The sequence below is a fragment of the Tyto alba genome, unplaced genomic scaffold (assembly GCF_018691265.1).
Source record: "Tyto alba isolate M040663 unplaced genomic scaffold, T.alba_DEE_v4.0 Super-Scaffold_6, whole genome shotgun sequence".
In the NCBI taxonomy this organism is placed as follows: Eukaryota; Metazoa; Chordata; class Aves; order Strigiformes; family Tytonidae; genus Tyto; species Tyto alba.
In genome coordinates this window covers 35,429,461-35,573,639 of record NW_024881327.1, presented here as the reverse complement: position 1 = coordinate 35,573,639, position 144,179 = coordinate 35,429,461, and the positions used below count along the sequence as shown (strand labels likewise).

Genomic DNA, 144,179 nt, shown 5'->3' with positions numbered 1-144,179 from the left:
TTAATAGAAAATGAACACAACTCTTTCTTCAGAAGTTCTGGCCTTGTTAATAAAAACACACCTGGTGTTCTCTACAATAAGATGATGGTCCAGGTAAATTAGGTTTAAGGTGCTTGCATTCTGTATTAGTTTTCATGACTAAAGTGAATATTCATACTGATTTTTAAAATCCATTAGTCACCCCAAAGAATTTCACATCTAGGAAAAAAAAAGCTGAGGAACTCAGCAGTGAGGCATCCAATCTGAGTGATGTTAAGTGGGCAATTTCTTCCTCTTTGATTCATTAGTTACCTGCTTGCAGAATTCTTACCATGGGCACTTGAATATATAGGAATAAGGGGGACCAGTTAAAAGGAAAAACAATTAGAGTCTTGGTAAGCTTGAAAAATGAGACTGTCAGCAGAGACATTGCAAGAGAAGTAATCAGGAGGTACGTGGAACAAATACCAAAGAGGCAAATAATGGTCAGTGCTTAAAGGGTTAAGCAGCATGATTGCATGGGAGTTCAGCATAGGTAAGCAAGGTTGGGGAAAGAATTTGGGTGCTGGAGCAACTTTTTCATGCTTTGTTGTTGCTTAGAGGCAGTCCTGGAGGAGTCCCTGTTCCTCCCAAGCACCAAGAGAGGTGACTAATAAGTTTTTGCTACATAGGCATAAGGGAAACGAAACTAGAACTTGCAAACTATCAGATTTGCATTGGAAGCTTTGCTAATAATAATAATAATTTTAATAAAATGAACAATATTTCCAAGCTGTAACCTATATTCTTAAGGAAGTTTGAGAAAAAGATGTTGTTAAGAGATGATTCAACATTGTATTCCTAATCTGTGAGAGTGTTCGTATTGGTTGTTGATAATTAGCATCAGAAATATGTTCTTATCAGCTAGCCACAAATCCTATCTTCTCTTTCTCTTCTTTTGAGTATGTGTTTGTGAGGTTTGAATAACCTTGGTAAACAATGCAAGGTAAAATTGTAGTGTTTGATTTCATGACAAGAAGAGGAGAGAAGCTGTGGTTACAGTTAGTCTGTCTGAAGTAAAATCCTACCACAGCTGAAACAGTTTTCAGATGAGGTAAGTAGTCAAGCAAAGGCTGATTAAGATCCTTATTTGAAACACAGGTCTTTCGTCTCTGATCAGTTGACCTCTGCTAGGCTTGTACAGCAATAATCATCTCTTCTTTTGTTATTTTGATGGCCCTCAATTTGTTTTGAGCATTTCCATGATATCGTTTGCCTGAAGAGTTACTTCTTGTCTTCAAGATTTCAGTTAAATACCTGATTTCTTATGTTGCTTGGGTACTTCCTTCATTTCTTGGACATCTCTGTTTACTTAAAGAGAAGAGAGATTCCAGCTTTCACGTGAGTTACACAGATGGGTGAGGACCTGACTCTGGAGTAAAATACTTCAGCTGGGTTCTGTTAGTGGCCTTGAATAGGTATATACAGATGCTGAAATGAGAGTAAATTTCTGCTAACTTCACAGAGTAGGTGTTCAGAGCTTCTTCTCTAATGCAAGTGACGCTACATTAATGGCAGAGGGACTGAAGACCTGACCATTGTCCCTCTGTAAAATTATTCTGCTTATAGTCACCTAAGGCATAAGATAGATTAAAAGACTACATCAGTTGCTGGCTAGTGATGAAATTGCATTGTTTACAGGTATTTATCAGGTATGGAAAACTTGGTAAATTTAGCACTTTCTTAATTTTCTTTTTTAAAAATAAATATATACCAGGTAGCAGAAATTGAACTGATGTTGTCCTATGGCTTCTTGTGATGGGCAAATGGTGGTTGTGCATGATTTCACATGTGGATTTCTAAGAACAAGATGCATGGCTGTGTTTTAGAGAGCAGGGACTGAGCAGATTATTTACACCAGCATAAAGGGAAAAGAAGGAACGTTTAGATGTATGAGATAAGATAGTGGCAATCTGAAGACTTGTGTCATTGACAGGGCTAGATTGGAAGATTACAATACCTTTCTGGAAATAATCCCTTTAAGAATTTTTTTTGTTCGTAGTCTTACAGTTGTTTTGAATTTTTAAGGATGCAAAAAATCATTTTATAACATTCTAGAATTTTAGTTCTTTTTTTTTAAACAGAATTTCTAGGTTCTTTCTTTACTCCTTAGTACTTGACAATGGTTTAAAGGTGTGAAATGCTAGCATCTCTTTATTTTGTTCAAATGTAAAAAGAGAAATTAAAAACATCTACACCTTTACTCTAAATGGAAAAAGTGGGAGAACAGCAAGACAGAATTGGAAGTTAATTTTTTTTTTTTGCTAAGTTCTTAAAATTTACTGATGGAAGAATCCAAAGACTAGGAGGAGACCAAAGTCTAGTCCTTGCTCCTACAAGACCAAATAAAGCCCCAGCATGTCGTCAAATACTTGAAATTTGTCTTTTCCACTAAAAATAGAAATTAGCCCTAAATCCAAGCCTAGGGATTAGTCAGGGACTTAAAATCTGTCTTCTCACAGTGGCTGAGTCAAGCAGGTTGTGTATTTCATCACAGAGGCAGGACAGGATCTAACCTGCATCTGATCCATAACAGTTTAAAAAAGTTTGCTCTAGAGGTACTGCAAGTAAGACTGAATAACAGTAGTAAATGAACATATGACATGATAAGTGAAGCTAAACTGTATTTGCATTTTCCACTCTACAAAGTTAAAAAAAAAAAAAAAAAAGGTGGTGGCAGTGGAAAGCAATTTAGTGTTTATAGAATTCATCCACGTGAACAAAAGATGCAGCTAGCATTTCAGCTGGTGCTACAATAATTGATGACTTTGTGTGGGGGTACATTATTATATACCTCATTTCCAAATTACCTAGCTTATTCAAACAGATATTTCCAAAATGCATCAATTATATTAGCTCAGTGCATTAATCAGCAGCATTTAAGATTTTGCTGACTTCAGTTTTTGTGGTGTCTTCTTTGCAGTATTGTTGCTCTTATAGAAATTGTTTCTGTGGTCCTTTCAGATATCCAGAGTTGGCTGCATCCAAATTCTTCTAGCAGTGGACATTTTGGGTAGTTAGGGATAACTATTTCCAAAACCACATTTAATTTATTTATTACCTCATCCTAGAACTTATTTTACCCTAGGGCACAACCAAAACATATGTAACTAATTATCCTGAGAATGTCCACAGCTCCAGTAAGTATGACTTTTTTTTTTTTTTTAATCCTGCTATTTTTCATTCTTTCTGGTGTCCATTAAGTCCTACAGAGACATTTCTGCTGGATAAATTCAGCTTTGAGTTCATGTGCAAATTCATTTATGTTTCAGAATATTCTACTTCGTCTTTTGCCGTTCAAGTAATAATCTAGATCTTGGTCCATGAACTCTTAAGCCTCTGTCAAACATTTCAGGGATATCAAAAAAGAAAGTCACAAAATGAAGGCACCAAGGCCCAGATTTAGTCAGTTTAAATTCCACTAATGTCCCCATGCCTGGTGATGCCTCTTGGCTACATATGGCTGAAGATGCAGGGCCAGCCAGGATGAAACATTAGGCAAGAGGAATAAATTGGAATTCAGCCAATACAAAGCAGATCTCGTGTCTCTGATTTTGATTAAAAAAACAAACCACAAGAACTCTGAATTCTTCAGGATGGAAAGCTGTCTTATGAGCCTGAAGTTTGTCTAAATGCAGCTATTTTCACTGTCTTCCTTCTAAAAGCGGGAAAGAATAAATACAAAATACTTATTGAACTGCAGTGGAGTCACAGGAGGAATAAAGTCAGGCCATTCTGATTAGAAATCTTTTTGTTTGAATTTCTCTGTTTGAAGTTCTGTGATGTCCTGAGTGAGTCCTGATTCTAGCACTGTGATAAGAAGTGGGTTTTTTTTGGGGAAAAAAAACCAAACCAAAACAAAACAAAAAACCCACCAAAACACCACCAAAAACCTGTAGTAGGGTTTGGAGAAAGTTTCAGGCAGATGGGTGCTAAATCTCTCTCAGATACACAGATTTTGTATTCTTCATTGCCATTGAATAGACTCTTCCACCTTGCTCATGGGAGTCAGGAGAGTTGCACATTAAAAGTATGCTGGCCCCACTTCAATGCAGTGTGAAGAACCAAACCTGTTCAGTCTAACTATTAGAAGCAGCTTAATTCTCACGGAGAGGAGTTCCACCTATGCTAATTTATCTTATCAGGAAGCTTGGTAAATTAGCCTGAAGCAGCCGTCACCAGACTGTCTAAAATTCGGATGTGCATAATGTAGAGAGGTACTAAGTACTTTCAGGACTCATTTATTTTGCTGAAGATGTGGGAACTCAATGTATTTCATATTCAGGATCTTGACTACAGGTAAAATTCTATCAGGGAAGGCAATGGCAAAGCTCCCCTGAATTCAGTGAAGGAAGTTTAGCCTGATTGGGCTAATAAAGGACAGGTACTTCTTCAACACAAGAGCAGTCACTGCAGCATTCGGTGTACCTGACAACACAGGATGATTCTTCATCTGAAACATATGTAGTTCCTGGTAGCATTGCCATGTGGGAATGAGTTGTTTGGAGCTGTTTGTTTTTAATCCTGTAAACAAGGGGATTTAACATCTGCCACTTTACATTTGTAAACTCCCCTCATAATTTTTCCATGACTATAAAAAGGAATAATTTAGATGCCTGCTTTTTTTAATTAGTCAATTGGCAACAGTATACTTGGCTCCATAAAAGACTTACAAGTCAGCATGCCCCCAGAAATATTAATCTCCCAGACAAACATAGCAAAAGCAAGTTTAATGGAAGACATAGAAAAAAAGAGCTGCTCCAGATTTCTTAACTAATTTTGATGCTGAGTTTCCACTTATTGTGTTTGCTGGACTTCTGGGGGATAGTTGTCTTTGGGAAGGTGAACTACATTTGAGAGATTTTATACGGAAACGTATCCTGCAGGGTCTTGCTCTGTGTGCGCGTGTCATTTATTTTACTTGTTGTCCATTGAACCCAATGAGCCTATCCACAAGAGTAAACATAAGATGATAAAAATTTCCCCATTCAGACCCTAACTCACATCTCAAGATATGTGACCAAATGTCGGACATTCCACTCAGAAGTCCAGATGAGCTCATCTCAGATAACTCACTGTGTTTCCATCTGGTTCAGATTTGAAGAAAACTATTTAGTTGGAAGAAGAAAAATACATTTTGTATCATTTTAATGCTGAACAGATTTAGTGACATACTTGCTTATTTAATCTACAGCATTGGAGAGTCTAATGAACTGAGTAAGATACATATCTTGGCTCCATTTCTGTTCTAAGATACACCAGAGAAGCCCCAATTGATTTAAATGGAATAGCATCTTTGTTAATGAGTGCAAAATGTATTCCGATGAAAAAAGTGTACAAGCATGTTATGAATATAAGTATTTCAAACTATTGGAAGTGACTTAACAGTTCATCTGCATTTATGTCTTGTGTGTGTTTTTTTAGAAGAACAATACTGTTTAGTCAATAAAATAGTCTGGTTTTTTTCAACAGAGGGATTTAAGCATGTAACTCCCACTCCCAATAGCTGGAGAAATAATAGGTATATGTGTCTTCCAAAATTGATGGGAGAGTGAAATCCAGTGTTCTGCACATCACACGCTGCTGTTGTGTGTGCCAGACAGGTTACCTTTGATATAATATAGCCTGAGCCTGGGGGATGCCAACCACCTATTAAAGAGTTCATGGCCATCTGATACATTTCAGAAAAATGGGTTTTCTCAGGATGATCCAAATATGCTTCCTTTCTGTTGTACTGAAAATGCAGAGGGACAATTGTCATACATAAAAAATAGGTCTCCCCATAACCCAACTTTTAGAGGGAAATTCACAGCTTCTGGTGACTTTATCTGGAAAAACTACCAGGTAGCATCAAGTGCCATAATCCTGTTTAAACTGGCATTGCTGCTGGAATAAAAAAAATCTTGTTCTGTCCATCTCCAGCTGCTCATCCGTTCCCAATTCTGCTCCATCCTTTTTTCCTGTTGCATATGCTTGGGAGGCCTCATGGTGAACAAGATCGGGGAGAAGCTAGACTAAAGCTATCCTGTTGTTTGTGTGGGAAGGGACCATATAGACGGGAGATGAAGGTGGGAAAGAGAAGTATAAACTGCATCAAGGGTGAGATCTATATTTTTAGTGGCAGTTCCATTTTATGCTGGTTAAAGTATGTCACAGTATACTTGATGGCTTTTTTTCAGCTCTCAGAGGTGAGTGGGCTCCTTTGCCAGTTCGGCTACAATAAGAACTCATTTTATTGTCTCTGGCCCAAACTTCACTTATAGCTCAGTTGTTTGCAATTTTTTTTTCCATGCTAAGTAATGCATGCGAAACCCTACAAGTAATACTGTAGAAAAACACAAAGGTTCAGAAAAAAAGTGAGTCTAATTTTTGTTTATGAGTTGGGTTTGTTGTACAGTTCAGTTTTCTTAAATGTTGTGCTGTTAATTTATTTTCTACAGTTGTGTTGTCATCAAAGTTGTGGGATAAAAGACTGGATTCTTAAGTGCTGAGACTGGAGTGCTGTTTTCAGTGGAACTGATGAGAGAAAAAATTAGAGGGCTGCTTCTTTTCAAAAAAGATTATACAATAATGAATTGTACAGGAAATGTTATTTGGGCACTCAACTATAAAACATTAGGAGTCTTTTGACAAATCTTTTTTTGTCAGAAAATGTCATTTTGTTGCAGCATTCAAACACTGAAATGTCAGTTCACCAAAATTTGGCAAAATATCTTCTCCAGATGATATATGGAAGGAAAGAGAGATCAAGCTAAGAGAAAGGCCTTGGCTTTCTCCCAGGTGTGGAAAACCAACTTTCCAACCCCAGTCCGGTTAGTGAAAGCTCTCCAGAGGGCCCTCACCCTTTCCTGGGGAGTGCAGCCACTATGAACCTTCTCTGGGGGCTTTGTCACAGAGTTGTGCTTTGTTTTCAGTGGAAAGGTCACAGATTGCATTCGTATGCATACGGAAACAAATTTTGAAACTAGACGCAGTTTAATGAAACAGAATTCCAATTTTCCAGTCAGCCTTCCTTGCTACACTTTGTCATGAGCTGAACTCAATGAAAAAGGAAGTAAAAAGTAGCATTCTGTAAAAAGAAACAGACTCAAGGGAACATATTTGAAACAGGTATAAATGCCAAATTTCCATTGCCATAAAATAATTAAGAAGAACTTAGTGGCTGAGAAGTTCTGTCCCCTTCATCTTGGACAATCTGAAAGTGTAAATTTTTCTTATAAAGATGCCAGAGAATTTAAGTGCCTTTCTAAATATCATATTAAGGCTGAAGTGTGGATTGTGCCATGTGCATTGATTACAGGATAGCACAAACAGGCAGTCAATAAAGAAGGCAGAAGCAGAGGAGGCACATTTGCTCTGAGTTCTTTTCAATTAAACTATTGGGCAAAGAGTTTCACAGGTGTTAATATAATCTCTTTTACAGCATGCTGACAAAGAGACACTGTTAATAATCACTTGGACATTTCTGGAGACCTTGTCAAAGAAGGAAAGTGAGTTAACCCTCTTTTTTCCCTTTTCATTTAGCTGCAGCAAGTTCTTGTGAAGATGCCTTCGATCCCTTGTTCTGAATCTTTTATGGTGTTAGATGTCCATTTGGTAGAACTGAAAAAAGGTGATACTGTTATTCTTACTTAAAACTGACTCCTAGTTTCTTGTGGACAACAAAAGACAAAAAAAACTAAGAGGGGAGGGAGAACAGGACAGCAAAACGGCCACACAGTCCTTTTCTCATTTTATTTATTCCAAGCTTGCTGCTAGAGAAAGAAAAAAAGTAGCAGAAAGCCTTATCAGCCACTCTAGGACCTGGCAAATTTACACCAGTGTTGGGCTGTCAAAGGCAAGGCTCTCGGTTATCTTGCTGGTTGCAGGATTGCAGCAGTGTTGCAAAAGCAACAGTTTAGGACAAACTAAACAGATGGCAAGAACAGAGAAAGATTAACTGAACAGGAGAAGGAAAAGGAGATAGCAGGGAGAGGCTGGGAACAGGAACCTGAGCCTCACATGCTGGATATCATTTAGAAGTTAACAGAAGGTAGTAGAAATGGGGTTATCTTTTGGATCCTTCCATTGACTCTGTCTGCCGACGTCATCTCTTTGCATTAGGAGAATTAAGGTCCAACAGTTCTGTAAAGAACCCTCAAGTCCCAGCAGATGGGGGGCATTTTGTGCCATGAAAGTAAATCTCACACCTTTCAGACCTCTTGGCATCAAATTATGGACACAAAAGGGCAATAAGCAAAAAAGGATTATCCTTTTGTTGTTTGCCAAGTAAGCCAAATTTCCTGCTCATGTTTTAGGCCATTCCTCTCATTTCTCAGATGGAAGCTCACCCAGCGCTTCATTCAGCAAGCATTTTTTTCTGAACTTCTTAAGCTTTTTTGTCTATAATCTTTCCTGACTTTATAAACACTTCTATATAACAGGTAGAGGGAGACTTTTGTTATTTGGACATTGATGTGTCCATGCAACATAACTTGTTAGTTTTGGATTAGTGGTTGTGGTCCAGTGACTTAGCCACTATTACTTTCCTTTAAAAATAAATAAACTATTATTTTACAAGGATTTTTCCCCTGTGTTCTTATAAATCTGATATTGTCTGCTATCAGAAAGGGCTTCCGAACACTGATCCGTCAGCAGCCCTAGGGCCTCTGGGATAGTGGACTGCCAGTTTCTAAAGGTGTATTCCTCTCAAAATCATGCCCTGCAAAATATCTTGAGACCATCTAATGGAAATCACTGTGGAAGTGTCATTGTGTTATGTGCCTGTCTCCTTAAAAATTCATAATAAACAGAAACAACTGAACGATATATTCAGACAGTAGTCTCAACAGAATCAGTTGTAAGATGCTAGCTATGCCCTAGGCAGTGTAGCCAGTATTGACAAAAGTGATCGCATGGTAGCACAGGGTTCAGCCTGGGAACTGGGTGCTGGGACCTTGGCTAAAAGCCATGCAGTTGGGTCCTCAGCCTTCACGTTGACCCTGCTCTCTGAAGGAAAGCTGGCATGGGCACACTAAGTCTGACAGCAACCATTTCTTCCTACTGTCTTGCGCAAAGGGAGTAAGGACTGAGAACATTATGCAAAGAACACTGCAGGGAAAACTAAGCAAAAATTGTTCTACAGTTGGAAAAATGTCATCATCAGATTTCCTCTTTTTGCTTCTCTAAATTGCAGCACTAGGAGAAGGGGGGGAGGGAGAAGGATGGAAGTGGGCTTATGGCCAAATTTTTATTAGTCATTTAAATGGTAGTCCAAACATAGACTAAAAGTCTTCTGTTAAGAAATTATTTTTTTCAAAGTTGTCTCAAGTTCTTCAAAGCTTAATGCTGGGGTTTTGTCCTGGGTTGCCCAAACTATCTGCCTCAGTAACACAATCAACTCTGAAATGGAAGCAGCCACCCTCCAGTGCATATTACCTCTTCGTGGTGCAAAGGAGTACCCTGTTACAAATGACATTTCATTCTGAGAGGCGGAAAACTAGTACTTTGCAAGCCACACGTTTTTTCAGTTCATTTGGTATGCCATGTAGCTGATGGAGAAGCTACCATAAAAATGGCCCAAAGAAAGACAAAATAAGGAGATGGAAGGAAAAGCCAGTAGTTTTTTCATGTTTAGTTTTACACACTAGAACTTTGAGTGTTCAGGATCCTGTGACTCTGAGTCATGCCTGTGTTCTCCGAGATATGTTGGCATCTCTTCCAGCTCCTCTTCTCTGCATCATTCTCCAGTTCAGTTACTCATGTTACATCACATTCTGAAAACCCACTTTCTTCCTCTACTGAGTGCTACCATGTGTACCACTAATAAAACCTAATTGGTATAGCTGCAATGCCATGAGGTGGGTTTCATGACGGGAACATGAGCACCTGCAGCAGCAGCTCGGGCTGGGCAGGTGGAGCGAGGTGAGATGGTGCTGCTGGTTGGGGCAGGCAGAGCCTGGTCTGCTAGTGCCAAAGAGGTCTGGCCAGCACCAAGCCTTACCTACACATGCGGCTCACTGCTGTGAAATTCCGAAAGAGGAACCAGTGACTACCTTTTACGGACCACCTGGTCATTTTATGCAACCGCGCGGGACATCTATTTGGTAGTGTTAAGATGAAGAAAAAAAAAATCTTGCGTGAATTCGATTTGGATTTGCTAGGTATCTAATGCCAAACTCTAAAAGAGACTTTAAAAGTAAGAACCAACTTTTAAATACAGAAAGCCTTGCACCCAGTGAGGAATGACTTAAAAATCAGTCTAACAGAGGAAGAGGAGTGATCTATGATTTTGTTACCTTATGCAACCAGGATACAGCATGAAACGATTAAAGGAAAAGAGCAAGCCAGTTCTCTAAAGCAGTTCTAGACATAGTTACTTAGGAACAAGAACTTAACATGAGAACTGTTAATGAAAATTGGGAACTGTTCAAGGATCTACTGCTGCTTTGTCCACTCACAGCATAAAGAAATAAATGGAAGCAAAGCTAAATTACAAGCCAACATATACAGGTGATAAATGGCAGTCAAAAGAATAAATGGACTGTTTGGACACAGTTCTGTCTTGTGTTCGCAGTGGATCAGGAATACACATTCTCTTGGCTGGACAGCAAATAGTGTCATGCTGTGCCATTAGCTACCTTGTGCACAACTGCGTAAATGCCTTCAGCACGGCATGCTACTCACTGGAACTGAAGCACCAGCCTGACACATGCTGACTGTATGGGAGGAAATCTTTGGAAACTAAATTTCAGTTCAACAGGCATGATTACCTCAAGGCTATTTTTACTGCCTTTTCACTGCAAGATACCTACCTGGGTATCTATCCAGCTAGATCACTTACCACATTTCTGCTCTCTTTTCTTTCACCAGTAAAGGTGAAATGCAAGCAGAGCAAGGGAAAAAAAAGCACAAACCAGAAAAAAAAATGAGAACCCAAAAACTGTTGGCAGAAGGGAGATTATTTTGAAATGTTTTCTATGAAAATATTAACATTTTTCCCTGGCTCTAGTGAGTGCATGAAACAGGCCTGTTATGCTCTGGTGCTTCCTACACCATCCAGGTTGCAGCCAAGAGGAAGTATGTATGGGTGGATTTTTTCACTTGTGGGTTTTTTGACAGGATTGTTCAGTCTTCATCTTATTATTTTCGTTAGAATTTCACAAAGAACAAATCTTAATATTTCCATGCATCTCCTTAGTAACTAACACTTAAAATAGAAAAACTCCACATTGACCTCATTGCTTGCTCTCTGCCCTCCAAAACTCTCAGTGGTATAGAGGATTCTAAGAAAAGGAAGTGGGATGTGCAGGCATGGTCCAAGAGAGGGATCAGCTCCATGAAGACCTGAATCCAGGAAAGAGGCTGAGCAAATGAAGGTCCAGCCGAGGAGCTGTCTCTCGGCTGCTGCTGTATCAGTGCAGTTGTGAACACCACTTTTTCTCTCATTGCAACAAAGCTCTAATAACAGTACTATCTAACTTCCACTTTTTGTGTTTTCTTTGGAGAGAAAAACTGCCAAAAGGAAATTCTTTTGCCTATGGCCAAGTAGTGCTATTCAAAATTCCTGTGTTAGACAGGGGTTGCTAAAATCCCTTTGGAATCTCCCTTGTGCACTGTTTCTGTGCAAACACAGCATGGCACTATGTTAAATCACCACGGTTGAATGATCTCTGCAATCCATGACATAAAGAAAACAGATTGATCATATGGATTGAATCACAATAGATAGGAAAGACTAATACAGAACATATCTTATTTAATTAGGAAATCTTTCTGTCTCAGGTACTCAAAAAGTGAAGTTAATTCATGTAAACATTTTACATCTGGGCAGACTTAAAAATGCATCAGCACAGAATATTTTAAAGTTGCAGCTTCCTAGGGGAAATTCAATAATTTTTTAGGGCCAAACACTGAAGCCAATAGGATTTTCCTCTGTAGAATCAGAATAAAACAAAACAGCCCCCATCTCTCCCCTTGACTATTGACGACAGGCACCAGAGCTCCGCAAAGGAAAACAGAAAACGAGCACTAATGAATTTTGAAGTGAACTTGCCAAGTTACAATACTGTCTTCATTTAAGTCTCTTCTAAGAATTTTTCCAAGGTATTCACAGGAAATAAATAGCTTATGAAAACAGCAGTATAATTCCAGTGGAACCATTGACATACCCAGGAGCCCAAGTCAAAGCTTTTTCATGTGAGTGAGAGTCTCCATAGCCATTGACAGAACAGCATTCGTTTCATCGGTTTGGGCGTTAGTTTGGCAAACAGATGTGGGTGCAATTGCTTGCTCTGTCCCAACTTCCTCTGAAAGTCTTCAGTTCTTTTAGGATGATCCATTCAGTTCCTTTGGGTACTCTTCCATGCAGGGATGACCAAACTAACTCTGACCCTTTTCATACCAAGATAATTTCTAAAGCCAAATTTCAGATACTAACAGACAGTCCCTGAATGAGCAATCCTGGTTTCTGGAAGCTCAATAATCTCATTAGCAAGGCAGAGGTTGCTTTCCAGCAGGGCTGACTAGCCAAGCAAGCATGGCTGTTTTTTTCCCAGCGCCTGCTTTGCTGCTACATGATTAAATTGAGTAGATTTTTGTGTGCCTGCACTGGGCTGCTTAGTTATAACTACTGGGTCTCAGTTCTTTGGGTGTAAAATGAATGCAGTAACAGCCTCCTCCTGCCTTGCATGCATGTAAAGGGGAAAATGTTAGAAGACAGAAAAGCATGTGGGTGTTTCTTATAAGGGGTACTAGACCCACCTAGTATGTGAGATCTCTTTCTGACAACTTTGTGAATTTTGAACCTGATCGATGCCAACCGGCCGTGTGATTTCAGTTTTATCCACAGTCCTGCTTTTATCCTGTTTCCCTCGTATTAGTCACATCCATGTTTGGAGGGTGCAACAGTCCAGAGGGATGGTGAGAAATGGGAGAGACAGAGTTATCGCAGAGCTGATGCTGGGGCTCTGTGAGTTCTAGAAGGCCTCGAATGCAGCGGAAAGCTGGCTGGGTCCGAAGCTTCCCAGCCACTTCCTTTCTCTGCTGCTACTGCAGCAGGATGCGAGATGGGAGGCACCCTATGTTAAGACCTATTGTGAAACTCGGATGATTCCCCCTCTACCACTTAATATGTTTTGACTGGTACATCATAATGGCAATGCCACTCAAAGTAGTCGTACTAGACAGCAAGATGTGGTTGCATAGCCTGCTCAGTTAGAAGATTGGGTACACATAATGACTGGTTTTGTATATGAACAAATAAATATGCTGTCCTGCAAGGTAAGGAGAAAGAAGTTTTCTAAGGTTGTTAAAAGTCCAGGCAAAACTCCTCTCTGTATCCCCTCTCCCCTTGCGTGGGTAAGATGTCTCACACATAATATATGTTCCACATGATACTGACTCATTTTCCTTCTCTTACTAAGATCACTTTTAAAGCAAAATTTCAGTTTTTAAAAGCAAGTCCCTGCCCTTTTATATTTAGCAAAAGTAAACGGCTTCTCTAAAATCTGTCTGAATTTCTCTGCAGTGGGTTTGTGGAGGTTATATCACAGATCCAACAGTCATAGCGAAAGAGGAATATGACCTGCTCCATATATGAACCAGGAAGTCTACTCTTTTATGTAGAGTTAGTGAATTTCGGATGAAAGATCTGAATAACTTCCTTTTTCCACTTCAAGCTAAAAATTACAGAGCCTAGCCCAAAAGCTAGAGGGATGCAGAGGGATGGGGATAAAGTAGGAGACTATCAGTGCTGTGGCTCAGGAGGTCAAAGTGCTGGAAAAACATCACATGCTGATACTGTAAATCAGACCCAATGAAAGTCTTCCAAGTGCTTATCATACTATTTAAACATACTTTTAAACCTTTCTGCATTGTTACTCTGCCTCTGTCCCACTTCATATTAGCTCTTTTAGCAAGACATTTTCCAGAAGAGAAGGCTCGATGTAAGAATTGTTAAGCAAATAACCTCTGCCAGGTGCTATAAAGAAGCAGAACTATGTCATTTTTATTGAAGTCAGTTACATTTTGCCTGCCCTTCATACCTGGTTTTGAGAGATCTCCTATTGGAAGGTGAAGAGACTGTGTTTTTAATCTGTATTTCTAGCTATTTCTATCTCTGTGAGCCATATGGCTACAGTTTCTGGCTTCTAAACAGAGTCTGAATGTCTCTCTGCATATGTTTAAATTGTACAGCAGGTACATGCTGTGAAGCACCTCAGGGTGGCTGTTTTCTAGTTGTTCACTTCAAGTGTGTAACTGATGTGTGTGTTGGCTCCCATCTGCCCACGAGTCCCTCCCAGGAGCTGGTGGGGAGACGGTGATAAGATGAATCTCACTGAACTGCAACCTGGCATGTGGGTGTGCAGGTCGAATTGCCTTTTGCACGGCTGGGGAGCCAATATCTCATATTTGTGGGCCTTTGATGAGGATCTCAAAGGTGACTGATAATCTCATTGATTATTCTCTGCCTCTTAGCAGGAGGGTGGAGCCAAGTGGTGGAATTCCAACCTGAGAAGACAAGCAATCAGGTTGGCTAAGAGTTTCTGTAGCTGTCATTGCTTCCACAACTTCTAGAATAGTGCAGTTCTTGTTTTTATCATTCAAGAATGATCTCAAAGAATTGGAGGGAACTCAGAGAGGATCCACAGCAATAGTTAAAGAACAGGAGGATGTATAAAGACTCAAAGGAGTTCAACCTACGTATTAGGTGGGTGATAAAGTCAGGGGAGAGTCTGCAAGTTGTGCTCATTGAGGAAGAATCATTTTGATGATAAAGGGCTTTATGATCCAATAAACAAAAGTACAAAACCTAGAAGATGTGATCCGAAGCCTCCCCTAAAAGCCCAACAGAAAAGAAAGTCTCTCCCAACAGCTCCACTTTGGTTCAGCTGAGGTGGTTGTGGAGGGAACTGTTCCTTCTGCTGAACCCAGTGCAGGCACTGCCTCCAGCAAGACAAGCTGTGGCCATGGCCCTGACTTGGCCTCAGTGGTGATGACACACTATTGCGCCAAATGCAGTGCACATTTGAGAAGAAGCCAGGCAAGATAATGGTTATATAGCTGACAGGTCACCTGTGAATTGCTGAGGGATTCTTCAGAGGTTTGGATTGATTTTAGTATCATAGACTGGGCCTGGTAAAGCAGTCTGTTTAACACATATTAACTATGATTGAGGAAACAGGGCAAAAGAAGTAAGGACTAAAAAGGTAAACAAATTTAATTTTGGCCATTAGAGAAAGAAATTTATTTTTTTTTCCTACATTTTTGGGTGCTGTGATCATTGAATTTGGCAACCTAGCGTCAGAGGCAGAGACACAGAAATCCCATGATACAGCTTGCTCCTACAGATGTCTGACTAATTCTGGAACAATAAGGAAATTATTTCTGCTCTCATCATAATTCAAAATACCGTTTCAGGTAGAAGAGGGTTAGAGAATTTCAGATCTCTAGCCAAACTTAGAGTAAAATGCTAAAGAATTTTCTGTCACATACCACTTCAAACTGATAACAGATCCTGCCATCAAAACAAGCATGGATCAAACCCCAGTCAGAAGACTCCCAATGACTGCAGGAAGTGCTGGACTTAAAAAACTGGATGAAATTTTTCTGGTTAAGTAAAGAAAAAGGGTCACTTACTTGTAAAACATTGTCTCTCCTTGTCTTGAAATTCTTAGATTTGGCGATGAAAAACTTACATTTTACTGAGTGTACACTGGAAAGGATTTCTGGAATAATGAAATAACTTCTAAATAATGGAAAAATTTATCACAAAATCTTTGAACTCTATAACAGCAGTTCTACTGATGCATCACTTCACTCTGGTCGTCCTAATGTAGGGTAAAGCAAGCTTCCAAAATTGTATTCTTGATATCAAAGGAAAACTAAGCAAAATCAAGTGCAGAATATTTATGAATTTTCTCCATTGGTTTATGGAAGAGTAACATTTAACTGGTCAAATTCTAACCCATAATTAAATAATACCTGAAAGCCATCTCTTGCCTAAACTCACTGACCTGTTCATACCTCAGTGCTACCTGCATTCTTTTACTGAATAAAATAATATTGACATGCAGCTGGAATGTTTCTTTGTAAAATACTTTCAAATTCTTTAATGAAAAAGTTGCTCAATTAAAATTATAGAGGCAGCTACACATAAAGTGCACAAATTCCTCAGATTTAGTTTGATGCAAACCTAGCTTATTAATAAAAGTCACACAGAAATACTGTATCATCATCATAGTGGGGAAAAAGATAAAATCTATGGAATTAATATGTCACTTCACAGGTTATTATAAGTACAATAGTTTGCTCTAAGTGCAAGACCATTAAATTATTACAGATTAATATCTCTAACATAAACTTAATTTTTATAATGTGATTCATAACCCATTCTCATTAGCAATAATTTACAACAGTAACAAACTTGAAACAGCACATTTTTTCCTAAAAATAAACTTGATGATAAAGTGAAAGTGAAGACATTTAATAAAGGACATTTAATTGGAAAAGTTTTCGATATATATCTTCAAAAAGTATATAATACTATGTACATCCTTAGTAGTAGGGGCTGTTTTGTCTCCTTTGTATTGCCTTAAGGAATAATTAATTGGATGTTAAAAATTAAGAAAATATCCTTGGTTCTGAGTAGGAGAGGGTAAGGGACAATTCCCAGGCATCACAGATACATTAATTATATTTTTTAAAATATCTATATATAAAATCAAGGCCCAAAAGTAATGACCAGAGAGGACCACAAACAACATATTTAGCCATTATTAGAGTAAAATTTGAAATAATGCAGAAGATCTAGAAATGTTCAGTGAGTGAGTTTGTTCTTTTCTAGGGGAGGGGAGAATGCAATACTGTATTCACATAATATGTTGATTAAATACTTTCCACTACAGCAGTTTTCAAGGCATGTCTATTCAACATATAGAAATGGGAGCTTTTTGCTGCTCATTTATCCCACCTATCTTGGACTCCTTCTCTCAGGACAGACTAAATCACTTTCTGAAAGTGCCTAAAGTCAGAGGAGATTAATTCCATCCTCTGGGTCAAAGAACATGAAATTCTGTTGTAAAGTGGTATTCCTCATCAGGGAACAATAAAACAAACAAACAAACAAACAAACAAAAATCCACACCAACAACAAATCAACAAAAAGGCTAGTCAGTCCCAGGATGCAGTCAGAGGAACAAAGTGACCTGAATGCAAAAAGAGATGAGTAATCTCAGGGTGAATAAGGTGATGGAGGTTCTTTTTTAAAATGGGAAAAATATTAATGCTATTTGCCAAGACGATTGGTAAGATGTTATCTGGAAACTCTGTTCACTCATGTTTGAGAATTCAAACTTGTGCATGGGTAGAGTAGGCACCTGGAAGAAATGGGGAAAATTGCTCGTGTAGAGCAGGCATGAAGGAGCTTGTCTTGTTTATCATAGCAAAAGAAAGGCTGGGATGCGATATGATTGCTTTCTGGAAATACATCAGAGGGCTGAGTGCCACAAGAGGAGAAAGATATGTGAACTAACAGCATATACAGGAAATGGAAGATCAGTAGGTAGATAGATGTATAGGTAGATAGATAGTCACATTCAAAGTGACTCCTTCCTGTAGCAGTCATATCAGAGGCTCAAACAGTTGCAAGCTGAAATGAGAAAAATTCAAATAAAAATTAGATGAAAATTTTAATTGTGATGCTAATTGTAGCAGTTCACCAGTTTGTAGTGGATTCGGTGTCAGTGGAAACTTCAAGATGAAAACGGCACATTTTGTCTACATTCATAGTGCTGCTCTTGAATCAGGAACTGATTAATGGAAATCATGCAGCTCTTATTTTCCTGTGTGTCGACTAGATAATTCCCATAGTGCCTAGAATCTTGTTGCTATCACTCTACTTATTTACTCTACAGCTCCTTTTAAATTTCAAGAACAGTGTAAATCAGACTTAATGGAAATAAAAATTGGGTCCTATGTTTCAGCACTTCTGTGAAACAAAAATCCATTATTTTATATGTCTTTAATCTGTCTTCTTGAACAGTTTAACTTCATACATGGTGATAGCTCAGCAGAACGCTGTTGTTAGCTCACAATAATAGATTATATTCCAGTATTTTTTGTGTAGCTTCCTTTGCTGAGGAGGCCAGCCTCTAGGTTAACTTCTGGAAGTAACTTTGGAAACTAATTTTCAGGCAACGCTCCAAGAAAAAGAAGCACATGTTGAGGAACTGACATAACTTTTTAACACCACAACCAGCATATTTCTTCAGGCAAACCCAGCCAAAACAAGTTGCCAAAATCAATATTGATCTAGTCCTTCATCCAATCAACAAATGCCATTGTTTATAAGATATGACTTTTCTTGGTTAAAGTTCAAAGCTAAACGCCAAGGATTTTCAAAACTATTAAAATGAGCGGATTTAGGTTTCCAGAAACTCTGGCTTGCTCTCAGCCTCAGTGAGTATTCTGAGCCATCAGAAATTATCCAAAGAACCTCCACAGTTTTTATATAGAACCTAATGGTGAAATGACAGCAAAGAGAACGTGAGTGTATGCACACATGCATGTGTGTGTGATATATGTACACAAAAAGGTACTTTACAGATCTTATATCAAAAAATGGCACTTTGGATTTTTCTGGATCACTGAAATTTAGTTTGAGACTAAGGAAAGAGAATTATGCAGTATGATTAAATGAAATCTACATGATCTCCTGTGTGTTGATAAAATGTCTGCTCTTCCAATCCAGCAAAATAAAAATTGTGTTGGGTTCAAAATTCCATAAGCTTGGGTTTTATAGTCGTAAATCCACTGAATCATTGCATAGGCATGAGATTTATTTAACCTTTTCCTTAAGATGTTTCTTTAACAGAACCTGTCAAATATTCCTGAATTTTCCATGGTAATAATATGTCCAGAACTACACAAATCCAGAAGAGGAAATGTAAATGTTTATCTCTCATAGCAAGAGAATTTCACAATTCCAGTCAAGGATTATATTCCAGAATCTGGGCTTCATTTTCTGAGACATCCTATAGTTTAGGTAACATGCAGACAGGTAGGCCATATGGCAAAAAGCCAAGTTTTCAATTACTCTTCAGCAACCTCAACAAGTGGGAGCTGCACTTTTGAAAGTTTTGAGTGATAATCTGTGTTCTAAATATCACTGGCAAGGTGTTCTTTAAATATTATTGCATATTGCTAGCTTTGGCAGGCCATGTAGGTGATGATGAAGCCTCTTGCTTAGACATTGAATGTTATAACTGAATGGTAAAATTGGGTTTATTTTCCTAGTCTTTAAATTCCTGGAGCTATAGCGTAGGCTGATTTTTAACATGCTTATGGGGTACTCTGAAGCTGCTGATTTGCTTTTTCCTTAGATTTAGGATTTTTGTTTCCTAGCTTGAGGATCAAGTGGTTGGAACCGATTATAATTTCCAGTGTTAACTGCTAAAAAAACCCGTATGTGAATATTTGCTAAGAATTCTGTTTATTTTCTGTGTTGAGTGGAGATAGTGCTGCCTTCTCCTCACTTTTACTATTTCAGTGGCCTAAGAGAGTCTCTAAAGCATCGTAGCAGTTCCTCTTTGTGCCTCAACGTACTTAAATTTTCTGTCTTGTGACACAACAGACAACAGTGGCTTAAATTCTCCCTTACTGGGTGTGTTACATGGTAATCCTGGATGCGACAGGGTACTGTGCCATTTTCTTACTGTCTTCTTAAAACTCAGAGGTATGTTTTTGTAAGCAGGAATGCTTCTGATTATGACAAAATTAATGCAAATTGCATTAGTTTCACTTAGCTTTTTGGAAGTATTCTCCCTGAAAAAAATAACATAGTGGATTATATAGTCTGGTAGCTGGTAATCAGGCTGTAAAATGAAAAACCTAGCATATTACAGATTGGGAATTTGGTACAAAAATACAAAAAGGGTTTTGGGTTTTTTTTAGGTATTTTGAGAGTCCTTCAGGTCTTACTCTATGCAAAAAAAATAAGAATTCATTCTGTTTACTGATGAACATGCAGGGGATAGGTCTGGTTCTTCCAGAAATTGTGCATTATTGTGGTCTTAAGCTATGCCATGCTTTATCTTTTGGGTTTCATAGTTCTAGCATAGGCTCTGTGGTAGGACATACATTTCATGCAGCTAGTATTACAGTTTACCAAAAAAAACCCAAAGCCCCATCCCCGAGACGTTTTCTCAAAGAAACCCCCTTGTCTGTAGGGACTGGGTTATTATCAAATTAACTTCTAAGTATAGCTTCAAAATGAGCATCCCACTCAGATGCTAGGAGGCAGAGAAATACCTGATTACCCCATGGCTTTACCTGCAGGTCAGTCATCTTTTCTTTGTTAGGAGTAACTTGTTCTGGGTTTAGGGCAAGCAAAGATAATGACCTCTTCACCCCACCAGCAGAGCCAGCCCTCGGTCCAACACCATAGGCACTTTCTATCAACCTCAGCCCAGAACTCTGCCCGATCCCACAAAATGAGGAGTGGGGTGTGGTACCATGAAAGGCTCCCAGCGCCACCTTGGATACACCAGCACCTGGTTTTCAGTGGGGAAGGGGCAGACAGGAGCGCAGGCTCCTGCTCTGAGCTGCTCAGAAGGGGCCTTTCGCAGCAGGACAGGGCTCTTACAGCCATCTCAGCTGACAGGGGGCAATCCAGTCTTCTGCTGCGGTCACATATCCCGCCTTGCAGCCCGAGTGGTTTGCACTGTGGTGGCCTCACCTGAAAGTTTTGCACTCTAGAAAGCGATGCGGGGATGCCGCTGTCATTTTCCGGCCCTTACGGTTGCAAGGTGCTGTAAGCCAGTGGGGCCTGGGAAGCACTGGTGGCCTGGGTACGTACCGGAGCGTGGCTGCACCTACCCGGGGAGGAGTTTCACATTTATCTGCCAGCAACCTTCTGTGAGTTGTGTTCACCTGTTGCTATTTGAGTCAGGGTTTTTTAAAGGGGCTCCTGCGTAACTGCTTCACTGTGACGAGTTTCACTGCAATTTATGAGACTGCACTGAGTTCATGTCGGCATTTTAGGATCAATTGTGTCTGTACATCAAAACCAGAAAACCCTACCCTCCTCAGCCTTTATTTTTTTCTAAATCTTTCTGGACCTTGCTTAAAAGTAGGTGTACTGTTCATATTTTTCCTCCTCTCAGATACACAAGGCCATTCTGGAGTGGACATCCAATGATATATTTTGTTTTCAGGGAGATGTTTAAAAATATTTGAAATCTACTGCCAGTAAATATTCATAATATTCCCTGCAGAAAATCTTGTTCCCAGAAGTTGCCATAGGTGACATGGAAGTTCAGGAATGATAAATGTTTCTTTTTGCTGACGATTTCACATTTTCTTCTTGCTGCTGACATTTAGACAAAGTTTTCTGCTGACATTAGAAAAAAAAAATTATTTTCCCTGTCCAGACATTCCTGGCCAAAACATCACTTTTGTGCTTGCTTTTACATTCTTAAGTTCCCAGTTGTCCTAAACAAATTCTTTCTTATTGATCTAATGATTGCTAGGTTCAAATTCTCCCTGATTATTCTTTCACTTTATGCCTTATATCTGTAGCTGTAGTAGAAAAGCTCAGCTGCTTCATTTTAATACTTTTAGTAATCTTCCTTTCTGTCTGCCTAGCCACACAGTAACTTTCACTTGACTTTAGGTTAGTTAATGGCAGGTGGCTGCACAAATTCATATGTTTTTTTCCCCATCTCTTCTGCAATACAAATTAGCAATACTTTCCTTCACACACAATTCTCGAAAGTGCATCTACCCCATCTGTTTGGTGCCTTTGATTATGTGTTGTTTTACAGCAATATGGTTGCAATTTCTTCACCAGTCTTACATTATCAGGTGTCTCAATTTCTCTGATCACATCTAGCATTGTCCGTCCTCTTGATTTCTGGGCTTGGCTTCTCTCTTGACTTCATACATAATGTTCCTCAGTTCTGTACAAAGTCAACTCAGGCCAAAACTCAAGGTTGCAATGGCCACAAATGCATGTATTTTGAAATGGCCTTACTTTCTAGAGCTAATATTCAGTACAAGACTTATTAGTTCCAGATTTGAACAGATTTTTAAACACTGCTAATTCAAAACTTTTGAATTTACTTTTATAACATTCAGACAATTAAAAGCAGGCTGGACAACAATGAACAAATCTGGGACTTGTTATGACACCGCTGTTGTTGTAACAGTTCTGGCTGTTTGTATTTTGAAGTGAGAAAATTGAAAGTTATTCTGAACAAAACCAGTGCTTACAAATGCTAAACTTTTAAACTCAATTTCACTGCCTTTGGTTTTTCTACCATGGAAAAAAACATTCCTAAAAAAAAAATGACAAAAAAATCCGTTCTTGAGTGTCATTATCTGGTTGCCAGTCAATAAGTAAGCATGAATGGCACAAATCTGCAATAACACAGGAAAAGGAAAACAAAACATGTAAGCCAAATCCTAGCAGATCTGAAAAATTAAACCAGTCTTGCCTCAAAAGCCAAAACAGTTGGGGAGAGGCAGTGAAAATGTTCTGCAGAAAAGCCTACTGCACCTTTGTAAGCTGGAAAGATTTGTTCCATCTATTTCTGCCAAGGGAGAGGGATGAGAGGACACAGAGTTTTGTAGGAAACACGTGCTTGTGCAGGGCTTTTGATACTCTTCTTCTTGTTTATCACTTAAAACGATAGGAACCTGTGCACAGCTGTTCCTGATGAGCAAATCTCTTATGGTGGTAGTACAGACCAAGAAAAATACCTTGGTTTGGGTTCATACCTTCATTCCCTAAAGAAGAGCCACAGCACGGACACCTGCTAGTTGCTGTTTGCTGGGGTTGTGGATTCCTTGGATCCACACCAGTAAAATAACACTTTGCCTGTGGAGCCAGATTTCCCATTTCCATGCTTGTACCTCTGCAAATTCAAATGCAGTTGGTACCAGTAGAATTGCTTTGCAGTAAGAGGATCCAGACTATGATTTCTGTCCTGCTACTCCAAAACAGTCTGTAATAGCCTTTATTCTAATGAAGATACGGGGATGGAAGGCATCATATGTAATGAAGACACACTTGCCAAGAAAATTAAAATATTTAAAAGGCAGAAAAAATAACATAGTCTCCTAATTTTTAGTCCCATCATCTCACAGTGCCAGACACCCTTCTGCCATACCATACTGTTCTCTTCTACCTTAACACACAAAAGAAATAAAATTCTGCTGAGTCTTGTTTGCAGCCTTGAAACTTTAAATATCTGCAAGGTTAAAGGCCCTATTTCTGATGGCTTGGTTGGAGGCAAGATAGAGAGCTGAAAGCACATAGAGCATGTTGAAGGTATGTTACGTAAGAGACTCTTCCCCACCCTGCCTCACAAAATTTCTTTTAATATAAATGGAATGAGAATTTCTAGCAGAATAGTAATCAAAAAACTTCCTTATTTTGCTTTTCTGTTCATGCCACTGCTAGTACCCACAACAATGGAGCAATGGAAATGAGAACTGGTTCAGCTTCATGGAGATATAATACTTTATACACTACATTTCAGTTAAAAACTTAACACATTGCATTAGGTGACAGAGAGGACTATGTAAATAACAGGATGTTTCCTGCTAAAGCAGGAAGCTATTTTTAATTTTTTTTCGGAAGCCCTGCAGAGAGATATGGTAGTTACAAAGCAGTGATGCTTTGCTCTATTTTTCCTACTCATCTGACCCAGCACAATGGCTGCAGGGGCTTCGTGGTTTGGAAACCATAGCACCCCCGAATCATCTAAAAATATACATTGGTAACTGTGGTTAACAGTTTTAGTAACCAGTACGTTGCCTTAGTTTTAGTAACCAGTACTAAAACCAGGGCAACGCTAGATGTTCAGGCAAATGTCAGCTTTGCAGTCTTCTAAAACTGCATTTAGGTGTATCCTTAAATGACGGTGTTATCCTAAGATCAGACAGGTACCACTGGGAGCATGCTTTCCTTCTCAACACAATTCTATATTGTTCAGCTGCAGGAGCACAGGAAGTTTAAGAATTAGGAAGCTATGGACTTCTTATGCATCACCATTAACCTTTTTTTTTTTTTTTTCATGAGCGATTAGGTGCTTGTTTGTCAGCCTTAAAGGGGATGTTTTATAAAACAACCCACAAAGGAGGCCATTAAAAATTGCTAGGCAGAGACTTTACCAGCGTTGACGAGGCAGCAAAATTTACTTTTTTGAATATCCAGTTCTTGTTCATCTTTGTTCAGCATCTTTGTTCAGTGCAGAGAATACAGAAAACAAAAGAACCTGGCTATGATCCCTTCATGGGATAAAATTTCTCAAATTTTAAGCATGAAGATGGACCTTGTCAGCAGAGCTCCACCCTTCCCTCTTTTAGGGTAACCCTACTATATTTTGAGGAATTCGTGCCATCTGAATCTGTTAAATCTTTCTTGGGATTTAAATGCCAACATTTACACTGGAGGTAGACAAATCCCAGAATATCTGAGGGGATGAAATTTTGGCATTTTGAAATTTGTTTATGTGCAGATTAGAGTGGAAAAAAGCCTGTGAAATTTCTCATTGAGCAGGCAAAGTGAAAAAAATAATTCTGGAAATACCAACACACAGAATTTCCAAAATGAAGGGTGCTCTCTAGGGATCACAGCAGCAGTTTTGAGAAAGTGGCTGCTAGTCGGGGTAAGCAGTAGTGAAATCAACAGGAATCATGTCAGCATCTGCCATGGCTTTGAGACTCCAGGCAGACTTGGACTGGGAGTCTGGAAACCCTGGGACCCTCAGCCCAGGTCAGTCTGAATTAACAGTGAACCTCTGCAGCCTCCTCCGTGGCAGGATGCCTGGCAAGCAGGCAAATTTTGGCTTGAGCTAGGGTTGCAAGCTGACTGCTGTACAGATGGAGGCCAAAATAAAGCTGAAGACAGAACTTCTGTGCTCTTGGCTTGACTAGGATCCCAAAACCTCCCCAGTCCCTGGCTGCAGGACTGCTTGTGCAGAGGGGCTGTTCTGGAGCTGTGGGCTCTAGGACCACCAGCTCCTAGACAGAAACCTCGCAGCAATGCCACTGTAGCCCACCAGCACCAGGGGAGAGCACTTCAGGTGTGACGGATTTGTAGAAAAATGTTGTGGTTTGGTTTTGGTTTTTTTTTTTGAAACCAATAAGCTCACCTCTGAACCAGTGCTTCCATCCTGGCCACAGGGATGCAGTGTGTAAGAGGAAAATACAAATGCCTCAGACTGAACAAAGACTATCATTTCACAGAGTTAGTAAATGTGTCTCTAAAATGCCAGAAGAGGCATTTGCTGTTATGCCATTAATCCTATGGCTTTTAACCCTACAAAATAGGATAAAACCTCTTCCTACTCATCTTAATTATCTCTCTGAGGCAAGACTGGGATCTTCTTTCTAAATAACTGGGTCATAGCACTTTAACAACTATCTATACATCATCTGTCAGCTGGAAGTGAGCTAGTAGAAAGACAAAAGTGTAAGAACTTGCCTGAATGAGAAACCTCAATGGGTCACTTTGCCTTTCACTTTACTACAATTATTTTTTTTTTCAATGTCATTGTTCAAATGACCCAATTAAAGCAAGTCTTCACTTTAACCTGGGAACTGAGTACAAACTGAAGAGCATTTGTACTCCTGAATCTAAACTGTGAACTAAGCTGGTGCACAACACATCTAGTTTTTTAAGATGATGTAGTTGTATCCTTATGTTGAGACAATGAAAACTATATCAAAACCATTATGAAACATCACACTGAAATACAGTGATTCAATTTAAGACCCAGCTTGGCATAAATAGAAGAGATGCTAAAACTGCATTCTTGTGGATCTTGGTTGAAGGGTAAGCCAATACTCTTATCTCTGAAAGTAGCCAATATCAGTTTCTGTGAATGTATAATACCCTGCTGCTTCTAACTTCATACTTCTGTAAATAGAAGAAATTTTGTCTTCACCAAGCTAGTGATCAGCCTGTGAAGCAGGACGGATGCTTCTAGAGTCTCTCCCCAGCCGGTAGTGTAGCAATGGAGGCAGATGCAAAGACATTACAGAATGTAACATCCATCAGTTTATTGATTTGTCTTTATTCCTTTGTTACGGTATATGAACAAATATGCAGGAAACATTGCCCTAACAAACAGAACAAATAATTAGTAGGCAAGAGGAGGAGCTGAAGTTCACATGCAATCATAGTTCCATTTTGTTCCCTTTCCACAGGATACATCTTTTTAAACATGGACCAACCTCATTATTCACATGCAGCATGAACCCCACACTAGAGTCTCTCTCCCCCCTTCCCAATATGCCTATGAAGCACAAAGTGGTGGGAAAATACTGTGGCTGCTGATTACTGATTACTGTACATTTTTGTGATAAAATGGTTTCTTGGACTATCAGGATGAACTCCAGCTGACTGCTTTCAGTCCAGCAATATTCCATATAGCCAGGAACTAACCCTTGAAGCATTTCCTTCTTTCCTTGAGCTCTGCAGTGAGGAACACTGGCTAGTTATCTGTATATCTTGAGTGCTACTCTGTATTTCTTTAAAGCAAGACAAAGAGGCATTCAATAGGAATTTGCCTGTATTATATAGCTTCTACTTCTGTTTTTGCCATTACCACGTATCAGCTCTTTTTTTGTTCCCCAGCCAAGTTCTTTTCATATTTTCCAGATCATTCAAGTGCCTTCACCCAGTGCCCCAATAAGGTTTAATGAACAAGTCAGTATTACTTTTTAAGCAAGCAATTATTTTTGATTAATCTCTTTTCAGATCTGTAAGGGAAACAGTCAATTAAAGAAACTAATGGAGAGGAGTTCTTGCTGCCACTACCATGTGCTGGCTCTGAGCCAGAGCGTGTCTAATATTTGCAGAAGCCATGAGTGTGAAATGAAGGTAGACGATGTTTTTTCTGTAAATTGATTAACAGTGTTGGTCCACTTTCACTCTTTTCATGGAAAGAAGTCAGACAATTCTTGCAGAAGATCTAAACTCAAAAATATTCCCAGTCAGCCTGCAACAGGGAACCAGGATATCCTCATCCAGAATTAGCTCATCCAACCTTTACCCTTACTCCCAAATGTGTAAAAAGTTCATAGATGGGGGGTATGTTTGGGGGTCTGGCGCCAATAAGTGTTGCCATCTGAAGTATCCCAGATCAGGACTAGGTCTTTTGGATGAAGACTTGGACACCAAAATCCATCTATTTCAAGGTTGTTTTCTTTTCCACTTCTGTTGGTCTGGAATACCTCCAGATACTAAATTTCTGCATGCCAATGTCCTACCATTGTCAGTCTTTAGGAGAAAACATCTTTGTCTCTCTCACAAGAAAAATACAGCAGAAGCTGGTAGTTTCCACCAAGTTCTGACTGAATAGCATCATTTTTTTTTTCTTTTCTTTTCAGTTATGTTTTTTGACATCTCAGCCTACAAGCATTACTTTGTTTTTCCTGTATCATTGACAACTTTTTATGTCTTGCATCAGTGTATTGGAGCATGTGACCTAACAGCCAGAATCTCTGATGACTGTATCTCTGGTGGCCATGGAGAGCAGAAGGAAGTAGCGTATGCTGTAACCTGTAGGCAACTTCAGCACTGAACAAAGTGCTCTTTGGTCTTCCCTTATCTAGGGACGACGTAGTAAAACTAGGATCCTAACTTTAGTCTCCTCAGTGTATCTCATTTAGACGTCAAAAGCAGATCACTTTCGTCACTTTTCTAAATGCTTACAATGACAGAAAATAATTATTGTGTTTTAGTTTTACATTTGGAATCTGATGCTGGATGTGAAATGAATTGATCATTGCCCTACTTCCACTGCAGCATTGCAACTGCCATCCTTGTGCTCCTGATGATGAAGATGTCAAAAGAAATGCTGATGCTAATAACACTGCATCTTCTCACACAGAATTCATGCTAGAGCTCTTTATCACTGTGATTGAGTGTACTTGAACTCCCTTTTTTTTTTTTTTTTCTCTCTGGATGATGCTAGTATGAATCTCTAATACTTATGCTAATATAAAAGTTTACATTTTATTTTTGCTTGTGTTCTATTTCCTCAGGCAGAGTTAATATTAAAGCTGTTACTGGAAAATGAATCAACACTAAAAAACTGCAGCCTTGAGTCCCCAGTTCCTTAACCTTATGAGAATAGTTTTGTATTGATAGCCAAGGACTCCTGAAGCTTGGGCCTGGACCAGATGGGATTGTAGCACTTGAGGTGCTGATGTAAATTTGCAACTTTTATTTCACCCTAATAAAGTTTCCAGTATTGCCTGTACATGTGAATGGGTACAGATCAGCTGATACAACGCAGATTTAAGCACATTTGAGAGAATTTGCGTTAGCCTCTAATTAAACTTGCTTTGCTATCTATTCCCTCCAATAATTTGTTTTCAGAAAAGCTGTGAGCTCTTCTGGGTTAGTTTGCCAAGGAAACATTCTCTCTACTACAGGCAATCCTTAGATGCAGGCAGCTGGAGTCCCAGTCCTCCAGTGCTCATCTGTTTTAGCCCCATCACAGAGCTTGACCTGAAGATGAGAAGCATGCCTAGGTCCTAAACTTTGCCATCTTCTTCTTTTGGCACCACTTTCTATTTGCATCACAAGTCCCTGACTTCATTATCACTAAAAGGCCTTTATCACACAGAACCACAATCACAGCTCCAAGCAGCATTGCATATTCTGAACTTGTATAAAGCACAGTATCTTACCACACCTTCCACTTTCTGTCTGGAAGCATCTCCTGACGTTGCCTCCTTTGGTTGTAAGGACAGGAGCCATTGCAAGTATTCCTCTGGACTGATTGTAACAGAGAAAAAAGAACAGTGCAGCAACTTTCTAGGAAGGGTTTTTTTTAAATGAAAACAAAGCCTATTGACTGGAAATGATCTAAATGTGATTCTAGCCACTGCCAGGTCTCTTGGCAGCATGAGCTGCCAGCTTTCCTTTCCTGTTTTTTTTCCCTCTGATAACATATGTAAACAATCAGTAGTACACATCAGAAAGTTTTTCTTAGGCTTGCGTAGGACCTGCAGCATAAAGCACACACACGATACAGGATGGCGAAATCTACTCCATCAGAGGTAGGACTTGTTCTGTCTTAGGGCAAATTTGCATTTCCAGGATGGTAAAACAGCATGATGGCAATGGAACTATTTGCAATTCGGGGAAACATATGCTGAGGACAGGGTCAGATGATTGCAAGCCTCTGCCGAAAACAGAGCATGACACAAAGATCATGTGGTCCTGGCTTCTCACACACATCCCCACGGTTCATTCCCATTTGCCCCTCATAGGCTGACAGAGGCAAGGAGTTCATTACTGCAGATGCCAAGGTTCCGGAGGGTTTAATAGGGTCTTCCCATTTTTCTGCTCCTGGCACATGGAGTCATTTGATGAAGTTGTCAGGGAGCCCTGAAGCTACTGAGGACTACTGAACTTCATAATGCAGACAAGCATTGCTCACAGCTGTTGTTTCAGACTGCACACGCAGGGATCAGTATGGGCATCAATATTTCTTCAGAGGGACTTGTATTTAAATGAAAACTGAGATTGTGATACGATCAAATGAATCCCAGGATGTTTTGGTTCTAAACTATTGAAAGAAATTATACACATACTGCCAGGTAGGTCTTTCCCACCTTCTCATCTTAAATCCTCCATCAGTACTACACACACTCTTAACTTGGTTGAAGTCCTTCAAACATATTTGTGCTTGCTAGACTAGCTATTTGGAGCAGGGAAGAAACATGATATAAAAAGGCAGAAGAGGCTGTAAAAATTACTGGTGAAAACCAGAAAATAATTAAAAGTTGTAAAAATATGGGCAAAAGGACACCCCAAATCCTCTCCTTCTGAAATTAAATCTCAGGAATCAAGGGACAATGAAACTTTGGTTGGGTAACTAAGCCTTCTGCCCTGTAAACTGATCTGGGAGGCTCCAGGGTAGTCCTGGAACTTAGAAGGTTTAATCACTGAAAGACTTCACTGGCATCAGAGAGTGTGAACAAAAATACATTTTGTTGCCTTTTTTGTTTTCTCCACCAAAGTAAACAACACATAATTATGTCTATCAGAGTGGCTTTAGAGACACTGACCTGGTGAATATCCTTGATATTAAAGGGATTGTGAATGATACTATCAATCAAATGAACCACTGGCTCAAAGAGATGATCCTTCGCTTTCTTGAGCATTATTTAAACAGAAGTGCACAATACCATTCTGACACAGCAGAAGGTTCATTAGTATCCAGATAAGTCTTACTCACTGAATTATTAAGCAGAAAAATAAAATGTATTATTAAATGTCATTTGCCAGAATATTTGACACTGTGATGTCAGACAGAGAACAAGGTGAGTACCTGGCAAAGGGATAGGCAAGTCATAAGTCATGGACAAAAGGTACTGTCCCTATACCAAGAAAGTAATATATAAGTCATCCACCACTTCATCCTCCCAGCACCTCTGTATTGCAGACTGGAAAGTAGAGGTATAAAGAAGAGGCTTGAGCACCCAAAAGGACATGCAACATGTGTTTTTCTCTCTAAGGAGCTTTGAAAATATTTCACCCACTAGCTGCAGAGCACACCTACTTTGCAGTTGACTGTAAGCAGCAGCAGATGTGATGTCCACAAGGCCATGCTGCCCAGTACTAAAGTCCGCTTTTCCTGGTCACTATATCATTGTTGCAAACCATAAAACCAAGCTATCCACATGCACACCTTCACTCCTGTTTTAAAACTTAGCAAGCAGTCAGATTTCTGCTGCTTATTCTCGATGGCCTGCTCTGCTCCATAAGGTAAGAACAAGGAAAAGTCACTAAAAGCTGGGCTGTTTTCATTTCATTTCTTCAGACTGACTCATACTCTCCAATCCCTTGTCCTTAGGGAAGATACAAGGAAATGATGTAATTATTTATTTTTTTTTCTTCATGCTTTGGACATTTTCTTTTGGCATCATCCGCACTGGGCCTGTTTTTTAATTAATCTGTATGGACTATGCTAAGAAGCCTGCGCTGTCTGTGTCTATACTCACTTGTAATAGGATGTAATGGTTGAGGATAAGAAGTACTGATTTCCGTGATTTACCAGGTGACCCATTAACAATTACTCAGGAGTTCTGCAAGCTTTATTTAGAGATCAAATTAAAAAAGACTGACCAAATTTAAATTTTAAGAGCCTGATAAAATTTAAAAAAAAACATCTGTTTGAGAGATGCAGTTGTTATAACTCCTGCAGCTCTAAACTTGTTGTAAACTTGGGGTGGAAGAGAAGATACTTTACATTTTCATGTTAAATTGAGAGAAGAAAATCAGAAATACCTAGGAGATGTTTAAAGTCTGGATGCTGGTTTTACAAACAGCTTCTTGTGTTTTATCAGATTGAACTGAGAGCTTATCTCTGAACACCTCTGTGGACCACCTCTAGTACAGATAAAAACTAAATCTGAAGCTATCTGTAGTGCCTGACTATAAGGAAACTTTTGGTTTTGCAGAAATGAGGTGGAGAACTTTACAGAAATATCTTCTGATCATGAAATAAATACACTTTTGTTGTTCTAGGTCCAGAATTAGAAAGGTAGATAAGGTGTGCTGAGGCGGAGGATGCCCAGGAGGTGGAAAATGCAGGTTTGAGTCCTCTCAGACTCGGAAAGGAGCTGAGCATGGCTGTCTCTGAAAGTTTCCTAAACTAGGATGACATTTCAAGGCATAAGTGCCAAAGACATTCCAGAAGCAGGTTTTAATTAGCGTGTGGCGTGCCAGGAGTTTGGAGCCACAGCTGACTGACAATGCAGCTCCCCGGGAAGCAGCATCTCCCAACTCTCTGGGCAAACTTAGCCTCTCATCTGGGACAGGAAAATTACAGTTTGGGACACTATCCTCAAAATATTATTGGATATTGCACAAAAGTGGACGGCAGCCTTTTACAAAGAGAAGTCTTTCCTGCTCCTGCTGCTCATACCAAACTCAGCCCTTACGACAGCCCCGGGGTCGTTGCACTGAAGCTGGTGTATCGGTCAGGTCTCGACGGCCGTAAGCTGCAGGTTGACAATTCTGAATAGGTGCAAATGCACAACGGCAGGTGTCAAAGGAGCCTCCAGGTCAGAATCAGGAGGCTCTCAGTGAGCTCAGGCACATCCACGGCAGCTGAGTGCGTTTGCCTGAATTTCCTGCAGTACCCACGGGTTTAGGTGCCACCATTCCCTTTGGCAGCTGGCAAAGCAACCTGGGAGGCAGGTTGTGGGTATAATCCACTGTGTAAACACGGTTGCTCTCTATTAAGCTTAAACAGAAGCTGAGCTGAAGTTCTGACAGCACATACTATAAACTTTAGGACATAATTGCTATTTTAAGTGACCAAATCCTTTCATGGATCAGACCCCAGTGGAAGAAATTCGAGAGTATCAGAGCAAAGCCAATAGAGTACACTACTGTAGGAATTCTCTTTTTTAGCAGTCAAATGCTTTTTCACTATTCACTTTACATTCCTTTCTGTTGGCTTTCTGGAAACATGCATGCACTCAAAATGTGCCTGATCATTTGTTGAAAACAAATGCAAAAATCATATACGCAGGAATTAACTGAAACTAGATTTTGTACTCGTACCAGCAGCTGCACTAGAAACTTGCCTGATCTCTAGCAATCCAGCCAGCGAACTGAAATTACACAAATGAATGTGACTAATCAAAATTAAAACATTCAGTGCAACAAGTTAGCCAGCAGTAGTAAACAAGATTCAGAGTAGCGTTTTACTAATAAAGTAATGAATCATTCAAATAAATAAACTAGAAATCAGAAAGGTAAATTGTTAAGTGTTGAACTCTTTCTTCCACTCTTCAAAGCATTAATATTCCTTTGCTCAGGTGGGAAATTTCAAATAGTAACGACTTGACAAAAGCTGAAAATCATTGACAAAGTCAGAATTAGCATTCTAGAGTTCTGACTTCCAACCTCATGATCAATAATACATCAATGTACTATATGGTATCTGCATTTCTAACGTTACTTGCAATTGTTTCTGGTGAAGGGGAGTAAGAACAAATGAAAGTTAACTACTTTTTGCACACTTCAGATCTGAATCTTTCCAGGTTTTGACTGATGCTTTTGGTTAACTTTTTCCCTGAGAAACGTAGAAGCAGAAGACAGAGGTTGTTTTTCATGGAACTTTAGAATGTATCAACTTGCTTTTCAAGATTAATTATCAAAATAAGTGAGTTGGAAAGAAAATGTTCTCTTCCGTTCCGATGCTAAAATACATTTATGTGCTGTACTCATTGCTTAAAACATAAATGAAAAGAGAAGTCTATGAATGATACAAGCTAAGATATGAAAGAGAAAGGTTGATCCTATCAGCAAAACCAAACTTATAATGTGTGTGAAGTTTTAAATATCAGCTGCTTAACGATCCCAACTGTCAGCATCTGGAGTTACTACACCTGTGTCCTTTTTCCTGCAGACTGCCCAAAGTTTGTCAGCTAGAGGAAGCAATCAGTATTGTGGGTTTTTCCAACTGAGAAGACAGAATGGACTTACTAATTTATTTTAATATCCAGCATTTAAGTGAATGAATTTTCAAGCACATTGCTTTAAATGAAGTCTATGCAATTCCAGACATTTTTTTTTTCCTTCGCCCTTTATGCATTCTCATGAAATCCGATGTAGAGCAGGACCTTCTTTGATCACAGAAATTTAGTCTCTTTTCCTGATCTGGCAAACCCATCACTTTCTCTTTTTTGAGAATTGGAGTAAAACTTCCTCAATTTACATCACAGTTATTTCATCATGCAGCTTGGAAACCGATTTTTCATATTGTGTATGTGAGGAACACAGTTGTTATCACTTGATAAACTAAAATCTGGTGTTCTTGAGTTGCATGTAAAGTACATAGATAAGGATTTCTCTGCTTACATAATGATTCAGTGTGGCTGGCTTTGGTCTTTGCATCATTAAACACAGAGAACTTACCAGAGGTTGCTGGCCAGAAAAGTATACAAGCAGATATATGGGTATTACTGTGCAAAATTGCTGGGTTTGCGTACAACAGAAAAATATGCAGTGTCTGCCCAAAGCCACAAAAAATATATTTGATTGCCTATACATTAGCATTTTGGTTCAGAGCTGTTTTGAAACAAATCCCATCCCCCCTGACCATCCCCATTTACTGCACGCTGGTTCAGATCACAGAGCAGTTTTGGTGCACAGAAGCACCGAGTTCCCTTCACGAGGAACTAACCCAGAAGCTCTGCCCAGTGCACACGAAATGCACTCCAGCCTCCAACCAGGACACAAGAGTCCAAACCAAGCCGTGGGCCTCTGGGCAGCTTTAAACCCCTCGCATGATGAGAAGAGCCAATCCAAGGGATCAAGTTAAAGGTAGCCCGAAGTTCAAATCCTTTAAGTGCTTATAGTGAACATGCTGATTCTCAGCACTAATGACTTCAATATGGTGATCTATTTCTGTCATGATGAATTACTCATTAATATAGACATATCCAGCCCATGAGACATATCCAAAAAAAAAAAAAAAAAAAAAAAATCCCTAAAAGTATCAGATAGGTTTTTGCACAATATTTTGAGAGGTATCTCTACATGTTTGTTCATCGTGCTGGTAGTTCCTCCACAGCCCTTGCTGTTACATCCTCCTATGACATAAAAGGTACAGCTAAGATTTTACAGATTAAGCAAGATACCTTTGCTTTAAACTAACTTAGTTCATATGGAAAAATCCCCAAATGGTAAATTTGAAAATACAGTATCAATTTTGCTCTGCTATACATGAACTGATCAGATGAAATAATAAAGTAAACACCATCTCATTCTTAAACTCCTATACAGTGGGGGATTTCTGATGAGACAGATGTGATGGTGGTCTCAGTTTACAACTACTAAAGCATTTGTAGGTTCTTTCAAGATTGTAACACACAGTGACTCACTAGTAAAAATATTGCAAGAAAACTGGTTCCATTCTACACTGCCTACTATTCCTACAAACTGACCACTGATCTAAAAATTGAGGATTGTGTAGATGCCATGGGTCATGCTCAAATCAAGTTTGCTTTGGAGAAACAGATTATTTTTTTGACCTAAGCAGTAACTACTTTACAGGAGTAATTTCTCAATACTGAAAGTAACTGCCAACTTGACAGAGTAAATGGAAGCATTTTATTTTAAACCTGAATTTTAACTGAGAATTTTTTAAGAAGGCTTTATTAACTTAAAAACTCCTGTCATCAAGACAGAAGCTTTCCTTTGGTTAAAAAGAAAAAACTCATTTAAGATGATGACAGCGGAGTGCTCAAATGCAAATGCAGGTAAATTGATTTTACCCACTTAGAACTTGGGTGATACAGAATTTACCCCCTTCTCAGTTCCTGGTTGATATTGCCTCTTGAAACTAACAACAGCATTTCTATTTTTCTAACTTAATTTTTATGGTGCTCTTCTCTGACCTTTCAGAAAGTGCCAAGAATTCCCAGAAAATCTGTAGACGTTACTGCTCTCTCCCAAGCAGTATTGTCTTTTGCATGTCTACTTTACCAAGTTATTCCCAATAAGAGCAGCTATCTGGAGTGAAACTGTTGGTGCTGCAGACCCTGTGTTCACACCGTATATGTTTCGGCGGATTTTAATTTGCAGTAGCTTGAGCTGGACCTGTAAACTGAAAGGCCATGAGCCACGTGAGGACATTTGGGGCACTGCAAGTGGGGACGGCTGGGAGATGACAAAAACGTACTGCAGGCACATCCCCTGAGCTCTTGGATGCCCCTCTTAGATGTCACTACACAGCCAGGCAGACAGTGGTAAAAGAAATAAAATCTAGCCGTGCTGCTTCGGTCTGCTATGTGTTCTCTTAGCTGATGCAATGAAGTACAAGGGAAAGGATAAAATGAGCCAGCGCCATGGCTTTGTTTTGGGCAGCATTTGTTTTCTCTCCCGGTTGTTCTGAGCAACTGTAAAATATACCGTCCTCCTGGCTTCCAGGGCTCTTTAACTCTTTCTGCTTCTCTCTGATACGGAGGGTGAGGATGTGAACGGTCCTATTTGCAGCACCACATGGTCCCTGGTGTGAGACCTGGCATCTTCCAGTCACTCTGTACTTCATAATGGTATTTGTGAAAATGGGAGACTAAAGTAAGCGTGTCTGTATCTCAGAGAGGTGCTGAGAGCAAACATTAGTAAAGTCTTACTTTGTTTTCTGGAGTCTTGCTATTGCAACTCTATTATTTGATAAAGCAGTGCAGAGGTGTCAAATATGACAATGATGATTTATTTTTATCATCCCTTTTGCAGTGATTAGCATATTTTTCTTTTGATTTTTGTCCTCCTGCTTTGGCTTGCTCCCTCATTCCCATTTAGTTCCCCCCTCCCTCTTTTCTCCCCCTTCCTTGTTTTGTCTCCCTCAGGTTCTTTCATTGTCACATTGTGCTCCCTCAAATGCCGCACACATTTTGTCAATGGAGCCTCTGTAGTGGCTGGAAACCGAGAAGACCCTGTACTGCTGCTTGGCAGGCAGCAGGGGACCAGGGTTTTCTCAGTTTCCAGCTGCTTTTGAAGCAGCACTGATTGGTTTCCCTCGCTGCAGCAGAAAAGGCTGGCACACGGGAGCAACAAATTCAGCATGTCCTTCTGGCCTGTTTTCAATAGATCTGCAAGTGCCAGAACAGAGATGGGGAGCAATTTGATGCTGTCTGCTCAGCCATCCCTCTCTCTATTTACTGAAGCAACAGTCTCTCCCTTTGCCTTTCTACTCATTTTTCCTTCACTTCTGTGATTTCTTTCTCTGACACATCTCTTTCCAGTCCACTACTTCAGCTTAGCCACAGTTTCTGTAGGGCCTTAAAGACAATGTTTTTCTCTTGTGCTGCTTTTGCACCAGTGTTTAAACTGAGAAAGCACAGTTCTCTTGCTCAGTGAGGTGCTACTCAGCCATTAACACGGTGCATTGGCTTAAAAGGTGCAAGTAAAACAGAGTAATGTCAGCTGCTTTTGTAATCAACATAAAGGACAAAACAAAAGTTTACCAAGTTGATTAAAGCAAGACAACCCTTTCAATAATCCTTTCAGAAGATTTCTATAACAATGAAAAGTAACACCATAAACAATGGGAACAAATATATTTAAATATTAAAAGCTTTGAATATCTTTTTCTCCCTCCTGAAGTTTTAAGTATCTCCAATATGCTTGGGGAACCTCCTGTATTATATGCCTAGGAAATACAACTGCAAAGACTTATTCAACCAGGCAAATTCAAGGAGCTAAAATACAATGCTGTAAGTGGGTAGAGCAAGCAGTGAGAAGGGATGGAGGACAAAAGCAACAGAAGTCCACAATAACCATATGTGTGCCTTAGGCCAGCTGCAAATCACTAAAATATTGCTTTCATAAAGCTACATAATTGTATTTTATGAATCCATTATTTCCTAGTGGTCATTTATCTGGCCATTAGGCATTAGAAACCTGCAGATGTTACTGCAGAAGCAATTCAGAGAAAAGATTTGAGAGAAGATAGGTTAGTAGATTTGTAAATGAGTTCAAGGCAGATATGTTAGGAAACAGCATGTTAGTGGTTTGGGGGTAAAAATCAGGCCAAAGCTCCACCAGGCAGTAAACCTAAAATCACAGCAGTTAATCCCGGATCAAAAATGTCACCGCTTCTTGATGTAATGTACTCAACTGGTACATCTTAAGGTAATAGATTAAATTTGTTCAAAAATGCAAAATCTTGCCTCAGTGAAATTTTTGATCAAATATCACTTTTTCTCCCATAGTTGCCACTGAGGCAGCATAAAGCTGGCATAAACAGCCATTACGTATATGTATTATGTGCTCTGGCTTCACTGTGCCTGATCTGGACTGAATTGTATTGCCTAGAGATCTGGTAACTCGTAGAACTGGTCTTTAAAAAATGTATCTACAGCCTCAGAGATAAAGGGTGATGTTGATGAAGTAAAGAGGCAATATAAAAAAACCCCCTGTTACTCTGGCTTAGATTTTCTGAACAGCTCATCTCCCACGTAAGTAACTAAAGAAAAAAGTTTACATTGCAGCCCCTGGACACTGTGTAGTTTCAGCATTAGATTCCTAAGTTGTACGCCTAACTGGGTACCCCTTGGGCCAGACACTATATAAATTCATTTCATCTAGGCAATTAAGAAAAATAAACTGAACTCTTTTGTTCACACAATGGCAGATTTACAAAATAGAAGTTATGAATGTGGTTTATCCGGGGCACCATTTCTTCTAAGTATGTCACAATATGGTTGAGGAGGAGGGTCTGTTCTACCAAGGGCATGGTGTTTAGCAGGGACATGTCATAGAGCAAGAGTACCAACATGGTTGTTCAATTGCTCATTCAGTAAAAGCTTTATTTTATCTGAAGAGTTACTTTAGTAGGCAGAATGTATCTGTTCTTGTGGTTTACATTCATTAGTGAACACAGGACTTGTAAAATACCCCCTGAATACTGAAGTCCCTTGTTTATCTGCAGAACGCATATAACTAGTACTAAATTTCCCCAGCACTGTTTGAAGACTATTCTGCCCTGTGTCCAGAAGGAAGACTGAGAAACCCAGTCTGCTCCCCATGCTAATCTAGACACTGGCTGCTAGAATAAAGCCTCCAACACAGGTGCAAGCAAGTGCCAAAAGGGACGATTTCCACAATGTAGCACCCATCTACTGTGGACTAGATGCACAGGACAACACACCACTTCTCTTGGACTACTGATGGGAATGACTTTCCATCCCTACATATTTGGGGCAGATTTACATCAATTACCTACAGGTTAAAGGCTCTTTATCCTTTCATTTTATTACTGGTGTCCTGACAGAGCAATATGCCAGCATCCCATCCCTTGTCTTCCACTCTCCAAAATCAGAGACATCAAGTTATTTACACTGTGCATACATTCTAATGTGCATCTAAATGATACACTGACTACTTTTCTGCAACTTTTTGCTTCAAACTCAGTTCCACAGCACTAGCTTGTTAAAAAAAAATCCTTCTTTTAGTTCTGATCTGACACTGAAATGCTGCCTAGCTGTAATACGTACCTGTGCAGTTCAGCTCTGTGCCGAATGGCTCAGGTCAAGTGCCCTCCAAGCACAAATATGTAACTGAGCCCGGTGACATTTTCCAAGGGAACACGCAAAGGCTGCTCCACGTGTCCCTGCAGGCTCCAGAACCAGCTCTGCAGCTCCGGCAGCTGGGGTGTCCCAGTGCCAGCAGGGCCGGGGAGGTGCAGTCTGGAAGGCATGTGGGTGCAGCTACCTGGAGGTCTCCTCGTCCACATTGTATTTCAGGCAATGTACCCGTGAAGGCTGTCAAACGTTACGTGGACCAGAGAGGCTTTATGCAAAAATGCTCTGAGTGGAGCTTAGTGAAAAGCAACTGAGGGTAGGACCTAACAAGATTGGGTTTGCTTGTCCCCAAACCACTCATTATCAAAAGAAATGTCAAAGATTATGTTTGTGGTAGTGCTGTGACAGACACTGCAGCTATGTGAGGCAGGGAGCACAGCAGTCCTTCGTGTGTTTTTGCTAGTACAGCACGGTTTCTAGTTATTTGGCAATGAGCCTCACTTAAAAAAATGTTCTGTGTCCAGCTCCACCTGCCCTTTTCATAGCTTTCCAGGGCTGCTGCCCATTCCTCTCACCCCATGCTGGCACTGCTGCCTGTATTAACAGTGCTGATGCTGAGACCAAACTAATAAACTCAGTTGCGTACTGCTGAGTTTGTCCCGAGCAATACAGATGTCTCTGCACTGAGCTCCATCGCTCCCCCGCTTCCATTTTGATGCATTGCTGAAACACCGGACTTATCCCTGCAGCAAGCTAGTCCACATCAAACAGAAAAGTGGTGCTTTACCTCTGTGCCTTAATGTACAGCAAGGAGACCCACCTCCTCTTCTAGGCACCAAAGGTGCCATGTTTGTGTGCATAAGTTCAGCCAAGGGTGCAGGACAGCACTAAATGAAAGGTTTGCAATACCCTAAAATATCACCTGATGTGTCACACTGGTGGTGTTGAAGCAGCTGTTTTTAGCAGAAGAAATTAATTACTCAGTAGCTGTTGTTCAGGCCGAAAAGATGCTAAAACTGCTCATTTGGTTTCAACATCACAGTGACACAGTTGTACTCATCCTGTTTCCAGGAACTGTTCAGTTTACGTCAGTCAGGGCTCTCTGCACCTCGCTCCAGCACATGGCATAAGCCCCGTAAAAAGAGATATGCACAGACAAGCTGGGGTAAGTGGCAGAGATCATCTTGCTGCTGTTAGAGAATAAAATATCCAAGTGTTTAACATTTATCATTAAAGCTCTTCCCATTTAGCTATCTTGTAGAGGACTTTGTAAATAGGAAAAGGGGGAACACAGAGACCCAGGCACCCTTTTAGCGATGCTATGTCAATTACAAATACAGTGATCACTAGGTTTGGGCTTAGTGGTGACAGTTTTTCTTCCCTTCAATTTGTGTTACGGCCCGAAATCACAAAGCTGTGATCCCCCAGAACCTCCTTTGTAATGCATATCAATCTTCGTTGTGCCCCTTTGTTCCCAATGTGCCGGAGCATTGTGGTGCCTGTGTCCAGGGAGCAGGTTCGCTTTATTGTTCTTGTAAATATGTACTGCTGGGCGCAGCTCGGTGGAAGGCATTGAGTTTGTGCATGACTGACGCCGACCCGGACAACTGCTCTGACCCCCAGCAGATGGTGGTGCAGGGACTGCAATGATCTGGAAGTAATAGCATGTGCCATTTCTTTTTGTTTGGAGCAGACAGCCAGACCCTGCGTTTCCCTCCCCTGCGCAGCAACAGCTGTATATACAGTACAAACTGGCGAAACCCTAACTGTCACTCCAGTCTTCCTCCTCTGCCATTAATCAGAAAACCTTGGGCACTGAAACTTCATCGAGATTAAACAGTGTATGAACACCACATGGCTCTTTCCGACGTTAATAAAATGGTGTGCATTGGGGCATAGATCAGTCGCTTTCCTAGAAACAAGTGAGTAATAGTTAAAGATATCCACCACCCCCAATGTTCGTCGGTAGTGGTGGATTTGCTGTTTTTTTAACCTCTACCCAGAAAAATCCAGGGTACGGGAGTCAGTATAAACTGAATATTTTAACTTCTAGACTACAAATAGCCTCTACTGTAGCTTTAATAAGTTTCCATTGTTATTTGGATTTGTTTTTAACAGGGACCAAAATAAGTGCTTGTTTTGAAAGGAAGGTATAAAATGGGTGAAAGTCCACAAGTGATGTTTTTTCCAAGGCCATGGGAGATTTATTGCTTCAGAATGATAGCGGAACAGTTGGTATTTGTTTTTGTAAGTGAGAGGCCAGATTTTCTATAATTCATTGTATACGGGGCATCTCATCAGAGGTCAAAAATGACAAATAATAGCATGTTAGAGTTAATAATCATCCACTGTATGTTTGGCCTGTGTTACCAATGGCCATAAAATTGTCCTGACGGTCCAGAAGGGAACTTCCTTGGGATGGATGGAATAACTGTTCCCTACCCCTCCTCTCCCAGCCCCAGCTGAGACGGCTATCAAAGAAAGGGGCTGAAAACCAGCCATGCTCTAAACATTGTATTTCTGGTTCCTCTAATGCTTCTGCAAGACTTTCAGCCAGCAGGTCAAAGAAAGGCAGACTTGCAGTGCTTGAAATGAGGAACAAAGGTAGGGCAGGAGTAATGGCAAGGAAATGCATTTATTTTTCCACAAAACCTCTTTAGACTTTTCTCTCACTATATACTGGAAAAAACACCTCTTGAAGTTTGCACATACAAGACCCTCAACCTATAAGCCCACGTCCAAACTCTCAGACCATTCCTCTGAGAGAGCAGACACCTTTACATTGTTTAGTTCAGAGCAGTCTCCCCTTCTTCTGTGCGGTGGAAACCTGTCCTGGGTTTGTCCCTGCCAAACTCCCCACATTAATGAAATATTCCTGGGGCACCTGAAGTCTCCCAGGTCTCAGCATCATGACATTGCTATCAGGTTACTGTCAGCCTCTGCTGCCAGGCTCTTGGCTAAGATGCATATTTCTCATTATCTTTCATTTAGAAATTTCATCCTAGACGTGAGAAAAGACCTCGTAAAGTTTGTTGAGACCAGCTTCAGTCCTGACAAGCCCCCGTCTTCTGAAGAAAAAATTATGTTAGAAAATCCCTGTTTGTCTCCAGTGTGAAACCACCTTGTGATCATCATCCATCAGGCTTGGGTCAAGGGAAGAATGTTTGAATTTCTCTTTACATGACTTCTAATAAAAATTATTGTTTAGTTTGAATTCCTTCCAGACTTTCCTGATTTTGTTTCTAGTCGCACTACCTCAAATGACAAACACTTAAACAGAAGTAGCTTTACTTTCTTGACTAATCCCATTAGCTTTAATGAGTCTAATCGCATGAGTAAAATTATGCATGTGCTTAGCTCTTGGCAAGGTCAGTGCCAGTAATGAGCAGAAAAACAAACTGATAATGAAGCCGTGAGTAATAAGAATGGCTGGATACCTGGATTTCTAGAAAAAAATATATAGTTGTCTGGAACATTAAAAATGAAACACCACTTGTTAAGATTAAAGAAGAGAGAGTGCATTCTGCACCAAGACTGACAATAAATAAAATTATACAGAAATTCTTTAATTAGTTAGCATCCATGACATGTCTTTGGTTACCTCCGTAACAGCTGTAAGCTCATTACCTTAGATATGACTTATCTGTTCATCTGTTCATTTATACAAAGCTCATCGATATGATATCCAAGCACTAATGAACTTTAGAATTAGAGGGTCACGTGTAATCCCCTAAAAGGAAAACATTCAAAAGGTTATTTTATTCGCAGGTGTCAGCCACCCTGGATCTGAGCAATGAAATACTCTCAGCAATTTGAATGAAATTTATTTTCATTAATTACAACCAGAAATATTCTTTCTTTTTCCAGGGTAAGGATTATGGAAAATGAGCTACAGAACAGCAGAAGTTCAAAATGAGTGGTAGGAAAGTTAGACTAAGTCCACAACAACTAGAATTTGTGCAACTGTTCTTGACAAAATAAATAATCCAAATAGATCTCAACATGGCAGTATTACAAGATAGTTCTTAGGGTTACATGTTCTTTGACCATGCCTTTAGACTACTTCAAAAAATCTTGATTCAGGAGTGTATAACTTCCTCAATGTTCTAAATAAACAGCCCCAAACCAAGTATTATCTTCATAGCCTGAGGCCACGGACAGTCTCTGTAAGCCACCAAACATACAAAATTAGTTTAACCTCTTCATACAGGACCAGCATGAGGCTTAACTATCACTAAATTCTCCAATTGTTGTTTATGTGGTACCTAGCTTTATACTCGTGAAGCAATTAACTTCCTAACTCCTCTCTCTATCCATAACTAGGAAATTCCTCTGTGCATGTAGCTGTATGTAGAATTACAGGTTAAGGATTTCTGTCTGCATTTCCTCCCATTCGACATAGCGTGGGGTTATGACTGGGACTTAGACTTTCCCAGTACATAGTAAAATGGGCTGGTTTAAAATGTCAAATAGGTTTTTAGTGGTAGTTTTATCAAGAGCAGTTTGTGGTTTTCTTTTAGAGTAGGCTGCTGAGCTCTTTTTTGGTACCTTGTTCTGGTTAGTATGAAATCCCCTTAAGCACTGTATCCAGCAGAAAAATTAGTATAATCAAGAGTATGTGGGTTCCTCTTGTCTTTCATCGAACCAAGTGAGTTTTCATTCTTTGGAGGCTTTTCCAAAACCCCATTTCACTTGCAGGTAAAGGTGAAGCATGTCAGTATAGATTTTCTCAAAGAGCCTCATGAATGGGAGAGCAGATTAGCTGAAAAAAACAGCTCTAACTCGGTCACAGGCTTGGGTAGGAGCACGTCTGATAGTATAGATGGTAAACCAATATATACCATGAAAACAACAGAACTGTGACAGCACCTCTGATTAAATAATTTTTCTGCATAAATACATCTGTTTTCACACTGGTTCAGAACTGTAGCTTTGCAAATCCAATTTGTATTTATATATAAATAAAACTGGTAAAACATCTGCAGCCATATCATAATCTTTAAATCTTCCTTTTGCTTTGATATGTGATAATTCGCAGTCTAACTGACTAGTTCAGTCTTCTTGATTTCAGGGGGATGCAACTAATTTCCTTTGCTGTACTCTGCTCAAAGTCAGTCCTACAGGGAGCAGACAGACTGAAAAGGAGCTGTGTCTTCTCTAGCATCCTTTGGAAGCCCGGAGGTTTTTACAGTTTATCCTGCTGTACTCTTTGTCAATGACGGCTTTGGAATCCTGCTTACTGCGGTTTAATCTTAGAACTGGTTTGGTGGGTACACGGCACGAGGTCAGGGCGGCGTGGGAGCCACGTTCCCGGCGGCACCCGCTCCGCCGGGGTGGGTGGTTGTGAACGCCGGGGTGCCGGGGCCGGAGGCACCGGGTGGGTGGTGGCCACCCCAACGCTGCCAGCCCGACGTCCAGCTGAGTCACAGGTTCACTGATGCCTGGTGGTACCTGCGGGGGCACCCTGAGGATGGGGAGGCCGATGGCACCGGCCACCGTTGCAGACAGCACCGCTGCAGAAAAGGGCTGTGGGAGGAGAGCAGGGCGAAGAGGATAACCCGGTGCCACGCTTAACCGGTGGACAGGCACCACGTGCACAAGCGGAGGAGCGCTCTGTAAGGGAGGTTCAGAGGTGGGCTCTTTGAAGGGCCCGGTAAAACTAAGGAGAAGAGAGATTCAGGATAGTTTACATGCAAGGAGAAAAAAAGCTTCACCTACTGGAACATAAGTGAAGATACATTTCTGGGGTAGGGTAAAGAGCAAAATTTAATACAATGCAAAGTGTCTTAAGAGTGTGCTCTAGAAAACTATTTAAAAATAAGAGGTTACAGAAGTCCGTCATCAAGCTGTTCACACTGTTAACCTACATAACCACATGATGTTATTACTGTTAACCTCATCTTCCCTCCCCCTCTTCCTTCCTATTGTTTGCTATACTCACTTCTTGCATCTTGCCTTTACATTATAAAAACGCTCTGTGAAGGGACTGTACTTGTTTGCAAGGCAATTCCAGAGAGAAGTCCAAGCCCAACTGTAGCTTTTGAGGAACCACCATACTAAGGCATACTTACACTTCAACCGGTACTAAGATGCAGATTCAGATTTTTCTTTGTGCTGCCATCCCCTCGGAGGTTATGACACAGATGCGAAAAGTATTTAACAGCACTCCTGCTGCAGATTGCCAACTAGCCTGTCCTTTCTCCCTATCATTCTCAAGACAACATTGCAAATCTTCTGAGGTACGTTGAACAAGAGCATCCATTTCAAAGAGCAGAGGCACTTCTGACATCGAGCTGTCCAGCTAGCAGCTTGAGTGATAACTTTTGTTGGCATATGCACCAAAGTTCAGATGTAAGATATGTTCTGTGGGCAACTGCCTGTTTATTTTCTTTCCTAGACACGTGGTTAAACCACATTGTACATCCTGTGCTTATAAAATTCCAGCAGGGTTGTATCACAGTACCTACTACTACAACATGTGATTTATACCACCAGATACAAACTGCAACATCTCGAGATAAACCTGCTGCTTATAATGAAGATTCAGATAACTGTGTGGCTCTACTACCTACAATGCTTTTTAAGGTCACTAGATTTTATAAATAGCTAAGATTTTACAAGACACGCTAGGAGTTCTTTTTTATAAGAAGACAGACTCAGTTGAAAAGGGGACTCTTGTCCCCTTGCATGTCTCTAACATGCTAGTGCTGAGCTTGTAAGAGACAAGGGGTGCTTCTACACAAATGGGTGCAGGTCTGTTGTCTTCTTATCTTTCTCCACACCAGCGAGGTGGGAGGCAGTTGCCAAACGAGAAGCCAGCCAGCATGTTAGCTAGTGCTGTGCCCAAAGGAATGAGCTTAGGGGAAGCCCAGAGCCAAGGCTGAGCTGGAGAAAGTTTGGTCTGGACTGGTCAAACAAGCTGTTGAAATGTTCTGCCTAGTTATCACAGCTTGCAACCAGGGCTCCCTGCTCCCGTCTGCCCTTCTGCACCAGAGCTGGGCTGCTTCAGCGCCACTGGCCAGCAGCTCCTTCATCAGTACCATTGGTGAGACAAAACTCCAGGCCAAAAGACCCCCTCCCCGTCCACACAGAGGGCCTGATCCCTAATGACTCTGTGGGCTCTTCCTAGGCTCCCCGTCTTTTCTCCTCTTTCCACCCGAAGTAAGATCCTGAGAGCACGGGGGAACCATATGAATTCCCAAATGAAGCTGCTGGCATCCACTTAGCGCAGATGCACGGACCTGGCTCTGCCCGTATCTGCACGTCGGTGAATCCAAAGAAGTAGGAGGTGGTCCTGTCCCTCAGTTTACAAGTGAGAATAAACTGGATTTCCTTCTTTAACAGCCTTCCATTTTTGAAGGCAGCCAATAATTCCGAGCACCCACCTGGAGTCAGTCACCCAGCAGAGTATCTTCTTGGCAGCGTGAAGCCCAATTCTTGGTGCAATCACATCCTTCAAAGGTGCCTCCAAGCCCTGCTTCTCCAAATCATCTCTGAAGCGATGGGCCTGAATCAGAACCCTTCTACCAACTTCAACAGAGCTTAAATCAGAAAGCCAAACTACCCATTTGAATAACAAACAAAAAATTTTAAATGGTGCAAACCTCGTATTTATATTTGTTCTTCTACCTCAGCTCTGGAAGCATTTACATTCATTGCAGACTAGAAAGTGGGACCTCGTTCCCCGAGGTACTCGATGCTTTCAGTTTCCAATAGTCAACAGGAATTGCTCATGCTCTACTACGTGAAATACAAACTTTTAGCAGCAAGAAGAAAATTCAATTCATAAACAATATTTAAAAACCCTCTATGATTTTATTATCTTTCCTTCCACCAGCTACTCACATAATTTCAGGCTGCTGTTTTTGATTTGAATAGTATTCCTGGCCTTTTGAACTACAGATTGTTTATAATCAAAAATAAAAAAAAAATCAAGTTATTTTTTTTATAATGTATCTCTGTCAGTGATGGAAAGGACTACAATAGTTTCTATAATTATTAATTCTTCAAAATAATATACCCGCTCCAGTATCCAATTAATCTGGTTATTAATCAAAATGCCTTCTTTGTAAAATACTAAAAGAGTCTAGACACTGCAGATTATTGTGTGCTATATTTTTAGATTTTCCAGTTTGATTCAAAACACACTAAAAGAGGGGCCCCAGAAAATGACCATCTAGAGACAGTCCATGGCAAATATCCAGAAATCATTCTTAATGGAATGGAGCTAGCACGAGCTGAGATCATTCTTTAGCCTTGGGAGAAAAAAAAAAAAAAAAAAAAAAAAAAAGAGAGAGAGAAGATGTTTTTAGGAAGAGATTTCCAAAGGGATTATGAGTTGCTCTTTGCAAACAATACAGAGGATTTCCAGTATGTATTGTGCTTTTGCCGAGAACTGCGCCTATGAGGGAGCCAATCAAAGTCCTTTCATACCTAATGAGGAGGGGGAAATCACGATGGGGAAAGTCCCTTAATGATAGCAAACAATAGCTGTTTGTACAGTGAGCAGAATTACTGCAAACTTTGTTGCCATGCAATTTCTTAAAACATGATTTTACTCATATGAGACATTATTTATTTAAGTAGTATTAGCAGCAGAGAGCGTATGTGGGAGAGAAACACCAAATCGTATTCATGGGATTACTAAAATGTCTTTTTCCCTAATTTGGGAGACAGCAGAGGTACGGAGGTGAAGTAATAAGAATGATGTGGGTTTTGGAATCTCAGCAGGCCTTTAAATCCATGTTGCATTTGTGCTTGAAGTTAGATTGACATGTTATACTGAAGACATAGAGGAAGTTGAACGGACAGGACAGAATCCTTGATGTAAAAGGATTAATTTTCAAACATGGTCTTCTAATGGATGATCAGACCCTCACCGTGAAATGGATCCAAACCTAGAGTCATCTTCTTTTGTTATGTCAAAACGTTGGAGCGCATCCAGGTGATTTTGTTTTGCAGATACCTTGTGTTCCCGTGCCTATATTCAGCAGTCTCTCCGAGAGGTCACCACAAGGTTTGATTTACCGCTTGGAGTCTTAGCAGACTCAACAGTTTTTTCTTGCTAAATAAACGTATCTTAGGCATTTTGGTTGCAAATGACAACAAAAGTATGAAAACAGGCTTTTAACTTAGAACTGTTTTTAAAAAGTGAGGTCATATTTCTGTGTAAGAAATCTAATAGATCTAATAGCCGTGCTTCTAGATCCCAGCCTCCTACTGTTAGTGTTTATTCACTATTCGGAAAAAAGAGTTTCTTTTCCATTTCCCACTGGTTTCTGAGCTCTGTATGCATTAATTTTTAAGCTCAATAAAAAGGAATGAAAAAGCGTGTAGTCTGCACTGCCTCAGAGAGCCATCAAAAGTGGCAACAGAGGTTACCTCCAGACCGGGGGGGTTGACCTTCGTTATGGCCCTGGTAAGAGACCCAAGCTGCTCAACAGTTACCAACCCGGCTTTGCTTTTGTGCGATTTCAGTGATTTGGCCAGAGCAGGCGCCTCACTTTTTGACAGCACCCCCACGAACGCTCGCGTCTGAACTCCTGAGGGAACATAAATTTTATCGCACCGCTACCGCCCCCCCCCCACCCCACCCCGGAGCCCGCCAGGCCGCGCATATGCCGGGCCCACGGGCAGCACGAGGCGGACGGCCCCACACGCGCTTCACGCGGGGGGGGGGGGGGGGGCAAGGAGCGAAGGAGGGGCTGGCGGCGGCGGTCGCGCGTTCCCCCCCGCCTGCGTCCCGGTAGTCTCCCCTCCCTCCCTCGCCCCGAATGGTTTACTCCCCCGCAGCCACCCCTCCCGGCATCGGTCCGTCCCACGCCGCCGGCGGGAGGGGGCGCAGGAGCGAGACGCGCGAGCGGGCAGAGGGAATCCCTCGCTCCGTCCCCCCGCCCCGCCCCGCGCGCTCCGCTCTCGCGAGAGTGGCCCCGCTCCCCCGTTCTGCCCGCTGGCCGGCGGCGTGCCGCTCTCGCGAGAGCGGCGCGGTTCCCACGCCTCGGCTGTTGTGTCTGAGGGGAGCAGCCCGGGCGCTGAGTGGGCGGCGCGCGCCGCCCCGCGCGTGTCTCCCGGGCCCGCGCACGCGCGCTCCGGGCCCGGGGAGGCGGGCGGGGGGGAAGAAGGAGGAGGAGGAGGAGAGGGGGGGGGGAGGCGCTCTCGCGAGAGTAGGAGTTTTGGCGAGAGTTTGTGGAAGATGGCGCCTGTTGTGACAGGGTAAGTGCGGGGGGTTCGCGGCGCCGCGCCGGGAGTCGGCCGTTTCTGGGGGTGCCGGGGCGCCGGCGGCTCGGCTCCCGCCCGCCGGCGCCTGTGCCGTCGCTGTGGGGAGGTGAGGGCTGCCCTGGGGACGGCCCCGGGGCAGGCCCTGAGGGGCGAACCCCGGGGGGCTGGGGTGCCCCCCGGGTGGGCGCACGGGAGGAGGCCCCCCGCGCCACGGGTGACGGGCCGCGGGCGGCTGGGCTCTCCGGCGGGCCCCCGGCGCGGGGGGCCCGGCGGGGCCCGGCGCTTTCTTTGCTCTCCTTTTCTCCGGCACGGGCGCACCGGTCGAGACTTGGTGCGGGGTCAGCGCGCTCCTGCCGGCTGCTCCGGAGGCGGGGGTCCCTCTCCGAGCGCTGCCTCGGGAGCAGCGCAGCCCGCCGGGGAGAGGACCCGGGGCCGGCGCCCCCGCCTTTCTCCGGCGCCCCGGCTCCTCCTGCCGCAGGAGGGGGACCCCCGGGCTCCCTCGGCCGCGGGCCGGGAGCGCTCGGACAAAGGCTTTTGCTCCTGCCGTTAGGAGAAGTTGAGCTCAGCCTTGCCGCTCTGCCTCAGCCCCCCGCGGCCGGCGGGAGGGCCCCGGCTCCGTCCCTCCCTTCCAGGGCTCTGCGGTGGCTGGAGCCGCCTTTGGTCGCGCCGAGGGCGGTCGGGCGTCCCCCTGCGAGCAGGACGCCCGTCCCCGCAGGCTGGGAGACTGAGGCGCCCTTTCTCTCCCTGCACACCCCTCCCAGAGCTCCGTGGAGTTTTAGCTGCCCTCCTCCAAATATTGCGTTGCAGTGAAGGGTAGCAGCCTCCCCACCCCACTAAGCCGAGCTGGGTCATAATGAATGATAGTTGCCATCCCTTTCGACCACACCGGGTAATCCTTAATCACGGCTAGCCAGGTGCAGCCTGTGTCACTGTAATAAGTGACACCCTCGTAGCCACCTACAGCTGATGAATAATAATCGATCCACTGCTGGTGTACAGTACGCAATCTCACCTGCAGTGTTACACTGCGTATTGCCATCCTCACCACATCTCGGATTCTGCTGCTCATTGTAAGTGCTGTGCCCTTAATTTTGGACTACGCCGTGCACATGTGACCTCACTCTGTGTTGAGGAAAGGGACAGTCAAGAGAAAAACAGACTGGTTCTGTACTCCACCTGTTTGTTCTAAATGAAATCTTGACTGGTGAAAGATCTGCTGTGTCCCTCTAAAACGTGGACCTTATTTCATGATTTCACAGTGTGTCTGTGACCTTCTGTCTTCCCTATGGGATTACATTGTCTACAGCATTGGCTCTGTGGTTAGAGAGCAACAGCCTGCTTGGGGGTGGGGTGGAGTTGGTGGTTGATGCTTTTGTTCTCATGGAGAAGGTAGAGATGGTATTTTGTTGTTTTGTTTGGCTGCAGTAGTGTTTCCAATTCCTCACTCTTGTTTGTTGAAAACTAAATCGAAGCTTTTGCTTGATTTCTCTCTTGATAAAGGCATCTTGCGGCTCGTACACGTTTTCCCAATTAAATGTTCTTTAGGGAAGCTGGTCTTGTTTGTTATGGTTCCTGGAGTGTACTATTTTAGAGGTTAGAGTTGAAAGAAGGGAACAAATGCTTTTAAACTTTGCTATAAGTATTGGTCTGTGCTCTAGTTAGCGACTAAGTCTTTCCATGTTTCTGTTAATTTACTCATCTGAATATTTGGTCTTCGTTTCCTTTTGTTTATTGATTAATACAGGTTTGTCAGAAGTGTTCCTATGTTTGTGACATTACTTTTATCCTTCTCGAAGTTCTGCTAAATGTTGACAATAACTGCAGATTTATTTTTTTTTTAAATGATGGAATTATTTGAACACTATGAAAAACAGCATTTTAACAAGAGTGGAAAAAATTGCGCGTAGTTTAGGATTTTAATGCTACATTTATTGTTTAAAATCTGTAAGTCGAATAATTATCTGAAGACGTAGTCTTGTTTTCTTAATGTCAAATATTTTTAGCATTGGTGAAATGAAGTCTGTTAACTTTGGTTAGTGTTATAGTTAGATTACATTAAGAAGCCTGACTTTATTATTATACGACCTGTTTCTGGAGTATGGCTCGGATGCCAAGTTGTCTGTGTGCATTAGGATTAAAAATTGATGATATTCCAGTAGCTGCATTTTTTTTTCAAAATAGTTAGTAAAGACAGTTTTCTTTCTAGACTGTTCTGTAAAAGATGACTTGCACAGGAAAAAAAGTGTTTGAAATTAAAAAGCTGTAACTGAAGAATGTAGTACGCAGATACCGCATTGTATTTTAATGAACAGCTTGTAGTTCTTATGGGTGCTCCAACTTTGAGAGAAAGCATACGGTTTTCTTGCAGTCAGTGTAAGCTGAATGTAAAAACAGTTATTTTCCTGTGAAAACTGTATGTCTAAGCCTGAATTATGGTACATAGGCTTATGCTGTGTTGGAATGGAATAGTAGGAATTAACTGCAGTAATGGGGGGGCGCAGTCAGAGCACATTGCCATAATTCTTGTTTGCAGCATGTGGCACGCTCCTGCTATTTGCATCACAAGGAACGTTTTGATCAAACTTGCTTGTATGCACAGTATGGCTGAACCTGAATTGGACAATGGCAGAACTAGATATAATAAGAAAGTACACAGAAACATGAAACAAGTAACTGAAAATTAATTACTAACTATTTGAACTATTATTTAAAATGAAGTGGATAATTTATGGCTAGGATAATAGAGTAGTGTTTTGGGATTTGTGGAGTATTTTTGGGTTTGCTTGTGAATGATAACTCACAATTTAAGATGACAAAATTAATGAAAAAATTATTTAATTAGAGGAGCACATTTTGAGTGCAAAACAATTTTAAATAATTACTGATACTACAGAAATACCTCTAGGCCTCAGTTAGTTTGAAAATTGCTGGTTTAGGCCTAATAAAACCATATGAAAGAGAATTTCTAATCCCAAGAACTTAATTTTGTGTCATTTTAAAATGACATCAAATATGGAATGGTATGTTTTCTGTAGCCTGGGACAACCTGATCTTTAAAATACTAGAAAATAATGCGAGAAGTCATTGCAAAACAAAACCAAAACAAACCCTTGCAAAGATTCCTTTACTAGCAAACAAGTGAACAAAATTTGGAAAGAGTAGATAAAAATTAGAAACGCTAGGCATTGGTTTGAGAACTTCATTACCAGTGAAAACCTCTGTAATAGCAGTATAAAAGATAGTATTTGGATTATTTTTCAAACAGATTGAGAAGCCTTGAAACAGTCAAAAATAACTGAGTGGTCTTATCACCACTGGTATGATGTTTTCTCTAGGCACTCTAAAGTAGAAAATTGCTTTAGTAACACTTTTCTCAGTATCAGCCTATTTAAGTTATGTGTCTGAATTAGTCATTCCGAAGCTCTGTGGTTAAGAGGTGTTTCCTGACCCAGAATACTTAATGATTTAAGGTAAGGGAAGACACATCAGATCTGTGATGACACAGTAGGATGTTTGGCATCAGTGCAGTGAGTTTTAGCTAGTGGTCTAGGTGTGTCAGCCATCTGGTCATTTTGTTTGTTTGTTTGTTTTTAATGAGAACTATGGAAAAACTTGGAGGAGGTTTTTGAAAAAAGAAGGAACTGCTTTGTGGAGCTCTCCCAACCACGTGGGCAACAGAAGAGAAGTTCAGAGCGGTCTATTGAAACTTTAACCTCATCTGCATCCTGATTAGTAATTTTAGGATGAGGACATTGACCAGTAAGGGTCTTCAAGTAGAAAGTGAAGCTGATGCTGCTCAAGAGATGGTGGGCAGGACACAGGACTTGTGTGATTTGGCCTTAGGCTGAAACAGCTATCTAGAGAGGAATGTCCAGAATAAATAGAATAGGGTCAGCTCTGGATTTTGAAAGGTGAAGAAGGGTGCTTCACTAGTTCAGATGTGAACTGCTGTGGTCACGGGATACAATTTAAGCTACTAAAGGCATGTCTTCGTGATGTGGCAGACATTGTCAGGATCCCAAACCCAGCTTATTTCTAGGACCTGTAGAGAACCATGGTTTGAGGGCTGATGCATAGTCCTGAAAGTTAATGACTTGCAGTAATGGAAAGGAGACTGCAGCAGTGATGGAAAGAGTAAGACCTGTGTTTTGTCTGTGCTGAGACTGAGCTGATAGTGAGGCATCTGCATGGAGAAAGAAAGACGTAAGATGAGGTGCTAGCTTGGACAAACACAGGAGATACGAAGGAGAAAGTATGTTTCTGATTAATGGCAGGGAGTTAATAGTTGGATTTGAATGATGGCCCCGGATAAAGTGAAGGAGAATGGAAAGGGATGCAAGACAGAAACCTATAAAATAGTATAGGTGTATGAGGAGTCTCCTTCAGGAGGATACACTGAAAGAACAATTAGAATGATAAGGGATGAATTATGAGAGCACCAATGCCAAGAAAACCATAGAGAATATTTCTGGAAAAGCAGCATTGCTGGTAGTCTTGGGTGATCGACAGGTCTAGGAAGATAAGAATTGCATATTGATTTTCAGCCTCATCATAGGGTTATGCTGCAAGAGATGTTAGTGAGAATGTTAGTTTCAGTGAAGATCAAGGAGTGGAAACAGGATTTATATAGTCTATAGGAGTAGAACTCAAGGATGAGATCTTCAGGCTACGGTTTTTACTGTCACTAGAGGTTTTAATGTAGTGCTTATTAACATTTGAGTAATAACATAACTATGGCTATTGTATTGTATATATGCACATGATGAGTGTTAAAGGTTGGGAAAAACTCATTTACAATCAAATGAGTAGATGGTTTTGTGTGACTAATTTAAATGATTATCAAGGAACATGTCAGTATCTTAAGTCTGGCTATTGGGAAATCTTTGTGAGCACTATGTTCTTGAAGCAGCCTTTTGAGATGCTTGCAAATATTCTTTTAACTTTTTGTAGTTTCAGTAGGAGCAATTTTATGAAGTTAAGCTCTTGATTTGGATTTTATTTGCTTTCATTATTTATTCACTGTATTAAGTAGCTCTTTGTAATTTCTGACTAACTCTCGTTGATTCAGAGCACAAAGAAACTTTGAAAATAATCTTTTTATAGCTTGATTTCTCCAGAAATAATCTGTAGACTGTTTTATTAGGCATAATATATGTGTGTTTTTTACTGCTAGTTAAAAGGCAATATCCTTTGCCGATATCTCTTTGCAGAGATAACTCTCTTTTAAGTATGCTATTCTGCACTATAAATTGCATAAATGATCATGGGTTTGTGAATGAGAGAGTTTCTTTCCTCTGACTTGCTAATTTATACTTTGCAGTAATAATTCATTCTAGGGTTGTTTTTCATTATTTTGAACTTAAGCAATTTCTATATTTAAAAAATAATGTGGAAAGCAGCTAAAATGGACTATAACTACTTACAAAATCTTCTTAAAAGACCTGTGGTGCCTTCATGGGCAAAGATTTTGGAAAAAAGGTTTTATAGTTAGTGAGCCATTTTTGGTGAAGAATACAGTTAAGGTGCAATACATACATATTCTAATCTATGTTTTTTGATAAAATTAAAGAGAGATATTGTAATTTTAAATTTGTAAAATACATATTAATACAAATAAGTATTCTATCCTACGCATTACATTTGAATCTCTGTTGGGAATGAATAATGCAGTTTATGCAAAGCATTAGTTTCGCATGTGGAGAGCAAATCACGTCAGCAGAATTTTAAAGTTTTGGGACATCTTTCCTATGTTTGTAATACTTGCCACTCTGAATTCTTTGGATGTTAATTGCAAGCACATTATTAATTGACCTATAGGGCACTATAATGTGCTGAATCACTGCCTCTGAAGAGCATTTCACAGGGAAGGTGTACTTTTAAGTGGACTTTTTTTTAATTTATGTTATTGCAGTATTTTTAAAAATTGAGCAATTGTAGTGTCTGTCTGCTTAAAAAGAGCTGCTGATTTTTTCCTGTGTATTTAGGTGAAGAAGGGAAAAAGGTAAACATCAGTAGTTGTATTGTCAGATGAAATCCTAATTCTGTTGAAAAAACTGGATATGCCTTTTAAGTCTATAGTATTTTAAGGCGAGTTTATGATTATAGGTGTAAAATTTTATTCTTGATCTTACTGAACTTTCATTATTTTAATGTGGGAATGCTTATAATGTTCTAATATTGTATACTCTTCATACTTGTCTTGATCATAGTTGCAATAATTAATAATTAATATTATATGATGCAAGGAAATAGTATAGAATTATGGTTATCTCTTTCCAATGTAAAAAAGCTCAGAAAGGGAAACAGCTGATAAATTTCTTTGAAGAGAAAAATTATTAATGGAAAGTAGCAATTTCCATATCATTATATTCTTACTGAGTCTTGGAAAAATAAGGGCTAAACTTAGAGTTTGACATTATCTCATTTCCTGGGGTTCTACTTATGTTGTGGTGCTCTTTACTCGTAATTGGCGTGTGCGTGTGTATTTTGTGGTTGCTACCTTTTTTAAAAAAAAAATGTTAAGTACTCTTTACAACCTAAAGAAACTTTCTTCATTGCCTGCTTCCATGTGACATCATAGGCCTCTTTTCAGAGCCTGTGTATACTATTTAAAATAACTGCATTTTCTGAAAAATACTTCATACTCTTCAACTGGAGTTTAGTTTGCCAGATAGCAATATGTGGCCATGCATCTTCATGCGTTTTTGCTTGTAAATGCATGAACTACATATTTGCAGTGGTAAACTTTTTTACCAAGAAACAAAAGAAGGTAGAGGCTTCAGTATGTAATGTCGCAGTTTTAAATCCTTACAATAGGTAGGGGCTATAACTTCACAAGGATAAACACTATTTTTATATTCCATATAATATATTTTGTCATTTTTGAAAAGCTTGAATGATCTATAAAATTTTACCATAAGATATAATCATTATAAGGTTTTACTATTTTGATCAGATTACTTGATGAATGACATGCTGCTGGGGTATGATTTGTTCTTTCTAAACCAATCTGAATATTTTAGTCAACAGTATGTTTTTTCAGTAAGTTTGAGGCTCTTTTTTGAACATGTTGTTTTATGTAGATAAGCCTTGAAAACATTATTCTTGAATTCAGTATAAATTTAAATAAAAGTGTTTTCATTGCTTCACTTGGAAAACATGAAGACATTAAGGTGGTTGTATTAAGGCGTAACTTTTCCTCATTTATTTCTTATTCAGGAGCGAGAACTCTCTCATAATTTTTATTGTAATTGCATGACTAACTTGAATGAAGTGCCATTTAATCAATATATTCAAAATCCAGAATGCTTGTTGTACAAGCTATATTGGCAAGTGGTCATTTTTGACTGCTCTGCATGATATTACACCTGTTACTTCATTTAATTTTTCTACTTCTGGTAGGTGAGATTCGAGGGTATATCGTAGTGGGTCCTAGTCAGTCTTTTGATTGTTAATCTAATTGTCTGTAGTTATTTGGGTAGCAGAATGAACACTTCTAAATTTTCCCTTTATGAGTATGAACAAATGTAGACCTTTTTCTGCATGTGCCAGAAAAAAGTCTTTCTGCTGGTATTCTTGATAACATTGCTTGGTGTGTAGAACATTTCATCTGCACTTTGTTTTTTTTCAGAGCTATTCTTGTGGCATATTTCCAGTGTGTGTTGCTTTGGGAGATTACCAGGAAACTTGCTATCAGAATGAAACTTGATCAGGCAGCCATGAAATTCAGAATTTTCTAAGCCTGAGAGAGGGAATTGAATTGTGTAAAATACTGGTCCCTAATTTTTATCGGACCACAGAAATGGCACAGAGTGAAAAATACTCTGTAGGCAATATCCTACTTTCTTTTTCTGGCAGCTCTTATTTTAACTCTATAATTTAATTTTGTCTGGGAGCAGTGGCTGATGATCTTCCAGGCAGTGTTTCTTTTGCAACTGCCCGTGTAGAAAATAAGGTTAAACTTGTTTGCTCAGCAGAAGAATTTGTGAAACTAAGCTTTTATCAGTTTTTGATACAGTTGGGGGTGGTGTCTCTGGTAATGGATTACTGCTTTCACCAGTGCTCTTATAGAAAGGGAGCTTCAAAATGAAGGTCTAAAGAATCAGAGGTAATTGTGCTCACTCTGTGTTTATGCCATTGAGGAAGAGTTCTAAGGCCTGGCATAATAGAATAAATAATAATTAAACTTAGTTATTGTTGTTGTTGTTCCAGCCATCTGTGCAAAAGTCCTTCATGTCCTGAACTTGAAAAAACAGGCAGAAAAACCCAGTGACTTGACAAGGTCAAACACAGAGTCTGTGAAGAGGTGGAAATGGAATTACTGTCTCCTGATTTGGTTCGCGTTGCTCTGTGGGGTTATGGGCTGTTTGCTGGGTTTTGACAGGTGGCATCATGTCTTCTCTCCCTGCTGCAACTGTGAAGGATGGTCAGATGATATCAGACTTTCTTAGGTTTTTAATTTGTGTAACAGAAAAGTATGGTAAGGAAGACTGAGTGACTGTATTCATAATTAATGTGTGTTGATAATAGTGAGAGATATTAGAATAGATGCTGGAGTGATGATGCTGCTCTTACATAAATGAGACATAAAAGCAATGGATAGGGCATGACCAGTGGATAAATGTGGCATGAAGAAAAATGAAGTGGTGCTGCAGTGTGCTGTAACCATGTCTTTATACTACAGAATAAATTCTTGTGTATGGGTATTTATTTTTAAAATTCAAAATATGTTACCACTTTGCAAATCAGCCAGCCATCTCTGGCTTCAGTCGTGAGTGTAAGAATTCAGAAAAGAAAAAGCTTTATTGAAAGACTGGTGTTACTCTGCATGTGTGTGTTTATTTTCACGCTCTTTTAGTTTTGTAGTAGATACACAGTGATGACTAGTAAAATCCTTAATAATGTAATATCTTCCAGAAGTGAAGGGGATATAGCAAAACTATTTTGGAACTGTCTTTTCTGTCCAAGTATTTTTGTGGCCAGATTTTTTTCTTCTGCTGTTCAGTGCTTATTTGCCAGCACTGAGTCCTGGGGTGTTGTTTTTAGTTTGGGTTGTTTTTTTGTTTGTTTGGTTGTTTTTTTTCCTTTTGCATTCCAGTTTTTTTTTTTTTTTTTTTAGTATTGCATGGTTAGGGTTGTTTTTTGTTTGTTTTGTTTACATGTGCGTTACAAATCCCTCATTAATAAGCTATGCAGAGCAGTTAATTGGAATACATATTTGGGATCAGACTTCCTCTTTGGAAAAGGTTTGTAGCATGCTTGAGGCATTGTGACAAACTCAGTCAGCAGAGATTATACTAATTTTGAATCCTAATCATGATGTAAAAGTCTGAGGGATCTTTATATAAATACTAAATTCACAAGGGTAGCTTCCAATATTAATTGTTTTGCTGCTGGTTATGGAAGTGAAAGTGCCTCTTGGTTTCTCTTGAAGAGTGATAGAAGAATATATTATTTAGAGATAGAAGATAAGGAGTTGTAGATCTGAAGTAATTTTTTGCCATAAAGGTAATCAGAAACAGGAAAGTTAAGGCATAAAAACTTACTTGAATATCTATTTTTAATTAATAATACAGATATTGGCCAGGTTCATGTTCAGTTTTGATAATAAATAAGATTTGAGTTTCCAGTGCTTATGTTTAGATAGCAGCACTCAAAATACTAAGAACTGCGTTAAAACAAACGTGAGAACTACGCTAAAACAAACGTCAGAGCTTTTTGCGTGTTTATTTGCAGTGGACAAAATACCTGTATTTCACAATAGTTAATAGGCAAAACAAACGAGTTGTTATGAAACAATGTTTTTAAAAGGTCTTATTGAGAAGTTTTACTCACAATTAGCTTGTTGAAGTGATAAATCGTACTTCAAATGGTAGCAGAGAAAAAGTAGACCAGGCTCTTAGTCACTTGCAAGTGTTAAATGCTACTAGGAAATATAGGACAACTCTTTTTATTGTGTCCCTTGAGCTGTAAGGATAATTGTTCTTCTTTTCGACTAGCTGCTGTATCTACATGTAGAATCAGAATGGTTTGGGTTGGAAGGGACCTTTAAAGTTCATTTAGTCCAACCTCCCTGCAATGAGCAGGGACATCTTCAAATAGATCAGGTGGCTCAGGGCCTCATCTAACCTGGCATTGAATGTTCCCAGGGATGGGGCATCTACCACCTTTCTGGGCAACCTGTTCCAGTGTTTCACCACTCTCAATGTAAAAATTTTCTTCCTTATACCTAGTCTAAATCTACCTTCTTTTAGTTTAAAACCATGACTCCTTGTCCTATCTCAGCAGACCCTACTAAAATCTTTGTCCCCATCTTTCTTATAAGCCCCATTTAAGTATTGAAAGGCTGCAGTAAGGTCTCCCTGGAGCCTTCCATTCTTCAGGCTGAACAACTCCAATTCTCTCGGCCTGTCTTCATAGGAGAGGTGTTCCATCCCTCTGATCATTTTTGTGGCCTCCTCTGGATGGGTCCATGTCTTTCCTTTGCTGAGGACTCCAGAGCTGGACACAGTACTCCAAGTGGGGTCTCATGAGAGCAGAGTTGAAGGGCAGAATCACCTCCCTCGATCCGCTGGCCACACTTCTCTTGGTGCAGCCTAGAATACGGTTGGCTTTCTGGGCTGTGAGTGCACATTGCCAACTCATGTCAAGCTTTTCATCTACTAGTACCCCCAGGTCCTTCTCTGCGGGACTGCTCTCAATCCCTTCATCCCCCAGCCTGTATTGATACTGGAGGTTGCCCCGACCCATGTGCAGGACCTTGCGCTTGGCCTTGTTCAACCTCATGAGGTTCACATGGGCCCACTTCTCAAGCTTGTCCAGGTCCCTCTGGATGGTATCCCATCCCTCAGGCATGTCAACTGCACCACTCAGCTTGGTGTCATCTGCAAACTTGCCGAGGGTGCACTCAGTCCCACTGTCCATGCCATTGAAGAAGACATTAAACAGTGCTGGTCTCGATATGGACCCCTGAGGGACACCGCTTGTCACTGATCTCCATCTGGGCGTTGTGCCGTTCACCACTACACTCCAGATGCAACCATCCAGCCAGTTCCTCATCCACCGAACAGTCCACCCATCAAATCCATATCTCTCCAATTTCAAGAGAAGAGTGTTGTGGGAGACTGTGTGAAAGGCCTTACAGAAGTCCAGACAGATGACATCCGTAGCTCTTCCCTTGTCCCCTGATGTAGTCACTCCATCGTAGAAGGCCACTAGGCTGGTCAGGCAGGATTTGCCTTTGGTAAATCCATGCTGGCTGTCTCGAATCACCTCCCTGTCCTCCATGTGCCTTAGCATAGCTTCTAGCAGGACCTGTTCCATGATCTTCCCAGGCACAGAGGTGAGGCTGACAGGTCGGTAGGTCCCAGAGTCTTCCTTTCTACCCATTTTTTGAAAATGGGCACAATGTTTCCTTTTTTCCAGTCACTGGGGTCTTCATGCAGCTTTTGAGATTGCAGTAAATAGAAGGTGACCTCAGAAGATATGCTGAAGGTACCTGTCAAGACAAAGTCTGAAGCCAGTCCTTGTTTGAGTGTTCCCTGAATCTAGGCTGAATTTCCGTATGAAAACAAAATAACATAAGAAAGAACTTTCTGGACATATCCAGTTGTTTCCCAGTGTTTTATTGAGGTAGTTTTTCTGGACAAAATATTAATTCATATTTTTTTTAAATTGTTCATACTTAGCAAGCAATCGGAAAGTCTGAACTGACTCTTGGCTGTTTCACCTTATTGCTGTATGGCTCTTAAAGTTAGCAGTAGACTGGTTAGACTTGTCAGTTTGCATAGTCATGAAAGTCATATTGCATCAGTTCAAATTTAAAAGTTTATCTTTTTTGGTTAGAACGGTTCTTAGAAAACCCAAAAAGCAACAGACTTATGTTTGCCAGAAGTTATTAGGCAGTGATGAGTACTACATCTGTAGAGATAAGAGACTTCTTCGCTTACTGGATGTTTTCCTTTGTGCTTCTGGTGCACAGGATTCAAACTGTGATGTTGTTTAATGTACCTCCTTGACATAGTATCAAGAGCACCACCAGTAAAATCTTTCTCTGCTGTATTCAGTATTCTACTTAATGTCCTGATTTTAGGCAATTTCCTTCAGTAATGATATTACTTTTTTTTGTTTTGTTTTTAAGATGGAAGGTACTGTTCTGCCAGTGTCCCAGATTGCTTCCTTAACTAATATTTTCTGCTTTTGTTTTGACATTAGTTGAAAAATGTGTATAGCCACTGCTTGACATTCCATTCCTCTGATTCCAATTTAAATCTGGTCAATTCTGCTTCCTCTTGTTATACATACAGCATATTGAAATAATGATGGGGGGTTTTATTTTATTTAGTTGTTTTCAGTCTTGTTCTTTCCTGAGTTTTGTGACCAGCCTTCAATTAGTTTTGCTTCTACATCTCTTTTTTTATGGAGTAGTACACCAGAATACTTCCTCTCCCCTTTTTGTTCTACGAAGTTTCTATATAAGCCCTATTCTTTTTGTTCCTGCACAGTCTGTGTTCACTTACTTTTGCCCAGAGCAGCACTTCCAGAGTACTTCCCAACAGTGTTTCCCCTTACTCTGGATCAGTCATGTTCCCTTTTTTTTTTTTTCCCCCCTATTTTTGCTGTTACCAGCCCTGGAAGGCTTGTGGCATGCTTAGGGCATCACCACCATTATCTACAGAATGAGGAAGTCACTGTTACTACTCAACCAATGTGATAATCTAACAACTGTATGTTTTAAGACGGGTCTAAACCCTATTCCTTGCTTTTTGGAGCTTGACCATATCAGTGTCTTTGTGGGAGGAGTTGTCTAATGAGTATGGGTATGCTGTTTGTCTTCCAGCTAAAGAACTGTTGAGTATTGGAGAGAAATAGAATCTAAAGAATTTAAGAACCCCATATATCTCGTGTAACAAAAGACAAAACATTGATACAGCGAGATGAGGAAAATTAAATTACATGGGGAAAGACAAGGATAGATCCTAAGTGTTAGTATTGTGAAGTCAGGAAATGTATTTTGGGAGGGATAGGAAGAAGACATAGTGGAGGATAACTTTATTTAGGAGGAGTTTTGTTATTTCCTTTCACTACCCTTCTCTCTTTGGACGTTTCAGTCCTCTTCATCATCTTTGAAGTGTATGGGAAGCTATTACTATTTTGTTTTCCTTTTGCTACTCCAAGAGGGATGGATAAAATAGAACTTTGAATGAATTCAGAGACTGCAATCTGTTGCTAGTGGCTTTGTAGGAGTGTATTGAAAGCTGTGAAGAAACAGGACACTTTGTTCTTACTAACATGGTGTATTTCTAAAGCAACAGAACTGGGAGAAAGGATTGTTTTTGAAGTGATGAAAGCAAACACAGTAAAGCTGAGACCAGGTTTTGAAAGCTAAATTCTGTAAATAAGCATTGCCCAAAACAGGGGGGAGGGGAGTGGGGGTGTGTACAGATAAACTTAAGGTTGTTTGTTATACAGCTTTGTTATATAACTTGAATTAATATTTACTATACAGAAAATGCCTCCTAATATAAGATGGGTTAAAAGAGCATGTGTAACTTTCTGCATAAAATTGTAACTTTTCTTTTTGCCTGGTTCAAAGGTTGAATACAAACATTAGATTTGCTTTTCTTAATACCTTCTCAGAACCATAGGGAAATAGTATTTGTACTGGGGTGTTTCAATATAAGTTAAAAATTACCAGTTTGATTGAAATAGTTCTCTCCCGTGTTTGTGGTTTTCATCAGAGAATGCCTCTTTCGTAGTTTGTACATTTTGTGATACATTTGTCATGGATTTGTGTCCTGTTGTTGCATCACAAAAAAATACATATTTGAAAGGTTAATGTAAAGATATTCCCGAAGTAGATGTGTTAACACTGGTGCACTTTTTCTTTCAACAGTGAGCCGCAGTTTTACTCTCCATGATTAAGCAGCTCGTGTAGCCCTTTGGCTAAAGCACTCCACCCCCTTCGTTTTGCAACAAAGTTTAAGAAGTCAAATAGGCATGTCCTTTGGATACCAGAATTGAATAATAATTCCAGCCAGCGAGGCTTGCTGTGTGCAACCTTTCTCCTTTGGTAAAAGGAACCTTCGAACGTTCAGTCTTGCAACACTGGACCATGGGAGAAACAGGAAGCAAACACTTAAGCTTTGTCCCAGATCTTCATTGCTCCTTCTGTCTGTGGCCTCTTCCTTTTTTTCAGCTGCTTTCTTAATTTCTGTCTTGGAAGCCAAAAGTAACTTCATGCTGTTCTCCTAAGAGTTGAGTCATTTATCAGCTTCTCCCTTGCCAAATAATCCGTAATGTAATCCACTACGTTTTCTTCTGCCTGAGGCCGTTTATTGCATCGTCCACTTGCTTTTGCCTTTCTGTCTTAGTCCTCTTGATTCTTTATTCTGTCTGTTTTCTACAGTGTCTACAGTTAATTGTAGCTGTTATAAAACATCTTCTGGAGGACTCTTGAGCAAAAAGTACCCTAGGTCTTGGCACAGAATCATTCCTGTAACTAGCCAGTATTCACCTCTAACTCATAGTACTTTCAAACTTTATCTGTTGGGTGGCATGCAGGTTCAGGGAGCTCTTTTAACAGGAGCTCTAGTATACCTGAAAGGAATAGATTGTGTTGGTTTTCATTACAAAACCAGTCAGGATTACTGGAGCTCTTGGGACTTCTCTGTACTCCTTGTGTATTGTGTAGAGTGATGCATTGATGGTGAGTACACTTAAGGTTTGTCCCAAGGTGTGCTGACTTGGTCAACCAGATCTTGTAACTATGAAAAGTAGCATACATAGTTAAGCAGCTATTGGGTGCCTGTCACAGCAGTGTTTATGTAGTTAACAAAGATATATTTCCTAAAGGACGTTGTGCTTTGTAGTTGCCAATCTCTAGGGAAAACTGGAAAAATCCTTTCCTTGGGAAGAAAACTTAAAGAAACTAAACAAAACAAACCCTCAAAACCCTACAACCCCTCCCAAAAAACTCAGCGGGATCTGCAGCTTCTTTGTTTGTTTGGTTGTTTTTTTTTTTTAAAAAAAGGTCTTATTTTGTTCTCAAAAGTTAGAAACACAGCAGAGCTGTATTACATGGTACCAAAGCAAAACTGCTTGGGACCCTCAAATACCAGATCTCTGTTTTATTATTGATTTAAATTAGATTTCTGAAAAGCAAATACATGACTAGTAGAGATTCATTGTGCCTTCCCTTACTGTTCATAGATCATTTCATTAATAAGCATTTGTATTATCATACTGCACTTGACAGCTGGCTTTCTGCGCGTGCTTTCAGACAGCTGTGGCATTCTGTTGCAGTGCTCAGGTCAGTGGTGAGCCTCTGTGGCTTCTGAGCCATGGCATCCACAGGCTTTTCAAGTGTCACTCCAATATGAAACTGGCACTGCTGACGTGTTAAAACTGATTTTTAGTTCTGGGGTGGCGTGACCCTTCGAGGCTGATTGTACTGATGATATCAAGTTACCTTGGGATTCCTTTGCACATCTAGTGTAGCCCTGTTCTGTAGCACAACTCTCCCTTGGTCTCTTCTCTGCCTCACTGGTCTCCAAAGCACATAGTATGTGCCCTTCACTATCTACAGTATGCTTGGACCATGTGGGGTCCAGTTATTAAAAGCTGTGTTTATTCCTGGCATCAACGCTGGACTCGGAAATCCCCTGAACTGAAAATAGTCAGAGACAAGAGAATATTCAGGGGAAGTACCATTTAGACTTGTCTGGTTCTTACTCTTCTTCTGCTCTTGGAGATGGACAAATGGATTGCTGGTGCCTTAGCCTGAATAAGAATAACCCCTGCATCCACTAGCAGTGGGAGCAGAAGGCCCTGCATCTCTGAGTGGACTGTCCTAAGTCTGCCCTTCTTCATCCTTGCTTCACTTGGATGACAGCAACAAAAGGGAGCGGAGGGGAATGGATGGACAGTAGTCTGAGGTTGGGGAAGAGAATAAACTCTCTAAATACAGAGGTAGATGATGATGTGTGTGTAGAGGCATCCTCATCCTCTTTGCTCTCTTGATTCTCTTGAGTTTTCTACTACTGCAAAGACTTTTGCTGTCTGAAGAAATTTTGGAAGTAGAAAAATTAGATTTTGCTATCAGAGTTGAAGTTTTTGTCTGATTTTTTTTGTTGTTGTTAAAGTATGGAAACATTGAAAGGCTTTTCTGCTTTACACATGTTCTTGTATTTAGCTATAGGGAAGTTGGTCTTTCTCCCCCCCTCAAGGGAGTTTCCTGTGTATATGGAAAAAATACAAAACAGAAGTGAAAAATACCTCAGGCTTCCAAACCTGCTGCTCACATTTCACTTCTCCTACTACCCTTGTCATCATAGAAACAGTCCAGCAGTTCTTCCTCTGTCCCCATAGCAATACCATCCATTTAAAAAGCTAGACACCATCATAGCTAATATGGTAGGTAACTTGTCACACAAAATTATTACAACCACCTGTGAACTGCTGGGGAAATTAAAAAAAAAAAAAAAAAAAAAGCTGCAAAGTGATATACTTTTCTGGTGTTTATCTTTAAATTGCCAGAATGTTTTATTAGGCTTTCTTCAGGCTAGTAAACATAACATAATTTGATACCTGTTCCAAGAGGTTTATAGTTGTAAATAAGTTTAGTATGCAAATTTTTTTTTTGTTTGTTTAACAATTCACTTAAGGCAGGGTCCCTAAAATTGTGTGTAACTCCAGTTAAGTTGTATTTTATAATTTATTATTGTCATTAAAAATTCTGTAGACCCTCTGCTTACAGTCTGACTGTAGAGCAAAAAGTTGTTTTCTGTATTTCTTATGCCTGGATGAACAGCATGTAGATAACAAATTGAAAAGACTTGGAAGATGAAATGCTGATATTGTATTCTATATGGGTGAATGCTGTTTTGACAGTATTTAAACTTTCCCATAACCATATAAGATAATTTACGCACTTCAAAATTGGCATTCTGAATTTTCTTCATTTGTTTAGACTGCATTTTGCATATGCAGTTGTCAAGTAACAAGGATTTTTTTGTCTCCAAGTTGTTCTATAAACAGCAGGACTAAAGAACTTGTGTTTCCAATACATCTGTGCCCTGTATGGTGAGGAAAGTTTATGGGACAATACCATGAGCTCCTTCATCCCTAATGGGCAAACTGTAGCTGTAGTACAGCTAAGGCATATGCTTGCTATCTATTAAAATGGCATATTCAAAGTCACCAGCTGTGAAACAGTATGTAACTTCCAAGTTCTGTTTGTCTTTTTCAATTACATCAGTATCTTCGAAATGTCTATCCAGTCTCCAGTTTTCATAAAACTTATAGCAACTTAATTGTCTTTAAAAAACCTCTTTTCTTCTTTTTAAACTTAGAACTGATTTATGGCTTCCAAAGTTATTGCAGGGACGGCTAATCAGTTTTATAGCATGAGCTTAATTTTTTAGCAATCTGGAAAACTAAAGCAATGAAGGATTATTAGCTGTTAGTAGAATACTAAGCCTGCTCTGTGGACACATTAGCGTGTCCATATTTTTCAGAATGCATTAATGCCTTGGAAGAAAAGATACCATCTCTCTAAATGCTGAATTCTAAGCCCTAACTTCTAATATTGGTCATTCCCTGATTTTCTTTAGGTAGAGACTTTTTGTTGTTCATTTTTCTTGGCTACACAGCAATCTGCATGTTTTAATTCTAGGAGTTCTTCTTATCTACCTGACTTCTGAACCTTAATGACTGGATTTGTCCATGATTTTCCCATTTTTCACAGGGCAGACAGCTGTTCAAAGCAGCAATAGGCAGAAATTGCGGGAAGGAAATCTCCGTATTGATTAGTATGTTCCACATGCTACACACTTGGCAGTCCTGTCTTGGCAATCATTTTTAAACTGGTCAAGATATGATTGAGTTGGTGGTAGCTGCTAACTGAAATGACTTATTAAATTTGGTTGTTTAGTACTTCAAAACAGTTCTGAGAATTTACTTTCCCTTCTGGCCTGAATGTACTTGAAAGGATGAGACAATGTTTTGAAAAGAGGTTGGGTTCAGAGCTCAGCAGTTGGGAGTCTTCGCAACACTGCTTAGGCACGCTTATCATGCAGTAAAATCCTTACACAAAAATTTGTGCCAGCACAGGCATAATTCTGAGAAACTAGTGTTGTAGCAGTCAGGTTCAAGATCATGCAGAAGTGCTGTTAGGTAAAGCTTTCTTTTAAAATACTAGTTCCTTAAACACTTAGAATACCTAGGTCAAGTAAAATTTGTCTCAGAAACATTCTTGTTTTCAAGTTGGCTTCATAGTTTATAGTGTACCTCATTAAGATGCAGGGAGAAGTTTTGCCAGTAATTTGCATCTGTGTGGAGTTTAAACTTGACAAACCTGAAAAGCAAGCCTACTTGAATTAAGTATGATTCACACAATTTCCATTTAAAAAAATGGACAATAATAACTGCTTTGCATTTGTGCTTTGCAGGTTTGGGGTTTTTTTCTTATGAAAACTGTCCCATGAAAACTATTTGGGCGCAAGAGGAGCATGTGTAACTGTTAGAGAACTGTGATATTATAATACCAGAAGAAAGGATGATAAGGTGTTAGCCTGCTGACATCCCAGACACGTAATCTAATCTTTTCATATGGTTGTTGTAAATGTATTCTGATAAGGAGGAGTAAAAGTGTATTTTTGGAGTGTCTGTTTAATTATCTTGTTTGGGGATCATTGACCCATTTACCACAACAGTTATTAAAAGTATTATCGTATTTCATGGTAGACATTGTGGAGATTATATTTCTCTTTTTGTTTCTAAATATTTGAGTTTTGCAATTAAAAATAGCAGTAATTGAAAGGAACTTCTAGCTGATATAATTTTAAACAAAAGTATACTTCTTGTTATACGTACCCCATTTCCCTTTTTCTCTTTCAACGGTCAAGTATTTGTTAAATGGGAATCTGAATTTCTGTATCTTTCCTATGTGGGAATGATCTATTAATTATTGCAGGGGCCGTAGCTGAAGTATAAATTAATCTCTTGGAAACATAGAAATAATTTACTTATTAATCAATTCAACAACAGCAACAAACAATCCAAAACTTTTAAATATTTTAAAGCATTTATGTTTTTATTAAAACACAGGTTTAACTGCAGAGGGAATAGCACCTAATTTTGCTGTCTAGTTATATGACTTTAAAGGTTTAAGATTAATTTGCTTATACAAAATGCTCCCCAGTTGGAGACCTTTAGCACAACCACAGTGAAAAAGATTGACCATGAAGAATAGCCTCCAAATGACTTAGCTGTCCTAGAAATTTGAAAAAGAGCCTTCTGATTCTCCGTCTTTACTGGGATGTGTGTTTATTGCTGCTGGTTTTATATTCATGGGATGATGTATTCATAAGCTTAATTACAAAACAATATACTTGAGATTGATTAATTCTAGGATACTGACAGCTCATTTTGCAACTGCGCCCAAGTAATATTAGTGTAACCACATAATTCCTGGGTGATGCAATAAGAAAACATCTGAAGTCTAGGAAACCCTGTAATTTTGTAAAACAGGTTGATGCCAAATACGGTCTTGTTAAAAAGTATATGTATTCACAAGTTTTGTGTCATCATTTTAATCTACCAAAGAGATGGATTTTATTTGCCAATTTGGAAATTACTGTTTGCATGGAAACCTGCTTATGAGCTGATAACCTCTTCTTTGCTGATATCTTATACTGATATCATTTGTGAATTGTTTTACAAGTCTACAATCAGTGGATGAGACGTAGTTGCGTAGAAGTAAGTTTATATAACTCTAGCAGCTTCCTTTTAACGAATATGAGGTGTTGTTTCCTTTTTGTGTTTTGAAGGGTTACAGCAGTATGGAAGTTGGAGGAAGAAAAGGGAATGAAAGGAGAGGCTATGAACTGTAATAATACTGGTTAAAAAAAGGAAAAAAAAGGTAGTGTTCTACAATATAAAAAGGTGACCCAGCAGACTAAGTTGCTGGAGGAAAGAGATAGTAAGGAATCAGCCCCATTTCATAAAGGTGTTTTTTAGGAGTATAAAAACATAGTAAAGATTTTTAAAAGTAGCTCTTGAGACTTTTGATTTGGTGGGCTAAACACTGTGTATACTATTGCTGCCAGAGCTTACTGTTCCTAAAACAAGATCAGAAAAGGGAATGTATGGATTTTTGGGTTTTTTTATTACATCATTTAAAATACAATGAAGTGGGTTTAAACTGAAGCTATGGATGCACAAGATATCTAATAGTGTGCTGCTACCAAAGTGGGAGGTCACATTATCCTCTGAGTGTTCCTGTTGATGACATTGTGGTGGCACTGGCTCTCTGGGTTCACAGCTACATGAAAATTTGCTTTCCTTCCTTCCTTTCATCCCTCTCCTCCCGGAAAAGATAGTGGGTTTTTTGGGGTTACTGATTTGAATCTATCTGTGGAAAGGTCTGAGAAGTGCTGGAGATTGGTGTGTAAGGGCAGGTCAGTGCAGGTGGAGGGAGGCCAGCAGGCAAGTCCTGTGTTTGGTGGTGCCAAAACAGCTCAGCTGCCTGTGAAGCCATGGTCCCAGTGTGAACTGGAGCGGGTGGGACAGACCTCTTTGCTTACCCTGACATCGCAGAGAGGTGGGAAAGGCATTTGAGAGAGTCATGACTTAAACTGTCACAACAAGACTTGTCAGAGTTGATCTGCTTAAACCTTAGAGATGTCGGTATACTTAGCTGTCATTTTGCATTAAGTTCTGTCTGCGTTTGGGGTGAGTCTCTTATAACTATTCTAGGCTAAACTTTGACTAAGGGTGTTAGTCTGATGGTAACATGTCTTAATTATGCTTAAGACTTGTTTTTTGCAAGTAATTTTCCTTACCGAATTCTTTTGTGTTTTATTTTTTTACATGTAGCTCTTTCCCATAAGGGTTGTAGGTTTGCTAGAATGTAGGAGAAAACAAGCTTAGCTACGCCTGTGTAATCTCTTGGCTTCTGTTAAAGTTGAATTTACTGAGGTGACTGAACAGTTTTCTGCAACCAAAACCACTGGTTTCCCTCCGTTTCCTGCTTGCCAGTGTATTAGTGGTGTGATGGATGACAGGCTGGGTTGGCTCCTCTCAAGGTCTGAGCTCTGCAGGTGGTGCAGGGGAAACTGATTGAGGAGCTTGGAGCCAAGACAGTAAGCCCTTTCTAGGCAGATAGTATGTTCTCCTTGGTTTTCTGCTAATAGGAAGCAGTTGCTGTAGTAATGAAGCTCCTATGTTTATGTGGGTATACAGTAAGGAAAAACACATGGAAGAGTGAATAACCTATTCCTTTAACAGAGCAGTGGTTAGAAATTTTGGGCTGACCAGTGACTATCCCTGTCAAGAACCTGTTATCTCTTTAAGAGGCGTTCAAAAGAAATACGTATTTGCCTTTATGGTTAGTGAGGTTAGGCTGGCTTTTTGAGAGTCTTCCTCCTTCACAAGTTCAGTATGGTTCTTTACCACTTCCTTGCAAAATCATTCACAATTTCTGCTTCTATTATGTATTTTTGGCATTACAGTGAACTGTGGCAATTCAAAGAAAACAATGAACCTTAAGTTTTTGTGCTTTTTTTATTCAGCTGGGTTTTTTTAAGTTGCCTTCTGCACAGATGAATGCTTATCTTCCAGTTGAGGATGAAAGGTATATTTAAAGAGAAGAAACTGTTCTCTGAACACTGCAGACTTTCAATCATTGAAAGCAAGGTACTATAGTGTGGTGGAGGGTTCCTATATTGGGAGGAAAGTGGTCTAAAAAGTCTCATCTTGTGTCTAATTTGTGACTTCTGTCAAGTAATCAGGCAACAGGGGTAACAAGTAGTTTTAGTAAAGTTGATTCCTCATACATCTGAAAAAAAAATCCTTCTTCATACTAAATCTTATTTGCAAATATGGGCAGTTGGTAACTGTAAAAAGCACTGCTTTATTTCTCAATAGCTCTCTTCTTACTGTATTTAGAAATTTAATTTCTTAAAACAAGCTGCTTGTTTTTTAAAGGCTTGCTGGTACTGAAATTATGGTTTAGTAGCGGACAAAGAATCACTTTCTTAAGAAATAAAAGTCAAGTTCACTTGAGAAATATCTTTTCATAGGTGATGTGCAAGATGAGATCCAGGGGAAAATTTACTGTACTAGGTGGACAAGAAGAATCCTAATAACTGTGCACTGAGCAAAACAGTTGCCACTGAAAGCTGTGAATGTGGGATATAACATGTGGAAGCATGCTTCAGAAGGTTTTTATGTATTAGCAGTTTACCATTATTTTAGTAGCCAATTTTGTGAACTACATGTAGTTGTTTTCCTATTTTCCTACCAGTCACTCTTTTTTTTTTTTTTTTTTGGTTTGAGTGAATGAATATAAAACTAATGAGCCTTATATTGCACATTCCCTATGCAGTTACAATAGCTGAGCCAAATTATATTGTGTTTTAGGGACTGAGATTCTGTTGGCATGCTGATTTTTCAAGCTGATAGCTCTTTCAGTTGCTAAGGTAAGTGTGTGCAAATCTGCAGTTTCCACTGAACACTTGAGCCAACGTTATTAGGGAGTGAATAAAAAAGAAATAATAGCATGTGAATATAAAGGATTCTTAATAAATGGAGTGATTTCTTTAATGATGTTTCTCACATTCTACACCATTTCAACATTTTAATGTCATCCTTTTAAGTTGATAATACCTAAGTTTTTTAGTATACTTGAGATCTTTGGGCTACTGTAGCTTCTTGCAGCAGGTACCTGCAGCAAAAAGTAAAAGCAGAGAAAGCACATCTCCAGATACATGTTTAGGCACTTTCTTGTTCTTAAGATGGCAGTAATGAATTTCTTGCCTTGCTTAGTGTGGCAGAGTGGTGTGAGTTCTGTCTGGGTTAAAATAATGTCATTTTGAGACTAGACCTTTGATTTTTAGAATCATGTAAAAATATAGTGATTTACTGGATGAAGTTTTTTTCCAAATATAGGTAGACTACTATAAAGAAGTGAATTTGTTTACTTCAGGTTGTTTAAAAGTGAGCCTATTTACTGATAAGGTGCAAGCTGTATTTAAATTGCAATTGTGGTTCTGTGATTTTCTTTTTATGGGGATTGGAAAAGAGAGAGGACAATAATGAAAGCAATGTGGGAGGATGAAAGTGGGTCAGAAAAGGGAGAGGGTGTTTCTAATTGAACCAGTGACTTCCAGCTAGAGGGCGTGACTAAATGAAGCAGAGCTTTTTCTATTGTATTTATGTCAGTATTATTTAATATAGTGCCAAAAGTGTATATAGTGCTGTACAGTAGAAGACTTGTTTCAAACACGTAACATGTTCCCTGTGCTGGAAGACTTAAATTCTTTAAGTATAGGCTGGAGCAGTACAGGATCATGCAGTACAAAGATGTGATAGTACATGGTTGGTGGCATTCACCCTGGAGCAGGTGGGTCTCTTTTTTTTTTTTTTTTTTTTTTTTTTCTTGAAGAGAGGGAATGTTTTGTGCATCGCTGAAAAACTTTCTGGTTTTGTGATTTCAGGGGCTGCTGTGCCCCCTAATTCCAAAGAGCCACAGTGCAGTTGGACCACCCATCATTCGCTCTTTACAGAGGAGAAAAGGACTTCAGGAGTAGGAGAAATGCTAGCATTGTTCATGTCCCTTAGACATTCTCGATTGGGGAGGTTTCAATTAATTTTATCTCCTTTTGTAGGATGGATAAGAAAGAGGGTACATTGGGTTAGTAGTATTTCAAAGCAGGTTGGCTGAGGTTGGTTCTTTGTACATTATGTGTGGATATGAAAACCATATTTAAAAATGGGTTAGCTTTTAGTTCAACTCTTTATCTTCAGGAGAAAGCCTTTATAGCAGTATTTATTACAGTAGACACCCTAATGAGAATCAGGGCCTAAGCTCTGCTGGCAGGCAAAAGTGAGAGCGGGTTGATGACTGCATGTGATTCTGGCAGTGTGTGTGTTCATCCTGAGTGCTGAGTGCCTGCGGCGTGATGGGTGATCTGGAAACTGGCATTTTACTGGCTTTGTCAGCTCTAGAGGATCATGCTTATGAACACAGTTGCACCTGGAGGGAGCAATGGGGGAGATAGGTGTCATTTCTTTAGCAGTTTTCATACTTCAGGTGTGTGATATCGTAGAAAGAATAAGAGCCTCTGAAATGCATTATTTATCGTGTATTTAGTTACATATGTCAGATTGCATAAATCTAAATGTATTCATAGGAAAAAAAAAAAAAAAACAACAACCAAAAAAAAGCCAAAACCAACAGTCCTAAGATACATATATCACCCAAAGTAATGGATGTGCATAATCTTCAGTGTCTTCTATACCTTTCTTAGAACTGAGTAATGACCACAGCAGTATTTTTATTGAGGAAGTAGCACAGCAACAACTTCTGTGGTTCTGCTAAGTGAAAGGAAATAGTAGACCACCATAAAATGTTTAGGGTGTGAGTAGTCTAAGGATATAAAAAAATCTTTCTCTAAGATGCTATGCAGATAAAGCCACAGTAGTCACTAGTTAGTTACACTCGCAATGTAGTTTGTCATATTAGTCTGTATGGCATTAAGCTACAACAAACTCTGAAGAGCAGTGGAGGAGAAAAAAAAACGCATATAGGGCGTGGAAGTGGTATAGCCTGAGAAAAGTAAATCTGCTCAGAACTTTGTGAAGACTGAAGGCTGTGTGGAATCATAGGCTGTGGAGTAAAGAGTGGCTGAGAGAAATTACCTCATTACCTGTCGTCTTTTGACAATATAAGCTTGTTTGTTTTAGTTCTTTCCTTTTAGTTTGTGTTTCCACTGTGGTGTTTGTTTAGTGCTGGATATTACTGGTGGTACAACTGTCTCTGTTTCTGTTACTGATCAGACTTGTGGATATTGAACCCACTTTTGTTTTGGAGAAGATTAAAATTTTCCTTCTGAACATCTTTTGTTTTAGCCGTTTGTATGGTTCATTTATTCAGTATCTTCATGGAAAAGATAAATGTGAAATGTTCTATTTGAGTATAAGTAATATTAATTGCTTATGTTTACTTTTATCTTAAATGAATTCATATATCCAATTATGTCATTTGGTTTAATATCTTAGAAATTGTGTCCTTTAGGTGTTTTGTTCATTTAATCATGTGTTAAACCTGTAGAACATCACTACTTTGAGCTGTGCATTTTTACCAATGGGAAATCATAACAGTGTCCTATTTTCAGCTTCATTTAAAAAAATAAAGGATATCGGTATGGAATAAGGTGCATTTACAGAAATCAAATGCATCAGTTGTCACCAACAGCAAAGAAAGATTAAGTGATGTGAATTAACAACTACATTTGATATGTATTTCATAGACTAAACAGAGCAGAAACCACTGTATGAAATTTTGTGGTCTTTTTTATATGCCAGCTCGTGCTACATCATAAATGGTCATTTTTTTTAATACATAGGAATTCTCTTTGTGTCTGTGAAACCACCAGTTGAAATAATGTTTCCTAGTGATAGATGATATTTTCATTTGGGATTTGTGTTGTAAAACGTTTGCAGGAAAATATGGTTGTGTAGGTGAACTTAGGAAAATATTCTCAGTATTTGCATCTTCACAGAAATCTGTGTGCAGGAAAATATATTAACAAAAAATTTCTGTGTTTTAAAATGTAAATATGCTGCTTTGATTTTGCTGTTGATGTAACATGTTATTCTAAATGCAGAAATCTGCAAAACCAAAACAAGGCTGATGTGGAGTAGATGAGTCTTATCATGTAGGTTGCAGTATACTGCTTAACCTGTATGAAACATCTTTAACAACTGGAAGATAAAGGCATAGTTCCTGAGAACTATTTAATGTGTCCTGTACATGGGCACTGTTGTATATATCATTTTAAGCCTGTTTAAAGTTTACAAGCATGATCTTTCCCTAGTGCTGCTTCAGTTCCTCACTGATTTGTCTGTGTTAAGCAAATTGAAGCTGGAAATGGGCAGAGGATAGAGGATTAAAAGAAAGAGAGAAGATAGCGTCCCAGCAAGTTACTTGAGTCCATCTCTTTCAGCTTTTCTCAGATGATGTCTCAATGGCTGAAAATGAATACTTCTATAATAAACCTCAAACTTTAAATGTTATACTAGAAAACCTAGCATTTCACTTTCCTAGATCTTAAATAACCTCAGTAGGCCAAGTAAACCTGATGAGATGACATACTGGTGATCTTGTAGTATACCACATTTAATAGGTTTGTAATAACTGATCATGTAGCAACTTGAAATGAATTCTTTGAAAAGTGTTTTTGTTATTTATGGTAGAAACAGTAGGCTCTGTTCTGAGAGTCATCTTGTGCTATAAAACTGAATGTATGTATGAAGACTTTCTAGCTTTCCAGATACGTAGCAGTTGTTTTAAAATTGAGGGAGAATGATTAAAAAAATACCTGTAAATTACTTGCCTTATTTTACTTTATTTCTTTTAAAGGCTTTTGTCTCACTATCCAATCCTTCACATTCTTTCACAAGTACCATGGCCATATAAGAGGTCTAGGAGAAGGTTGCATCTGACAGTTGGCTCTGTGTTTAGAACTGGGATTAAGCGAAACACAGGGGTTTCTTTTGCTACACTCCTAACTACAGTATACCTGTAGTAGTTGAAATGGAATTTTTCTTCCTCTCCAGTCCCATCACACTTAATGGCTTTTAGAATATACCAGCTATTGGGTAGATACTAGAAATGTTGGAACTTAACTTCAACCTTTCATCAAACTTCATTGTCACTTTGTATTGTTGGAAAGCAGAGGTTGGAATTTCTTACGTTCTTTCTTTCTGAATTGCATAGTGTATTCTGAAACTTCTCTAGAGATTACATAAAAATCTGAAATTCTTTTCATTAGACTCCTCCTGTTTCAAGCATTGTTTCCCTCAGACCTCCTCTGAGGAAGTAAAAACTTTCTTTAGTCATTCTATTCTGCATTTAATTTAGTATTCTTAAACATCTCTATCCCCTGGTAAGCCTATGTGAAGCACACTGTATTTGTCTCAAAACCCATTTGACAGCTCAGTTTAAGACAAGTGGGACTTGCCACTCAAATCCGACTCCAAGTTTTATCCATCCCTGGATTGGTGATTAGTATATCTTATTTCTGACAATGTTGAGAGGTCTGTGCTTCAGGAGAAGGAGCTGGAACAATTGCACTGAGCAGTTACGGGATAGCTTCCTTCAAGGGAAGCTTCCTTCTGAGGACTTGTCTGGAGATTGTTTTCAGAATCCATACTGAGGTATTACTGTCATCTCTTGTAGCTTATTAAAGCGTTCCTCTAACGTGTTCTGCAGCAAATGCCGTGATATGTGCTATCATATAACTGGACTAATAACAAACTGATTTCACTATTCAGGAGAAGTGTTAGGCCCTTGCTAGATCAGTCAAAGGCACCAGCAAGTGTTTTGGTCCAGTTGGAACTGATTTGACAGTTGGATATCTGGGAGTGAAGCTTTTGTAATGAACAGGTACTCTGTGCCTTTCAAAAGCACTTGTTTTCCATGTAAAGAACACTAATTTTTCTTTAGTTTTCTCATTGTACTGGGTCTGACTTTGAGTTAATTTTCTTCATAGCAGTGGTATGGTGCTGTATTCTTTGTGACCAAAGCAGTGTTGATAACACACTACTGTTTTAGCTCTTGTTGAACAGTGTTTGCACAGTGTCAAGGTCTTCTGTGTTTCTCACTCTGTCCCATGTCGGTATCCCCACAGTGATTGGAGGGTACACAAGATGTTGAGAGGGGACACAACCAAGCAGATGACCCGAACTAACCAGAGGGATATTCCATAACATATAGTGTCGTGCTCAGAGATAAAATGGAGAGGACAGAGGTTTAGAGAGGTTACCCAGCTTTTGTGTGGGAACTGACTGGGCATTGGTCTACCCGTGGGAGGTGATGAGTGCTTGGCTCGTTTTGTTTTGTTTCTCTCTTCTTCCACTTATCCCGTGTTTGTTAAACAATTTTTTTCTCTATCTACAAGTTTGCTTGCTTTTTACTTAGGCTTTTCTATCCACCTGTCCAATGGAGGGGGGGAATAAGTAGCGGTGTGGTGCTTAGCTGCCTACTGGACTTAGTCCCCAACACCCATGATGATCTCTTCATGCTTGTGCAAGGCAGAAAAGAGATCTCAACTTAGATGTCAATGCATGGATATCTGCTATAATATGTTTTTGGATTCTTTGGGGTAACACAAATATTTTGCTTTTATTTTCCATGTTGAAATTTTTAAGATATCATGAAAACTACTGTTACAAAAAATAGCAACAGAAAAAACAATAGCTGTAGTGTATTTTCACTAGTCTTTGTATATTCTGGAGTTAAATCTCAGTGTTTTGCCTTGACCAGAAAAGGTGTCTCATCTCCTATAATGTTCTCAGGCCCATTCTTCTCACTTAGCAAGTCTTAGTTTGCCACTCATCTGCTCCCCTTCTCAGTCCTCACGCTTCCTGCTATTCCCACCATGTTGGCCTCTCCAACATGCTTGCTTTCCGCTTAGCTGTTACTCATACCGTCTTCAAATCTCTTTTGCTTTTTGCTTCCTGGAGAGCATTATTGACAGAAAGACCCACACTATTCCTGCTAGACAGTGAAAATTGTGTCAGTCTATAGGCCAAGTAAAGGTAGAATTCCTAAGGCAAATCGCTAAAGTTTGCCTCTGAGTGTTATGGAAATATTTTTTTAGGGCTTCTGTGCTCAGTAAATAAAGGTGAATGGACTTTCTCAGGGACTGTAAAAAGTATGTTCTTGGCTGAAAGGCCAGTACCAGAAACATTTGAAGTTTGTATTCCAGGCAGGAGGATGGTAGGGCAGCTTAGTGACCACAGATTTTTCAGACAAATTTGAGGTTGGGACAGCATGTGATTATTTTTTTTTTTTTTTTTTTTTTTTTTTTTTAAATAATCTTGTTCTTGCAAATGGAAAAACTGTCTTGGTTAATTTTAAGTTATTTATTTTTCCAAAGTTGAATTGACACATGGAACCAGTGGGGGGGGGGGGGGGGAAATCAGCCAAAACAGTTGAGATTTTTATCTCCAGAAACTAAATTTTATAATAGAAAAAAAAGTTCAGTACTCTTAGTAGAGGTGTATAATAACTGATGGATTTTTCTTTGTCTTTGTGTTCCTTTTTAGGTGCTGGAAACAGCAGAAATTCATACTCCTGCAGCCATAGACAACTATATTATAGTACATACTGTATCGGAACTATTTTCTGAAAAAATTTGAAACTTACTATATATATTGTGTCATGTTTTTACCTAACCTGAGAATATTAAAAGTCTGAGCCATACTAGTTAGTGTACTTGTAAGATTAATGCTGGTGCACTTGTTCATTTCCATAGTTACTTGAGGGGCAGTAAAGAGGTAAAAAGAAAAAAAGTAAGTTCACTTCCCATTATGTGAATGGGGAATAGAAGGTTGAATAAAAGTTTGAATGGCAAACTGGGACTTGCTAAATGAAAAGGATGAACTTGAAACGAAGAATTATTTGGCACATGACATGGGAGAAAAGTTATGCCTGCAGTGCAAAATGTGGAAGTGAAATTAATTTGTGCAAAGCATCAGAAGACAAACAAAATACATTAAATAATAGAATACAAACTAGTGGTTGGAGAAAATACAGGACTGGGAAAAGAATCACTGCAACAGCAAGTGATTATGGTGTGCCTAATGTTCATCACACTCATGTTTGTAGTGTAGTGTGTTAGGGAAACAATAATAAAATACAGTTTGCACTGAATTAGTTCTGTGAATTGAAATGGCATCTTGACTCTGTGTTCAGAATTCCAATACAGTACACCTGAAACAGCACTTAGTCTTGGATAGTAAAATAAAAAAAAAACAGCAAAGGAACTTGGTGAGCGTTCAGATATAATGATATATAACTTATAACCAGGATTTCAGATTATATGTATTTAGCTTGTTTAATAACCACTATAGGAGTAGAACTATGATAGATTTTTAGTTTCCTCTCCTGTATATTTTTGTTACCAGCCAGTCTGCCTACTTTCAAGGTGTAAACAGGAGAGGAATAGAAAGACTGAATATAAAAATAAATTCCAAAACAGTGAAATCCATGGAAAACTAATGCAAGGAAAACGTTGAAGTCTGTCTTCTCTGGCAGGTAACCTTGAAATGTTTTGAACCTGCTCATTTCTCAACGTGTTAGTCAAATATAAAAGTTTGAAATAATAGCAGTCATAGCTTGTCTGTCATTTAGTATGAAACAATATACAGTGTGTTTCTTTCACTTTCAGATGAGCTCTCTTAACGTCAGAAATATTAAAAAGCCTCTTAGTCTTTTTTTCTGTGTGCCAGTTACTGATAATTTTTGTACCTTAGGTTGCCTTGTCAATACAGGTATCTACATGAAGTTGTAAACATATAAGAGTAAACCAGATGAACCGTTAAATGAAATGTGTGATACTTTTTTTTTTTTTTCCCCCAGATTTTCATGTCTTGTTTGTATATCTTCAGTTTTGCAATGTGACTGAAAATCTGGCACCCTGGATGCAATTGCTGCTGTGGAATAGATCTGATTCCTAGGAGTACACATACAGGACTATGCCTGCTAGTCATCAGTAACGGATGATTAAGGAAAGAATATGAAAAACAGGGAAAATGTAGACTGTTTTTTCTCTTCCTGGTACTTTGCTGCTGGTGTAGAACATGGTTTAGGTTTTCCTGAGAACAAGGTTGTAAAAAATAGGTCATTATGCTTAATAGAAGCTAATTGAATACAGTACCAAATGTTTGTTTAATCTTGAGTCCATTTGTGCTTTCAGCCTCCACAACATATTTCACAAGTTAGCAGTAACAAAGTTTCTAGAACAAGGAAAAAAAAAAAAATATTCTAAAATGAAATTTTCATCTATTAGATATACTTTCTAATTCTTGTGTTTGTGAGAGGTAGAATAGCCATCTCCTTTTCACATTTTGTGTATCTTTTACCAGTCTCTTAGGTCTTTGCATCCATTTGTCACTTTTCTTTTGTGCTCTCACTAAAGGCTAAACAGTTTTAGCCAATTGCATATGACAACTACCGATCATCCATATTGACTTTTGTGGTATCTCCTGTTACTCTTGAGAGAGCTTTTTTTTCCACTACGTTTCCAGTGAACTTCAGGCAGTTTTCAGAATTGTGGGTATATGGCAGAATAGTGCTATGACATGGTAATGTGTGTGTTTCCTATTCCATTCTTAATCATTCTTGAATACTAACTTCTCTGAATATTGCTTTTGAGCTAGGGAGTTTTTTTACTAGATGTGTAAAATGCAATGTCAGTCAATGTTATTCAGGTACATATTGGTCACTTATTTCAGTAATTTGATTTATAGCATTCCTGTGCAAGTCATGTTAATTCTCCCTAAGATATAGTTATCCCTGTGAAACTATCTGATAATCCAAGTGGTTTGTATGTCAAGTCTTACAGATCTTAGTTCTGCAGAACATTTGTGGTATCTTTGAAATGATTTTGAGGTGGTACAGGAAAATACTGCTCATTGACACCAGGGCTAGGGTGCATAACTGTCAGTCATCGTCAAGATGACATTACGGAGGAAAAAGTAGCAGAATTTAATTCAGAGACAGTAAAAAATTGAACTTTAAGTAAATATGAGTATGTAACTTTTTCCTATTCTACCTCCCCTTCTAGTGTATATTGAAAGAATAATAAAAGATCTACCAAATTTAGTTTGCATCATCTCTTCGGAAGGTTCATACTGCTAAGGGTAGCATTTTTACGTGTTCACAAGTTGATTACAGTGACAGCATTAACTTTATTTTGGATGGAAGAGGCTAGGGAAAGCTGGCATGTGATTTATGAATGTACTGCACTGAGCATCAGATGATCAGAGTTCACCCTGTGCATCTCCAGAATGACTCAGTGCTTTAGCTCTGCCTCTGAAGAATGGGGGTTTTGGTACTTTTTCCTGTGCTGTATATTCAGGATTTGATTAAAGAAAAAATGTGCTTTATTTCTTTAAGTAATTGCAACTGTTTTGTGTATAAAGCTCTTTTTAGGGAGCGATGTGTATGTGCAAAGGGAATGTATCTACTGTGCTCAAGAGTTCTGCATGAGTAGATATTGCCTTAGGAGAGTGTAAGGTTTTGTCTGGGAGGATTTTTTACGTTAATGCAGCCTCTGATGTACTAGTGTCCTCATCTTGGATTGGATCTGTTGGCCACAGTACAAACAAGCGTGGAGTGCATAATGCCTCTTTTGGTCCCAGATAGGCACCTCTTAATTTTTTTCATGGTGAATTAAAATGTGCAGAGGGATTGAAACAAAGACTGTAGTTCTACTCAAAATCAGGCAACTAATCTATAGGGATGTTGTTTGTCTGTGGAATATTGCTTAAAGGTAATCTGTTGTCTAGTCAGTGAGTCACAGGCAGGTGAACCCTCTGCCAGATATAATGATCCTACGTCTTCAGGGGAGAAGAGTAACTACATACATAGTACTGGGGTGGTGGGATACGCACACCTACTCACACTGTTATCCAGGGAAAAATCAGAGGCACAAGACGTGCTTGGGAGATGAAGCTAGACAGATCGTGAAAAGATAAGAAGCAGAAAGGCTTCGGGATATAACTTTCCTGCTGCCAAACTGCAAAGCTGTTTGGGTTTTCTGCTTACCTTTCTGCATTACAAATATGACAATGCAGTGATACGTACCTCAGAGAAAAATACAAATGAAGTACATGTGCAATAGAGCTCAAAATTTAAAATATATAAAAACAAATCTTGCAGCAAGAATTTTAGTTTCGTTGTTTCCTTTAAAGCTAAAATAAAAGCCAAAACAGTGAACAGTGTACTAACAACAACCAAGTAAAACATGAAACTCCTGTCTGGTCAGAAAAATAAATTTTAACTTCATTGTTTAAACTGAAAAAAATAATTTAATTTCCTCTTGTTTATTCAATTCCTCTACATAGAGTGGACTACCTGTACTTTAGAAGACTAATTTCTCAAGTCTTGAAAAATAACTTCAAAATTTGCTGAATGTTCTTATCACTGTCTTTTCAGCAGAGTACTACTTTGCTCAACTGTAGAAATGTCAATAGCTATGTATTTTAACTTTGTACATTTCTAGAATTATTCAAATAAAATTGAAATGCAGCAAATCATTCCACCACCAGTTGCTGTAGAGTTCAGGACAGATCCACTGCACCAACAAGAGAATTTCTTGTCACATAATTTAATGATCAAATTGTTCTTGTCCTTCCAACACTGTTGTAGGGCAGTATTAGGAGAGGGTTTTTTCACTGTCCAGGAAGCATACAGGGAAAGAGATGTCCACTTATCAAAGAGTTTGGCAAGTCACAGAGATATTTATGAGCACTGGCAACAGCAGTGCAGTCTTTTATGCCTCAATTTATTTTTAGATAGAAAGGTGTTAAGCAAAGCCTGCTTTTTTTTTATTTACCTTCCTTCTTTGTCCTTATTTTTGTTTGTGGTTATACTTCTTACCAGCTTAAGCAGATGTACCTTGCAGATGTACACTGCTGGGTACAGCCTTCCTTTTTTCACATTTTTTACCTGAGCATTTTGGTTTAATCTGAGGATATTTTTGTTAATGAAAATGTTTGTCCTGTGTAAATTCAATGTCTTATGTAAATAAAGAATTTTGTGGAAAGTCTTAACTTAGTGTAAAGAGTGTACTCAAAAACAGTGTTAAAGCACTGAAATAAATACAGCTGTCTCAAAACACTTCATGGATAAAAAACTTGTAAGTGTGTAGCAGGATATTTCTGGATCATGCTTGGCTACCTTCCATAAGATTTTTTCATATAGTTCTGTGCTGGCACGTATGAAATATGTTGTCATCCTTTTTGTAAGAGGTAATTAAGGAATAATAGATTTCGGAAAAATTGTCCTGATTGGAAGCATTTAATGTGATTTGTTGACTCAGAGAAGTCTGTTCTTTTCTGTATGTTGATAATAACTGCTTTTCGTTGGCCCTTCTGGTCAATACTATGGCAAAGATCTCCTGGTTTTTTACACACTTGTGAGATCTGAACTTTTCAAAAGCGACTTGGAGAGAAAGTAAATGTGACTTTAGTAAATACAGTTATCTAGTGTTCCAAATAAAAAAACCCCTCTGCTGTTGTGGGAAAAACTGTTGCAAGGAGGTGGTTGATATTTTAATAATGATCTATCTGGGAAATTACAAAGAAGAGACACCAAATTCCAATACATTTTCAAAAACTGTAAAATTGGGATACTATTTCACTGTAAAATTATGACTAAAGATTTTTGTTTTAAATTAACAACTTCTTCTTTTTTCAGGAAATTTGGAGAGCGACCTCAACCAAAACGGCTTACCAGGTAAGCATTAAAGAAATTCTGTTTTTAAGAGTTGTCTAAAGTTGCCCTTTTCATTCTCAGACAGATTTCCAAGTTAAAAAATTGTGACTTGCTAATCTTAGAATTTTAAATATCAAAGCTTTTCAATTATTGTATGTGGTCAGCAGCCAGAAGTAAAATTTTGAACAGTTGAGTGTCTTGTTTTTAATATGATACTCAAAATGCCTTTTTAGAAATGGTGTTGACTTCACCTATCAGTTACTGTAGGTAATTCGGTAGGATGTAAATTGCTTAGTTTTAAATCACCGTGAATGAGTCAGATTTCTTGGGTAAAAGTGTCTTGTGAGGTCATGTAAAGTAACAATTCTTACTGCCAAAATTCAGCTACTGTCATGCAGTAGGTAAGATCAAAATGAACACAGTGTGGTAAAGCTGTGATCTTCACCAATTTTTGATGAAACTGAAAGAGTCAGAGATAGTATCAAATAGTACCATCAAGTCAATCCATTCTGAAAAGTGTTTAGCGTGACAGGAGTACCATGCTTGATTTGCTCCTGGTCTGCCTGGGAAGCATTTATACGAGAAGCTGTTAAGTAGTCACCATTTTTTCAAACTGTTGTAGCACAGTCTGTGCAAATATTTATTACTCTGACATGAACTGTGCTGATTATAAGTAACTGCTGAGTTTAAAAACCACTGTTTGCACATCATTCGTACTTCAAGCAATTTTTTAATAATTTTGTGTAGTAATAGTACTGTATAAAGACATGGAAACCCATTGTCACTCTGGCCTACTTATGTTTTGAATGAAATTATGATGCCTTATGGCATTAAGGTGGGAGGGAGCATTTACATTTTGTGTTGGGGATATCTGTCTCATTGCATTTCTGGATAAGCTTCAGATTACCTCGTGTCGTTGTGAAACTTCATTTCAATGCAAAATTGATCTATACTGACTTATACGTAATTGAACAACCATTGCTGTTTCCTGTTGGCCTACCTGTTTTCAGGGATATTTAAAGATACTGAGTTTTAAGTAATGAACTGTTTTCCATCTTGAACAGTAACACCTGTTAGTATCGCCCTGAAGTTAATGATAGAATTTATCTTCTTTGCTTTGAAAAGAACAACAAAAATAATGACTATTCAGTGTAAGGTCTTTTAACAAAGTTTTCTAGTAACTGTAGTGACTCTAAATTTCATGTGCTGATAGATATACCAGATACTATTTCATGTGCGTCCAGGGTAGGCATCTCGGAACTGCTAGTGACACTTCAAAGCAGTAGCTTGTAAACCTTTTCTATACTGATAGAGGCTGGAAACAAGCAGCCTAACTTTTTTCATCTGAAGAGAGAAATGCTGAAACGGAAAATTTGTTACACAAATTTGTAAGAGTATGGTTTGTTTATTTAATGCTAAAAAAAAAAAAAAAAAAATCTATCTGTAAATCCTTAAAGGCATTTAGTTCAATTGTTGGAAAAGTATTCTGTTTTTTTTTTTTTTTTTTTTTTTTGTGTAAAGGCAGTCCTGTTTGTCTAATAACCTATTGATCATTGTCCAAGCTCTAGCAGAACACCACTACTTCTTTCATACTGTGCTAGTTGTTTATAGATATAAACTATAATAGTACTACCTTCGTGGCAAGTTTTAAGATGTAATAATGAAAAACATCGTGTAAGAATTGCAATGGTTATGTGTTTTCTTTATCACTGGGAGGGGTTGGAGGGGAACATTCCTAGTTCTAGGAGCTTGGATTGTACAAGCCCGCTGTATCAATAGACCAACAGAAAAGGCAAAATTTCTTCCTCATACAGTGCTAAATGAACATTAGATAGCACCTAGTGTTTTTGTGCATGGGTTGCTGGTTTTGAGAGTTTTTTTTAATGGTAGTCAAGTTAAAAGTTTTTAGTATGACAGATGTTTTTAATTTAGTACCCCATTACTCTTTATAGAGTATTTCAAATTGTCAGATAAAGGTTTTTAAACCACTTAAATGCAGCTAATATATATCATAATGAAATGTATAATAATAATTTCACAGTGAATTATGTTTTGTGGTTTAAAATATATTCTTGAACAATGGTTGTAAATAAAGTAAGTCTGTGTGCTTTGAGACAGTTCTTCCATCTGTGTTTTCATGGGTAAACATCAGTTTTACCACTGTCAAATGTAAACAGATCAAGTTAGTCCAAATTTAAAACAGTAATTCAAGTCTTTGCTCTTATATCCTGGTGTTTACACAGGAAGTCTAGCACACTGATCACTGTATTATGCAGGCATGATAAATTCAAGAATTACAAAACATCATTAGCAAAGCTCAATTGTTGTCCAACCTGTGCCTTCTCCCCTTGCCTTCCCCCCTTGTTACCACCTCCATCACCCCCACCCCCCATCTGCTTGCTTTCCTCTGTGAAACTATATGTGGGGATTTCTGTTGGAAGAGGGCTTGTCAACAGAATATGGCTTTTTATCTTCCATCTTTTTTCACCGGAGATGTTCGGTTCTCTAGATCTGTCCAAAGGAAGTAGAATGGTTGGATGCAGTTCACACACACACACAAAAAACCACACACACACACTCATAAAAACAACACCGAAACCCAAAAATCCCTTTTCTGTAGGGTTTCATCTCTTCATGTAACTTCTTGTTAAATTCAGAATTTGTTTCTCTCATTGACTACTTTGAAGAGGAGTGCATTGGTGGGCATTCAACCTGCAAAAGTTCCTCCAGGGACTAGAAAAGTGTTCCTGTCAGCACTCCGACACAGCTAAACCCTAGGGTGTTGAATTTGGCATGCTGCTTAATGAACAGTTAGATTATTATACAGAAGAATGATAGGGTGTATTGTTCTCTTACATCTCTCAAGAAATTGCTGTTGGTGCGTTTGAGGTAATTATAGCTTTTGTATGACGTTTGTCATTACAGTGATGATGAACGATAGAAAATCGAATTTATTTATTTTGTTTACCTGATTGTATGCAGGAAGTAGAGGCTTTCTCCAGAAAATTAAATGAAACAAGCTGAAAAATTTAACCATTTCTTAGCATCTTCACAACCAAAAGAAAACTTTTATATAAACATTGCATTGATTTAGTTAATAGCTTAAATAAAATTTCAGAACAATTTGTCATTATCATGACAGACTAAATTGGTTAAGGAGACAATATTGAATTAATAAAGTGTGTTTTAATCAAATATTTGTGTCATGGTACTTTGTAAAATCAAGCTTTGAATGTGGTATATAGTGATGGGAATTGATACAATTTTAGATCACAGGCATGGTTTTTTTGGGGGGAGAATGTAGAAATTGTAAATGACCACAGACCCCTACTGCTAGCTTTATGCAAGATGGTTGCTTCTTTTTGCTGTGTAATTGTCTTAACAAACAAAACAAGCTCATATTGACCCTATTAATGGTTGCCTTTTTTGAATTTCAGGCGTTTGGGGTTTTTTTTGTCCTAAAGCTGTCTTTGGATTATTATAATTTTAAACAAAACCAAAAGAATTTTCAAAGCTTATTTTGTCTTTTGATTTTTTTTTTTTTTTTAGGGAAGCAATGCGAAATTACCTAAAGGAGCGAGGTGATCAAACAGTGCTAATACTCCATGCGAAAGTTGCGCAGAAATCATACGGAAATGAAAAAAGGTGAGTCTCTATTCTTTCCTAACTTCCTCTACAGCTCCCAACCAGGGAAACTGTAGCGTGTAGTCTGGTGCGTAGTACATTACAGAGTTTGTCAAATTGTGCCATAGTCTGAAGAAACGTAAAACAACATGTCTTCTCCTAAATCATTTAATTATGTAACAAATGCTGCAAACCTGTGGCATTCAATGTAGTGATGCCTGTTTCTATCAACAGATTCTCTTATCTGTGGTTGAAGTTTTTCTTCCATTGAACTATAACGGCTCTAATTTTAAGCCTTCCATTTTAAGTCTGGAGTAAACAAGCTGATTTACAGTAACTATTTGTAGAGGAGCTTTTTTCCTGAGTAGTTTCAAATTAGTATGAAAGGGAAATTGCTAGCCTCAGTAAGATACTTTTCTGAATCATATCTGTAATAGCTTTAAAAAGAATGACAGGTCAATCATAACCATATTTATGATAAACATTCTCTTGTAAAAATCAATACAGTATAAGTTACAATAATAGGTGGTTTTCTAAGGGACAGGATCTAAAGGAAGACATGAGGATGAATGCTTTTTAGGCAAAGGTGAATTTCCTGCAGTCTTCTCTGTGATGTTTTTATTGCATGACTAGTAGAAAAAAATTATATGGTCCTTCATATGCAGATTTCTAGTCCTCTCATGATGAAATAGAATTTTCTTTAGATATAAATGGTTAAATTACCTTAAACTACACAAAATTAAGTAGCATAGTATTTGGTTAGTTTTCAGATCCTTTGTATTATTAATATTGGTTTACCACAAAAGACTTACATATTCAGCACATTAATGGTTTTGAAGCTTTAACTTTTCTTTTGTCACTGTTGTGTAAGTCCTGTTGCATCATTATGTTTTTTACAGTTTTCTGAGATTTGTGATTTTAACATATTTATGTATGAAAGTGTTAGAGAACAGAAATGTTAGAATTAAGCCTGTGAAGTTCTCAGTTTGTTGTTACCAATCTGAATCACCGATGTCTGTGAATCACAGAGATGCAGACTATTTTCAACTGTTCTTCAGTATTCTGTGCCTGAGTACTTGTCTTTCAATATGTGTCGTCTTTTCTGTTAGCCAGTGTCTCAAGTCCTTTCTTTTGGGCAGTGTCCAGGTTCTGCAGCTCCATGGAATTGTTTACTCAAAGTGCTTTTTAGATGTTTCTGAAATTCTTGATGAGAATCAAATTGTGAAGTCAGTGACAGAAGAAGGAGGAAGGACACAGAAGCAGGCAAATATGCTGTATATCTGCTACGTAACTATACAGCCCTCTTGTTCACTGCCATGCTTAAATGCAAAAGGGTTACAATGCAGGGCCTTACTTGTTGTAAATTGTAACTTTAACCCTTTGCAGCAAACAGCCAGAAAGATTTATCATGACAATATAGGGACCTCTTATCTTCTCAGATTGGATTGTTATTCAAGAGTTGCATAGTTAACTCATCACTGCAAAGGAGTTAAGCATATTTCTCCCCAAAAATGAGGGGGTGCCTGCAGATAAGACAGTGACTTTCTAAACAGCGTAACTGTAATTTCAGTCACTTTGTTCTCCCAGGGCCAGAGCAGTTCATGAGGGCAGGAACATTTTGCAAAACTGTCCTGTGTATCCTTATTTTGGAGAGCAAATTGCATCAGAAGAAGGGAGAAAATAAAAAGATGAAGTATGTAATTTTGATTATTAAGAGTTCCATTACTGTTTGGAAAACTTACATAAATATTCTGAAGAATAGAGGGCAAAGCTTCAAATTGTTATTTGCTAACAGTTTCTGAAAGCTTTTATGCATTTCATAGCATTGCCATAAATTCCTGTTGCTTTGAATAGACATGATGCTGTTAAAAGTCACAGTGGCACATATATTACCTAAGTACTGGTAATGTTCGGTAAACTAGTCATTGGTTTCTCACTGCTTGAAACAGTTGCTAACTGGAATTAGACATTCTTTTACCACTGCAGGTTTTGTGAGGTGCAGTTCAGTTGCCTGTCTCGGCACAACTGCATTTGTTCATAAAAAGTGTCTCAAATTTACCTCTTTAAAAATGAAAGCATGTCAAATGAGTGTAGAGAATTGCAGAGTTTTGCAAAAGATGACAAGAAATGAAAATGTTTGGATGTTTATGGCAAAATAATATTATGGTGAAATAACTGCAATTCAGGTATGGGTATGAAATGAAAGTTTGGATCACATACTAAGATTTCATTTTTCAGTTTAAAAATTTTAGTTTTTCTTATGTTTTAACACACCATTTAGACTGTCTCTGGTACTGTTGTCCTAGTTCCCAGACTGTTAGCATCAGTAATGATGTCCTGTTGTTATCAGCATAAAGAAAAATGTCAGCTATTAAATCCTTGGATCCATGTGTGCCCTAAGGTACTTAATGAAACTGAATGATGAATTAGCTTCTTTCTTTCTTTCTTTTAGTTTTTTTAATTGCTTCTGTTTTTTTCATAGCAGAATATGCCTTTTGATTCTTCATGCTGCTGGACTGAGCAAAATTAGTAAAGGTTTAAGGCTGCTTTATGCAACTGATAATCAAGTTTTCACCATTCTCACATTAAATACCATTTCTGAAATTACTTGTTTTGCATACATCTGCTTTGCTTTGTGGACAGAAACTTATTTCATGCTTGTTTTTATGGAGAAATTTCATGTTTTCCATGGGACTTCATTATGGCATGGATATAACCTGGTTAATTTTTGATCCATAATGAATAAGTTAAATTGCACTATCTCTGTAACTAAGAATTCATGTTGCAAAAGGAATTATTTCTTAAATTTTACATGTTTTTCAAGTAGAACCTAAAAAAACCCTAAACAAACTTCCACCTTTTGTTCCATCTTTAAACCAAGTTTGTTGTGACATCATGGAAATCATTATTAATAAACTTTGCATGGCATAATTAAAAGGTTAGCACAAGAACTACCTTTCAGTGTTTTGATGAGGCTTAGTAGATGGTGAAATACTCTGTTGAGAACTTGCTGTAGACGATGAGATCTCACGTAGTATGGGCTGGTTTAAATAGGCTTCACAGAAACACAATTCCAGGTGGTTGTCCTGTGGATGGAGACTTTCTGGGTTAATTTAAGAGCGTTCCTGATACTTGTCTGTAAATATCAGTAATGAAAGGATGTTTCTTTCTTGTTTGAGTGGATTCTTCTTATTAGCCTTGCTCTTCCCAAAGTTAGTGTTCTTTAGTTTAACAAAGAAGCCAGGAGGTAAGAAGCTCAGTGGATGGACTTTAGTTGAATTTAAGACTTTTTGCTTAGTGTTTCCTGTTGGGTGGCTGTCATCTTTCAAAGGCATTCAGCTGATAGAGACTCAAGTCATTTTAGTCCCGATGAATATGGGTGTTCTGCTTGTGCTTCTTGTGCTTTTTCCATATTTACTGTTCACTGAGATCTGAACAGTGTGAACATTCAACAGTTTAAAGGACTAAAGTATTTTGGATTCCAAGACATAGTTCATGAGAGACTCAGACAGACTGGTATTTGTGAATTACATGCTGTTCCTAGTTTAAACATTATCAATACTGATTAGCCTGAGAACGGTCTAGCTGTGTCTTGGTTTATGGCTGTTAGTGAAGGAGCTCCTGTAATTTCTGCTCAAATACTTCCCTTGACTGAACTGAGTGTGCCTGCCCTCTGGTTAACACTGTTGTTATTGAGAGCATAACTGTTTCCAGGGCTTACCCCATGGCTCCACTGCTTCATCCTTAGCACTCTAACACCTAATGATTTTGCATTTGTTTGTTGTTGTATTGAATTCTTTAGTGGATGTTATTAGTTCTTCCAGTTCCTAAGAAGGAAAGGAGACTGCTGTGTAGTTTCCTGCTCAGAACAGTATGGATAGTTGACAAACACCTCCTGCCTTGACCTACTGGGAACTGACCAACGGGTGCAAAGGAAGAACTTACTGCTAATGTCACCCTGAACATAAAACTATCTGGTTAGACACCTCTAAATCCTTCTGAAGGCAAAGACTTCTGTAAGATGAACACAGGTATTACTTGGATGATTGGAAAAAGCAAATCTTTGTGGACAGAAGCCTATGGTTTGGAAAGAGCATTGAGTACATCAAAACTAGGTAGCAATGACATGAGCTGATTTTATTTTCTACCCCATGCTTCCTGGCAAGTTTAGGTAGGGTAGCTTCTTTACTTGAACTATGTATTTTTCTACATATTGATTGGCCGGAATTGACTGAAGGAATATTGTTCTCTCCTTTGGTGATTATCTGATTTAAAACAATATTCCAGGTGGTTCCAGAGAGTCAACCTATTACACTTTCTGCCGCAGTCAAGACTCAGAAACCACTAGAAATTATCTTGTTCTTCCCTTCATTTGGAATAAAGGAGAGCATCCGTAGACAAATCTCAGCTTGGTTTTCTTGCCGTGGAAGAATGTTCAGTTTCCAGGTGGTCAGATGGAACAGTTCTGTCAGAACAGATGAGTAACAGCTTGCTTCTGTTTGCTATACTGGGTTATTGAGCCTGGAGTCTAACAGGAGGTTGGTAATACTGTGGTCTTTCCCCACTTGAGTGGCCCATGAAATTCTAGTGTAAGAAGGCACTATGGGGACGCCCTTTGCTTTTTGGAGATTGATCATCTGACCTTTCCTGGCTACTATCAGTTTCAATGTTCATTTAAAACTGCCCATCGTTTTAATTACACTGATCACAAATTCATGGAAGGAGGACCATCACAGAGAGCTGGTTCTGGGAAACTATGAGTTCAGAACAAAATGTTGTAGAGATATGTCAGATACATGAAGAGATGTGGTATCCCAAAATGTTACACTGTGCTTTATATCAGCAAGTAGGAAATGCTGGATCTGCATCTTGTCGTGCAACTATAAGTGTGGAATAGGTTTTGTTCAGGAAAGACATTCCTGGTTGGTATACTTCCAGTAATGAAAGAGCTCACAGGGTTGATCCCTGACAGATTTCATGTGGTTTTTAGGTCAAGTTGTTAGGTGTGCACTCCATGGAAGAATGTAATGAGTTGTTTTACTGCTCTTTCAGCAGGGAATTGTCAGTCTGCTCAGGGCATGGAGAAGAGGTATTAAGAGAATATGTTGTAAATCCAGTGAAGAAATTGCATCCTACATGATTTTCCACCATTACTTTTTGTACTGAAAATTCTGAACAGTCTCAGAAGAACCAGACACAGCTGCCTTTCCAACACAGTTTTCCTTTTCCTATAGGTCAGATTAATGCTTCAGAATAATTTTTTACTTCTTACTCTGTTTTACTTTAATTTTGTGGTTAAAGAAAGAAGAGAGGTAGGGCCCTGTAAATTAAAGGTTGAAGAAAGAATATTTTCGTTTGTTCCACCAAAGGTTGTCCTACCTTATTTCCCATCAGTAATACCAGAAATCACTTTACCTAAATTACTTATTCTGGGGAGGTGATTTTTGTTTTTTCTCTTTTCTTCATAGTTATCTGAAAGCCAGCCTTTCACACATTTTCATTTACATTCCTATAGACATCTGAAATGTTATATTAATGAGAAACCTGTTTCCAGCAGTTATTTTATATATATGAAAGACACTTTCATTAATCCTCTGTGAAAATTAGAAATATCAAGATACTCATGGTTTACTCACACGATATTGGATATAAAATTTATAGTTGATCTCGTCTGTACATGAGTTCATGGGATTGTAAATACGAAGTAAAAAGTCCCGAGACTGTACTTGTCTGTATCTGAAGGGTAAGAGGCTGGTACATGAGAAAACCCATTCAAATCGTGAATGTCCAGACTCTTTCTTCTTGTTTGGTAGTTTTAACCAAACTTAAAATTGTCTCAGCTTCAAAAGTTTCTTTGTTCAGTAAGTCATAGTTTTCCAAGGTTTTTGTCTGTGTTCTAATATAAAAAGATCACTTAATTGTTGTGGCTTGTTTTCTCTTCAACAATGGGTTAAAACTTGTTTCTTATAGGTCTTCGTTGCCATCTAGTGGCCATAATTATTCAAAGGACTTGGTTTAGAATAAAGCTGAAATTAAAAAGGATATCAAAAAAGTTTGGGATTTTTTTTCTTGTGGTCTAACCAGTAAGATAAATACAAAAGAGTGTACATGAAGAAGAAAGGTAAATGTGTGATGTTTGCTTTATGGTGTTTTACCTACTTGGAATACAAGGGGTTTGTGGGTTTTTTTTTGCAAAGCGTTACTCTGTTAACAAAGATTGATATTCATTTTTAGTCTGTGTATAATTTATTTATTGGAACTAGCTTTTAATGGTTGAGAAGAAAATTAGTGGGATGCATCCATTAACACTGACAGGATCTTATATTGTGTTTCAAGTTTGAAAGTTCAGAAGCTGACTAGATATGCAGTGTGCTTTTTCTGGCAATCTGAGTTTGTTTTCAAAAGATCAGCTCTTGAATGAAGGTTTTTTCCCCAAAAAGTTATAGTTCCTAACCTTGGAGTTAGTTTATAACCCTCACTTGAAAAGTATTGTTCACAGAGGACCACCACCATGTTTCTCCTGCCTGGGATGGCAAAGTAGAGTAGGCCTCCTGTACAGTACTTGGGCGTGATCGTTGCCCTCACTTGACCCCTTGCCAGTTTAATAAAGATGTGACTCTCTCTTATCCTCTTGCTTCCTTCCCACCCACAGATAAGTATCTGTTTATATCTATATGGTTTTTTTAAATGTGATCACAGTTGTCTACAGTAGAAGCTTTCTCGGTATAATGCTAAATCTGTTATTTCTTACTTTATTTTGGTTTTCTGTTTTCCTAAAACCCGCTGAAAGTTGCAGCAACTGGTAGATGAGCTCAGAATAGATTTTTAACGACAATTATGTTATTTGTATCTAGATGTGGGGTGATATAGGACATATATATTTGTTTTCTACATGACCAATCTAATTTACACCTTGTACCTTAATATGAATTTTATGATCTTGACCACTGTCATTGCACTGTCTCCCTCACAAACATTAAGTCCTCTAAGATCATTTTTCCTTTAGGGAAGAGAAGCATTTGAGAGGGAAATTAGGTCACATCATATGTGCTGTTTGGAATAAATGCACTACTTTTCAGTAGGAAATGTGTTCCTGGTTTTGAGACCAAAACTTTGTAGTAGGAAGAGTAGGATTTCATTGGCATGTAACAGAAACTCACGTTGTTCTTAAATATACCCCTACTGCATCACTCAGCATCTTCATGAAGAAAGCTGGAACAGAGGTCGGGTGGCAGAAGATAAGAAGCAAAAGACATAATAGCTATCAAAAAGGGGATACATAGTGTGTGCTGTTTGATAACGTTTATTACTGCTTACTCTTCCTGTTCATGTTGATTTCAAATTTCAGAGCTTCTATTCTTACAGCAGTAAAGTTACAATAGCCTATTCTGATGTCAGATAACTATAAATTTCAGCTTTATGATTCATGGCTGGGCTAGTGGAAGTGTTCTCTTGTGCTGCTACTGTGGAAGTGTTAAATTTTATTTTTGAGGTATTTTATTGTGTGGTTTCTGAAGCTGACAGTTCCGTCAGGAAACATCATGAATCTTGTCTTTGTAAGGGTAGAAAGCATTTCCATTTTATAGAGATGCAGACTGTTACCTATCATATATCAAACTGGAAATATACTCAGAGACGGTGCAGCTAATGCTGATTTTCCTTTTTCTCTTTTTTTGATTTGCATTTTAGAAAATCTTGAAGGCAAATGAAGGGTGTGCATGTATAAACTGAAATGCAGAGTGTGAATGAGCTGAGAAAGCTTTGGGTACACAAGTTTCTGTCTCAAGAATTCTGTTGAAATCTGTATGCAATCTCATAATGCATTTTTCATTTTCAGGTTCTTTTGCCCTCCTCCATGTGTGTATCTTATGGGCAGTGGATGGAAGAAAAAAAAAGAGCAAATGGAACGGGATGGTTGCACTGAGCAAGAGTCACAACCTTGCGCCTTCATTGGAATAGGAAACAGCGACCAAGAAATGCAGCAGCTCAACTTGGAAGGAAAGGTAGAAGAATTGTAATAAACCGCTCAGATGAGTGCAAAGGCTATTATAGCTACATGGTGCATATTTCAGTGAATACCTTTGCTTATTTTTGATAGCTTTTGTTACACTGTAGCAGATATTACTTAAGTGGTTTTAAAAAAATCCCTCAAAAGTATGTAGGACAATTGAATAGGTGGATTTGGTTCATGTGATCATAGCAGGGTACTAACCTTTCATTTGCAGGTTGCTGATTCAGGTTCAGAAGACTGTTAGGTTATTTGATAGGCACCAGTGGTTAACTGAAGTAAGGTTTCTGGCCCAAACTCCTGTGTCCCTCGCCCTAGCTTGCATGAATGCATAATCTCTTCAAGGAAGTATCTGAACAACATTTGCTACTAGAAGTGGTCTTTTAGTCCCTTTGCATAAAAATACATTTAAAATAACATCTTAATAAAATTAGGAGATTATTTTTTTGCAATTATATAAATTGCTAGGAGATTTTTTTTTTAGAGATATTTGTGATGACTTAGTTGGAATAGAACTGGCAGCATGTGAGTGCTCATTTTAGCTGGTTGTTTTATTAAGTAGTATTTGATAGCTACCTGGTATTTCCAGCACAGTCTACTTAAAAATGGTTCATATGTTGTTGAACAGGAAAAGAATGACAAAAGTTCTTTTTGAGTTTTTTTTTCTTTAAGCTCCTGTTGTCATCTAGTGTAAACACATAGCCAAAAGTAACTATCTGGTGTTTCAAAACTCAGTCATCTCCCATTCTTTCAAGAAGAGTTTGACTCAGCACATTTTCTGCACAGGCAGCCTCTTGTGCATGCCTAGTGTAAGGCCTGTGTAGCTCTACTCAAATGTTACTTTTAGTAGCGTAGTGCTCTTAACCATTCAGAGATGGTTTTGACAGAGCTACAGTCTCCAATCATCTGTTTTCCAGTCCTGGTAAGGGTCTTCAGAAGGATGCTCAAGTACTGAAGTTGGGTGCTAAACTTCACAAAGCTAAACAGTAGTCATAGAAGAGATCCATATGGAAGAGATGGAAAAAGCAGTTTTCTGATCTGTTTTAGAAACTTACATCAGTTTTCCTATTTCGTTCATAATTAAATATGCATAGTTTCTTGAACTGTGACTTGAAAGAAGAAACAACAGTATGTTTTCACCTACAGAATTATTGCACTGCCAAAACATTATACATATCAGACTCAGACAAGAGAAAGCACTTCATGTTATCAGTAAAAATGTTCTATGGCAATAGTGACGACATCGGTGTGTTCCTCAGTAAACGGATCAAAGTCATCTCCAAACCTTCTAAAAAGAAACAGTCACTGAAAAATGCAGACTGTAAGTATTTGAGAGTTCTTTCCTCTATGTAGCAATTCATTTTGCCTCCTGCTAATTTTTTCTTATGTATCCTGAGTTCTGACTACAAAGTAAATGCAATAAAATTTTCAATTTCTGTTTTTTCCTAATATATTTCAGAACTGTACATGTCAGTGTATTATGAAATATTCCAATATAGATAGGTTACATTCTTGAGTTTTATGCAGTCAGTTAATTATTTAGTAAATGTAAATGGTCCACCAAAAAAATTTTATTTGGAGGAGCGAGTCCCTGTAGACAAATGCATAAAGAATGTTCTGCCTCAGCTTTCGAAGCTGTTGGATCTCTTGAGTTGCCATGATCTGGTGCCTAGGATGTTTTGGTCAGTATCAAAGAGATAGCTTTCAGATTGTGATAAATGCATAGCATCATGTTATCCCAACTGCACTTGTCACATCACAGCCACCTCCCTACTGTCTCATGCCATTTTCATGTTTTTATTTTTATTATGTTTTGCATGGTTCCTTTTAAGTAATTAGTTAAGAAATCTGTCTGGTGATAATTCACCCAGATTTCTTTGCTTACCAGTGTTTTTCAACTAAAGATATCTCTGGTGCTAATGTATAATTGGGAGCATTTTTGCTTTTCCTCCAAAGTTTTTGTCTGCATACCACTGGAGCACCTCAAGAGATACCCTTTTTTTTGTTTGTTTTTTCTCTCTCTCTTCACTAGTGCTTTAAAAGGCTCTTCCATCTGTGTTGGGCTGGAACCCATTCACCTATGGAATGTGGATCTCGGGGCCGCTAGCTTGCCACATGACTAAAGGCAATCTGTTGCTGTGCAGTTCACGCCCGTGGGCTCAGAGTATGCACTGTTGACTTTGTATTCAGACAGATAGTTTTTGATGGACAGTGAATATGAACCAAGCATTCTTCGATAGTAAATATGAACCAAGTAGAAGAAACATGCCTGTTTTGATGGCAAAATGCTAGTTGGTGATTTTTTTTTTAGGAGAGCAGACTTAGCATTTCTCTCTCTTGAATTATGAGTAAGTTCAGATCTGAGGAAATTTCAAGTTGCATGGTTACAATTTTACATAGTTATGTCTGTCTTCCTTTCAGTTGATTGTGATTTGTAAGAATAATTTTTCTTGATACTTCAAATGATCACTGAAAGTTCTCTAAGTACTTCACAATGGCAAGCTAAAGCTTCTGCTCAAATAATCAGTTGTTGGAGAACTATGAACAGTTTTCAGCTGGCAAGCACTGGCCTGCTTGGCCAAGTGGCAAAATTCTGTGAACTAGCATGACTTTGGTAAACAGCATCCCACTTGTAATTTTGTGATTATTTTTCGTCTGTCACAAATATAAATATTTTCCAAATTAACAAATAGTTGAGAATTATTTATTGATTTCTAGTATTCATCAGTTTATTTTACTGTATTTATGACTTCTTGTTATTTTTCTGTGTAGTACCGAAGTAATTTTATAATATCAAGTCTGTATGTGTTCCTTGCAGTATGTATTGCGTCAGGGACAAAAGTGGCACTATTTAATAGACTTCGATCCCAAACAGTTAGCACCAGATATTTGCACGTAGAAGGTGGTAATTTCCATGCCAGTTCACAACAGTGGGGAGCATTTTACATTCACCTCTGTAAGTAAAAATGAAGCAATCTATTTTTTTCACCTCCCTCCCTCTACCCCACAAAAAATAGTCCTGAATTTTTTCCTCCATATTAATTGCCCATATGCAGATTTGGGTTGCTACTGAGTGTATATTTGATGTAACAGTGTGATGTTAAATGTCCCTGCTATCGAGGAAAACAGTGATTAAAACAAATAATGTGAACATTTCTGTTTCATGCAGTGGATGATGATGAATCGGAAGGAGAAGAATTCACAGTGAGGGATGGCTACATTCATTATGGGCAGACGGTCAAACTTGTATGCTCAGTTACTGGCATGGCACTCCCAAGACTGGTACAGTTTAATTTCTCCAATGCTGTAATTTGTAGATGGCTACTTAGTGTAATCACAGAGTTGAGTTTGCATTGTTTACCATTTTTGGCTTTGTATGTTTCCTTTTGGGAATACATGTTTTATGTGGAAAATGGCATTCATTTTAATAGAGTATTTTTATATCTGCAGCTTAATTCTGTAAGCAAAGAGCCACTTGTAGAATAAGCATAGGGAATTTTTCAGAATTGAAACCTGCCAAAATAGGTTAATCTGCAAGCTGTCCTTAAGAAAATGTCTATTTTAAAAACAGTAATGTAGGTCCCAGTGTAGCAAAATACTTTAAATACTGATATCGAATAGATTAGTAAAGCCTTTGCAGCCAGTAGGACTGTTCCATTTGTTGAGTTCAGCACAGCTTTGAAAATGCTCTAATGATTTGAATCTAAAAGCAGTGCTTTATACTTCTGAGGATACATAATTATACCAATATCAGCTTGCAAAATCATTTTCGATGTTTATTAACGCTGTCCGTTTTAAATAGGGAACATTGGAAATGCCTTTGGAATAACATTTTTCTAGGAAGAGACAGTTTCAGCCCTTGTCCTTGTCACAGATACAAAATTGATTATAACCAGTTAAGGTTTGTGAACCAAAAAAATTATTTTATTGCTGGATGCACAGTAATGGTTTTTATAAATAAATTTAAGTATAATTACAGAATTTTTTTCTCTTGTTTTATGCACTTAAAATTCCACTTTGGGTGGCATTAAGTGACTGATAATAAACAATGCTTCATATGAGATCATCTGTGAAATTGTGGTTTGTCAGCCCATTATTAATTTCTATTTGTCTTTGCTAATTCCACTCTTAAATAGAAACAATTTTTAGAAAGCACCAGTGTAAAACCAGCCTGCATTCCTTTTCCAAGACTTATTTTACAAAGACTGCAATGAGAAATTCTCTCTGAATATCAAACTTAGCTAAAAAAGAAGATAGCCTGCTCAGAGTAAATAATAAAAAAACATCAAATCGAGACCTGGTTACTACTGCTGTGGTTCAGTGCACATGAAATTCAGTAGGAGGATCTCACTTTATTTGTGGGCTTCGTGTTAATATTTTCTTATAACTGAAAGGAGATGCAATCATTTAGGATTCCAGAAAACTTCCTTGTAGGTAGAAATAGATTAAAACAAATTAGGCTAAAGGTTCCTGGTTTGTTTGCTATTGGGAACATTTATCATGCTGCGTTACAAGATTGATTGAAGGTGATGTGATTAAAAGGTAACTTGTAGACATTTTATAGGTTAATGCAAACAACTTTGAAGAAACAAGTTAACCTTAAAACTTGTATTGCTAATAATGCCATTTATTATCATTAGAAATCCCAGAGGACATGGTTGGCTTTCTGATTGTCGACTTAGAAATCTTCAAGCACTTTGGCTGCTGCTTCTGCTGATGTTGCATAAAATGAAGTATTAAACTTTTTTCTAGAAGTTGAGTTAAAATTCCAAGCTACAGATTTCCACTGTCTGTAAGGGAATAACTTTTTTTTAATTTTTAAAAATAAATTAGTTTAACAGATCTGAATTAAGTCAGCAGATATTTTTTCACTGAACTGCCAAATGAAGGAACAATTGTTCTTTGCAGTTGTCTTTAAGTAATATTTAATGACCAACTGCTATTAAGATACCCTGTGATTTGTAGTATTTGCAAAACTGTACTTAGGACATCTCAATACCTTTAAAGTAAATCTTTATTTTCAGCTGTTCTCGTTCAGCAACCAGTCTGTCACAGAATGTTGTTGATGCTATCAGTGGTAGAAGCTTCTGTAGAAGTCTATTAATACTTGGCCTACTGCTCTTTTGTACCAGGAAATGGAACAAAAGTAGATTTTGCTGAAGCTTCAAGTTTTTTCAACACTCTTATAGCAAAACCGATAAAGTATATATGCATGCAGCACATTGAAGCTGTAGTACTGAGTGTCACTTCAATATTGTGTTCTTGTTTCTAAAGTGTTGAGAATTATGAATCTAATGTTGGTTTTAAAATAGGAGGCATGGAAATTAAAAAAAAAAAAAAGAGACCTTTCACTTCCTTTACTAACAGTACATATGTAATCTCCGACGTAATGAAGTACAGAAATTGTCCTAAATATACATGTGCAATTTTCATTCACAGATAATTCGAAAAGTAGATAAACAAACAGCGTTATTGGATGCAGATGATCCAGTATCGCAGCTCCATAAATGTGCATTTTACCTTAAAGACACTGAGAGAATGTATTTGTGCCTTTCCCAGGAGAGAATAATCCAATTTCAAGTGAGTTGTTTAAAACTATTTCAGTAGATGAGAAGTGTGGTTGCAGAGTTTTCCCAAATATTCCCAAAATATGTACGAATGCCAGTTTTGCAGTTGGTTTTGAATGTGAGTCTATTACTTTGTTTTGAAAAGACAGAAGATGGAAAGCAACAAGCTTTATCTGTCCCTTTCCAAATCTGTTTTTCTTTTCTCATAACCTTCTTCCATGTCTGTCTAGTCAATGAATTCTCTTTCCTCCAATGGAAGAAATGGAAACACTCTAGGAACTTGTGCATGCCCTTATACTGTGGTTTAACATGCTGACATATGCCAGCGGAGTTGCACCACTTACTTGTGTCCATTTCTAGATTACATCATCATGAGTTTCAGTGAGTGATTCCTAGTTCCAGTTTTGCAGGATTAAGTGAGCAACAGTTCTGCATTCATCTTGCCCATCAACATCTTAGTTTCTTATCTCCAAATGGGAGAGTCACAGTGTTTTCAATTTCTTCTTATAAGGTCAGCAGCTCCTTGGTGATTTTAGTTGCCCCTTCTGTATCTTCTCTTTTTTCACCATGGCTTTCTTAGATGGGGAGACTGTAACTGCACACAATATTCCAAAATTGGACGAACAAAGGATTTACACTGACAAAATAGTACCTGATACCTTGTTCTCAATATTTTTTTTTTTAATGGTGTCCAATATTGTGCTGCCATTTGCAACTGCCATTGCATGTTGAGCTGGTGAGTTCAGAAAACTATCAGTGGTTACTCCAGGATCCTGAGTTGTAACTACTACTTCCAAGTTCAGTATTTTATGGGCATCGTTTACAGAACTTTTCTCTAGAAACCTCACTTTTAGCTAACTTTAAGCTCATTACCACTTTTTTGCCCTCTCTGTCCAAAATGAGATAAGAATGAACATAAAATCCCTGCAATTTTAACAGCATTTAACTACCTGAAAAATTTAGGATTATGAAGAAATTTGAAGATTTGGTTTCACCAGCACACTGGCGAGGACATTGAATAAAACTGATTGCAACACCAGTCTCGGGGAGGAGACTGCACTGTTGGTTTTTGTGCATTTTGAAAGGAGAATTACTGTTAAGTTCTGCCATTTGCTTTTTGCTTTCCTTTAATTAGTTTTCTACTTCTAAAGCAAACCCCACAGCTTTTTCTAATCCATTATAATTTCGTTTCTTTAATATCTTTTGGTATAGAGCTTTCTTGAGGTTTTTTTGGGGAGGGTGGGGGGGGTGTTAGCAGTATTCAGTTGTTGAATTTTTTTTTTATTTTTTTTTTTTTTTCCTAAATCCAAACATATTATATTCCTTGTATTCATGTTGTCTGTGTCCTTGTTGTGTTTACCAGTTCTTGGGGAATTCTGTCCTTTATCTGTTGTCTATACAATTGTTTGTTTCCCATCCTGTCTCCATGTGAAGCCAGTCAATGCATGAGGTGCTAAGCATGGTGTTAAGGCATTTCAGTCTTCCAGTGCCACCTGTTGAGAGAGTTTGGTTAGGAAATGAAAGAGGGGGAAGGAAAAAAGTATCTGGAGGTAAACTGCTGTATTTGGAAGTGACAAAGAGGAATGCTTCTCTAGAAGTAGAATCATAATCTTTCAAGGATTTCAGTGACAGAAGGAAAAATGTGTTCCTAAAATGATTCTTCACATAGGAGGACTTTCGGAACAAATTCTGTGGCATTTACCTTCCACTTTGTGGCAGGGGCTTAGCAGATCTGGAGAAGCTAGTCAAGGTTCTTGTACGTGGTCATTCATTTTTTGCTAGCCATGATATTATATTTCATGCGTTAAAGTACATTAGTACATGCCAGCAAGAATTGTAGTCAACCTACAGGAAAAATGTCATGCACCAAAATAGTGTGCAGCAGTTCCAGTTTTGAAGTTGGGCTAGTAATTTAGAAGGTCCATATGTTTCTAATAAAAATAACGGTTGGGTTTTGAGCTTGGAAAGATCTGTAGTTACTATCCTTGTTGCACATTTCCCTTGCAAGCTGTTTTCAGTGCTTTTTTACATAGTCATATCAGAATGAAGAGTCAACACGAGAATGCAGCTTTGATCTTAACTTCCTTTCATCTGAACTGGTAAATGTGTGTGAAATGAAGTTTATCTAAACAGTTTTGAAGAGTGAAGGTTATGTTTACATACCTAGATATCCTTAAAGCGTAACGGAAGAAAACAGAATTTAGGTATTAAAATTTTTGAGTCCCATTTTTTTCTGTGTGTGTTTAACCTATACACAGCTTCCTTATTTGTTTCTAGATGATAGAGTTGTTCAGAGAAATTTTTGTTTACGTAAAAAGTAGTTGTCAGTATATTTTCTGTCTACGTATATATATGTATACGTACATAGTAATATTTACAAGTAGACAGTTGAAAGTTTCTGGGTAATTTCCAAGGTCATTTCAGCTTCTCTCCCATGTCTTTGCACAAACACTGAAATACAAGCTTATGTTTTCCATCATTTTGTGGATGGTGAAGAACACTCAAGAAAAGAAATCTTGGCCAGATGAAAATCATAACTAATGAGAATTATTCCACTTCAGTCTGTAGCTGTTTTAGTCACTTTGCATTAATAAAAATCTATTTTAAAATAGCTAATTGTAGTTGCTGTAGTTTGTTGATTAATGGCTACTGAATAGTGTTAAAACTTTGAAAACTGAACTAAAATAAAACCCAATAATAACAGAAGGTTGGAGAGTGACAGTATCATATATGAGAGTTACAGTGTACTCACAAGTCTTAGTTTTCTACTAGTTTTGCTGAAATGTATGTGACTCTCTAGGTCATTTTGTTAGAGGAAAAACATAAGGAAACATGTTTTTGAAATAAGACATTGTTACTGGCTGTGTTGGTTTTTAGGTCTCTGACTTGACAAACAAGTCTACAGGTCATTTTTAAAACTTTTCTTTCTTTCTAAGGCCACTCCATGCCCAAAAGAACCAAATAAAGAAATGATTAATGATGGAGCTTCTTGGACAATCATTAGCACAGATAAAGCAGAATACACATTTTATGAGGGGATGGGACCGGTCCATGCTCCAGTGACACCTGTGCCTGTTGTAGAAAGTCTTCAAGTAAGTTTATTTTTTTAAAATCAACTCATATGTGCCGTTATTTTTGTCATACTGATTTAACCTTCATGGTGCCTTTTGTGGAATGCTGTAGGAAAACATTCTTACTAGCTTTATAAATAGGAAAACTACTTTATGTTGTAATAATTTCTTGCCTACATTTCAGAATACATGAGCCTATCCATCACAAAATAATATAATGATCTATACATTAAGAATTTTATTTCTTAAAATGCTATGGTATTGATATCCTTAGGACTTATACTTCTGGTTGATTGTTTAGAAATTTATTTTGGCTCTTAAAACAGCCAATTATAGATCAAAGAGAGCCAGACAGAAACCTTATTAAGAAAATCAGCATTCTGCTGTGCAAAAACTTGGAGCTCTCCTGACACATTCTCTGAAAGATTCTTTGTTCTTTCTTTTCAAAGCCTTGATGACTTGTATGCTAAGTGGCCACTATCAAAACTTAGAAGTTCCTTCAGAATATCAAATTAATTGGCAGTATCTTTTAGATGTGTTACTTTACAGTTCAGTTGTGTAGGTGTGTTTGTTTCGGTTTTATCCAGCTGATAAACAGCACTGTTTACAGCTCCTGTACCCATGTGAAGCATTTTTTTTCTCTGGGGGGGGGGTATTTGTTTTTACTAATACATGGGTTTTGGTGGATTTTCTTCTTTTTTCTATTCACTCCCTTTCCAGTTGAACGGTGGTGGGGATGTAGCGATGTTGGAACTTACAGGACAGAACTTCACTCCAAATTTACGTGTCTGGTTTGGGGACGTGGAAGCTGAAACCATGTACAGGTGCAGTATTTCCTACTACTTTTATGTTGGTTACATTTTACTGCGTGCTTTGAAGAGTGTATATTCATGTGTATACTCTCAAGTATGCCCTGCAGAAAGGGATCTGGGAGTGCTGGTTGACAGTAGGCTCGATATGAGTCATCAGTGTGCCCTGGCAGCCAAGAGGGCAAACCACATCCAGCCGGTCGAGAGAGGTGATTATCTCACTGTATTTAGCAGTGGTGCAGCCTCGCCTTGAGTACTGGGTGCAGTTCTGGGCCCTCCAATTTAAGGAGGACATGAAGGTCCTTGAATGCATCCAGAGCAGGGCAACAAATCTGGTGAAGGGCTGGAAGGCATGTCCTGTGAGGAGCGGCTGAGGACTCTGGGCTTGTCTAGTTTGGAGAGGAGGAGGCTGAGGGGCGACCTCCTTGCTCTCCACAGCTTCCTGGGGAGGGGACGTGGAGAGGGAGGTGCTGAGCTCTTCTCCCTGGGATTCAGTGACAGGACGTGTGGGAATGGCTCAAAGCTGCGCCAGGGGAGGTTCAGACTGGCCATCAGGAAGCATTTCTTTACCGAGAGGGTGGTCAAACACGGGCACAGGCTCCCTAGAGAGGTGGTCAATGCCCCAAGCCTGTCAGTGTTTAAGAGGCATTTGGCCAATGCCCTTAACAACAGGCTTTAAGCTTGGTCAGCCTCCAGTGGTCAGGCAGTTGGACTAGGTGAGCGTTGTTGGTCCCTTCGAACCGAACTGTTCCGTTCTATTCCGTTCTTTAAGAGTAAGTTGACTCTCCTATTTTTCAGATGCGCAGAGAGCATGCTATGTGTTGTTCCAGACATTTCTGCATTTCGAGAGGGTTGGAGGTGGGTCCGTCAGCCAGTCCAGGTTCCAGTAACTTTGGTCCGTAACGATGGCATAATTTACTCCACCAGCCTTACCTTTACATACACACCGGAACCAGGGCCAAGACCACACTGCAGTGCTGCTGGAGCAATCCTCAGAGCCAACTCAAGCCTCATGGCTTCCAGCGAAACAAATACAAACAGCGAGGGAAGTTACACAAACGTCAGCACAAATCCAACCAATGTCACATCATCTACAGCAACTGTAGTTTCCTAACTACTGTTGTTTGTCTGGACTTGAACTGACTTTTACGTGCTACATTCAAGAGAACTGAACAATTTTTGTGGTTTCATGGGAAAACACCTTTCCATTTTAGGTGATGTTATTTGAACCTTGTTACCTGCAAGTGCTGATCTTAAATATAGAAGCCACAATAAAAAAAAATACAAAAAAAAAAATACAAAAAAAACCAAACATCCGAAACATAAGAACTTTATTGAAAATCTATTTTTCAGCTGTTTTTTTTAATGGGCAAGAAACAAAAAATGTGGCTGGGATATATGTTGAGCAAACTAGGAAACATGAACACAACATAGTTTTTATGGACCAAGGAACTTGTATAAGCTTTAGTATAAAAGGTACATTTTCACCATACCTTTTTTGTATCACAACATATAGTACACTTTTGTTACCAAATAGTTTATATTTTTTTTTCCTCTGAGCTTTTGCTCTGAAGTATATTCAGGTTCCAAGCCTGACCATGCTTGTATAATCTAATTACCATACTCTTCCAGTTTTAAAAAAATATATATATTTTTGGTCTGTGGCTGGAACTGTTCCTTTTTTTAAACTGAAGTCTTGTGACTTTTTATGAACTGAAATTGTTTTTATTTCAGCAAGTAGAACCTTGTAAAGGCCAGCATATTTTTTTTAAGATTATATGAAGTCTGTGCAAAAGCTTTAAAAAATGCCTCTGCCTTGCCTGCAATACATGCAATGTATGTTAACTTTAGTGCTCTGTTTTCAGTCATTGTTAATAGTTATTTCTGTTTTCCTTTTTTAAATATGTATTTATAGTGATAATTCATGAGGTTCTAACATTACATGAGTTTTTTTTAAAGTGGCATCTCAAGCAGTCATATTAATGATTGTTCATGTCACAGGCATATGTTGGTGTTTTTGAAGGGTTGTTACTGGGTTACTCCCCCTCTTCCTTGCTCAGTCATACTACATCTGAAAATGTTTCAGGATCTGTTCAGGTTTTTCTAATCTTGTACATAATTTGTATTAAGTGTAAGTTAAATGTTTTATTTCGAAAGTGGAATGTTCCCAATAATTCATTTGGCAGCATGTCTTCTGTCTTGTTGGCGTGTAACTAAAATACCATGAGAAGTATGTGCTACAAATGGGATTGGTAGGTGATGCCCTTCATCACTTGAGAATCACAAGCAGCATGTTTTTCTTCATACTGTTCAGTAAATTAGGCCAGACTTTGGTGTAACACTTGTATTGAGAACGTGCTTTCATTGTGAAGTGATCATACCATAATAACTAGAAGTAAATTTTATTACTTAGAAATGTTCAAATAGAAAATTGTAAAAGCACTATGAAGATGTCAACTCCTCTCATCCTTATTTCCTGTGGGTTTCTCTTTCCCTGCCAACAGCTTGTGCAACGTTCAAGTCTTCTCTCCATCATAAATGCAAGGCTCATTTGCACTTTGACTTTGTTGGTTGTTGCATTTGTTTTTCATTTTGACTTTGCCATGTTTTGTCCCTCCTTGCAGACCTGCCTGCTTCATTTGTATTTGAAAGTATACCCCAGTAGGTCATTTGTAGTCTCCGAACTAGGTATAGACTCATAGGACAAGTTCTGACAGTGTGATCTTCCTCTTCAAAAGCCAAAATACAAATGTTATGGTATGTTCAGCCTTTTCTGTACCCTGAAGCAAGAGTCACAACTGCTGTGTAAATCGGAACCTGTGGCTTTGCCCTGTAGGCATTGCTTACAAGCTTTCCTGTTGACCATTTTCATAGGGTTTTTGTTTCTGACCACTTACTCCCGTTTCGATGCCCACCACCATTTTAAAGCATTGTCTCTGCACCGTATTTGTGAACTCTGACGCTCCATTTTACTTGTTTGCTTTAGTGCTCTGTTGTATGTGTGAAAACAATGTGGTTAAAGGAAGAAATCGGTTATGAAGCATATTTAGCTAATAGTAAAATCAGTGCCACTGTCCTTCTAAAACGTGCTTGTATTTTACCACAGGCCTTCATATTTGCTCTTCTCTGTTACAAAACTTGTTCCCATGACATAGTCACAATGCTAGTTGTTAGCACTAGTGAATACTGCCTCACCTCATCTGTTTCAGTGACCAAGGGCAGAATTCATTGTGGCCTTATCTCTGTTTTAAACTGTTTACTGGCATTTACTTGCAAATCTGTTTACCTTTGTATGTGCTATAAGATTTTGTTTTAATTGTGTTGTGGCAGGAATCATTTCACGGTGTTTTTGTTAGAAGCACATAAATATCTTGCGGTATGGCTTAGTTCAAAAGCCACAAATTTTCATCAATAATTAGACTGAGAATTAAAATAAGTGAGATAGATATATAGATATAGATATAGATATATCTATATATCTATCAGATTTAGAGGGTATTCAAGAACAAACCATGATATACACACAGTAGGCAAACCATAACAAGCCTTTTAACCTTCAAAGACTATTTAAAATAGCTTTTCAGAACTTGACATGTGCTTTTGTACTCATTTTAAAAGTTTTACATATAAATGCAATACTTCTTATATTCAGTTTCTTTACTTGCAGTAATTTTGCCCAGTAGATGTAATGTTCCTTGACTTGTAAAGAACCTAATGACTTAGCCTAATTTCTGCTGTTCTACACACTACAGCCAAGTGGGTGAAAAAAAAGAGACTATTATGTTCTGCTTACAAGACCATTTTAAACCCCATTTTTCCCTTGGGCTTGTGGCTCCGTTGTTTCCGGTAGTTATTTTGTAGTACAGAAATGGTCTTCCAGGTCCTTACTGTTGTTAAGATGTCCAGTTGTTCAGATAGATTATCTTCCTGAACTTTTTCCTGTGAGGTAATATTGTTACATTTATTGGCCTTGTGAGCTGTTAATCAATTTTCATTATATTAACAATATCTCAAGATTTTGATAAAACTGCTTTTAGAATGTTTCAGTATGAAACTATTATAACTGTTCAAGTCTAGCTGTTAAGTCTGCTGTTAATTCTATATACATAGAAATTGAGTCTGTGTTCAGAATGTTGTTATAGCTCCAACTATAGGAAGAAAAAGCAAATTAAGTGCTCAAATTTAGCTATGCCTTTTCTTGTTTTCTTTTGTTTGGAACTGCATTTCAGAATTCAACACTAGCGTAGTCTTTAATAATCTGCTGCTGATGTTTTTCCTAATTATTTGCCCTGGGGGCATCCCACGACTGTGTTAATAATGGTATTCTGTACTTCTTTTCATTGCATAGACTTGTAAGATCAGAATGGTTACCTGAAAAGACATGAACTCAAGACATAAATCAGTGAATTTCCCATATACAAAATATTAATGCCAAGTGAAACAAATTGTCTATTGGAAGTAAGCTACCCACTTGTAGATTAAATGACTCCATGGAGGTGTCTGTCTTGAAACTAAGATGTTCTTCAATTATTAACCATATTCTTTACTTTCTTTCAAAAGCAGCTGTGTTTATGAGTACTGAACAAATGTGTAGTTTCCTGTGCCAGACTTTTGACTTTGTTTTCAAGCACTGTACTGTGGGATTGAGTGGCAGCTTTGTTAGAAAAAGAAGTATGTTAGGGTTTCTATTTAACCCTTTTAGGACTGAACAATTTCTTCCTTTTAGAAGCTGTAAAATAAATGAGCAGTTCTAACTTTGTAAACATTCTGTCTGTGTTCAGCACTGCATTTGCCCCATCTGGAGGTGCTATGCTAATGTCTTTTTTTTTTTTTTTTTAAATCCTGTAGCATGTGTATACATTCAGTCTTAAAAGGGTTATTTTTACAAACTGTGCACCTGTAAAGTTTCTTAGCAATAAGATAGAAAAATGAGCAAGTTTTTACCATAATTTTGTAGAATTAATTGCTCAGTTCCATATTTCATCAAGAAAAACCCTGCAATATGGGCAGTTTTGAGGATTAAATAAAAGTGAAATGTAAACCACATAAAAGTGTTTTTGTCAAGTGTACTCTGTGTGTGTATGTGCATATACTATTGGGTTTTTTTTCTACAAGGCTAAAGATAAAATGCCATGTTACTGTTAATGTGACAAACATAATTGAACATATGTATGATGATATAGAAATAGTTATAATTTGATCAGGTGTTGAAACTTGCCACTTTTTTCTGGGTTTTTTTCAATGTTAACCAAGAAATATTTTTTTTTGTTTTGTTTTGTTTTTTTGTGAATGAACAGTGAGGTCATCTGTGGAACCAGAACAACACAAAAGAAGACCAACCCCAGGAGTGGAAAAGTCATCAGTAGTTGTGAGGCTATGCACACTGGACTCCACTTAAACGGGATATGGAATGTCCACCCAAAAACTAAATCGGTTTCATTATTGCTTGTATTATTGCTGGAGTTAGATAAGAAACTGTTTTTTCCAATAATGTAAAAAAAAAACAACAACAAAAAAACCAAAACCAAAACAAAACGGTTCACTTTTTTGTATTATTTATTAAATAAGAAAAAATGAACTCTGTTTAATTGTTTAACTGTAGCAACTTTGTTATTGCAACTAGTATATCTGACATTTTCATCCTTTTCTTAGTTGCAGACTGATATTTCTTTCATTTGGTTAATAATTAGAACTAGGAATTTAGCAAGCTAGCTTATTTCTTGCTTTGACAGAATACTCTGTAAGACTATAAGGAACAACTAGAAATAATGCGCTCTTCTAGTTTGCAAGCACAAGTGACACAGTCACTTGAGAAAAGTTTCTGAGATGGGAAGTGGACACAACAGAGAGAATTTGGAATGACAGAAACCTGCAAGTACTAGTTTTGTATTCAAGTAGTACTAGAACTACTACCTTGTCGGTAAGACTGTGAAGAGGCCAGAAGTAGTTGTTAAGAGGGTGTGGGGAAAGTGTTAGAAATTTCCTTGGAAAAAACAGATCATTTGACAATAAGGAAGCATTACAGATTTTTTATTGAAACATCTGTGAAGGTGAATGCCATTGTTATTAAGACACATAAAATAGCTCAACACTGGTAGAGCTTCTGCTGTTTGAAACAGGGACAGTATGGTCAGATTAAATTTCAAAACTACTTTAAAGACTTGCAGTCTGTTTCTGAAATAATAAATTGATTCTTCTGGAAAAGAATAAAATTAGATCTGAGGTTTTGGCAAAGAAAACCATCATTTGCTAAACTTTAGTGTTAGTATAGTTGGAAGAAATTGTGTGGGATGGTGCTGGTCTTAGATGAACTACAGATATAAAAAAAAATCTCTTCATCTAAGCTTTGGCAATTAACGGTATAGATAGTCTCAACAATAAATCCTGTTAAAATCCAGAGCAGAGGATTAAAAGAAGAATGGTGTGAAATTATTTGGCAAGGGGAATAGGTTCTTTTGGAGGATTACATGCAATATGTGCAATTTCAGCACATTCAGAATGGCAGAACTGGGACGGGTAGTTTACCTTTCACAGTGCCCTATGTAGATTGGAGTCGCATGCTTCGAAGGACAGAAAAAAACCTGTATATGCTCAATTAGTGTGTCTGTAAAGGATATTTATTTCTGATATCCAGCAGCACATGCTTACTGTGAGGCCAAAAGCATGAAGAGTTACTGCCTATGTTACTTATTTTTAAATACTTTTGTATTGAATATCACCATTGATTATATATGCTAAAGAGAAATAAGTTGAGGAAATCTTTTTAGAACCAAACTTGCAAGCTAACTGATATCTGAAAAAGATCTGATAAAGCCTTCTGAATTTGACATCTTTCAGGTTCTGCTTCTCCTTCGAGTATGAAAAGGGATGGTTAAAAGTTTGCTGTCATCTTTTCCATGTGTTACTGCCTTTGTCTTCTAGTCTCAGTTCCCTTACTTTTCATGTGTGCTTTTCCAGATCCTTAATTCACAGTTTTTCTTGGGAAGTGTAAATTTTTCTGCATAGTTTAGGAGGGGAGTCGGTGTTAAGTAAGGTGAGCTGTGACTTTTGAGACTTAACGTGCTGTCATCTCTGTTCTGTTTCTACTGTTGTGCTGTGAGGGAGAAAGAAATGTTAGTTGGTTGGTTTTTAAGCTTCTTGTAGATACATTGGAGTTTTTTTCAGACCTGGCCTTAATGATCTACAGGCCTTTATCTAAAGATGGCACATAATTTGGAACCTTTTAAAGGTGCCTGTGAATCTTTATCTGAATTTAGAAAATCTTTGCTGCTTATTCATTTTACAATTAAATTTGCTGTCATGTTGCCCCTTCATCTATGTTCGTTAAAACCTTCAGTCTTCTCTGATTTTAACTAAAATATCTTTGTTGTATTTGCTGATTTGTTCACTGGGAAACGTGTCCATTTCCTCCTCTATGAATCCCCACATGTGTTTCACAGGCAAGATGGGACCTTGTGCCATTCGAGCTGCTTCTGTGCCATGCCTCCATCTCTTACTTTCTACTTTAGCTTCTTCTGAATGACAACTTTGAGGCCTTTGAAATACAAATAAATAATAGCAACTGCATTAATTTTTTCGTTGCTATACCAGTACATTAAAACATTTATAATAAATTGCTCTTCACTGGACATCTTTTACAGAAGGAGTAATTTTGTTATAGAAACTGAAGCCCGACAGACTATATCATCAGAATATTTTTAAGATCTTAATAGTTCTTCTTGAAGAATGACTTCAATAACTGTAGAAAAGATAGAAGCACAGATCTATACATACTATGTTTTCTGTCTTGTAATTGTCTTTTTTAATAGCCAACTGGTCACAAACATATAATTAGTTCTTAAAACCTCGAAGTGAGTTTAATTCTGGTTTGAGCCCATGACTTTTTTTTTTAAAAAGTTTGTTCTACTGTTTCTTCTTGATTTTGATAATTTTGATAGATTTGTGCATAATCTATTTAGAGTTAATCCAGCCAAGGCATCTGTGCTATGAAGTGGGATGTGATCCTGAGATCCACATTGTTATGTTCATTACACATGGCAGAAGTGACAGCAGTGACTTCAAACTTGGTTTTTGGTCTCTATCCAAGGCAACTTTGCATGATACTTCTGTATGTAATTGCAGTTTAGTTGCCTGTGAACTAAATATTTCTTTACCTGCATAAACATCTCAGGCAGCACCATGTAGATGTAAGTACACATTAAGAAAAGAACACCAAACAACAAATGGTTGGTTTGTATCTTGTTAGTTTCCATTGTTCCCTTTTGTCCCCAGTAATTACATTACTATCATGTCTTAAATGACGTATTTTTGTTAGTCTTGTACTTTTTTCTGTTTGTTCTCAATTAGATGTGCTTCAAATTCCCTTTCAGTTCTCTGCCAACAGTCCTGGTGGAAATTGGGAAAGGGCAGATAGAGGATTCGTAGTGACTGAGTCTACTGCCTTAAACATAATTGGGAATTCCCCAAAAACGTGAGAGATTCAGCAACATGATTAGATTTTGACGTGAAAGAAATCATTAGGTTAGGAAATTGTGTATCTGATTTTTTTAATATCTTGGTCTTAACAAAAGGTATTTCTGTGCTTTGCTTTTGAAAACAGGAATTTTAAACGTTCTCTCACTGTTAAACATAATTCTGTGGAATTCTTTGTTTGCAAGATTGAGGAAAAAAGCACCTCAGAAAACTGCAGATTTGCCTCGGTGTCAATGCAGTTTCTAACACAGCATCTACCTTATTCTTTTGAGGGAAGGAAGCAAGCAGTGGCACTGGTCCTTTATCCTACTCAGATTTTGTAGGTGTTGCAGCCTGATTTGTGCAACAGTCATTTCAAGCATTGTGTTTAAGTATAGTTGCTAAAGTGGCACAACCTGACAATCTGCAGTAATACAAAGCAGAATGCCATATGAAACCTTAACTTTGTTTGTTTTTTTTTTTTTTTTTTTTTTTTTTTTTGTTTTTTTTTTTTGTTTTTTAATCTTGTATTGACATAGTAGGCAACTAAAACTATATTCTTGAAGAAGTAGGAGTTTGGTTTATTTTTTTCCAAACGAAAATGTCTTGTGGCAGTGCTGTGCAGATTGCCAATTAGTTATTACAGATTTCAGAATAGAGTTCCAAGCAAATTAGATTAATTCTGAAGGGCCTGATGTGGGTTAACCTTTGTGTGGGCATGTGCATCTGTTTTAACAGTCCTTTTGCTGCTCCATACTGGCTTTTTACAGCATGCCAGGGTTGAAGGAGCCATCTGGGTTTTGGACTCTGCTTGATGTGATGACCTCAGTTGTGAGACTGATGTTTGTATCATCTTCACAGTTTCACACCTTCAGAAAGTTTTCTACATCAATTTTTGGTTAAACAGTTTTACCTTGGAGATTTAGTAGACATGCAAATCAAGCAGTGGTCTCAAAAAATGATTTATTCTTTACTTAACATGTTTATAAGGAAAATTATTTTCCTTATTTGGGGAGGATAAATACAATCAGTGAGTGTTTAAGCTTTATAATATATCTGCGCTTTCTACCAAGTAGTTCATTTTTTCAAGTTAATAACAATTTTATGCTACTTACTCAAAGAAAAAAATGTTATGTGATTTGTATTTTTGTTTTGTATTTTTACCTTCAGATATCTTGGCTCTTGAGTTGTCAGGCGGCAAGTGTGTTTCATCCTTAAACTTATGATCTGGGTGTCTTTATGTTCTGGGCTTCTTTGGAACTCAGAGCTTGAAATGATACATTTTGATAAAATTCTGCTTTTGCACAGCTTTTTAGTGTCAGCTTGCAGGTAAACTTACAGAAAATGGGTACCAGCTACCAATATAAATGTGTTCAATTAGAAAACAAAAAAAAAATCCATCTCCTCTCACTGGACGTTAGGATGGTGAAACAAACTAGGCTTACTGCCTGCATGGGATTATCTTCACAGCAAGGAGAAAAATTAAATATGTCATGCAGTCATAGCTTTTAAAAATTATATGTGAATCTCTATTTGCAGCTTGTTCCTCCAGCTACCTTGAGGAATACAGATATGAAATATGGGTAGAGTTTTGCCATTCATCTGCTGGGATGTGAGAAAAGTTTATTAACCAGTTTCACATTATATTACAATCTAATCTTTCTCTCACCTGAACCTTCATCCTGTTTTGAGAAATTATTTGCAGCTGGTCATACTAGAGTGAACACTGACAATATTGTTGTTTATCTTGTTTTTCTGTTAATTCAGTATTTATGTACCTATGAAAATGTTCCTTTCATTTAACTTTCTTTTAAAAATGATGTTTAAATGCTAGTTGGCTTGTGAAGTGTTCTCTGCAAAATCACTATGACATGTTCAGTGCAAATTGAACTGTTCTCATTATTCTGATGCAGGAAATTCACAGTCCCAGTACAGTAATATCCTGATGCAAAGGCCATTTGTCCAGGTCCTAGGTGGGGATGGAAAAAATGAGTTTAGACCTTAAGTTAAACATAAGCACTGCCAAATCATTACATAAGATGGAAGGAGCGAGGTAACAGCAAAGGTGAATGCTAGTTTTTCAGCCAGACTGCTGGAAATTTCAGGGCTGATGGGAGTTATGAATCATGTAATGGATGCAGTCATTAAAGTTTGAGTGTTACTTGTCACAGAGGCCAAGAGGATATGCTGTTTGTTAGGTTGTTTTTTGTTGTGTTTTTTTTTGTTTGTTTGTTTTGTTTGTTTTTTTTTTTTTTCCACTGGCCAGCAGTGATGTTGGCTCAGGAGGAGGAATGATTGTACTTGAAACCCCTCTGTCAGGTACCACTTAAGGTGTCGCCTTGATGGTCAGAACATAGGAATCATTTTATCCAAAAACCTAACACTGTAAAATGGGGGAAATCAAATAATAGATGAAATATAATAGCAATTCATTAAGCTGCTGGACTAGCCGAAGAGAGTTTCAATTTGTTGTTCTCTAGCAGTTCATGAGTTGTCATTGGTAAGCAGTCAAGAGCTCAGGTATAAAATATCAAATCCTATACAAGGTATCTACCAGGAAAACTCAGGCATGTGTGCCATCCAAGTTGAAATTGGCTTGAATTTACCTCATCTTAACCAATTTGATGTATTTTACAAGGCCACATAGAGTAAGTTTTAAAGTGGAAAAGGGTAAAAAAAAAAAAAATCTGGTCAAGATACTTGCTTTGGATGTAAGACTGGGACACGAGTAGCTTTCTTTCATCCCACTGAAGTGCAGTAATCATTTCTCTAGGGATTTATAATCAGTTTTTCCTGGTTTTCCCATTAAGAATAGTTTATAGGCATTGATAAAACCCCAGACCAGAGAGGCTGTAAAGTCTGCTATCAGGTAACTGTTCAGTGGGTCCATTTCACCTGGAATGGAGCAAATTGAGGTTTAAATCCTTTTTCTGAAGCAGGAGCAAGAAGAACTAAAACCTGATTCTGTCTCGTCTTAAATCAGAAATTCTGTCTTGGACTAGAGAAGCTTTCTTCCTGGCAAAAAGGGTTCACTGACTGGCTCATCTCTATCGCAGAGTTTTTGATTAGATAGTTTAATATGAAAGCTCCTGATGAACGCTCACTTCTCCTAACTTCCCAGTTAAAGTTGAGCTGTAAAGTTCTTCATGGACTGAAATATCGCTGACATGGAGAAATACGAATGATTTGATGCACACAAATGAAAAGCAAAGTCATGTTAATTGAGGATGCTAAAGAACCATCACCTTTGGTACTTTCAGGTCCTTGGTAAGGATCTGGGCACAGCAGACAATAGACAGAAATACAAGGGAAAAAAGTTTACTCGTGTATCAGGGAAACTGGGGACTACTGGACTTCAAACTGTAGCTGCTGCCCAGAAAACCCCTGTTGGCTGTTGTTTAATGAGGAATATGCCAATAATGTGCTGGGTTTCTACTCTCCAGGCCATCTAAATAAGTCAGCCTGTTAATCAGCTGAGCTTTTGCATGAAGAGATGCAGCAATAAGATTCAGCTTAGAAGCAGAGCCAAGATTTCAATTCATGAGGAAGGTGAAAGAAGAATTATTTTCTTGTAAATGATACAAACCTTCCACCGCCTCACTGCAACACTAAAACTATTCTTTCTGCTCTAAACCTCAATAAAGATAATAAGCCTGCACTTCAACTGGCCCCGTGGAGACTCTCCGCTGCAGCGGCTGCCCCAGCCTCACACCGCCCTCCATAAATAGGTGTTGGGGCTCAGAATTAAAAGTCCCACTGGACACACCTGAATAGGATTCGGGGCTGATGTATTTAAGACCAGTAGGAACAAACACTTTAAAATAAATATACAATCTCTTCTCAGATACCCGGAGAAAAGGAAAGTTGTGCTCTGTTCTGTCACCCAGACAAACTCACATTGATAAGATCAGAATCTGCAAATATAAGCCCAAAATTGTTTGCAGCAGCTGCTGTTTGGGAACAAACAGGATTAGATAGGATTGACCCCAGACTGGGTTTGAAGTGGAGCTAGCTAGTGAAGTATATAAGGTTTTCAAGTAATCAGCACCTTTAGTCATTACCATCAGGTATTCTGCACCTATATTTAGACTTTCTTGCAAGATTTATGCCTTTCTGAAGATTTCTGTTGCAGGTATAAACAACATCATCCACTCACCCTGGCCAAAAGACATTTAAACATCTACAGTTTAAACTAATTGCTTCTGATTTCAATACAGCACTATTTATATGGCCTGAAAATGCTGCTCCTACTTCACCTGGTGCCAAAAATTTTAATGTACCCTCACTTTGCTGTCCAAACCTCCACCTCCCTTAGCAATACATATATATGTGCTGTCAGTTCATAAAATGTATTGCAAAGAGTAAAATCTAGAAAATACTTCTGTGTCTCCCCTTAATTTCAGTGCCGTTGGCAGGCCACTCCATAACAGGTAGATTAGTTGTCAGATCTTGCTTCCCACTGCAGAAAGTACTGAAGGATCGAAATGCAGGAAACCGAAGTGTGCAAGATGGTCCAAAATTTTCAAAGGGTAACTCTTCAGAGAGTACATGGAAATCCTGAGATGTTAATAAAATTAACCTTAGAGTTTGATGAAGACAATCAAAATGCATCAGGAGGAGCAATTGGAAGTTGCTTTAATTTTCTGGATACAAAGCTACAGTAGTTTTGTTGGTGATCTGTGTGTGAGCATGTTAGATCTGACATACTCCACATGGAAAAGGGGAATTGCCAGAATTAGAGATCAGTCATAGGAGGTGAAAGAGAAAGGTTCATATTAAAGCTATGAAACGAAGTAAAGGAAACTCAAGCCAAATATGAAACTTTGCAGTATTAAAAAAAAAAAAAAAAAAAGGCATAAAGTTACTTGATCGTGTAACTTAAAAAGCAGGTGTTTCCAAGTGTGCCTTCTTCAAAAGCCCTCCCGACTGCTATCTACGATAACTGTTCACACAGATGGAGAGAGTCTCACAGACACAGGAAAGTACTCAAAAGCACTTTCACAAATATGTTCCTCCAGAGAGGACCAAGGACAAATGTAAGTAAATAACAATTCTTGGCTCAGAAGCAGAGCCTGAAGTTGCACAGATGGCTACATTTGAGCCCACAGGCGTATGGAAATATTATCAAAGTTCTTCAGTTTGTTTTATGTAGTAGTAGATTAGAAAAAATTATTCAGACTAAATTTGAAGGAAGCGCAGATGCAACATGAATCAGTTATAAAATTGCATTTTGGTAAATTTATATTAATTTAGAAACATGTTACTCTTGGTAGAGTTAGGAGAATAATTGAATGTACAAAGCACTGTAGTCGAAGCAGACACACAGATTTGGAAATTATTATCTGGCGAAGCCGACTGGTAGCACCGAGATGCATAACAGACTGCTGCTGTCAGTCATCAGCGTGGGGATGTGGAAGCTCCGCAGTGAAAAAACTTTAGCAAAAGCGAGCTGGAGGTGGGGCAGGAAAGGCAATACCTATTTCCTCCTAGCAGAGAGCACCACTTTCTAAGTTCGTTTACAGGATGCTAGCGAAGGGTAGATTGTTTTGGTTACTGGTAACTATTAAACGCAGGCATCACAGTTTGTGGGGGGAGAAAGAGGCTGGTTGTGAGGATTTTTTTTTTTTTTATTTCTTTTTAAAATAATTTCTTGCTTATTTGTTTTTCTACTTACCTGACTGCAACTGGTTTTTATGGTTTCAGAAACCTTTGTCACTTCTGTCTGATGGAATACAGGGTCCCTGGGGGCTGCCTCCTACACAACAGTGGTAGCAGAGATGGGCTCTGTGTTGGCTGGTGGACAGGACGTGGGAGGTGCAGCTCCTAATAGGTCCCACGGATGCGCAGTGTTCCAGGATATTAGGCTTTGGGGACAGAGGAACGTACCATTATATTCTCTTAACCCGTCAGCTAGACTGGAACATAGCAGTATCGTGGCGGTGTGGTTTATACTCCTCCCATGGCAGACGCCTGACTCGTGCAGGTGCAGCACAGCATGCTCTGCTTGGGCATCGCCTGGTCAGTCCTGCTGTCAGAATCCCTTCAGCAGCAAAACCCTATGCAAAGCCTGTAGAAAATAAATTAATTCCAGAATAATTGTTTTCTTTTCAAATCTACACTTTCAACCTTGCCTAAAACGAGGGCTTTTGTGCGCAAAGTAAAGTTTGGTTTTCCTTCCATCTTGCTGCTTAGGGAAATTTTTGACTGCCCCCTACTTGTCTCCTTCACACGCAGGGCACAGCTGCCTTTTCTCTTCCTTTCAAGAAGGCCTTGACAGTCCAAAACCAAGAAGTGTTTGCAATTATTATCTCTCTCCACAGATCAAATCACACTGTCCTCGTCTCCTTATTATAATTCTCCCCCTCCGCCCCCCACTCTGCAGGGCCAATACGTTTCCTGTTCACCTTCCCTTCCATTCCTTCCCCCAGCCCTGTGTTTGGGCTCTGTGGAACCATGTTTCCCGCTGCAAGTGCATTAGATTCAGCTTTGTCTTCAGTCACCATCTTTCTAAATACTAGCTTTTTCACCAGTCTCATTAATCTCTTACAAATCTCACAAAAGCAATATACGACAAAGCGGCACACCTGCAGCTTGTACTCGCACTCTCTATGCAGCCTCTGTAATTGAAGCCTTGTCAGTCTTGGCTTCAGTGTATAATAAAGCAAGCCTATCCCAGTTTTAATAAATATTTGACAAATTAGTGCAGTGGAGGAGTCACGCTGGATGTTAGTAAACATTTGATGTCTTGTGGAAAACCCTGCCTTTCAATAAATGTTCTTTGAACGTTTCCACCAGCTCTTACTTTTCACTTCTTGAAAAAAGGAAGGAAATAAAAAAAAAAAAAATTGCTTGAAGAGTACCAGGCAACACGCAGCTATGCCTGATTGTCTCTCCTGGACTGTACTGTTCTGCTTCAGTCAGTTGACACTATTTAAACAGATTTCCTATCTAATAAACACAAGGGCACTGAGATATGGTTTTTTTGGATCCTTTTCCTAGATGTGCAACCCCAGTGAAGTGAAGACTTTGATATTAACAGAACTTTCTTCTTGTTAAATGTCCACTGTGAGAACATGTCTTAGGGCTGAAAATTTGCTTTAGTCACGACTGAATTTCTTGTAACTCAGTTGAATACTGACCACATCTGGACTGCAAATAAAAGCTCTTTGTCTTCAAGACATGGCAGCCTCCTCATCCTGTGATGACCTCTGTCCTTCCCCATCCGATGATCAGAGGTGCATTAAATTAGTTGTAGCACACTGGGAAGCTTGAAGGGACATGATGTTGGGTTTTCAGCAGAAGCAGCAGTTGTGCCTTCTCTGATACAATGAATTAGTTTCGGTGCCATAACCATAATGTTATTTTTCCTGCTTGCCTGTGGACTGCGGCAGGACCATCTTTTGGGTAGCCACCAGAGAAAGGAACTCCAAAGATGGACTGACTTGGATGGCATTGCTATCCTTATATTCCTTTACAGTAATAGCAAACCGGTCACAGCAACACTGCCAGATGCCTCCACAGTTTCAGAGCAAGGAAGCAGCTCTGGTTACTCCTCATCTACTTGCAGTTCAGCTATGAAATCCTGAAGATCTCCAGTGTTAGAAGGCCCATAGCAGGTTTGTAAGAGCCAGTGCAGCTTTCCCAGCTGGCTGGCCGGTTCTCTTTTGGGTGTTGTCACCTGTTTACTGCATTTGTCCCCGTGGCTTCACCTCTGTGTGTCATTCTTTACTTGATCATGAATGAGGCCTCTTATCAGGTGCTGAATATTGTCACAACAAGGCCCTGAGCCACTGTTCCATTTAATAAAAGAAAAAAATCAGCCCAGACAGCGAGCCAAGAGCATAAGCAGCCCCTCCTCTTTCCTATGGAGTTAGGTTCTGTACGTACAACCGTTCTTCACGCTTGTTTTGTAACACTGGTATTTGTACAACATTCACAGGAGCTATGCAGTGATTTGTCCACTGTTTTAAATCAAACTCAGTACATAAGTTGCATTTCTTCATTCTATCAGGAGATATTTTCAAAATTTTTAATAACTGCCAAAATAGCATGAAATTAATTAAATAGTGTTCACCTGATAGGTGATGATTCCTACTTGATGTTTGCTGCCTGCTGAAGCTAATGAAGACATTTTGGTTTTGTCTCAGAGTACAGTGGACAATTGGCATCTCATTGGCTCAAAATTAGTGTTTTTTGGACATAACTGGGAGCAGAAGCCAAAGAAAACTCTTCATGCCATAACTATTTGTAGAGATGCAGACAAATAATTCTTAGCAGGGTTATGTTGCCACTAGACAAAAAAAGCAGAAGCTTTACAAGTCACAAACATTTCCTTTGCACTTTTTTTCTTTGGTAGGTACACAAGGCAGCCTAACAAGTGTTGCAGGGGTGAAAAATAAAAAGGTAATTCTAGAAATGGGTCTTTTTATAAACCGCTTAGAAATTCTGGCATCTTTAGGGCACATATTACTATAATGTGGATGTAACTAATGAGAAAAGAGCCAGGGATGGGTTGTATATAAAAAGCTGGAGCTGTTTAACAGAAATGAATAACACATATAGAAAAATGGATGGGAAAACTGTGGTCAGAGGGTGAGCAAACTGCTGACCTACATACACACCTGAGTGAAATGTGATTTGGTTAGTCTATGTCATATTTTAAATGGAAAAGCAAGATATTTTGTGAAAAACAAAACAAAACAAAACAAAAACAAAAACAAACAAACAAACAAAAAAACCCAAAATAATAATAATAAAAAAAAAAACAAAACACAAACCAAATAAAACATCCGAACTTTCTTTTTATACTCTCTACCATCCCGTCTCTGATGCTTTAATAAGATTACAGCCTCTCTTTCCATATAATCCTCACTCAAAGCTATTAGGTTTCATCCTTCTTCTGTTTCCTCTTGAGAATGTGTATCTTTTGCCACTAGGAACCCCAATATCCATTCAAATTAGACTGAGGAAAAAAAAAAGAAGCATGTTTACCAAAGTCCTGAGAAACAGAAGAGGAAGTAAGTACAGTCCTTGAATCTGAAGATGTTCTTTGTGTATCTTGATTTGTATAAAAAAGCATCAGCTATGGAAAAATGGGTATCTGAGAAAATAAAGGAGACGAGTAGTTATTAAAATCCTCTCATCATTTAAATGAATACTTCCAAGATTAATATTTGATAAGGAAAAACACATCTTAAAAATTGAATTCACCATTGCAGTCGTAAGATTACAAGATGATATGACTGCAGTCAGTAAATGTCTACCACATTCTAGTCTGTGCATAGTGTGAGCATACCCAACTGTAGATTAGCTGTGGTACAGAAACACCGGCGGTGCTATACCCTGCACTACAGGGTTGTTCATCCAGATCTTCCTGGCAGCATCTATCTGTGAGGTACCGCAAAAGGCAGCTATCTTCAGATCAGCCTTCTGCCCAGTACAGTTGTGCATGTGGTCCGAGCAAGTGTCTGCTTTTAAGGGAAATCCTACTAAATGCTGTTAGAAACTGCATGTGTGTATATTTGCTGTGCTTTGGCTGCAATATTTCTGTATCGTATTGGATTATTTCAGAATCAGCTGATCCTGAAATAATCTATTCCAAGATAGAAAAGCATCATCACAAGCTGCTATGTGTGAACACCATCCCTCAGCTCAGAGGGTTGCACCATCCCTCGGCTCAGAGGCCGGAGGAGCAGGAGGGGATGGAGGAGCAGGAGGGACCCCAGACAGCCTCAACACCTTGCCAAGGTCTTGGTGGCATCGGAAAAGAGGCCATGGCTCATGTAAGGGGGGGTGTAAACCTTTAGTGGCTGCAGTTCCAAATCCACATGCCGCTTTTCATTCAGCGCACTTGTATTTTGCCTTGGCAACAGTGAAATGTATCCTTCATTTAACCCCCCACCAAGTGCTGTATTTAGCAGTATTTTAGGCATCTGTCTTAAAGCATGCCCTAATAATAGAGGTTGCAAGTAATAGTGACAGAAGTAGCAAAGGAGGACTTGGATGTTATTTAATTCTACGGTTTTGTTTTATGAGCTAGTATATACCGCTTGTTTGATCATTCCAGGAGCCAGTGTTCAAGAGGGACAATGTGTGAACTCAGATGTAGGGTTGTGAGAGGCAATTGCAGAACTGTTGTGTTGTGGGCAGGATATATTGTTTGGAGCAATGTGCTTCAGGAGTCAGTCAACCAGAGATGATAAGGGGAAATGAAGATGAGAGTGCTTTCTGGAAAAGTAAATCTGGGAAGGAAAATAAACCTGTCAAAGAGGAAAAAAAAAATCTAACAATTGTTGGGAGGGGGGAAGTAACGTAGAGACTGGGAAGGGTATAGAAGAAAAACCAGATGATGACATGCAGCTGAAAAAGATAAGAGGAAGACAAAGGGAGAAAAAAACCTGGGAGTCAGGGGAGAAAGGGGAAGAAGAGAAAGACTTTAGCGATTTATAGTCATTATACAATCTGAAATTTATTGGTTTGTCATTTGTCTGCTACATCTGGGAAACAGTTTGCCTTTAGGTACTGTCCATTGTAAAAGTAGACTCTTAGGATAGAATTTCTCCCCCCAGCCTCTATAAACTAATATTAAAATAACATGACCTGGGTTTGAGTGAGTGGTGGAGTTTTTGGTAGCAGAGTAGGGGGCTACAGCAGTGCCCCCTGTGAGAAGCTTCTCAAAGCTCCCCTGGCTCCAAGTCAGACCCACCTCTGCACTGAGGCCAGCCAATTACAGTGGCTGCACCCCTGTAATAATGTATTTAAGAAGGGACCTGGGAGGAGGAGTTGGAGCTGTGAGAAGGAGTTGCAACATCTAGATGAACACCAAGGTCAGTGGAAGAATAGAGAAGGAAAGGCAGGAAGGGAGGTGCACCGGAGCTGAGACCCACCTGTATCCCACGGTCAGACAGCAGGGGCCACCGCCCCTGCCACCCATGGAGGTCTATGGTAGAGCAGATGCCCACCTGTGAACTGTGGGGAGCCCCACACCATCTCAGGTGACTATCCCTGAAGGAGGCTGGGATCCTGTGGGAAGAAGCAGCCCCTGCTGTTGTAGTTTGGTGCTGGGAAGATTGCAGCATGTGAGGGTGTCCTAAGCTGGAGCAGCTTGGGAAGGGCTGCAGCCTGTGGGAGGGACTCATGTCAGAGAAAGTTTGTGGAGGACTGTCTCCTGTGAGAGGAGGACCACGCTGGAGCAGGGGAAAGAAGTTCCAGAAGCTTCCCCCACCGAAGATGGAAGAAGCGGCAGCACTGACTGCACCCCCCATTCCCTGCCCCTGCGCCGCTGGGGGGGAGGAGGTAGAAATATCAGGAGCAAATCTGAGCCTGAGAGGAAAGGAGGTGTAGGGGAAGGTGTTTTCAAGATATGGTAATGCTTCTCACTGTCCTACTCTGTCTGTTAAATGCTGTTGTTGTTAGTGTCTGTATTAATTTGATGTTCTTTCTTTCTTCCCCTAACGAGTCGGACTTTTGCCGGTCACAGTAATGGGTGAGTCACCCCTTCCTGTCCTATCTCAATTCCTGAGCCTTTTGTTTTATTGTCTCCTTCTCAGTGCAGGGGGGAAGGGGAGAGTGAGCAGCTGTGTGGTGCTCAGGTGCCCTCTGAGCTCAAATCACAACAGAGACTTAATGGGCTCTTTTATTCTGATGCGTTTATTCTACCCACATCTATTATCGAAGATACATTTCCACTGTCAGCAGTATCTGAATTAAAGGTGCTGGGAGGATTGCACGACTCTTTAGCAATGAAAGGGCAACATTCAGTGCCAGGAATGAATTCTGAAATGCACAGATAAGGGAAAATGGCATTAAGATGCATGCAGGTTGCAGGAAGGCTGAGATTTCCTGTGCTAGGAGATCAGGGCAAAAGACAAAATGACCGGATTGCAATATTGCATTTTAAAAACTTAATTCCTACTCCTTCCTGGTATTTGGCTTAAGGCTCATGACTTTGAGAGCTTGGTCAAAGAGGTAATTTGCTGGTTTAAAGAGAAAAAGAGTGCATAGAGGGCAATGGAGGGAAAGAGTGACACACACACAGATGAGCCTTGGACAAAAGGAAACGTGTCTGTAGTGGCACATTTCTAACCCTTCCCTGAGTGTCATCCAACCACCACTCCATCGGGATCTTCTCCTGCCTCCCTCACTTCATCACCTTCAAATTGTGCTTCCTGATAGTTACAAGTGGGGAATCAATCAGAGACTCTGCTCCTTTCAGCCGCGGGTACTGGTGGCCATGGGGGCCTGTGATCTGATTAAGGCATTGTTGAAAATAGCTTTTTCCTTTCATCTGAAACCACTATTCTCAGACTAAATCAGTGGGAGCAGGTGAACGGTGCATGTACTGCTATGTGGGCTCTAAAGGTACCAGAGAATCTACATCTACAAAAAGGAATTTGCCTTTTGAAGTGCATACAGAGCTGTGCAGTAGGCTGCCTTGCTATACAGTGCATAGTCAGCAATATTCACATCCAGTATATTATTAAGATTTGATTTTTTTTTTTACTTAAACAACAATTTTTAAACTATGTCCTGTAATAAAGCCAGACTTTCAAATAGTATAAAATACTTCACAAATATTTTTTCTGCTCTTACTCTTCCACATAAATCCAAAAGCAGCTGAGTTTTTTCTTTTGGTTTCAACACACAGGACAGGTTTATAGAGGGTCTCATCCTGCACCCTTAAGTGAAGTAAAATTTTCACTTCATTGTTAAGAATTAAATCCCATAATTTAATTTGATGGGTATATGCAGAAGGTCAGATCAATGTCAGTAATCTCAGTGCCATTCCAGGAACAGTGCTACTTTATTAACGTGGCAGGCAAAACATTGTTTCTATGGATTGTGCATAAATGGTGTTTAGAATTTTTTTTTAATTTCCTGTCTGTGGACAAGCTGGATGCAAATAAAATAATAGCCAAAGTTGTGTGCTAAGTTTTATGGGTAAACTGTTTCAAGCAATAACTGAGTGCAGAACATGGATCTGGGTGCCTGGAACTCAAACTATATTTCCAATTTAAAATCATTCTGTAAACAGATCAGATTTTCCTGATTAAAAACCTTGACAGGGGTTTATATTTAATATCCATGCCTACATTCCATTCTGTGCTCAAATTTAATCTCTGACTAATAACAAGTTTTAAAATTATATTGATTCAGCTAGAAAACAGAAGCATCTCCAACAGGATATTTTCACAAAACAAAATAAATGATGTAACTTCACCTGCAGAGCTCCACAAGGCAAAGAGCATGACCTGAAGACCCACACTCTCCTGTACACTGGACAGGAAAGAAACTGGATTCCTTACTCAATAAAACATCAATAATTACATCATCCAAAGTCTTTTTTTCTATGTTGAGTCTGTTTACGGCTAGTTGGAGAAAATAGATGTTTCAAAATTTAGAAACACTATGTTTTCTGACAAAGTCTTTCAGCATTTGCTCGTTGTGTCTGTTCTTTTTGCCTTTCCACCTCTAATGGCTTCTATTTCCTTGTGGGCAGTACCATGCTAGGAGTGACTGTGAATATATTTATGAAATGTATGATTACTGTGGGCATCATCTTACATCTTTAGTCCTCTGTCTTTTGTAAAATCACCTCTTTGCCTTTACCCCTGTGATTTCCAGTGTGACAATTTCCACACAAGCCTTTGGGGCTCATCTAAGACCTTGCCATTTGCACGTGTCGGAGTTTGCAGCTGCACAGGAGAAAACAAGTGCTTTGTGTTTCTTCTATAGAGTGTATTTAAACCAAAAGTACATTAAATTGTTACTTTCGATTACTGCCTAAGTGAAGAATGCATTCCATCCACAAAGTCGCCAATAATATTTTAATTTTATTAAAAAAAAAAAAAAAGAAAGTTTAAATTATTTTACTTAAAAGCATTATTTTCACATGGACAAGCCCATTTTCTCCACCCTAAAATTCTTTTAATTAACTGTGACACCAAAATGATCTCAACATGTATTAGCTCAGCTAAAATGTGAAAAGATACTACAAATGTAACTCAAATATTTTGATTATGAGGCATAGATATTGAAGTGAAGACTGCAATACATGTATTCATGTTTGAGGAGAATCTACTAGTATCATGGAAATTTCAAGAGATACTTGGAACTGCAGCCGAAAACTGAGTGAAACTGTTGATGTAAAGGACACCAATTTTTACAGGAGAATTTATGACAAACAGAGCATCTTCTAGGGCTTTTTATAAAGTCCCTTATCTTCAAAGAGCCCTCTTCCTCCTCTGTACTTTTGAAGGGAAAGTGATATAAAGCTCAGACAGTGATAGCATCCATTTCCCATAAAATTGTCACCGCGCTTACTGTCAGCTGAAGTGTTTCATTACCTCAGAACTAAATCACGTTCAGCTGATGCCACAGTCACTTTCCAAGACCAGATGATCGATACTTGAATTTCTGTAGGCCACTCATTGGCTCTTCTGATGCCACTCAGGGGGGTGCAGATGCATTCATGTGCGTGTAAGAACATTTGGAGAGAGAAGCCCCTGTTGTCTTCCCCTCCTCTTCGTCACCACCCTCTCCCCGTATTGCAGGGGGCTTTTGCTTTGCACAGCAGGTGAAAGTGGCTAGAAAACCCATGCGGAAACGCTTGTTCATAAAGCAGTATATGATAGGGTTCACGCAGGCAGACGTGTAGGACAACAAGTGGATAAAGGAGATAGGAGCCCCTGAGAGACGCTGGTCTGCTGAAGTGGTGTCGAACGCGCGCCAGGCATTAACACTGAAGATGGGAGTCCAGCAAATGAAAAACATAACCACTATCACCATCAACATGCGGATGACGAGTTTCTTGGCCATTAAGTTGGCAGAAGAGCTGCTGCTTCTTACCCTGTCTATTTTGCTACAGCTAGTAGAGGAGAGCTGTTGCAATGGTATTTTCCTTTTTCTTTTGGTTTTGTTGAGGTAGCATCCATCCCCATCCTCGTATTTGGCACTGCAGGTACTTATTTTTCTTTCTGTACATATAAATTAGCACTTAAATAGTAGGCAACATATCTCTGATTAGTGATTCAAAATAAAAAAAAAATTAAAAAAAAATGGAGTCTAAAGCTAAATAAATAACATAATTCATGGCTGAACAACTGATGCAAAGGCGGCACTGGCCTACTTCTGATTCAGTCATGTATCAGCTGCTCCGTGTCTGCTATCTCTCAATACTCACACATCTTAACACTATATAAATTGATGCAAAAGATGTAAGAACACTGTTTGCTCAAGTATTCACTGAAGATAGTTTTCAAAATTATATGCTTCTATCTTAATTTGGCAATTTTTATTGCAGTGTTTATTGACAAAAATGGTCCTCATCCACTGCCAGAAAAAAAATCTTGGTATATCTATAATTGGCAAATTACAAATTTAATGCATCCTGCCCAGAGTCTTTTCAAACAAGCCATAGGTGAGGAATTATTTGCTAGTGAATAATGGAATAACTTCAATCAACAAATGCATCAGGCAGGTTCACAACTATAACTGTCCATAATGATCAATTTTGCTAATAGAAAATTTTCCTGTTCATAGCCTCAGGATGGCTGCTCGTATCTTCAACGCTAACTTAAAAAAAAAACCAAACCCAAACCTAAATATATTGTTACCTCGCGAAGATTTTCTCTGGCTGGCATCAAATTGTATTCCTCTGTAGAGTTCCAAAGAAATTAGGCCATATGCAACCATCATTATAATCCCAGGTATAAGAAAGAGTATGAGTAGCAGGAAAGTGTACCTAAAGGATCAAAAGACAAACTGAGACCAGAGAACAGCACAAAACCAGAAAAATTCCTTTTTCTCCAGGTGAAAATTTTGTGGGGCAGGATTTAAAGATTTTTCTGAAACTTTTTCATGCTAATATGAAGCATAGTTTTGACAGCTCTGGAAATTAGAAGTTTCACATTTCTTCTTTCCCCAGAAAAGTACAGCAGGAACAAGGCTATTGTAGCTGCAAAACATCTCTGTCACCCAACCTCCGCAGGCCCAGAGGAGATGAGCACTCCCACAGTGGTTAGCGGGGACATAAGGTCTCTCTGCCCATGAGTGGGGCTCCCTGCGATAACCAGGTGAGCATCAGGTGCTCTGTAGGTTTGAATGATATAAAAATTGCCTTGCAGAAGCCAAATGAGCAGCTGCTGATTCTCAAAGGAGCCCCTGGTACTGGCGGCCACTACTTGGGTGAGGTCTGCCTTGCCAAGGTTCGTGGCACACGTGGGCAGGGACGGAGCAGCCATGACCTGGGCTTTCATCGCTGGGACCGCGCAGAGCCCCTGTGAAGGGATCCCAGGTCTGGCAACCCCTTTGCTAAAGGAAGCAGCTTTTACTTGGTTGCACATCTGTTACTCTCCTAGGGAGCTTCTCTAACGTGATTACAGGATGGGGAAATAATTCTGTTTAAATGCATTCATGAGCCTGTGTCCCTTCTGCAACCTGGGACTTTGGTGCACACTCTCTAATGCACCTGGGAATCTGCAATGACACCACGGAGAAGAGAATTTCTCCCTGTACCCTCTCTCTTCCTCTGTACTCATACCACCAAGTACCTGAGACCACTGAAAGCATTGATTCAAATTTACTACGTTTGTGGATACACCATACTGAAGTGGTGCACATTTTAATCTTGTTCCCTGTTTCAACTGACCTTCGGTATCCAAAAAAATCTTACATCTTCTCAGGGACAGTTAGTGTTTAGTCATTGTGCAAGGACACAATGTCTAAGTAATATTGCTGCTTGATAGTGCTACTATTTACTTACTCTGCCTGGATGTGTAGGACTTGGAGCACTGTCTCTCCCCTCGTCTCTCTGCCCCTATTCTCTGTAAGTGACCAAAAGGGTTCAGTTCTCAAGAAGGGCATTTGCAGCCTCTCCAAGTTCTCATATTGTACTTCTCTGCTTCAGAGGACCTTCAGACAAACAAATTAACAGGCAAGGCAGCACGCAGAGGGGCATTTATATGTGTCTGCACTTCTCAAAGATTAATCAAGGATTTCTTGGAAAATATTAAAGTTGATATAAAATGAGTGAAAACAGTATTCCTACTTGAAGAGTGACAGATGCTTTCTTTACAGCAACAGTAGGAGCTTAGCAGACCATAGTGTGAGAATCATTGCCATGTTGGGTATCACTTCTATGACAAGAGAAAAGTCATGCAAGTGTCAAAATGTAAGCAGATTAAAAATATGATTTTTTTTTAACTTCTTAAGTGAGTATGATAGAAGTGTAAATGTTTGCTGAAGGTTAATACTTGATTTTCAGTAGGCTTAATGCTACCATGAAATCCTGTTTTCCACCAGATAATTATGCATTTTCTAATAGTCAGTTATGTCTTACCAAGACTGCTGAATGACATCACTTGGCCAAAGGAGCCGACACATATTTGCTGTGGTGTTGTTGTACTTGGTAAAAGGTACCAGTTTGCTGTAAATTGGGTATGGTGACATGATAGCAAAGGAAACACACCAGGTAGCAGCAATCACTTTCAAGGCATGAGATTTTGTCTGCCAGACCCTGGACTGCAGAGGTTTGCAAATGGCACTGTATCTCTCCAAAGATATGGCAACCAGGTTGAATGTAGATACACTTACAGAGACACCTATATATATATAATAAAGAAAAAGGTTATTCTCTTGTTCTAAAGCCTTATGTCATTTTCAAGTAGTCTTGCTAACTTTCTGTATGCATATAGAAAAATAAAAAGATAGGAAATTATTTATAAGCTAAAATATTTATAAATATCATACTGATTAAGTCAGCAAATAATGTGTGGACAATGGGTCTGGGTCTCCAGACTCATGTTCCTGCTCTGAGCTTCTCTACCTCCAGAAGTCCAAGAGAGAAGATTCATTCTGTCAAACCATGAAATTCTGATAACAGGGAAAGAAGACCCTTTTCCTCCTAATTCTTCTTTGCTACTGTGATTTATTCACTCCACTAATTGCACTGAAATTCATTTGACATCAGTGGGATTACGTTGTTAATTACTCTTTTAACACAGAAATTCATAGTCCCTCTTCTATTGTTTTAATTTTTTTAAGTGTCCTGCTTGACTGGTGATCTCATTTTCTCATTCAAGATAATTAAATATGTTATCACTTTTTTTAATTAGATGCTAATGGAGTTACAAAGCAGGAGAAATGAAGTCATGAAGCAGAATCTTTGTCCTTCAAGTGCCCTTAATTTTGCCTGTTCATATACTATAAAATATAATGCAGTGGTCTGTATTTCTGTCACTGAGGTACCCCAGTTTATCACTGAAAGATTGTAAGTATTTACTCCTAATTTCCTTTCTTTCAGTGAATGAGATTTCATTTAATAGTCTTTGTGAATGTTCTAATGTGGGTCAAAATATGAAATGCGAATATTTGTATAGTTTGCTTTACACAAATTATCTGTAAACTAAGTCTTCCTACATCTAAAAATGAAAAATCGAGCATAGGTGATGCAATGAATGTCAGTGTCTGTTAACTGAAGCCTCTGTTAACCTGAACTGTTAATGGGAAATATCCACATTCTGACTCTTAAAATAAAACACCTTCATAATGAAAAACTTCATGTTCAAAAATATTTCACTGGATTTTTTTTTTAACGTAATTTACACAGTGTGAAATAAGCAAATGATGACAAAGTTTCAGTAATGTTAGATGGTATTTATGGCAACAATTCATTATAATTGTTTAAACATGGCCTTGAATTTTTTGTGTTTTATCTTCAAAAAGATGTTGATTTCCCATTTGCACACTTGAGGTGTGTACTTTCACATTACATCAAAGTTCTCAAGGGCATGGGTTGAAAGGGGACCTAAGGTTTCTGTAATTAACCAAGGGTCTCCCAAGGTAGCAAAAGCTTTACATAATGTTATCTTTTGTTTGTTTTGTTTTGTTTCTTTGTTTTGTTTTGTTTTGTTTTGTTTTTTAAGGAACAAACAAATGCATAGGAAATATTGGAAATCACTTACATTAACATACAAAATCCAGGCATTTTTAAATTCCTGCCTCCACAACCAAAGGGGGTATGGCAAGGCATGTAAAAGTGATCCCTCTTAAAGTCAGCCTCTAAAAGCTGTATCTGTATTTTGTGGTCTCCTGGGGAGCTCTGATCACACCTGGTCTGTTCTCAAAGAGTGCTCGCTCTAACTTCCAGATCCCCAAGTGACACCTACTTTGGCCTATTTTTTTCCATGTATCACTGCTACCCAAAATCTGTGGGCAGAATCTGCCCTTGGTGAGGACTGTATGACCCTGCCATTTCGGATGGGTGATCTGAACGCTGCTAATAACTCTGTCAGTGACAGGTAAGCGAGTGCATGTGCCGGGTTCCTCATTAAAGCTTGATCATGCAACACACTTCTCACTTAACCTCACCCAGCAAAACACTTCTGTATGTTGTTAAAATTAAATGGGCACCTCTGTGTTTTGCTGGATCAGACTGAGGAAACAAGGACCATGCAGATTTGCACCACAAAGTTGTTTCTCCATGATTTTGGTAACTGTTCAACGGCAGATGGAAACAATTAGCTTTTTACCGGCCTTTGATGACCTTCTCATCTATCTTATTAGTCAGTTTTCAAAATAAGTACAAAATTCCAAGACTTACCCATGAAATAAGTAGCAGTTTTGCAAACAGCACTACCAAAAATAAAATCTTTCAGCAGGTTGGGAATGAGGGTGAATGGCATGCAGAAAAGGCAGAGCATCATGTCGCTGACTGCTAGCGACAGCAGAAATGTGTTGGTGACTGTTCTCATCCTTTTGTTTCTTATCAGCACTGTAATTACCAGCATGTTCCCCAAAATGCTGAGCAGAAATATCAAACAATACAGCAGAATCCGAATTATCTGATGTAAATCTGAAAATTGTCACAAGGAAAAATCAGTTATGCAGTATACAGCACATAGGCTAGTATTATATATTTCATCCTTTAATCAAAATGTAAAAGCCTCTCTGTATTCAATTTTACTAAGGTTTATGTCTTTACAGCAATGCAAAATCAGTGAAAGCGCTGAAATGCTTAAACTTATTCTGATCTACCTGAATTACATAACATTAAAATACAATACATGCACTACAATACACATCTGGAGAGCCAAATACAACTTTTCAAAAGCACGTTCTGCTCACGCTACTTAGTGTGCACCAGTCACTCACCATGAGAGTTCCTCCTTTATGCAAAAGTAAGAAACAATACAGCAATCAAAAATATTTTAATGCATGGATATTTTTTTCAGCCAGAGAGTGCTATAATTTCATTTTTAATCACTTTCATACATGGTATCAGATCAGATAACTCCATTGTTACTGAATTGCTCAAAGAGTAAAAATCATGTTTTTCCAAGTCCTTAGCAGCTGTTTACATTTTGTGCCCAATAGTGGTACTGTTTTAATTTTCCATTATATCCAAATTTTGTTCTAGATGAATTTTTAACTTGGAAAACCAGCACATACTAAATTCTTTCCTGCCTCTTTCTCATCCTAACTTATCAACAAGCAGCTGATTTTGCACTCCCTCACAGAAAAAGCCTCGTGTAGCTGTTTCTTTCCACAGTGTCTCTACTTTCAGCTAAAACCAAAACTGCCTGAAAAAAAATCTCTTTTTCTATACATACCTTTAGAGGGATAAGATGGATCATCCACACAGAAAAAAGTGTCATTTTCCCAGATGATATCGCACAGGAAAGCAGTAATATTGGTACCGTTCCCGAGGAAGCTAGCATCAACTATTTCCATTCTTCAGTATCCACAGGTTAGCTTTGATGAAGAAGAGAGTGGGTTTGTAACTATCCGCCCATTCTTTCTGTAAACAAATACATTTCTGAAGGAAATCTTCAGGAGAAATACAAGAGAGGCGGTTGTGCAAGGAAGCTCCTCTAACTCCCTGTCAGGAGCACCCAGCACACAGAGTCCTGTTCAGACTGAACAAGATTTATTCCAGGGGCACACAAGGCAGTTCAGAGAAGCAAAGCATGCGTGCACAATCACGCTCACACATATGCACGCACATCCCACACACACGTCCCCTCCGGCACTTTTTAGATCCACCCTCTTCTGTTACTGGACTACTGTTGGGATTATAAACAGGCTAGAAAAAGATTACAGCATTAACCCCTTGCAAGAATGCTTCTACTCACATCTCTGCAATATTTCTCAGAGGGTCTGTTACGCCCTGGCCAGTAAATCACAACCAGTGAGTGATGAGAGTGATAAATCCGTCTCTCAACCAACAACATTTAAAATGGTAAGAGTAGCTGAATAAAAGGGCAGAGAAGAGAAAAACATAGTGAAGATTTGACATTCCTTACATAAAAATGATTCTTATCTTCAGAATTTTCGGAGCAGACTGAAGACTGGGTATTCTCAGAAAAACAAGAGCTGTTACATTTATTTCATTTGGTGATGTGCCTGAGCCAAACCCCAATAAGTCAATAGAAAGACTCACTAATTTCAATGCTCTTGGATCAAACCTTATGAAAGTATGTATTAGAATTGTCAGTTAATACAAGCAGAAGCCTCAATGCAAGGACTTGTATATGACTCGAATACAAACTTGATGAACCGATAAGCTGTGGCACATTAGTTACGCATTAGTGTAAAACACAACGATCTTGATTGTTTGAAAGAAACCCTTTCTTCTGAGTTCTGCTTTTTGAATACATAAACATCATCCTCTCTGGTGTTTTTACAAAGTCATGGGCTTTTAACTTCCAGCATACAGCTTGTTTATGGACAAAAATATAAACTAATATTATAAATGAGTCCCTGCTATAACTCAATGGAAAAAAAATTTCACATTTAAAATCTCTTCTACTTAAACAGGAAGAGCAAGAACACGTTCCTAATAACAAGCTCAGACCCCGTAAAGTTGATATACACAGACTGGAAGGCCTGGATTTCTTTGCCAGTCTTGCCCACTTTACTTTATAGTGCCATTAACAGGAACAGGCACATAGCAAAGTAGATTGAAAAGTTATATCTAAATTCTAATTTCTAAATTATCTTTAATTTAGCATATTAATTATATTTTTTCCATTTCGCTTATAGATTTCTGCAGTTTTTAAAATATGAGATAAAATGACTCAAGATGGCAATCAGTATATGCAATGTGTAACCATCTCAGCTAAAAAAACCATTCAGTCCAGCAGGACTCAATTCCACTTTTAAAGGTGTAATGTACTGGTAGGAAATTAATCCCTAATGACATATGCTAGTTTATTTTTCCACTCATGAATCTCAAAATGGGAGAAAATCATATTGAAGAAGCAAAAATTAAAATGTTTCCATTTCTGCAATGACTGAGCATTAAGCTTGAACATTAGGTACCAACATCTCCAAAACCAAATTTTCTCAGCTGCCTAATTCAGCTGTAAGTGTTTGATATGTTTTCTATTATTAAATTGATGAGTGTTCCTAATAAATCACTCTATTAAATGACAAACAATTTAATTAAACATAGAAATTTTTTTTGTTGTTTTAGTTTTGAATTTATTTGTAATTATTTCAGTATTTCCTGAACATTTTCTATGACAATTTAAAATTATTATAATATCCCAAACAGCTGAAATGGCAGCCAAGACAGCTTGTGATTTAATAGTAGTAATGCACAGGAAAAGTAATGGACACTTTTTGGAAAGGACTACTGAACTTAGATTGCCTTTTGCTCTTCTTCATAGACTACAGGAAGATGCAGAATAGTCCAAACTGCCCAAATTTCTCGTTAACTTCTCTTTCCTTTGTAAATTACTTTCTGCTGAAGAAAAATCAAGGACAAACCAACATAGACCAAACTGTGTAGCCTATGTCTTACAAGGTGTCCTTTACACTTAAGATACTGAGACTGTTTTCCATGTCCATATGTGACTCATTGCAGTGAAATCTAAATTTTAAAGCATTTTCTTATGTCATGAAGTAGCATTCAATCTGAAAGATTTTGAGCTTTAAGAAACTATTGTGTGTCAAAAGAAGATATTATAATTATTTAAAATTATTATAATGGTCTGACCTGCTGCAAAACACAGGCTAGGTAATTGTGTTTAGTAACTCCTTTACTGAATTAAATAGCCCATAATGCAGTTCCAAGTCTTTCTGTAAGCAAGATGTCAAAATGTTGTTCTGGTCTTATTCTTAATGTGGAAGAGATCTTTCTGGATTCCTGGCACCTTCTATTAGATCTGTATTAGAAAAATGGTCAGATATGTTTTCAGCTGCAGTTGTGTTGAACGGCTGATATTAGCAGTATTTTTATTTACTGTATTATTTATTTACCATAAATGTGTTGTTATTTGGGGCTGGATTCTCTCTCAATTAAGTTTTAACCTACAGTTTTTATACTGTATTTCTGGGGCGGGGGGTTAACTGATGGTGTTGTGATAAGTTACAGCTTAGTTATTCCTGTACCTTGAGGAAGCAATGTTACACTAAAGAGAAAGATTAATTTTTATTTGTGTTGTCAAATGTAGACTGCGTCTGTGAACTTGTCATCATGTGCTGGGCTTCCAGACTTGCTAAACTGGATTGCATAGGGTATTTCATGAAGTCTTCAGGACCTGGTTAAAGCCAAGAGAAGAAATAGAGTGAATGGAGGTCTGGGGGAAGACATAGTGATCAGGAAGGAAGGCAAGATTAGGGGGATCATTAGGGGGATGACTGCAATTAAAGAGATTACACTGGGGCTATTGACTTTCACTGTATCACGACAGTGAAATATCATTCTGAAGTTAACTTCTCTGTACCTGTCATTATTTTGTCATATGGAAGAACATCAGATTGGTTATTCATTCCTTGTAAACAATCGATTTCATATCTTCCATCATGGCTCAGGTCTAAAATCTTTTCAAACTATTCTACAGTCTTTCACAGATGCCAACACGTAAAGATGAAATAAGGATTTAAATAATGGCATATTGAGTTTATGTGTTGTTTTTAGCTCTGTTCCTTTCCTAATAATTCCAGCAATCCTATTTGCCTTTTTTATGACTACTGAGAATTGAACTGATGTTTTCACGGAAGGACCTACCATATATTCAGTAGTCTCTTTCCTGCATAGTAATATCTAGTTTAGAGTCTTACACTGTTCATGAAAAAAATATAATTGTTTTCTGCTTTGCAGTGATTTTTATTTTCCCATTTTATCAGAAAGAACTTTCTGCAATTCTTCAAAGTCAGTTTTTGTTTCTCCTTTCCTTGCATGATTTAACATGAGCAGAAAACCCTTACCTCACCCTCTTCCCATTTTCTGGAGCATTTATGAGAGAGATGAACAGCTGTAGCAAAGCTTCCTGTGGGGCTCCATTCATAATTGCCTTTCACTCCTACATTTCATTCCTACTTTTTACTTCCAATCTTCTAATCATGTTGTTCCCTGTTTCACTCCAGACCAATGGTCTACTTGTCCATGATATGAAATTGCTTCTAAACTCCTGCTTCCATGATTCTCCTAGTTTTTTTCTGGCAAGCAAATCCATGTGAACTTTGCTCCCTTGGCCCAGATGTTTTCTATGACTGTCTGTGAACATGGATTGCCATCCCTTAAATCATCCCAGGCCTTAGGAAGCTCCACCAAGAGAAGCAATGAAGAAGCAAAACAAGAAGTGATACAGCAGCTCAGTGATGTGGGTTGTGCACACAGCATGAGGGAATAATGTTTTAAGTTAAAGAAAGAAAATATGAAGCCTGAAGCACCCATGCAAGTCATTGAAAAGCTCAGCATGTAGTCTGCTGAGTTAAGACCTTTACTGGCATTGCCACCACCGAATCACCAGTTCATGGTTCAAAATCCTACCATGACCATGCCACATGAAAAAAGTTGAACTGTCAGAGAGCAGTGGGCTCTTGTGGAAGATTTGGCATGATGTTCTTCACCTCTGGAAGTCCTGGATGTAGCTAGTTATCAGTGGTACATACCACAGCATGGTCCCACTAACCCCCTTGCTCTCAGAGGGTGAGAGGTTGGCCAGGGCTGCAGGTCAGTGCAACACTACAAAGCCAGTGTGTGTTTCTTGCATCGGTCTCAACTGTATGTGGGAAGGTGTGAAGGATCAGCTTCTCCAGGACAGTAGGAGCTCCTTACCTATTCCCATCTCAAGGGATGGGCCCATGACAACATCAAGACATGCTTCCTAAGCACATGCAAGAGGGCTGATGCCAACAAGGCCAGCAACCACAGCCAGAGGCTTCATGTAGTCAACAGAAATGCAAAATGGACCAAACTGTCTTGGACGCAGCCCGCTTTGTGAAGCCTCTGGGCATAGTTGTACACTGTGCAGACAGCAAATATCTGGAGAGCGCAGTGGTGTGAGGCAGCATGGGGAGCATAGACATGAAGGGCTGAGGGATAAGTACTGAGCCATGACTGACTCCACAGGGTACTAATTTCAACCAAAAGCGAGCACGGAACAAGTGAAGGAGTGCTATCTTGTGCAAACCCCAACAACTATGTAGTTACTGTTTAAAACAAACTGTATCATCTTGTTCACATGCTCAGATCTCTAAATCTGCAAGGTGTAGCTTTCCTCTACAATATTTGTTCAGACCATGTGTTCAAAGATTTTTATCTGTTATTACAATCCTCACCAGTTTTCCTTCTGTGAGTGCCAGGCTTACAGACTGGCTCATAATTCCAAGGGTTTAGTTACCCTGGATCCCATTTTAAACAGTGGCATCACATTTGCACCATTTTTTTTTTTTTCCTCTGGCAACAGCATAGTTCTAAGCAAGAGATAACACATCATGTTTAATAATTTTACTATTTCCTTTAGAAGTTCTGGATGAATACCATCTGGTCCTGGGCTGAGCTGGATTCAGTGTCTGCTGGTTAAATTGCCAGACTAAATGAGTAAGAATTTGCTATGAACACTTGACTCCCCTTTTGGAGTGGATTTCTGCATGAAACATATTAAGATCAAAGAGTTTTGCTTTTATAGGCATTCCTTTGTGTAGATTTACTCAAATGTACAGCCAATAATCTTAGTGTTTGGACGGTTCTGAGTTGCCTTTTTAGCATCATTTCTCTCCTCTACATTTAGCTAATTGTGTGATAGATCACTCTCCATGCAGATCAGTATCATCTCGTTGTCTTCCTGCAAGCTTTAAGAGAGAGGAAAAAAGGATGCTGTTTTAATGAAATGCTTGCTAATCACAGATGCAATTTTCTTGTTTAGGAGAAACAAAAACCTGAATGTCTGTCCCACTTGAACTTAATCATGCATTATTTAGGATGTTGGAAATTTTAGGCAAGAACTTCCTTTGAGTTGGCTGCTTCATTAACAACACTAGTTTATTTGGCCTTGTTAATGAAGAAATAATTTAGGTACTATAGTGTACCTATATAGATAGTTTAGAGAAAAGTATATGAAAATATTTTTGACCTGTATTTGAAGAAGAGAAGGCCTGCTAACCTATGATAACAAAAGAATCTGCCATTTTACTTTTTTGTTTTATTTTAGTCTTAATCCTTTTTTTACCCTGTAATGTCAAGTACTGAACACACTGGCTTTGCAGCCAAAACAGTTGCTGTGTTCTGTCATTTCATGCTATGTGTATAATGCTCTTCTCATCCAAAACCAAACTACAACAATTTACAGTTGCCTCATTCTTCCTCCTGAAGAATAAGCATCTGTTCTGTTTCTTCATTAATTCGACAAAGTTCTTTACTTAAATTTAAATAGAAACTCCACTTGTAAAATGATTAATTTGGAAAAGCTTATCTTTATCTTGTGTAAAACCTACAAATAATTTTGGGTTTGTTGCCATGTCTTTTTTGTCCTGGAAAATGAAATAAAATAAATGAATTAGAAGAAATATATATGGAAAGTCGTGATCTACTTCTGTTCTCATTTGTCAGGGTTACGCTGGCATTAGGCCACTGATTCAGCGGTGTTTCTCACACAGATAGATAGAAACTACAGGGGGATCTGGATTAGGCCACACTCTTGGAGAACACACAAAATTCTCAGGAACACATTTATTTTAAGATTTTTCAAGGTGATCTGAGCTTGAGTCCTATCAGTGTCTCACATTAACTGCAATTAAGACCAGTTTATATCACACTCATCTGAACTCAACAGCATAAGGATGATTACTTCAGAGCACCTTGTTGTACCATCAATGATTTCTGAAATAGCATTCACCAGCCGTAGAGGAGATCAAAGGCAAACAAGGTGCTCTTGGTGCCCCTGCAGTGCATCTCCAATGCTCACGTGTGGCAGTGCTGTGGCATGTAGCTTAATAAATGCCTGGAAGACTCCACAGGTCTTGATGAATGATACTCCATCTGGACACATCTCAAGGCATCTTTTAAATTCTATTGGGGGTGACAAAATTTCTTTTTGAAATTTCATTTTAATTTCTTTTGAAGTGCCGATTCACAGTATTTGAACTTAGATGTTTGCATATTATCCTCCTGACCTACCTGTGAGACATTACAGCTGGCCCTGATGCCTTCATGGGCATCCAGTCAGCCTGTTATACCGTCTTCCTCAAAAGAGAGGAAATGAGCCCTCCTAGGTGATGGCTGTGACTTTTGTACAGTGTTCAAGGCTCACTGATGAACAGGATGAACAAAGCATATTGTCTCTGTAAATCTTCAGGTCCAATTTTATAATGTGTTAAAGTTTTGGTGGGCTTTCTGGGTGAAAGAACAACCAGAAATTCAGTTTCGTTCCAGAGATCGCTATTAAAGTGTTGTATAATCTTTAGGGAAAACTTTGACAGCCAATGGGATACCATTAGTGAGGTCTGGGATGAATCATTATCCACTCATTCCTCCCTCATGGTTTATTGTGCTTGTTACAACTCATGTTGGCACTTCTCGGCCAATGTTGACCTATCACTAAGATCAGCTGTATCTCCTCTCTCCATATACCTAGGCCTCTAATTAATTGTTGAAATTCAGGGCAGAAGTTATAACAATGCTTGCTGAACAACTGAAGCATACCCTTTTCTTTTTCATGGCTTATCATAACTGATGCATAAGTACTTATGAGAAATTAATAGACACCCATGAAAGAGGAACATAGATCGTTTCAAAAGGTGATTGTTTCTTTTGTAGGCTATACGCTGGACTGTGCAGCCCTATTTTTTTCCCCTTCCCCTGTTAATATATTAGTTTGTAAGAAAAAACAGTTCAGTTTTCAAGATAGAGATGCAAGGAAATAGTCCTGCACATCCTTATGTTGTGGGTGCTAAAATCACATGCCAATTTATGAGCATCAACACATGGCCCAAGAGGTCACTTTTTTTGGATTATCTTAGCATCAGGTGTTGGTAGCATTAATAGGCTCCTTTGAGCATATTTTTGCATACCAGACGAGCATCAGTCAAAGTCAAAATCCATCATATGTTCTGAGGTACAAGTTTCCTGAGACTGTTTTCTGAGGTACAGTCATGACATGGTTTGTAACAGACAAAAGATCAGGGGCTGCCACCAGAAACACCCTCCTTAGGTTACAATGTCAGCTACAAAATGGTATAACTGTTCCTGACACTACTCCTTAATGAATCTCAAAACTGGAACAGACTGATAAATAAAGCCCTACCTGTAACAATCAAGGACAGTAGACTTTTCTTTTTAAGATTTTAGTTAAGCACATAACAAAGAGTCACTACTATTTTGCTGCTGTAGATCTCACAGAAGTATATGAAAGAGGCTAGTTATGTTAACTGCAGTCGCTATGAGTTTCAATTTAAAGGTGAAGAAAAAGAAGCACAGGAAAGTGAAATATTTGGCACAGGGCACTCAGCGGACTGGTGGAAGGGTCAGGAAAAAGAAGGCAATCTCTTCATATTTGGTCCAGTGCTATATTTGTCAGAAAGCTCTGCTGTCAAAAGAAACGGTGACATTAAGTTTCAATAGATTTTTACATTTCTGCAGAATTAGATAAAGAGATGTTAGTTTCACAGCATCAACTAAGTCATTAAGGGACTGGCCGTGCAGTTAGTAGGGAGGAAATAGAGAAAGTCAGCTGATGTATTATTGGGTGAATTGGTACCAGCATGTCTGAAGCCAGGGCTTTAATTTAAGATTCCAAAGTTTATGTGGTTTGCTATGTATGGAGAGAAGTTACTTTGTGTTTCATGGCATCTGATCTGACATCTATATTTTTAAAGGAGTATCAGTTGCTGATATATGATATCATATTTATATGATAAATGCTACTGAAATTTGTTCATTGACATCTGAGTTCCCACGAATCATATAATCTTTGGCTTAAGGGAACTTGAGATATGGGTAGCAAGAAAAGTATCATCTCTTAGAAAAATACTGAAAATTATACTTACATAAGAAGAATTCATTTAATTAACAACAGTAGTTCTTGAATGCTTAATTTTTTATAGGGACTATAAACTTTCTATGAGCAGTAGTCATCTGATTTGACATAAATTTGCACAAGTCTGCACAAGAAATCGAACATACAATACGCTTATATTTTGATGAATTCTCTCTTATTCAGTAGCTAGAGGGGCACATAGCCTCACTTTTTTTCAGAGTAACCAACTGGCTAAGTCTCTTATCAACAACTGAATTCTGAGTATGAATTTTAGTCATTTGAGACAATTCAGAGAATGAAGTGAGGGTAAAGAATATGAAAAACAGAACAGGAAATGCAGTTTTTGCAGTAGGGTATCTGGTTATGAAATAGCTAACCAGAGCTATTTCTAAATCCAGCGCCATATCTAAAAATTTTATGAGATACTGCAAAATGTCCCTCCTTTATAAGACCTTTCTACCATTACTACTAGTATAACATAGCTACTATAATCTATAAATTCCTACCAGCAATCCCCACAAAGAAACAATATTCCCTCCTTGAAAGTACTTAACTCAAATAGGATTTTGATCTAATAAAAAGCAAAGCAAAAGATTGTGTGATGTCTAGAATTCTGCTGGTTTTACATTGTCATACATGGAAGGGTACTCAGACAGTGAGATGATGGGTTGTCCTCTTTGAGTTCTGAGGCTCCTAGAATGAAAGTAAGATTTTAAGTTAGGCCCATGGCTATGTATTTTGTTGTACACAATTAAGTATTTTATTGTTTGACTCTTGTTCTTTTACTGTGATAATCTCCAGGCCAGTTTTTTCGGTTAACTGGAACTCTGCTAGCTGACAGTTTGGACTAATTATTGAACCAAGTAAGATAAGGTACAGGGAGACCTTTGGGAGTGAAAACAATTTACCCCAGCTGAAGTTCTGTTCTAGGTCTTCATTTATGGAATATTTATCTTTATCTGTAAATTAGCCATTTTTTTTTTTTGCATTTTGGACTTCTTTGAGAGGTAAAATGCTGTCCAATAACCGGATGTAGAAAGCTGTCAGCCATAATTTTTTGAGAAACTGATAGAGATGGGTCAAGCTCATAGTGATAGCAAATACTCTGATTTATTTCAACTATTGTGCTAAGCTGTCTGGGGAGTATTTGATAGTATTTCCATACAGAGTGGTTTCAAAACATTATTCAAACACTGAAGCACTGAAAATAGTAATTTCCAGAGTTTCAGCACAGATGGACTGTTAAATAATAGTGTCATTGGCCTTACTTGCCATGCTTTTGTCTATATAATTCTTAAGAAAACACACCTCAAGGAACAGTTGTCATAGTTAGTTTGGATTATTTGCTCGTGTTTATACAATATTACATTGTGCAGGGAGTTAATGTGACTGAAAGCATGAAAGTTTTAAATTCATTTTCATTGTTAAGCCTTTGCTTACATCGCAAAACTTCTTTAAAGCTGCCAAAGAGAACACTCAGCTCTCAAAAGAAGGCAGAAACAGAAGTCGAAGGACAAATTCTGCTCTGAATTCTCTACATTCACTTTTTGATAAAGCCAGACTCAGTGAGGATGCTATGGTATCCTCAAATATCCACGGGCTTATAAATCAGACAAACATATCAGAAGTTGGATCTTTGTGATGTCATCCTTGTGTACAGAAAAGGTATATGATACACCGTTGATTTTGCTTTAACGAACGTTTGAAAATTTGCAACTAATGTGGATGATTTAATAATTTTTTGTGGGCCTGAAGTCATTATCTTACATTTGTGATTTCATGCGTTATGGTTTGGCCCTTCCCG

The 144,179-nt window shown here is 38.7% G+C and overlaps 2 protein-coding genes across 4 annotated transcripts; one reads left to right on the top strand and one right to left on the bottom strand.

Annotated features, from left to right (window-relative positions):
• Nucleotides 1-49,244: 49,244 nt before the first annotated feature.
• RBPJ (recombination signal binding protein for immunoglobulin kappa J region) lies at nt 49,245-110,205 on the top strand. 3 transcript variants are annotated; one of them, XM_042807941.1, is made up of 12 exons: nt 49,245-49,284; nt 83,564-83,602; nt 87,131-87,226; nt 95,043-95,208; nt 96,360-96,534; nt 98,032-98,169; nt 98,383-98,495; nt 100,653-100,793; nt 103,717-103,872; nt 104,572-104,675; nt 105,459-105,518; nt 109,958-110,205. In XM_042807941.1, exons 1-12 carry the CDS (start codon nt 49,265-49,267, stop codon nt 110,154-110,156), a joined length of 1,407 nt encoding a protein of 468 aa, XP_042663875.1. In that variant the 5' UTR covers nt 49,245-49,264; the 3' UTR covers nt 110,157-110,205. The 3 variants fall into 3 exon arrangements, with proteins under 3 accessions (XP_042663875.1, XP_042663874.1, XP_032840375.1); XM_042807940.1 differs by lacking the exon at nt 109,958-110,205 and having other exon boundaries at nt 105,459-109,706; XM_032984484.2 differs by lacking the exons at nt 49,245-49,284; nt 109,958-110,205 and adding an exon at nt 79,119-79,396 and having other exon boundaries at nt 105,459-109,706.
• A 16,642-nt stretch (nt 110,206-126,847) lies between these two features.
• Nucleotides 126,848-134,234, bottom strand: CCKAR (cholecystokinin A receptor). Its single transcript, XM_009970229.3, has 5 exons — nt 133,721-134,234; nt 132,712-132,963; nt 130,450-130,711; nt 128,726-128,853; nt 126,848-128,086 (listed from the first exon to the last, which is right to left on the bottom strand). Exons 1-5 carry the CDS (start codon nt 133,839-133,841, stop codon nt 127,560-127,562), a joined length of 1,290 nt encoding a protein of 429 aa, XP_009968531.2. The 5' UTR covers nt 133,842-134,234; the 3' UTR covers nt 126,848-127,559.
• Nucleotides 134,235-144,179: the final 9,945 nt, after the last annotated feature.

Coding starts and splice junctions, on each gene's coding strand:
- RBPJ (XM_042807940.1), top strand. CDS start 49,265: ATGGCGCCTGTTGTGACAGG. Junction 95,209..96,359: donor AGCTCAACTTGGAAGGAAAG/GTAGAAGAATTG, acceptor TTTCACCTACAG/AATTATTGCACTGCCAAAAC. Junction 100,794..103,716: donor AGAGAATAATCCAATTTCAA/GTGAGTTGTTTA, acceptor TTTCTTTCTAAG/GCCACTCCATGCCCAAAAGA.
- CCKAR (XM_009970229.3), bottom strand. CDS start 133,841: ATGGAAATAGTTGATGCTAGCTTCCTCGGGAACGGTACCAATATTACT. Junction 132,964..133,720: donor TCCATCTTATCCCTCTAAAG/GTATGTATAGAA, acceptor GACAATTTTCAG/ATTTACATCAGATAATTCGG. Junction 128,854..130,449: donor GATGTCATTCAGCAGTCTTG/GTAAGACATAAC, acceptor TTGATCCTTTAG/GTACACTTTCCTGCTACTCA.